Source organism: Crinia signifera, chromosome 4 (genome assembly GCF_055691185.1).
Source record: "Crinia signifera chromosome 4, ASM5569118v1, whole genome shotgun sequence".
NCBI classification, from domain to species: domain Eukaryota; kingdom Metazoa; phylum Chordata; class Amphibia; order Anura; family Myobatrachidae; genus Crinia; species Crinia signifera.
Genome location: NC_139220.1, coordinates 234,155,700 through 234,265,647, shown reverse-complemented (window position 1 = coordinate 234,265,647; position 109,948 = coordinate 234,155,700). Strand labels below are relative to the sequence as shown.

Genomic DNA, 109,948 nt, shown 5'->3' with positions numbered 1-109,948 from the left:
AAGGGTTTGAGGGACTCTGGGGCTATAAGCATGGCTGTCTAGTTACTTGTCTGGCTACCCATACTAATTAGTTTAGTGACATCACGCATCGCACCAAACCACACGACGCACAATGCTGTGCCCTCCCATCTGCCCTTTCCTTATTATATTGCATAGTGAATATTAATTATCTGTTTATTTCTAATAATAAAAAATACATTCAATAGGCAATGTAATAAAAATATGCATGCAGTGTTGGAGGGCCCCGGAAATATCAGTGTTCCGGGGCCCAAGATTTCTATTGCCGGGCCTGACTGTACCCCCTGTCTGCTGGGCGGACTACGATGTCCTTGTATTGTTTGAGGTTGGCAAGGGCTGACTGTTCCACTCCAGTCAGGTTTTTTCGTACCACAGTGATTGTGGAAGCCGGTTTCAGGCTTCTGGTCATGGACAGCTGCCTCGTGACACTTCGGAATGGAGAACACTGGAGACCAGAAGCCCTAGGTAAGAGTAGGGTGATATAGGGACACCTAGGTGCTTCACAATAGTGCCGGACTCCATGCTGCTGCCGACAGACCCCAAACAAAACCGCTCATAAAGAGCTGCAAACATTTGTCAATTGACATTTGTTAATTTATTTCATTTGTGTTATTTTATTTTTTATTTTTTTATTTTAAAACGTCAAAGCACATGTCATTATCATCTATCTTTGAACACATTATCAAGTGCTTTTTATCTATATCTTATTATAAAAACATTCTGATACCCCATCATTCCAATCTTTTTGGGGTACCGTATATGGAAAAACCAATGTGGAGGACCATCTTGTCCACCGTATGGGAATATCTGAAAGATTATTTTATGTGAATATACAAGCTATGCAATTGCATATTTAGAATTGGTGCAATGAGTTCCAGGGAGCCCACACCGCACACACTGTACCCATTCTTTAATATTTACCCTTGAATCCCATGATGCAGGCAGCAGCGCTAAACCACATTGTCATCTGAAACAGTTTTGGATTTATTTGAGCTATTTAGCCCAATCTATATCACCAAATCTATATATCCAAAACAAATTTCTCACTATATAGACCATATTGTGGGTAGATACTCATACCCACAGAAACACCTTGTCCGATTTTGTCAGCTAGTACATATAAGGCCTGACTAGTACTTGATTACCCCCTGCGCTGGTTTCTCCATCAGGCGGTAATTGTTTGCTCCTGCCAACAGTAGACCTACACTAGCTACCTTTCCTTCCTTATGCTATTCTCTCAGGTTCTCATTGGCAGGCACCTCCTGATCCACTCCTTGGTGAAACTCACTCAGCAGGTTGCCCACAATACCTACCGCCAGCAGCAGACCTGATACTCTTTTTCTACAACCAGTGATTCTTGACTTTGGAAGGTACAGTATACTCAACCAGCCATTCATTGCCTAGGCACACGGAAGGATAGCAGTTGTCTAAGTCATGACCCATGGTTACTCTTTTTACATTTCAACTGCGTCACAATACGAAGGATAAGTTCCCACTGCATACCACTACCACATATACCCACAATAAAGGTAGGTCCCCTGCACATGTTTTATATTTGTCCTGCGCTTGAAATCACAAAATTATTGCTCACCAGCAACTAAGATTCACATTGTTTAATTGATAACGGTATATTTGCTCTTTGCGTCATGTCATGTGCGTGCATGCAAATAGCCTCTGTGGTTTTGTACATTCGCAACTCCAACCATACACACGCAGCCAACCCATCCTCGACACTACTTAAATACATGAATGGCCTCACTTCTTTGTGTTTATTGCAAGTAAATTTTTATCATTAGTGGCCATTGTTATTTAGCATGGGTGTGTTTATTAGTTCCCTGTGTTTTTTTTAATTAACTCTTAATAGCACAACTAAATTTAAATACATGTATCCTAAAAATGTCCACGATATGAATCGCACTGTAATATGCAATCCGTTAACTTTAATATATTTGTTAGCAAATACATGCACAGGTTTTTCTTAAATGTTGTGTCCCTGTGCATGTGTGTACTTGTCTACATACCTGCGATAGGATCGCATATGACATTGCTTTATATTATAATTATATTGGGTACTTGTGTATTTTAGCGGCGCCCCCGATCTCCATCGCGCAATGTTTTAATCGCATCGCATGCCATGCACCCAATGGCATGCGATGCGACGCGATTTTTGCCCCCTATGCGATGAAAGATTGTATAAGCACCCTAAAGGGTGCTTTGAAGCACCCTAATGGGTGCTTACAATGTTAAATGCACCCCCACGCCCCCCCCCCACTATAAACGTGAACCCGAAGCGTGGTGAGCGCAGCGAGCCCGCGAGGGGCGGCGGTACGCGTCCTCCGACCTTTACATACCCCCACTATCCACGTCGGCGTGGAGTTGAGAATAGAAAGTGTGGCGAGCGCAGCGAGCCACCGAGCCCCACGAGGGGACGCGGATACCTTCACAGGTATCGGAGTCCCCTCGCGGCCTTCACAGGTATCCGCGTCCCCTCACGGGGCTCGCTGCGCTCGCCACGCTTCAGGCTTGGTGGCTCGCTGCGCTCGCCACACTTTCTATTCTCAACTCCACGCCGACGTGGATAGTGTGGGTATGAAAAGGTCGGAGGACGCGTACCACTGCCCCTCGCGGGCTCGCTGCGCTCGCCACGCTTCGGGTTCACGTTTATAGGGGGAGGTGGCGTGGGGGTGCATTTAACATTGTAAGCACCCATTACGGTGCTTATACAATGTTTAATCGCATTGTATGGCATTGTATGCCATATACAATGTCCTACAATTTTAAAATTGTATGGCATTGTACAATATCGCGTGATATTGCGTTGCATCGCATACCATCGCATGCCTTATGGTATGCGATGTGATGGGCGCCGCCAAAATACACAAGTACCTTATATTGTGGCCATGTGTAATTTTGTTGTGTGAAACTGTGTATGTGCTAAGTTCAATGTTTTGAATGGATAACCCACTGTGGCCTTATTTTGCCACATTACATACTAAGAGAGTGTAATGGTGTGTACACACAGTACAATCCAGCATACAATTTTGACTAGTCAAAATCGCATCGGGATTGCATGCAGATCGCACAGGTATTTTACCTTGCGATCCCCATGCGATCCCAATAGGGTTACCACCTTGCCCCTTTAATTCCGGACACGTATTAATTACACAGGTTCTGTGGCTGGCTGACTTCAAGACTCCATTTCACCTGGTTTTAAACTTCCACAGAACCTGTGTAATTAATATGTGTCCAGAATTAAAGGGGAAAGGTGGTAACCCTAGATCCCAATGCGCGCTCCCGGGACAGCACACATCGAAACCCAGATATACAGGGCAGCAATGACTGTATAGTGCAGATCTGCAATATAGTAAAAGTCGCATGCATGTCGGGTGGTTTGCCATGCGATTCGATCCCGATGCGGAACAGACATTGCTTTGTAATGCTTCCAAATGTAAGTGTACACTTACTAAAACACTTTGTAATACATTTGTGAGGATGGCCTGACATATTGACACATATGTGTTTAATAGTTTATGGAAAAAAATTGACATTGTGTTAGATAAGAAGTGTGGTTAACGTGGCCCTTCATCCAGTATATGGGCCTTAACTAATTGATTAATGACAGAAACTTGTATGTTGAATAGAAGGGGATTGACTTGCAAAGACGCAGGTCACAAAAAAGCAAAATGTGCTTTTTGGGCGCACTCTTTGTATATAATTATGTAATGTAGTATTGATTCATTGAAACGTAACTTTCATTAAGACTTTACCTAAAAGAAGGATGACTATCTAACTCTTCTTTGAAAAGAAAAATTCTCACTTGAAAGAGAAAAAGATTAAAATGTCCGCAAATGCCAGTGTTTGCTCTGCTATGAATGAGTCAGAGCATAAATTGGTCAGGCATGCAGTTAACGTTACTGGTCATGGGCATTCCTTTTGTAACGCTGCCTATATATATACCTTCAACCTATAGGCAGCATTACAAAAGGAATGCCCATGACCAGTAACGTTAACTGCATGCCTGACCAATTTATGCTCTGACTCATTCATAGCAGAGCAAACACTGGCATTTGCGGACATTTTAATCTTTTTCTCTTTCAAGTGAGAATTTTTCTTTTCAAAGAAGAGTTAGATAGTCATCCTTCTTTTAGGTAAAGTCTTAATGAAAGTTACGTTTCAATGAATCAATACTACATTACATAATTATATACAAAGAGTGCGCCCAAAAAGCACATTTTGCTTTTTTGTGACCTGCGTCTTTGCAAGTCAATCCCCTTCTATTCAGTTGTATTCTCTGAATGTTTGGGCGCACCACCAATTGATGACTAGGAGATTTTTCGTCAATAGTTTCAAATATTGGTCTTTCAAAATTAGTCTAACATAATTACTTGATATGAACCATAGTCTGTGCGGATCCACCCTCCACTTACATTACAGAAACTTGTATGTTGTTTGGCTCAGTAGTGTGCGCAGGTGTGTGTGTTTTAGCAATTGTCTGGGCTTATTAGTCTTTTAATAATTTAAACTGCTGACAGCTTTGGTGAACTTTTTATAAAACATATGAGTTTCTGAGCACTGGACAAGCTGCACAAAAATCTTTTAAAGTGGAACACATAACGTTACATTCCACATGTATTCTTAATTAATTATTCTTTGCTTATAATACATTGATTTATTGTATTGTTGTTACTTGTTTTTTAGGTGGCCGCCTAGAATGTTTTTATAAAATGTATTTGTTACATTAAATATGATGATACATATTGATCATTATAAAAAAAAGCATCTGTGTAAGTGTGTTTATCCATGGTGCCTTGATTTTTTAACCAAAATACATTAGCGCAGCTTTCCTATTCTTTTTGATGTAGCATATGATGTTGGGAGCGTGGCAAGGCCAGATTGAGAAATTGGATGTCCTTCATACAGGGGTCACTGAAAGGAGCATGGTCACAAAATGCTGAAGCATGGCTGTATCTTTTTGGCAAATCACACCTCCATGTGATGGCATTGCTTAACTATAATAGTGCCCATTCTAATATTAGGAGAGGTGCTAATAAGAAGCAGGAATATCAACCTTGGACTGCATACTTTCATTTTATACATAATAAGGGGTGCTACCAAGCTATAGGGCATTAATATATTACATTTTCTAGTTGTTGGCTGGAATGAAAGCAATCATCCATATTACTTTAGTCAGTGGTTCCCAAACTTTTTGAATCACAGCTACTGTACCTAGGGAAACAGAATAAATAAAATAAAAGTTTCTTCTTGAGAACTTTAGAAAAAAAATATTAAATGAAGAGAATTTTGTTTTTATGTCATGTTTTGATTTAATTATATTCACTTCTGTTTGTCCATATATTTTATGATTGGCAGTTATCACTACTCGTTTTGCCTATTACATTGACCATACATCATTTGAATTGGTCCTGGACCACCAATCCAAGGTAACCCTGCAAGTGTTCTGAGGCACCCCAGAGATGTGCCATGGCACACAGTTTGGGAGCCACTAACTTACTGTAAATGATTCATTCTGGTTATATAGTGAAGAGACTGTTTAAAATGTGGTACTATGGCTCCACCTATTGGTAGTATAATAAAATCTCTGGATTTTTAAAACTAGAGGATACTTATGTGGAGAATTCAACGGCAGATTTCACAAGTGAGAATGATTCAGGAAAATTATATATTTTTTTCTATCTTGTGTGGCTAAATTCACAACTTTGTGAATTAGTGTGCAAAGAATGTAATAGTGACCATGTTTTTCAATGTCAGTTCTAGATAAAGAGGAGCACAGGTTGTGACAGGTACACACACACACACACATGGAAGCACACACACACTCCCCCCATAGCCTCAGACACTGGCTGCCTCCATAGGAGCGGGTCTTATGGAGGGTCCCAGGCCCACTGCTCACCCATAGGCGTGCGCACATAGAGTGTTAGGGGTGCACAGGCACCCCCTAATTCTGTGCCCGCCCTTATAATCACCTCCCTGCCGCTAGCAACCAGCAATACCTTTTACCAAAGACTTTTGCTTTCTGTATTCTATTAAAAGAAGAGCCCATCATTCAATTACGTGTGTTTTGCATTGTTAATTGTACTAGACCATTGTCATATCACTACATACTGTACCTGTATCATCCATATATGTTTTTGACTTTATTTGCATGAACTGTTACAGAGAGCAATAAGAAGATTAAAAACTGACTGAAATAGGCCGGAGATTATGGTGTGGAGATTTTATATTGCAGTGAGTGCCAATGGATGATGGTAGACACGCCTGATTGATGGTGTTAGACGCACCCAATGGGTGTTGTTAGCATAGATGTGCGCACATTGAGTGTTAGGGGTGCACAGGCACCCCCTAATGCTGTGCCCCCACCCCCACACTTATTGCTGCTAGTAATACCAGCAATACCGTTTACCAAAGTCTTTTTGCTTTTTAGACCTGTATTCCATTAAAATTAGTACCCATCAATCAATTGTGTGTTTTGCATTGTTAATTGTACTAGACCATTGTCATATCACTACATACCTGCATAATCCATATATTTTTTTTACTTTATATGCATGTACTGTTATACAAAGTAATAACAGTCCCATGCTTGGGATAGGCATATGAATATCCTTACAAAGAAATAAGGATTAAAAAGGGTTGAGATTACCTGAAGGATAAAAAAAGGGGCAGACTAGATGGGCCAAATGGTTCTTATCTGCCGTCAAATTCTATGTTTCTAAGTTTCTAAGAATATTAAAACTGAAATAGGCTGGAGATTATGTTCTGGTTGAGAGACATTTTATATTTTAGTGAGTACCAATAGATGATGGTAAACATGCATGATTGGCAGTGTTAGACACACCCAATGGGCAATGATAGACACGCCCAATAGGTGGTGCTAGACACACCCATTTGAAGGTGCACCCTCTAATAAAATAGGCTGCGCATGCCTATGTACTCACCCATTCACCCCCATTACCTGTCAGTTCCATTTAACATTCCCAGGATGGTCTGCAGTTACTGTTTTCTTTCTTAGGTTTTTTTTTTCCATTCTAGAACAAGAAGCTTAGGTTCATCCCCGACACACCTGTGAAGTTTCATCCATGGTTCTGATTGGCCCAGCATGTCAAGGATGACAATCGGTGGAGTTAAACTATCAATGGTTTCCACATAAGCAGATTTATACCATCAATGGTAGCCACTAATAATACAATAGATTGTGAACATTGATGGTTACACACTCTACACACTGTTTCCATATCCTCATGCACTCATTGCCACCATTGCTTCATACACCCACTTAGTGGCGTCGAGAGGGGGGGAGCGGGTACTTTTTATGCTACTCAGTGCCATGTGCTAAACTGGGCAGCCTGTCATCACTAATTTGTGCAGGGAGGATTCCACACCCTGCACAAATTACTGGATTATTTTCATTTTTCCCAAGGGGGCAAGGCCATGCCCCCTCCCGGAGGCTACACCCCCTCCATTTTACCGGGGCCCTGCAGATCTGTCGGCGCATCTGCAACAACTGACCCCATAGCTTGGGCGATCAGATCTATTGAGTATGCGATCTATCATAAATGGCCCCCATTGTGATTAGCGCCCCCTAGTTGCTCTATGCATAGGGATAAAAAAAATGTAACTGTACAGTATGTTCCAAGGTGTACTATTATTAGGATTTAAGGTCTATTGCCAATAGAGGGGTGGGAAGTTATCTTATAATGGGGGTATGAGGGTGTATCTAGGTACCTAGGTACCCCCTAGATATATATTTTTGAATAAAATATTTTTGAAACTTTATTCAATCACAAAAGAAAAACACTGACAGATTTTTAGCAGTTTTGTGGGGGGGGGAGGACTGTAATCTGAGTAGTTTAGTGTAATTCTTGTTAAAGCAAACATGAGTTGCTGGGCAGTATGTTGTGCTTAGTATCACTACATCTTGAAGTGTTGGGCAAAACTGTCCCCAAGCAAATTGATGCCTTAGGCAAGATTTGTTTTGGTGCCCCCTACCAGATAATCCCATCAGAGTTCACCAAAGTCCCCTATTACAGCATACAGGGCCGGTGCTAGGGTGTCCGATCGCCCTCCTGCAAACCATAAATTTTGCGCCCTTTCACATTGCCATTGCAACAAGCTGCAGCCCGATTGTAAAAGCGTATGCAACATGCGATCCTATGGAGGATCTCGGGTGCATGTACATGTATGCATACACCATGTCAGTGCTGTGTCCGCAAAATGTTGCAGGCACTAAAGGTGCCCATACACGCTGCGAGAATCGCATACGTTATGTGCTAGATAGCATCGCACGGCATGCATGCAATGTGTGTGCGATGCGATCCGAAAGCAGTACAAAAAGTATGTGCAGCACATCATTTTTGTACTGTGCAATGCCTGCAGGAGCGCACATCGCTTCGCACGCTGCTATTGCAGCATGTATGGCCACCTTTAGGCACATAACCCAGCCCATTATTTAAAAAATGTCTAAATTAATATTAAAAAAATTGGTACTTATGTATTATCTGGGCTCCCATGTTAAATGCACCCCATTTTTTCATACCCCTACTATCCAACTAAGCATGGAGTTGATTTTATATAGTGTGGCGAGCGCAGCGAGCCACCGTGCCCCAAGCGTGGCGAGCGCAGCAAGCCCAGCGAGGGGACGCGGTCTCATAAGAAAAACGGGAGCCCAGATATTACATAAGTACCAAAAAATCTACAATTATTAAAAAATTTGTTATAAACATGTACAATAAAAGACTCACTGTTCTTTTGCTGTTTAACTCTTGTGCAGTCCCTCCTCTTCTATCTGCGTAGGCAGGGCGCTGAGGATTCCATTACACACCTCTCGTGACTGAGGGGGAAAGGAGCGGAGAGAAGGAGGAGATGGAAGAAGAGGGGAGGAGATAGAGGGGGCGTAGTGTTGAGGACTGGCAATGGCACTGGCACAGCACACTGAGAAGAGGGAAGGAAGGGCAGCGCTGCTGCCTGTTCGTCATTTGATTGACAGCTAACAGGCACAGGGAGCAATGGGTAGGGGGCGGATCCGGACATGACATGTCATCCAGGCATTTACAGACAGCGCTACATGCCTCAGCGCAAGTGTCCGTGAGGAAGAGGGGGCAGGTCACAGGAGGAGGACAGTGTGTGCGCGGTGCAGGGAGCAGCTCCGCCTCTCCATACTACTGCCTGCTGTCAGACAGGCACTGTGGGCGGCTTGCAGGCTGTGTGCACTCGTGTGCAGGGAGCAGCTCTTTATACTGCCGCCTGCCCGCTGTCAGACAGGTGCTGCGGGCAGCGTGCAGAAGGCAGTGACAGTGAGGGCTGAGCCAGCTTTAGCAGAGCATGGAGAGAAACAGCGCCTTTTCTGCATGGCGCCTCCCTGCTTTGCAGGAGCTGCTGAGTGGGTAGCGCCGGCCCTGACAGCATACCTCCCAACTGTCCCTATTGTCCGTGGGTTTTTTATGTGCATGTGCACAGCGTCTATTCCCAGAGGCAGAGGGACAGGGGGCATGGCCAGCAGCTCACAGAGCGCTGGCCATGCCCCCACAGTGGTGACAAAGTGGATGGCTTCGCAATCACGAACATTACCGTGAAGCTCCTGTCTGAGATTTTTCAAACAAAGTCTGTGACATGACAGGTAGGAGCTGATTGGCTGGCTGTTTATCACTCTCCATTTTATCACTTTTGAAGCTTAGAGAATCTGGCCCACAAAGACACAGAGGTAAAGAAAGTGCATGGAGAGTGGCAGTCCCTTAGAGACAGATGTAGAGGTGGCATGGAGACAGAGCAGCAGTGAGGATGTAGAGACAGAGGGGGTATAGAGACAGGCACAGAGGGAACATGGAGACATATCCACAGGGGGCACATAGACAGACCCACAGGGGGCACATAAACACACCCACAGGGGACACACAGACAGATCCATAGGGGGCACAGAGACAGACACAGGAAGGTGCATGGAGAGAGGCAGTGGATGGCCTGGAGACAGGCGGATGGGGGGCATGGAAAACAGGTGGAGAAGGAATGGAGATTGGCATCAGGATCTGGGAGGCCATAAAGGAGGCGAGGGACCCGCTGGGCTTCGGGTGCACTTTGATGAGGAGACAACATTAAGCAGAGGAAAGGGCCATTTGCTGTGTGCTGGGGTTATATAGACTGTGCCCTGTGCTGCTGCCTGGCCCAAACCACAAACATCCCTTGCAGCCAGGCACACTGTAGGTCCCAGTGACAGTACCACATGCTTCAGGCAGTGTAGTAACTAAAGAGGGTGCAGTGGATAGCCCTTTGGGCCAACAGACCCCCCAATACCCTAGGCCCCATAGCTGCATCCCCTGCACCCTTTGTAGTTACCCCACTATCCATGCCTGAGTCAAGATAGTTAAATCAAATTTACTGAGTCACCTTAAAACCTGGACTGGATGGAAGGTGCTGTCAATACCTAATTAATATCAAACCGATGGATAACAAGTGAAGTGCGCAGTTTATGTGCTGTGTCTGTAAACTTATAACCTTTTATTCCTAGCTACGGGCGAACTAAAGCGTAGCGTTACGTAGCGGACCTTATCCGAACCTTATCAAACACGATAAACCGATACCCTGAAGGCGGTATCCTTTCGCAGTACTTAGTACTTAATTATAAGAAAATACACCAGTTATAATTTCCTTTAAACCTTTCCGCTTATTGCGAATAATAGTTGAGACTCTGTATAAATTCCGGAATAAGGGTATAAAGTCCTTAACCATATATTTGAGTCCCTAGTGGACAGCAGGGGGTTACAGCTATATATATATATATATATACATATATATATATATATATATATATATGTGCAAGTAACAGGATATACAGATCACAGTACATATACAAAATAATATCTAATTACAAAGGGGAAAAACAGATATAAATATAATAAGCCACAGTACAAATATAAATGCAAGGAATTGAACAGTTACCGTCTCTCAATACGTGGGCACATCTCGGATCCGAGTATCATGTATTCTATCTAGAGTACAGTCCAAGATTAAAGATAGTAGAAGGGGAGATTTTATGCTGGGTTCTTCATTATATAGTGTCCATTGGCCAGGAGGTCAGATTTCGCTACTCCTTGATTGGTACAGTAGAATGCACAGCTGTCTCTTTGTCCACAGGCTTTGTCATAGGTTTCGGAGTCAAGCTGTGCAATCCTGTTATATCCGGATCTCTCAATTACACTGTCCTCGTGGCAATGTGACCATAGACCTTTAGACAAGAACCGGAGCTCTGTGCATGAGAGACGGAACACACAGAGGCAAAATATGTTTATAAAAGACAGTGTTTTACCATTTATACTATGTGTAGTGAATTTAAACTATATGTCTATATTTTATTATTTGTGTGTGTGTGTGTGTGTGGGATATGTGTATTAATATGGCTGCGCACATGGATCGCATAATTAGTCCACCTGGTTCCTATACTCTATTTACGTAACTCTGCAAACCTAAATGGTGGCCATACTACTCTATTGTGGTGTATATGCAAATCGACTTCCACAGTCCACCCTTTGACAGTAAAAATAAAACTGTCACATTTCAAAAAAAATACCTAGGAACACAAAAAAAATTCATAACAATAATAGCAAAATAGATGAGGAAACACAAGGGCGTCCCTATTGGTGGAGATTTGCAGAAGAAAATGAACTTGTCGGCGCTGGATTTGTTGTCAAAGTTAATAGACAGAGATTCCTCAGTCAATATTCAGTGTACATGCAAAAAATGTAGATGCAATGTATAAGAATGGAATATAAATATGTGAGTTATAATGATAGAACCCTGTGATTTTTAGAGGGAATCCGTACCCAACTCACAAGAAAGTGGGAGGAGATACACATATAAAGGAATCTTTATGTAATGAATCCTCCAGAATCACCACGTGCTGTATATATCCCAAGTTATCAGGACAGAATAATCTTAGTTGAGGGATGCATACGGTACTCACTCTTTCAAGAGGTTAGGTGAAGCATATAACGGTTTCTTTCTCCTCTGAAATGAGTGCCTTTGTCACTCTTGGTAACCTTTGGGATACCATATCTACAAACAAATTCTTGACATATTTTCTTTGCGGTGAAAATAGCAGTGTTGGAGGCAGCAGGAAATGCCTCCACCAAATTGGAAAACAGGTCAACACAGACTAGTACATACTTTAAATTTTGACAGGGTGGTAACTGTATGAAGTCGATTTTTATTACCTGGAAAGGGCCTTCTGTAGGAGGGATGTGGGATGGCTCTGTTGGAACAGTTTTCCCAATATTCTTCCTCAAACAGATGAGGCATGACATTGCCACTCTACCTGTTCGTGAAGCGAACCCTGGTGCACACCAGTAGGCTTTCACCAATTTGCACATACCTTCCTTGCCGAGATGTGTCAGCCTATGAGCCGCCTCAGCCAGACTAGGAAGGTGTGCCCTGGGGGCAACTGGCTTTCCATGTCCATCTCTCCAGAGTCCGGTGGACTCTTGACCACATCCCTTCAACTTCCATACTGTCCTCTCCTGTGGGGAACACAAATTCTGCATTTCTATGACTTTCGATGTAGATACCATGTTAAATGTACAAAGGTTTATAGGAAAAGAGATATTTACAGGGCATGTGGCCCTTTTCGCTGCCTCATCAGCACGGCTGTTACCAAGGGACACTGGATCCTTATCCGATGTATGGGCTTTGCATTTGATAACAGCCACCCTGTTTGGTAGCTGGATAGCCACTAGAAGTCTCTTAATGTATTACGCATGCGCCACTGGTGTGCCAGCTGCCATCATGAAATTTCTGAGGTGCCAAAGGGCCCCGAAATCATGCACAACTCCAAAAGCATATCGGTATATATATTGACTGATCTCCCTTTTGCCAGTTCACATGCTCTGGTTAGTGCCACCAGTTCAGCTACTTGCACAGAGTGAGGTGGTCCAAGGGGTTCAGCCTCCACAATATCTTCTCCATCTACCACCGCGTAGCCTGTGCACAGCTCTCCCGTTTCCCTATGACAGATGCCATTGGTGAATAAGGTTAAGTCTACCTCACCTAATGGGCTGTCGCTTATGTCAGGATGTGCTGTAAAGGTCTGATTCAAGTAGGTCATGCTATCATGCTCGTTCTCACTCTTGCTAAATTCTGCCTTACCATTTTCAGCAACATTCCCATCAACTCCCACTCTTTGTGCCTTGGAAAGCACATGAGGTAGGAATGTAGCTGGGTTTAATGTGTTGCACCTTTTTATGGTAATTATTTACTGGGGCCATCAGTGCCAGTTCCCACTTAGTGAACTGCGCTGAGGACATGTGTTGAGTCTTGGCAGAATTTAGGAGAGCTGAAACAGCATGAGGAGCATAAACAGTTAAATCGAGTCCTAACACCATGTCCTCACTCTTGTTTACTAGTTGTGCTATTGCAGCTACACTTCGTAAACAAGTTGGGAGTGAGCGTGCCACTGTGTCCAATTGGCCACTGTAGTATGCTATTGGTCTGTTGGCATCACCATGTTTTTGGGTAAGTACTCCTGCCACACACCCAGCTGATTCCGTACCGTACAATTCGAATGGTTTTCCATAATCTGGCTTTCCCACTGCTGGAGCCTTTGTTAGGCATGCCTTTAGCTCCTCAAAGGCCAACTCGGATTCCTCAGTATGTGAAACCTGGTCTGGCTTTGTAGAGGAGACCATTTCTTGCAGTGGTAATGTCAAAATAGAGAAACCTGGGATCCAGTTGCGAAAGTATCCACACAACTAGGAATGTACGGATTTGATGCTGAGTCTGCGGCAGCAACATGTTTTGAATCGCTTGGATTCTGTCGTCAGTGAGGTGTCTCAACCCTTGGGTAAGACAGTGACCTAAATACTTAACCCTTGTCCGGCATAATTGTAATGTGTCCTTTGATACTTTGGGGGACATTTACCAAAATGGATTCGTAGAAAAAAGGTGTATTCGTAGGGAGAAATACACCTTTTTTTTACGAATTTGTATTTTCGGGATTTACAATCCCAAAAATACAACAATTCGTAGTCCTAAAGATGGAACATTCGTATTTGTAGTTACAAATACGAATGTCTACACCATCGATAGAATACGACAGAAATCACCATTCAAAAGAATGGTGGTTTCTGATTTACTAAGCAGCCGTATGGATAATACGGCTGCTTAGTGGTGTAAAACACTCACGCAAATACGACAGGAAAATAGAACACCATTTTCATGTCGTATTTGCGTTTTTGCCTGCACGGATCAGTCAGATCCGTGCAGGCTTCGGTGTAAAAAAATAGAAAAAAAAAAAAATTAAAAAAAAAAACGGCGTGGGGTCCCCCCCACAGCCGAAACCAGCACCAGGCTGACAGAGCCTGGAGCCGGTAATTAAAAATCAGGGAACCCGACAAATAGGGGTTCCCCGATTTTTAACAACCAGCCCCAGGCTCCTGCTCTGGGGCTGGTTCCCAAAATACGGGGGACAAAATGACTAGGGGTCCCCCGTATTTCAAGAACCAGCCCCAGGCAAAACCAGCCAGCGGGTAATGCCACAGCCGGGGGGAGACTTTTTATGCAAGTCCCCCCGGCCAAAGCATTAACCCTACCGACCAGTCAGCCTGGCCAGGGGCCCTGGGGGAGTGGGGACCCCCCCAATAAAGGGGTCCCCCCCCTCCAGGACTTACCTGACCAGGCTGAAGCCTGGTGCTGTCCTCGATGCCCCTGGGCGGTGGGCATCGAGCTGATGGTTTTGTGTAAAAAATAGAATAAAAACCATTGTTTTTTACTGTGGCACTACAAGTGCCAGCAAGCCTCCCCAGCAAGCTGGGACTTGGATAACCACAAGTCCCAGCCTGCTGGGCATTAAAGGGCCCGCTGGGTCTTGTAGTGCCACCGTAAAAAAAATAGTTAAATAAAACACACTGACACCCGTTTTAAATAAAAGTTTAATACACACATTACATACATACTGATACTTACCTTTCTTGATCCCGTAGGTAGCCCTGGTCCTGATGTCCTGTGTCGTCCTCCAGGTCCATGTCGGCTGTCTGCGTCGTCCTCCAGGTCCATGTCGACGGTCCGTGTCGTCCTCCAGGTCCATGGCGGTGTCCGGGTCCGAAGAAATCCATGTTGGAGCTGTGGAAGGAAATCCTACTCACCTGGTCCTGCGCTGAAGAAGTCTTCTCTTGATCCGACGTAGTCCAGGTAATCTTCCTGCTGTCGCCGGTCCCCGCTGTCTCCGCTGTCCGTGCATCGCGCTGAGGAGAGATGCTGAAGTTTCATATTCGGCGCCTCTCCTCAGACTGAATTCTATTGGCCGCCTAGCAGGCCAATCAGGAGCCGACTTTCTCGGCTCCTGATTGGCCTGCTAGGCGGCCAATAGAATTCAGTCTGAGGAGAGGCGCCGAATATGAAACTTCAGCATCTCTCCTCAGCGCGATGCACGGACAGCGGAGACAGCGGGGACCGGCGACAGCAGGAAGATTACCTGGACTACGTCGGATCAAGAGAAGACTTCTTCAGCGCAGGACCAGGTGAGTAGGATTTCCTTCCACAGCTCCAACATGGATTTCTTCGGACCCGGACACCGCCATGGACCTGGAGGACGACACGGACCGTCGACATGGACCTGGAGGACGACGCAGACAGCCGACATGGACCTGGAGGACGACACAGGACATCAGGACCAGGGCTACCTACGGGATCAAGAAAGGTAAGTATCAGTATGTATGTAATGTGTGTATTAAACTTTTATTTAAAACGGGTGTCAGTGTGTTTTATTTAACTATTTTTTTTACGGTGGCACTACAAGACCCAGCGGGCCCTTTAATGCCCAGCAGGCTGGGACTTGTGGTTATCCAAGTCCCAGCTTGCTGGGGAGGCTTGCTGGCACTTGTAGTGCCACAGTAAAAAACAATGGTTTTTATTCTATTTTTTACACAAAACCATCAGCTCGATGCCCACCGCCCAGGGGCATCGAGGACAGCACCAGGCTTCAGCCTGGTCAGGTAAGTCCTGGAGGGGGGGGACCCCTTTATTGGGGGGGTCCCCACTCCCCCAGGGCCCCTGGCCAGGCTGACTGGTCGGTAGGGTTAATGCTTTGGCCGGAGGGACTTGCATAAAAAGTCTCCCCCCGGCTGTGGCATTACCCGCTGGCTGGTTTTGCCTGGGGCTGGTTCTTGAAATACGGGGGACCCCTAGTCATTTTGTCCCCCGTATTTTGGGAACCAGCCCCAGAGCAGGAGCCTGGGGCTGGTTGTTAAAAATCGGGGAACCCCTATTTGTCGGGTTCCCTGATTTTTAATTACCGGCTCCAGGCTCTGTCAGCCTGGTGCTGGTTTCGGCTGTGGGGGGGACCCCACGCCGTTTTTTTTTTTAATTTATTTTTTTTTCTATTTTTTTTACACCATGCAGCCTGCACGGATCTGACTGATCCGTGCAGACTGCTAGAAATAATTCGTATTAGCAGCCGTATATACGGCCGCTAATACGAATCATTACACCATCGGAGGGTTACAAAGCAGTCGTATATGACTGCTTTGTAACTGATCCTCCGGAACACGACTTTGCATACGACTTAAACAGTCGTATGCAGTCGTAGGGGAAATACCAATACGAAAAACTAGGTTTTTCATATTGGTAAATTTCCCCCTTTATGTCCGTCTCTGAGAGGTGCATCAGCAGCTTTCTAGTGTCATCCACTGATGACTCCTGTGAGTCAGAACACAACAATAAATCATCTACATATTGTATTAGTATCGAGCCACTCATGGGTTGGAGGGACTGTAAAAAGTCATGCAAGGCCTGGGAGAAGATGCTAGGGCTGTCTATGAATCCTTGGGGAGGCGGGTCCAGGTGTACTGTACTCCTCTGTAGGTAAATTCAAAGAGATATTGGCTGTCAGGGACAGAAAAGAAAGCAGAGCAAACGTCAATAACAGTGAAATGAGTACAGTGAGGCATAATTTGCATCAAAATGACAGCTGGGTTTGGCACTATGGGGAAATTTGTTTACCCCTCTTAGATCCTGCACTAATCTATAGCCCCCCCCCCCCCACTCTTCTTCATACGGAAGATGGGACTGTTGGCCATGCTAGAGGTTTGAATTAGGAATTTCTGTTGTAGTAGTCGCTGTATCACTGGGTACACTCCTAGCTCAACCTCAAGTTTTAAAGGGTATTGTGTTATTTTGGGCGCTACCCTGCCTTCTTTTAAACAAATTTTTACTGGAGCTACGTTCGCCATTAACCCAGCATCCTGTCCATCTTTAGTCCAAAGGGAACTCGGTATTTGAGCTGTAATTTCAGCTACCTTAGATGGATTAGAATCTATAACAGTTGAGTGCAGCATTAATCTCTGAGGAGTGTCCAGCAAATCTTGCACCTCTTGTGCAAGGTTCCCTGGAGTATATAAGAATACACCATCTGGAGTAGAGTAGATGACACATCCCATTTTACAGAGTAGGTCTCTACCTAGAAGGTTAGTTGGAGCTGCTGCAGCCAACAGAAAGGAATGTTTGGTATGCAAAGGCCCAATAGTAACGTCTGCTGGTCTCATCAATGGGTAATGCTGCACTTTTCCTGTTACCCCAATTGCAGCTACTTTTTGGTTAGTAAAACCTAAATTAAGAGGAGTGTTGATCTGGCCGCCCCTGTATCTACCAAAAAAGTTTGTTTTACACCCGCTACACTTACCCGCACCTGAGGCTCCTCCTTGAGGTGTTGAGTCAGTCTAACAGGTTGTCGGATACAGGCGGGGGCATGTTGCGTGACCCATCTGTCTACTCCCATTGTTTTGGTGATGGGTAGCTACGCGTCTCCCCTTGGTGTGTTTCCCAGTCCCTTCTATGTGTGACATTTCTCCTGGGGTTTCCTGACCTACAGTTTCTGGCTCTGTGTCCCTCTTTATTGCAGTTAAAATGCACCATTGGTTTCCTACCTACATCCCTAGGTTTTGTGTATGTTGTGCTTTTGATCGGAGCATTACTAAAAGCTTGGATGCTAACAGTCATTCATTTTTCCGTCTGCATTTCTTGGTTTTTCTTAATGTTTTTGTCATGGTCGACAGCATATTGCCTTAGAGCATCCACTGTCATTCCTCTCCAATTTGGGAAAGAAGTTTGCACCCTGATCTTCAAATTTTCCTTAAGACCTTCCACTAGTACAGAGATAATCATTTCCCTCAAGTGTGGATTGTCCTTGGGTTCAGAGACACCAGTGTGTTTTGATACCGTCTGTAATGCCCGGTTGAAATATTCGCTAGCAGATTCGCTATCTTTTTGTTTGATAGTGAATATTTTGCTATATTCAACCGCTGCAGGAAAATGTACACCCAATTGTAGGTTGATTAAGCGTATATTTTCCAGATTGCTCTCATCATTTATTTCCTTATCATCCTTCAAACCACTATCCTGAATAAATTTCAGGATGTTTATGTGTGTAGGAAGACAGGCCCTCAATAGGATTCTCCAATCCTTATTTGTGGGTCTCAGAGTTTCCCAGATCCTTTATAAATTTCTGACAAAGTGCCAGATTTTTTCTAGGATCAGGGAAATCTGAAATGATAGATCGCAATTCTAGCCGTGTCCAGGAGTTTTGCATTGTTATGGTCCATGTAGGCATCCCCCCATCTCTGTCCGCTTTTCCATAAGTAACCTCCAGCGTGCATAGAGGGTAAGTTTGTACCACCTCCTCACCGCTGGACACTGAATTGGGAATAATTTTCTCTGTACTGTGTTGTGCATACTTACCTGTGTCTCGGGTTGTGTTGTTGACATCAGCCATCTCCCCTGCTGGGGCAACAGCAGAAGATTTCGCTGTTTCAGCCTTTCCTACATTCATATTGATTGCGAGAGATGGCTGACGTCAGGAACACTTCATCTTCATCTGTCTTTTCCTTATAATGAGTTAAAACAGGGTATAGGTTAGTTACATTTGTATTTTTGTTTATTTCCCTTTTTCCGGTAACTGCCCCCTCTGGTACATATGGCGGGGGAGGTGCACTTGCATTCCTGGGGCTAATTGCATTTACATCCGCTAAACACCCACCTCCCCTTTGGGCTTGGCCTTCCCTTTGCCACAAGTTTAGACATTCATTCTGCTTCACTCTTGCCTTGAGCGATGAGATTAAACATACTTTATCTCTAACTGCAGATAAGACTTCTGGATCAAAACTGCCGACTAGGTGCGTGCACCTACGGTGAACAGAATGTTCCCCGGGTGCATGCATCCAACATATGGGAACACCCAGCATTTCATGACATCACCAGATGTCAGCTGCCTGTCCACTTCCACTACACGCATATGTAAGGTTTCTCAGAGCAACCTTACATATGCGTGTACCTTCCATATCTTTCGAGGGCTGGTGACCATTGAAAGATGTGGGAGGGTCCCAGTGGCATACAAATGGATGTTTATGTAAAACATCCATTCGCAGCCATTGCAAACGTACGCGCCTTGCGAATGGTGGGTCGGCGTACCACCATTCGCAAGGCAGGATCTGGTTCACTCGCAAGGATGTGAATTTGCATCCGAGCGAATGAAACAGAATAACCCTCTATGTCCCCTAGTGTTCTTAACCAAGATACTTGACATTTTTATTGATTCATTGCCAAAATAAAACTATTTTATTAATGGAACAATATGTTGGTTGTGCTGTACACACTTAGCGGTATAACTCACAATCCGTTTAGTGCCACTTTATAAAAAATATGGCCATACTCACAGAAATTTCTGAATAGCCTGCACTTCGCAGTCTACTATGTATTGCCCAAGACCTTTGAATAACTGCTATGTTGGTCTTAAATGTTTAGGACGCTTTATGATTCTGACAAGGTAATATCACTGATATTAGAAGAGACTACTCCAGGGCTGGGCAATTGCGGCCCTCCAGATGTTGAGGAACTACAAATCCCAGCATGCCTTGCATCAGTTTCCGCATGGCCACATAGCAAATCTAATGCAAAGCATCCTGGGATGTGTAGTTCCTCAACATCTGGAGGGCCGCAATTGCCCAGCCCTGGACTACTCTAATCTGTATTTTGTACTTTTCATAATATAAATGTGTAGAATCTCCTGTAAATTATAACTGTATAAAAACTAAAGGTACTTGTGTATTATCACGGCGCCCACTACGCCATTTGCGTAGAGGGCTATTCACGGTAGTGAAATCGCATTGCATACCATATTGTATGGCATGCGATGCGATTTTTCTATCTAATGTATTCACTGCTCTGTGTCAGTGAATACATTAAAAAGATAGGGTGCGATAAAAAATTGCATCGCATCGCATGCCGTTATTGGATGGCATGTGATGCGATGGTGTGCGATAAAAAATTGCATCCCATCGCATCGCATGCCATTATTGTATGGCATGCGATGCAATGAGATATCGGTTCTGATGGAACCTATAATAATGCCAGTTAATGTCCTATACCATTAAATGACATATCGGGGGAAATTTACTAAAGGAAATTTGTAAAAAATAGGTGTATTTGTATCCAGAAATACACTTATTTTTGACATTTACTATCCCGAAAATACGGCAATTCGTATTCGTATTGATAGCACATCTTAATTAATGTGGCTGTGACATGCTTTCTTCATTCTTGGTGATGATACATGGACTGAAGTTTTATCTCAGGATCATACTGGAAGATTCATGTTTCATCACAGGTAATAATGTAATCGACAAAAATGTGAATGTGCTTGAATGTGTTCCAAAATTTCTGTACAAATTAATTTTCTACTTTTTCTACTCAGCTGTGGAAAAGCATTTTTGTCATGTTAAGAAGATCTTGATACAAAGCTAGCTATTGTAGGGTACACACTAGAACTCCCGACGCCAGAATCCCGACCACCGAAATCCCGACAAGGGAGGGACGTGGATCACCCCCCTGTCGGGCTCGCTGCGCACGCCACTCAGCGGGCCCGGTGCCTCGCTATGCTCGGCACACTAATTTACTCTAACTCTATGGGAGGGAGGGAGAAAGTTTTGGGATTTCGGTGGTCGGGATTCGGTGGTCGGGATTCCGGCGTCGGGATTTTAAATGCCGGGATTCCGACCGCTGGGATTATAACTGCATCCCACCAGAACGACCATGATCATGTGACGATTGTGAAACGATTTCCTTGAAATTGTACAATGGTCGCATGATGGATTGGAGTACACGATCTGCAAACAATCCAATGAAAATGCTGAATCTTTACTGCAGCAGGTAAAATCCCCAAAGCGTCCCAATGACTGGCGGGAATGCGCATTAAAAACATGCACAATACTGCTCCTTTTACATACAATCGTCGTAAGATGCGCTGAAATTGGGGGAATTGAGCCCAAATCATTCTGATGTGTACCCAGCATCACAGTTTCTTTGTCAATGTCTACCATTTCTGCTATAATTCCAATACTTACTTGACAGTCAATTCGAAGGATTTTCTCAATATTTTTCCACATTTTGTTTGTTTTGTGATATGCAAAGCCTTCTGGGACATTTGCCATTGCAACAAAGTCTAAAATTCAAATAGGAGAACCACACTAACTACCACGCCAAACATCACTAGGCAGGACTCACTCCACCACGAAGGGGGGCAATTAGTCCCACAAATTCACATTAAATTAACTGAATATTATATGGTTGTGTCAAAGTAGACCATATGTATCCTGTGAGAATGCACGATCTGAGGTCCATTTCCAGGACACCAATTTACAATAAATAACCAAGAACTGCTAATTAGTAAGTCGAAAAGACATTGAGTCAACTTAAGTCGACAGTCTAATGTAGGTACCGATTCTACCACCTTATTCGGACCCAGTCTATTAAGGCTCTAATGGAAGCGGGGCAAGGGATCTACAGCAAAAAAGATAGACAGCCATTAGGTCGACACCATTAGTTCGACAAGCAAAAAGGTTGACATGCAAAAAGGTCGACAGTGTCTTAGTCGACAGTCAAAAGGTTGACATGGGTTTTTTCACTGTTTTTTTATCCAAATGTCAACACAGTCAACATGGACACAGTTTGAAGTGAACCTCAGCCCCTCGCATCGCTCGCAATGCTTCAGGCACGGTGCCTCGCTGTGCTTGGCACACTATTTTATTCTCCCACCACGCCCTAGTGCAGTGGTTTTCAACCAGTGTGCCGTGGCACACTAGTGTGCCTTGAGCTGTACTCAAGTGTGCCCCCAGATCTAGAGATGCCCAAACCAGTTTACAGCCTCCACCACCAGTCCAGCTGTTATTTACTGGTCTCTTATTTTCATGTAAAGGGCCAATGTGTTTTATTTTTGTTACCTGTGGGGACCAGTGTTTTTTATATGGGGACCAATAGGTTTGTTTTCTTTTCCTGTGGGGCCATTGTGTTTTTCCGTGTGGGGATCTCATGGTGTGCCTTGGCAATTTTAAAATCTTATTTAGTGTGCCTCAAGGTAAAAAGGTTGAAAATCACTGCCCTAGTGGATGGTAGGGCATGAAATACCACCTGTCGGCACATGTCGGCTCAAAAAACAGTGAAAAAAATCCATGTCAACCTTTTGACTGTCGACCAAGACACTGTCGATCTAATGGTAGTGTCAACCTTTTTGCATGTCGACCTTTTTGCCTGTCAACCTTTTTACATGTCAACCTTTTTGCATGTCGACATTTTTGCTTGTCGAACTAATGGTGTCGACCTAATGGCTGTCTATCTTTTTGCTGTAGACAAATAGGGAGAAATTTACTAAAGGAAATTTGTAAAAAAATAGGTGTATTTTTATCCAGAAATACACTTATTTTTGACATTTACTATCCCAAAAATACGGCAATTCGTATTGATATCACATCAATACGAATACGAATTGCCGTATTTTTGGGATAGTAAATGCAAAAATAAGTGTATTTCTGGATACAAATACACCTATTTTTTTACAAATTTCCTTTAGTAAATTTCCCCCATAGTCCGGATCTCGGCTCCAATACCCTGCTCTCATTGCTTAGCATGTCGACCCGGTAATTTACCTTTTAACACAGGTTTTTTTTTCAGTGTGAACGGGTCAACCCTTGTCAAAATTCCCGGGTCTCCAACCCTTCTTTTTACCCGTGTTTGAGATCAGGGTATGCAGACACGGGTTGACCCGTTCACACTGCAAAAAAAAAACAGTCTTAAAAGGCAAATTTCCGGGTAGAACTGCTTCACCCGGGAATTTGCCATAGCAGTGAGAACGGGGTCTGGCGCCGCAGTCCCCAGCATTAAAATGCCGGGTAAAAGTCGTGTTGTTCACACTCGCAGTGTGAACACGGCATTACCTAATCTGTCACTGTTGAATTTTGACAAATGTGCTTTTTAAATCTGAATTAAAGCTCCTCTACTCCTAGAGACCATTCTCACACGATACATATGGTCTATTTTGATACAACCAGACCAGTGGTGACAAACTCACAGCACAACAGCTGTTGTGGAACTACACATCCCAGCATGCCCTGCCACAGATTTGATATAATGGATTGCTAAAAACTGTGGCAGGGCATGCTGGGACATGTAGTTCCACAACAGCTGGAGGGCCATGAGTTTGACACCACTGAACCAGATAATATTCAGTTAATTAAATGTGAATTTGTGGGACTAATTGCCCTAATTCCTGGTGTGCAATTAAAACTTCCAGATGCATACTGATTTTTAATATAATTCCCGGAAGTTATTATAGTACAACGTATTATTGTGTTTTTTTTGGTACTTGTGTATTATCAGGGCGCCCGGCTACGCTACATTTTCAACATAGGCTAAGCTACGTTGTCAGCGTAGCCGGCGCCGTGTTAATACAGGAGGCAGCACTGGGAGCAGGGTGGTGTGGTTTATAGAAAAGATTTGTGGTTTATACTTACCCTCCTCTTGGCGGCGATCCCCGATGACTCCCAGCGGCAGCGACGGTTACTCCCCGGAGGCAGCAACGATAACTCCCCAGCGGCAGCGTTCAGTCCCCCTCCTCTGGGACTCACATTGGACACTCTACGTAATTCAGCGTAGTGCCGCTGGTGGCGCATCACATGGTTTCCCTGCTCCCCCAGCGGCACTACGCTAATTGTGTACAGCGTCTGTGGCGAGTGCCAGAGCAGGGGGACTGAATGCGACTTCCGGGGAGTCACCGTGGATCCCAGCGTGAGTCAGCATTAGGGTGGCCAATCCCGGGATCGGGATCAGCGGGATCCCGAGATTTGGCCCCAAAATGTCCGGGATTTCAATCCCGGGATTGGACTATCCAATCCAGGGATTTCGGGATTGTACAGTCTATTGCCGGGCAGCGTCTGAGCACACGCTCAGACGCTGCCCGGCTGTTACCGACGCGGGGTACGGCCAAGAGAGGTCAGACGGGGAGAGGATTCCGGTCATTCTGCCCTGTCGCTTGTGAACTCACTTGTTCCGTGACACTGACTGGAGGGGAGGGGTGACGAGCGGGTTTCAGCGCTGGAGGTACAGTGCTGTGGCCAGCGCAGCGTGACCTATGGGTCATGCTGCGCAGGCCGCAGCGCTGCACCTCCGGCGCCAGAACACGCTCACGGCCGCACACAGTGACAGCATTCCTCTCCGTCCGGCGTCGCAGCCACCACCTGCCCCACTCCACCACTCATGGGGGACAGACGCCGCAAGCCCCGCTCCACCACTCATGGGGGACAGCCGCCGCAAGCCCCGCTCCTCCACTCATTAGGGACAGACGCCGCCAGCCCCGCTCCACCACTCATGGGGGACAGCCGCCGCAAGCCCCGCTCCACCACTCATGGGGGACAGCCGCCGCAAGCCACGCTCCACCACTCATGGGGGACAGACGCCGCCAGCCCCGCTCCACCACTCATGGGGGACAGACACCGCCAGCCCCGCTCCACCACTCATGGGGGACAGCCGCCGCAAGCCCCGCTCCACTACTCATGGGGGACAGACGCCGCCAGCCCCGCTCCACCACTCATGGGGGACAGCCGCCGCAAGCCCCGCTCCACCGCACTAAAGTAGGTGGGGGACAAGGGCGGTTTTCTTTTAGGGATGCCAATCCCGGGATCCCAGGAATCCCGGGATTGAGCATTTTTCAATCCCGATTCCCGGGATTGAAAAAATGCCCCGGGATTGGCATCCCTAGTCAGCATATCTGCGTCCCCTCGCCACGCTTCGGGCTTGGTGGCTCGCTGCGTTCGCCACACTTTATAAAATCAACTCCAGGCCAATGTGGAGACTCGGGGTATGACGTGGATAGTGGGGATAGCATTGTGTATTTTTAGGGCTCCAGAGCCACTTACGTAGTTTACGTAGCCAGCATAGTGCTGTATTGGTATTCTGAATACACCACTACGTAGACTACGTAATGGGCGCCCTGATAATACACAAGTACCGTTGTTTTGTGTGTGCTTTTCTTTTTTTATCATTATTCTTATATTTTGTTAATAAATTCTTTTATATTTGAAATCTGTGTGTGTATTGTCCAGCGCCACTTATGCTCCTTTCCCACTGCAGCTCAAAAACGGTAAATTGCCGATTTTTCAGTGCAAAATACCATTTAAGGCTGCAGTGGGAAAGTGCCAGAGTTGAAATACCATTTAAAGTTAAATGGTATTTTAACCCGTTTTAACCCCTTCCCGACATTTGACGTACATTTACGTCATGGCCGGGATGTACTTCCCGACGCATGGCATAAATGTACGTCATGACTTTAAACTGTCACCGCGTCTATAGACGCGGTGACAGAGGGACGATGGCTGCTGTCCCTGACAGCAGACATCTTACCTCGTAGCCCAGGGGGGGCAGCGATGCCCCCCCCATCGGCGATCACTGCGATTGGCTGTTCAAATGTGAACAGCCAATTGCAGCGTTTTCTGTGTTCTGTGTATAATTTTGTCTCTGCTGCCCCCTAGTGTCCCAAAAAATTAAAAGGAGGTTGAAATAATGATGGTAAAATAAAGTACACATATGGTCTTTGTTAGTTATTAACTATTTTGAGTGGTATGATTATTTGTCTCACAAGCAGAAAATTTAACATTTTGCAAAGGGGCGTCTCAATCTTTTTGGTTGGGGGCCAAGATACAATTTTATTTTGTCTCCCCAATATTGCTGAATGTCACCCCCACCAGGTGAGAGATACCTATCTTTCTATTTCTATATACATTCACACATATGTGCACACATTTCTGTAAAAAAAAAAAAAAAAGCCTACAATGGGAAATGGAGATAACAGGGCCTGATTCAGACCAGTTCACTAGGCTGCATACCCTCCAACTGTACCGAATTTGCCGGTACAGTACCGTTTTTAAACAGTCTGTACCGGCAAATTCCAATAGTACCGAATGTACCGATTTTCCCCGCAGCCATCAGTTATTACCCACTGTGCTCAATCCTCCTGGCTCCGTGACTCCGTCTGAGCTGCGCCAGCTCTCCCCTCCCCCTGCGCCAGCTCTCCTCTCTCCCCCGTTCCCAAGAGTGCAGTGCGAGTGCGGACCGGCCCCGTGCTTCATGACGTCACGGGCCGGCACCGCGCACTCTATTGACTCAGCCCTCAGTCTCCACATGCGCAGACTGTAACTGTGTATGTGAATCTGCGCTGCCTGAGGGCTGAGAGGGAGTGCAGTGTCTAGCCCCGGCGGCGGGCGCATGTGACGGAGGATGATGGGAGCCTGTCACTTTCACATAATAGTCTTATGCAGCAAGTAGGTGGCTCAAGTTTGAATAATAAAATATTATCTCCTCACTGTGTGACATATGTGCACCTGCTGCAGGCTGCAGCTCATGTCACATGGTGGCTTGGTGGGCTGCTGGTATATTAAATAAGTGTGTTTAATATACTTATTTATTAAATAAGTATATTAAACATACTTATTTTATATGCCAGCAGCCCACCAAGCCACCATGTGACATGAGCTGCATGATATGTAGTAGTTGGTGTACAGTCAGGGGTGCCAAGAGAGGGGGGGAGCAGGTACAATTTACCCGGGCCCGGGCCTGTCAGGGGGGCCCTGGTCTGAACACACAGGGTTTTTTTTTATTTGGTGGCAAGTACCCCCAACATGACCTATTCCATTGTGTACAAAATGCTCTGTTCCTGGACTTCTCTGCCATTGGTAGTTTGGTTGGACTCCAGCACAGTCCAAAATTCAAAGAGGGGCAGTCACATCAACTGCCAGTGAGTCCAGGACAGTGATGCTTGGGGTGGCAATATATATGATCCCCCCTTTTTGAATATTGGACTGTGCTGCAGGCTCACATCTGTAACTAGGGAAGTCCAGAAACAGAGCATTTTGTACCTAATGGAAGGGGTCATGTTGGAGGGTATGTGTAAATCCTTTGCAAAGAGCATGTAACCCATAGCATGTAAATCAGGGCAGAGCAGGTTAACCCTTTAATATGCAATGAGCATTACGGTGTGTGGCATAACGTGTAATGAGCATTATGGCATGTGGTATAATATGTAATGGGTGTGTGACATGTGTAATAGGCATTACAGTGTAAATTGTTGTATGTGTATCCACCTTGGAAGCAGTGGCGTAACAACGGGTCCGTAGAGTGTGTACGGGAGATCCATCCGTGGGGGCCCCAGGAAGTTGTTGTACCGGGGCCCAGGATTTCTCTTGGCGGCCCTGTGTACAGTAGTCACATTCGGAAAGGGGGCGTGGTTACACCCCTTCCCCCCATGTACACGCCCCTTTGTTCATGGCCACGCCCCCTTGCTGAATGTGTACCGATTTCTTATCTGCAAATGTTGGAGGGTATGAGGCTGCGTATACTCGCAGCCTAGCAACCAGGTCAGCGGCGCCAGCTGTCCCGCTAGCATGCAGGGAATGGGTACAAGAACGCATCCCCTTGCATGTGGTCGAAGGGGAGAGAATTAATTTGATGGTCGACGATCATCGAATGAAAACTGACTTTTATTTCCGCCGTATATCACCAAAAAGGAGCTGGGCGCTGACGTCTTGTGACGTCACCAGCCCGCCCCAAGCAGGCATCAACCCACCTGCGTTCTCAGGGGGGAACGCCCAGTATTTTCATGGTAACACCCAAAAAACACTGGGCATTCCCTGATGCCGCCCACGCAAATGCGTGAGACATCGGTAGGTTATCCATCGATGATACCTTTGATGCATTGTCTGAATGGTGTAAACCCATCTGTAAGGAATCTAGCAATGGCTTAACCCACAAATGGTCACACTTACATTACTGTTAATTGAGCTGCGGGCCAATGAGAGACTGGTGGAGGGGCTTTACTAGTATCAGGGTACAGATCTGAGCTTAACTGTATTACCTGTAAATGGCAGCTGCACCCCCCCCCCCCCCTCCTACTGTTATTATAATCAATAATAATAAGGGAATACATATACTGTGTAGGCAATTTATTAGGACCAGGATGTTATATTAGTTAAAGTAGCTATTCCACAGATAACGCTGACATGGGGGGGGGGGGGGGGAGGGAATATACTAAAGGAAATTTGTAAAAAAAAATAGGTGTATTTGTATCCAGAAATACACTCATTTTTTACATTTTCTATCCCGAAAATACGGCAATTCGTATTCATATTGATGTGCTATATTTTCGGGATAGTAAATGTCAAAAATAAGTGTATTTCTGGATACAAATACACCGATTTTTTTACAAATTTCCTTTAGTAAATTTCCTCCAGGATGTCTGATCCGCACAAGAATGGAAAGCTATTCACACACTTATGAAAGATTATTATTATTACCATTATTAATGAATCGTTAATCATTTGATAATAATACTGCCAGAGGTGCCGACACCGTACACCACTACTACTGTCAAAAATAAATGGAGCCGGAATGTGCAGTAGGGACTATTCCCAATACTGAGCCCCCAACTTTCATTTCTTCCACCGAACTGTCTGTGAACCAGGAGAAACACCCGTAGAGACACCCCAGCGCCGCACAGTGAGAGATTATTATTTGTATCAGGTCTCTGCCCACTCTCCATCGGCGGCGCAGGAGCCCTGTTGTCCCTTCTCGTTTGCAGCGCCAGGCAGGCGGTGTGGTAGAGAGTCGGTGTGCCAGGGGACGGAGAGCGGGTGCCCAGGGCTCGCACATTGGGAAGGGCCTGATTGGGAGAGCTCCTGTTAGGGGGGCTGTGTGAGGGGAGGCGGCTGCTGTGGGGCCTCTCTTGCCCCCTTTTGCTGCTGCTGCTGCACATCGCACACTCCCCCATCTCCAGCAGCGGCTGCCGCAGGACGGAGGGGGCGGAAGGGTTGTGTGTCGCTGCTGCTGCTGCCAGGGCTAGAGGAGGACAGGATGGCTCGGCCCAGGCCCCGGGACTACAAGGCTGGAGAATTGGTGTTTGCCAAGATGAAGGGCTACCCGCACTGGCCGGCCAGGGTGAGTGCCCGCCGGGGCGTATGAGGGGGCAGTGGGCACCACAAAAGGGCGCGAAAACGCCCCCCCATCCGCCAGTACATGGCACCCCAGGGGGGTGGGGCAGCAGCGGCTGCGATCCCAGGTGATCTGTGGGGCCTGGAGCATCACCATCCTCCTGTGTAATATGGCTGGCAGCATCCTCCATAGGTGCTGGACCAGTGCACCCTGCTGTACCCGGAGAACACACACTGCATACACTGCACACACACACATGCAGCCATTGTGCTCATCAGTGTCACACACAGGCAGGCAGCTACTGTAGCACTGCCAGCACAGGCATTCAGGTCTCTCTCGGGGTTACATTGTTCTCCCACACAGCTCTGCACCCGGGAAGCCTCCTGTAGTTTTAAAGCTGCCACCCCACCATGTTGTTTGTCACTCAGACTAGCATGGTACACGGGGATTGGTCATGTTCCTCTACTTAGGGAGCCGTAGGTTACTGTGACTAGCAGGGCATGCTGGGTCTAATAGTTCCACAATAACAAATGGTGCTGCAGGTGGCCAAATCCCCCTGTCTGTTAGCAGATAAGAAGATTTCGATTATTTAATAACACTTTGGGCATTCTGGAACTTCTAGCCCCACTGCAGCTAGAGAGCCGTAGGTCACCTTTACCAGCTTGGCAGAGAAAGCTTCCCGATAAGCGAAGGCTAGGCATGTTCTATTAAGACTCACTCACTTTATAATTAGTTGGATTTAAAGTTTCTTAAGTGTGGTAACCTTTATAGAGATTCTGGTTTTGCAGCAGGTAAGCTATGTGCACTGTAACATGTAATTAGTTATTCTGTGGATCACTATGATTATCATATGCAGAGAAGACTGATATTACCTAAATGTTTCCATCCATGTGTACAAAATTGACATTAAGCATCATAGAAGCATACCTATAATATAGTGATAAGTTCAATATAGGACACTTTTAGGACGTAAGGTGGGTACAAACTATACAATTTTAATTAACGACATGATCATTATCAATATTACCACACATATCCTTCAGCGTGTACCCGCTATATTATTAACGATGCGCACTCCTGCGGATCGTTAATGATAATTCTGATCATCTAAAATTTGGTTACGATGATCGGGGTTGGCAAGGGTCCCAAAGGCATCGCTGAACAATATAGTTATCAATAGTGCTAAGTGTTTACCTAATGGTCGTACATATCGCTGCATCACCGACAACGATAAAAATATTGTATACTCACATCCGGCAGCCAGGACTAACTAATACAGTGATGGCTATCCTTGACACTCCAGCTGTTGTTGAACTACACATCCCAGCATGCCCTGCATCAGTTTTGGCATGGCCAAATAGCAAAACTGTAGCAGGGCATGCTGGGATGTGTCAAGGTTAGCCATCACGGAACTAGTACCTGAAAAGTGCATTACAAGTAGTATTATTGGACTTGTTCCCATCATCGGTTGTCACATTTTAATGGCACTTTTAAAATGTTATAATGTGGCACATCATACAGCATTACTAGTCTCTAGGCCCATGTGTGTGAGTGAGCCTGTAACATGGAAACAGCACACATATTGCATGAGAGTAGCTGTCATGGAGACACATTTGAGGATGCCCTCCCTCCTATTTCTCGAGAAAAACAAATTAATTACAGCTGCATTTCTCCTGTTGAGAATATCTCTGTGTACACTTACCCGGCTGTTGTCCTTAGTACAATTAATGTGAATAAAAGCAATAATATTTAGGTAACATTAGTATTATTAATCTATGTCTCTGAAAAATATAAAACATGATGTCATTATGATATATGACTGACAACATAGGTCTGCATTTTGTAAAACTTAATAACTTAAAATCTCTGTAGTATGATTTTCCTTGGTCAAGTTGTTCTAGAGCTAGTTTACCTCCAGGGTTGGATTAACATCATAAATGGCATGTTTGTTATTAATCCCAGGGTCCAATTTGTGTTTACTTATACCCCTTTCACATCGCACTTTTAAAACGGTAAATTGCCGTTTTTTTCCCTTTTTAAAACGTTTAAGCCTGCACTGTGAATGCACCACAGCCGATTTACCGTTTAAAGTTAACTGGCATTTCGAACCGTGTAAAAAGCAGAGTCCTACACGGTTCCTTGCCGTTTTTTGTGCAATGTGAATGTGTACAATGCTATGCATTCACAGTGCAGGCTTAAACGTTTTAAAAAGGGAAAAAAAAACGGCAATTTACCGTTTTAAAAGTGCGATGTGAAAGGGGTATAAACCGGTATTTAAAACGGTAATCTGCGGCAATGTAAGGCTCTGACCCGTTTTAATTACCGTTTTAAAATACCGGTTTTTAAAACGTGTCGGCGATGTGAAAGTGGTATTAAGGTAATAGTGGTTGCTGTAAACATATGTTCGTTGTCACCTGCTCATATCAGACGACCTTACAATTATGGCTCCATTAACAAATGGCAACCCTGTACAAAACATTGTTGTTTTTTTTCGCTCTCTCTCTCTTTTTGTCAACATTTGTAAATCAAGTGCTATATTTGTATTAAAGAGGTAATATATGCACATGGATTAAAAGGCATAACTGGAAGATCATGTCTGAGTATAATAATCTTATAATCAAACACGGTATATGAAATAACAGTGATTTTTCCCAAACTAGTTATTGTTGACAAGGCTGAAGTTAGTTTCTTATTCGGCCAGCGTCTTATTCATGATCCAGCTTCTTATTCAGAAAATGTTAATATTAAAACAATTAAATTAAGCAGGATCATTAAATTTGTATTGTACAGTACAACAACAACAAAAAAAACAATGACACAAATCTCAATTGTATTTTGCCTGTGCCAATGTGATTTTAGTCATGAAATAGGCTGGCAAAGGGGCATAGGTCCCAGATTTCATCATTTTGAATAAGTAGCTGGTGTCCTGCAAGGGTAAAACAGCATTGATCAAACAATATGACACTTGAAACCCACACAGGGGGTTACTTACATATGACCCACCTGCAAATGGCTTTGACCAACAAGGATTTGGGCAGAAATAGGGCATCGATACCAGATTTCATCTTTTTTGAATAAGAAGCCGGTGTCCTGCAAGGATTAAACAGCGTTGGTCAAACAGTAGGAAACTTGGTACTTGTTTAGTTTCACGGCGGCAGCTCTATGCTACGTTTGAATCCTACAGCTGTACGACCAACGGCTGCCTAGCTACGTTATCAGCGTAGCTCATAGACTGCCTTGAACTACGTTGTCAGCGTAGAGACTCCGCAGCAGCCCAGTACTGACAGGTCATTGTGGAACTTGTAGTTCCACAGAGAAATAGACAGCCCGGCACACCGCTAACAAAGTGAGCGTGTAAACTAGACACCCCGGCAAACCGCTAACAAAGGGGGCATCTAAAGGGTGCGTCTAAAATTAAGACGCTATAGCGTCTAAGTACAGCGCCGGCAAACTGCTAACAAAAGAGCGCGTCTAAAATGTAGACGCTCTAGCGTCTAAATTTAGATGCTCCGCAAACCTATAACAAGGGTGCATCTAAATTTAGACGCTAGAGCGAAGCGAGGGGACGTGTTGCGCGTCCTACCGACCTTTTCATACCCCCACTATCCACGTCGGCGTGGAGTTGATTATATAAAATGTGGCGAGCCACCGAGCCCAAAGCGTGGCGAGCGTACGCAGGTAACTTCACATGTATTCCGCATCCCCTCGCAGGGCTCGCTGCGTTCGCCACGCTTCGGGCTCGGGGGCTCGCTGCGCTCGCCACACTTTAGAAAATCATCTCCACGCCGACGTGGATAGTGGGGGCTTGCTGCGCTCGCCACGCTTTGGCTGGCGTGGATAGTGGGAGTGTTTCAGGAACACATTCACACCTTCCATATCATACACTGGAACTGCCTACGCTGACTAGCTGAACACACTACGCTACTTCTGACTGACTACGCTGGCCGATTCTGAAAGGGAAGGTATGCTAAGTACGTAACTGCCGCCGTGAAACTAAACAAGTACCTGAAACTTTAAACCCACAAAGGGAAGGGGGGGGGGGGGTCCACTTACATATGACCCACCTGTGATTTCTTTTGACCAACAAGAATTTGAGCAGAAATAGAGCACTTAAGAGGGCATAGTTCCCAGATGTAATCATTTTGAATAAGTAGCTGATGTCCTGCAAGGGTTAAACAGCGTTGGTCAAACAATATGACACTTGAAACCTACATGAGGGGGTTTCAAGTGTCAACTCTTTTGACCAACATTGTTTAACCTTGCAGGACACCAGCTACTTATTTAAAATGATGACATTGGGCGCTATGCCCTCTTTAGTGCCCTATTTCTGCCCAGATCCTTGTTGGTCAAAATACATTTCAAGTGGGTCATATGTAAGTGACCCCCCAAATTTAAAATTGTTTCACCAATGCTTGTTAACCCTTGCTGGACACCAAATCCTTGTTGGTCAAAGCCATATGCAGGTGGGTCATATGTAAGTGACCCCCCTGTTTGGGTTTCAAGTGTCATATTGTTTGACCTATGTTAACCCTTGCAGGACACCAGCTACTTATTCAAAATGATGAAATCTGGGACCTATGCTCCTTTGCCAGCCTATTTCATGACTAAAATCGCACTGGCACAGGCAAAATACAATTGAGATTTGTGTCATCATGGATATTTTTGTGTTTGCACAATTATAATAATTTAATGATCCTGCCTAATTTAATTGTTTTAATATTAACATTTTCTGAATAAGAAGCTGTATCACCAATGAAAAGCTGGCTGAATTGTTGCAGAAAACGATGGTCATCTCTTGTCTCATATACATGTACCATGTACCTTCATTTCATCTTGTCAGTCCTGATTCCTTTCTCCAAGCAGAATTTGATCAGGCTTATCATGTGGACGTGGACTGTACCAGTTACATTTTCTATGGTTTATGCATTTTCATCCTAAGTGACTGGTTCTTAATACAAATAAAGCTTATATCACTAATAACATAATATGCTGCATTATATAATATATGTACTGTGGCATAAAAAAAAATACTGATAAACATACATAGCATCAATCTAATGCAATAATTCCCCATTTTGTGGATCTCTTCCTAGTATTTAGTTTACAGCTAACCTGGGAAGCAGATAGACTTTAAGAAAGTATAGCTTCAAAAGCATGGGGTCTGCTGGAGAACGGATCCAATATTTGTTATTGACAATAGCTAGGCGATGATTGGCGACTGCTGCTCCGAGCAAGCTGCTGTCTGATAATGGAGATTCAGCAAGACCAGGCTGTACACATGCACTTACTAGAAACACCACACCTCCATGGCTTCCGCTGTGTTTTCTCTTCATTCACTAGCACTGCCTCAGCAGCTACAGTTGTAAGGAGGAAAATCCATCTCCATGTTTGCTCACCGGTTCTAAAGCTTTCCGAGGAAATAGGATTGTGACTTCTCTCCAGACACAATTTAACTGAAATCGCATGTCTAGATTCTTTCATGTTAGTATTGGCAAAGACCAGACTCCAGGGCTTTCATATGTTTTCACTTTGTATCTACAAATCTCAGAGTGAAATGTATATTTTTTAGTAATGGAAGCCTGTTTGAGCAATGCAGTGCAAGGTTTTTTTTTTTTTTTTAATGCAAGTGTTAAATGCAAGAATTGTGTGTTGTTTTTTTTTGTAAATACAGTATGGAGCTTTTTAAAATTCAGTATTGATATAACAAATAATATTTGTAGCCTGAGTTAACAAGGGTTCAGGTATTATTATGGTCTGTTTTTTAAACCCTTTTGCTGCTGGTGACGAGCGAGATTCATTATACTAATATACCTGTAAAATATTCCCACTCATTGGGGGAGATTCTCTAAAGCAAGAATGCGGTGAAAACCCCGTTATCTGGGTTTTTACCGCATTTTGATATGCAGCAAAACGGCGAGTTTTCGCTGCGAGGGGTATCTCCAGCAAAAGCTGGCGATACCCCATAGAAGTCTATGGGCTTCTTAATGCGACCCACGCCGCCCCGAACGGACCCCCGCCGCCTCGCACCAACACCCCCCCCCCCTGCTGTGTCCAGGCAGCACAGCGCTGTGCTGCCTGGACCCGTGACCTCCTCCCTGCACTGTATCCTCTTCCGGGTGCAGGGAGGAGGAGGAGAGGCCACCCGGCAGCAGTAGCAGCCCCGGGTAATGGAGGGAGGGGGGAGCCGCCGGGACCCGCAGAACATCGCCGGCAAGATCGCAAAGGACAGCTCTTAACGCAAGAGCTGTCCTTTGCCATAATTATCACATATGTTACAGCATATGCGATAATTAGGTCTGCAGTAGCCGGTGATGTGCGGCGGACAGGAGGCGCGGATGTTACAGCATCCCGCCCACTATCTGCAGCAAAAGACCACTTAAGAAAGAATACAAGCACTAGATTACTCTAAAGAGCGGGCGCTAATATACGAATAAGTAAGCTAATTATTCTATTTGTTAAAAAATTCAAATATTAAAAAGAAAAAAAGCCTCCACAAAATTGCACTTAAGAAAGAAAACATGTTCATGCTCCTTATTCCCCTTTCACATCGCAACTAATTACCAGGTAAAAGCCAGTTTCTTGCCAGCTCGAGCCGGTAATTAGTGCGATGTGAAAGGGGTTGCCGGGTCCCGCAAACGTCTAGCAACACGGCAATAAGAACTGTTTCGTTGTCGTGTTGCTGTGCAGTGTGAACGGGTTAAAGGGTCGAGCGACTCGTTTCCTGTTCACACTATGGAGGAAGCAAGTGCTTGGAGCATCGCCAGCTCTAAGCGCTGCCTCCTCCCTCGCCCCGATGACGCTCTGACTCCCCAAAAGGCCCCTACATGATGTCAGCGATCCGTCAATAATGCTGGTTCGCTGAGGGGATGTGAACATCCCAAAATGCAAGGTCGCGCCGGGCCTGAACCGTTTCCAGTCCCAGTGTACCTGCATTTTGCAATGTGAAAGCAGTATTAGAGGTACTGATCACTGGGGAAGATTTGTGAGAGTCAGTGGAGGTGGTCCTTCGCAAATGCACATGCCCACCAACGTCTGTATTTGTAAATGTAAAAAAAAAAAAAAAAACAGTTTTGCATGAAAGAGAGGAGTCTCTACTACATACTAGCCCCACCCCCTCCCTCAATATAAGTTATTGACTGTTTTTTAGTGGGATCACTGGGCATTAACCGCTACACTAAATCAGGATGTATCTACAGATAATTCCTGATGTCCCAAGGTTAGGGAAAAACCTTAACCCCTTTTTTAAATTAAATGACTCCTTTAATAATTATGTGGTAATCACCAGACAGGATCTCTCTGCGCTTTTTGCATAGATAAAGGATGGCACCAAATGTGCCGCATCTCCCCCAAGTTTTGAATGAGGGGAGTAACTTTTTCCACACAATAAGCCATCTTATACTTTATAGTCCTCTGCATTGGGCCTAATTCAGACCTGAGGACAGATTTGTTCTCAAAATGGACAAAACCATGCTGCACTGCAGGTGAGACAAATGTAACATGTGCAGAGAGTTAAGGACCCCATACATTAGTCCGACTTGTCCTAAGGACAAGTCGGACCTGATTTCCCCCTGCAGCTCCCCGGGAGGGGGACACACGATTTGGCACTTGATGTGCCAAGTTTTGCAAATGATACATCGCATGCGATGTATCATTTGCAACTCCCGGGGAGCTGCAATGTGAAGCGAGCAGGGGGGCCGGGGACATTGAGGTGGCGGGCGGGGGATGCTGCAAGGCGGCTGGGGGGACGGATGCACGCTGCTAGTAGTGCGGACGCTGTGGGGGACACAGGCGACAGTAACATAGAGCCGGGAGCTGTCAGTACTGAAAAAAAAAAAGCCCATACAATGAATGGGCAGCCTGTGATTGGCTGAGCGCTCTCTCAGAGGCATTAAAGGTTGTTATTTTTTAAATGGCTGTGGATCAAAAATCTCATCTGCACGTATGTTGGCGTTACACTCTTCACACTACTAATGGGCATGGAGTACATTAACCTTGCCCGCTTAGCATACATTTATCTGAGCAAATGCAGCCTTGATTAAGTAACTCAGCCAATTAACTGAGAACTCAGCCAATCAGCGGCCGCCCAGTCCTTTGAATGGGATTTCTTTCTATTCTCGCGCCGCGCAGCCGATCTCTCTGCATCTGCGGTCCCCGCTCCTGACCCTGCCTGCCGCAGCGCCGCTACATCTGAAGAGGCTGAGGCTCTCCCAGTGCACAATACAGATTACAGCCTGCACCTACAGGTACCCAGAACCGGACCCCGCCCCCAGCCTGCTCCTGTCACTCCCCCGGACGGCTGCACATGATTAATCTTATGTACAGACCGTCCGACATCCGGATCTGATCCGATGTACACGGGACCGTGCATCGGATCAGATCGGATGTCATACACTACGCAATTTGCCCAGTTTCACCCGATTTCTCAGCCCAATCCTCCAGAATCGGGTGAAATCGGGGCCAAATCGCGTAGTGTATGGGGGCCTTTAGATTTGGGTGGGGTGTGTTTGAAACTGAAATCTAAATTGCAATGTAAATATAAAGCAGTCAGTATTTACCCTGCACAGAAACAAAATAACTCCCCCAAATCTAACTCTCTCTGCACATGTTACATTTGCCCCAAGCGTAGTGCACTGCACACTGTTCTGAGAAGTATGTGTAGGATCACACTTGCCTACCTGACCCTCTACGGGAAGGAGAATGCTCTGTTCCAGGACTTCCCCGGTAATGTATGATTGCCATCACCTTTCATGAGCTAGGTAATTGATAAGAAAGGTGTTTCACCACAGGTGATGGCAATCATACATTACCAGGGAAGTCCAGGAACAAAGCATTTTATCCCTCATGGAGAGGGTCAGGTAGGCAAGTATGGGTAGGATCAGTTGTTGGAGGATCGCAATTTAGTAATATATAAACATATGAACCAAAGCAGGTGCTATTAATATATTATCATAGTGCAGGACAACTAAAGCAGAGATGTCAAAAGGTGCGTACACACCAGGGGATTTTTTTTATTTTTTTATTTCACTCATTTTGTCCCTTCTAAGTGATATTGTTTAAAATATTGCCCAGTGTATATGCTATGTATGCTCCCGCGGATTATCGAGAAAATCTCCCCATCATTTATGTGTGCACCTCAATTTCACATATTGTCAACAATTTCTTGTTCAGCAGGAGGGACCTGTTATGTAATTGAAGGATATTGTTAACAATACCATTCGGTGTGTATGCACTATATTGTTCATCTGGGACCAGTGTTGATATCGTTAATGATATCAGCAGTCCAGCAGATCACTCAGCGTGTACCTTTAGTGTGGCTGATAGCTAGCCATATGTTTGCAAATGTATGTGACTGCATTACTATTCTAATGTACAATATAAATCTCTTTTGCTAGCCTGTTGCAGTGTGATGGGGGAATTTTGATAGTTTTCTCTTGACTGCACTATAGCCCTCATTCAGGTTTCCTCGATAAGCCTGAGACGCCACCCCGCTGAATCCCTGCCCCCCTCAGTACCATGTGAGGCGATGCCCTCACATGCCTCCGCTAGCAGGAGAGCTGGCCATCAAATGATTTCTCCTGCCTTTGTAAATAGAAGAAAACATACAGTGTTTTTTTTGCGCCTCGACGAAGATGGGGCGAGTGGCTGACGGCATCAGCCTGCCCACTTACCCATGGGAATGCCCAGTGTGAAAGTCTGGTGTCACAGTAGTCATTAATGTTCTAGGTGTACAGGCATTTGTTTTATCGTGTATAGTTAATTTTTGCCACATTCCCGAAAAAGTTGATTTTATGGGTTTGGAACTCTTCTGGTTCTTGTAGATGCAATATCTTCGATTCTATCAACTTTAGCAAAGTAATGGTGGGAATCAAAATTGAAGCCAGGAACATTATCTAAGAAATGAGACCAAATCTAGGCTCCTTGGACAAAAGGTAGTGATTTTTTGCGAAAATTGCCATTTTTCATAAGTCTAGGGCTGACGAGGCAGGTCTCAATGTTATCTGATCAAGCAGAAGCTTTGCCAATCTCATTTTTATAGCAATTGGGAACTTATTAGGGGGTCCCCTGACAGTAATTTGAACTTTGATTTCTTGCAACACCCTAATACACAGTGTTCATGCAACAGGGTTAAAAACATGACAAAAAATGGAAAATGTATCCTTGCAAGGTCAACTAAAAAAAAACATAGCTTTGCTTCTAATTGTGGTAGAACTTTCATGTTGGTCTTTGTATGAAGCTAAGGAACCATAGTTTTAAGAAAAAATGTTTTAGATTGAAATATTGACTTCTACATTTCAAGGTCACATGATGTGACCTTTGACCTTGCCTTTAAGTCAAATGTTACATCATGTGACCTTGAAATGTTGAAGTCAATATTAATATCTAAAACAATTTTTATGAAAATTATGGTGCCAAATGTAATAGGGTGTGAGAATCGGAAAGAGACAGATTTTAGGTAGAGTTTTCCCATTTTATTAAAGTGGCAATCAATTACATGGCAAAAATCAACCTGGTTTTGCAGTGTTAATGATTCCCACTTTAAAATAATGGGAAAACTCTTCCAAAATCTCTCTCTTATTCTCACCCGCTATTACATTTGGCCCATGGTCCCTTAGCTTGAAAAACAAGACCAACATGAAAGTTCTATCGCAATTAGAAGCAAAGTAAAACATTTTTTTATTTAGTTGACCCTGCAAACATACCTTTTAACATTTTTGTCATGTTTGCAACCCTGTTCATTAAACACTGTGTATAATAATAAAATAACTTTGTCATCTATCATCCTACCAAATTTTATGAAAACTGTCCGGTTGGAAGCTATGATTATTTGGCACAGAATGACCCAAAATCAAGTTACACACATATACTGTACATTGTGCTGCACATGGGCCCTGATTCTGGTTGATTTGCTCCCCTGTGTGTTCGCACAGGGGAGCTATGTTTAGTGACTGCGCATGCCCATAAACATTTATGTGCACGTGCAGCCGCTTGTTGCAGTTGCAGCGAATTGCTTATTCACCATCCCGTTCACATCTAGCCGGGCGGTGGCGAGGGGTCACGCCCATGAAAGCGCCTAGCGGTTAAAGGGCGCTCCCATGTAAATGCTGGACGTTCACATGGAAATGCGCCCGTGATGCTGGGGGCAGGCAGCGGATGTCAGCTGCCTGCCCGCTTCACATACAGGGACCCGCAGATCTAAGACACCAGAGAGGTGTCTTAGGTCTGTTTGCGCTGTAGAAATCATTTGATGGCCATAGTAACATACATAGTAACATCGTAATAAAGGATAAAAAAAAACGTTGGTCCATCGAGTTCAACCTATTTGTCTTGTAACTACTGACTTGAGTAAGTCATTTATATGAATTCTTTAGTGGCCAAGAAATTATCCAGTTTTGATTTAAATTCATTAACAGTAGTTGCTGTAACCACCCCCACCGGCAATGAGTTCCAGAATTTTACTGCTCTAATGGTGAAGAATCCTCTTCTTAATTCAGTTCGGAATTTATTTTCCTCGAGCCTCAGTCCATGCCTGCGTGTCCTAAGTATAGGCCTGTTAGTGAATAAATCATCTCCCAGTTCCTTATGATTCCTCTAATCATATCTCCTCTCAACCTCCATTTTTTCCAGTGAAACTATATTCAGCCTGATTAGCCTATCTTTGTATTCTAGTGATTTGCAACCTTTTACTAGTTTAGTCGTCCTTCTCTGTACCTGTTCCAATTCATTCATGTCCTTTTCAAGGTGCTGTGCCCAGAACTGAACACAGTATTCCAAGGCTATATCGTCAAATTGTCGACACCACTTAGGTCGACACCACTAAGTTGACAGGCAACTAGGTCGACAGGGTTCTAGGTCGACATGGATGAAGGTCGATAGGTATCTAGGTCGACATGGGACAAGGTGGACAGGTTTCTAGGTCGCGAGGGCGACATGGGTTTTTTCACTGTTTTTTGAGACGACATGTGCCGACAGGCGGTATTTCATGCCCTACCATCAACTAGGGCGTGGTGGGAGAATAAAATAGTGTGCTGAGTGCAGCAAGGCACCGTGCCCGAAGCATCGTGAGCGATGCGAGGGGCTGCGGTTGACTTCCAACTGTGTCGACATTCGGGTAAAAAAAAAACAGTGAAAAAATCCATGTCGACCTCGCGACCTGTCGACCTAACCTAATGCATTTGTCGACCTAGAACCATGGCGACCATGTCCCATGTCGATCTAGACACCCGTCGACCTAGTTGCCTGTCGACCTAATGACTGTCGACCTAATTGGGGTCGACAATATGATCCACACCCATTCCAAGTGTGATCTCGCCAGTGCCTTTTAAAGAGACACTATCACATTGGCATCCCCTGTATCCATTTCCCTTTTAATGCATGCTAGTGTCCGGTTTGCTTTTGCTGCTGCACTTGAGCAGTGTGCATTATTACCCAATTTTACATCTATGAAAGTCCTTCTCTAGAGCAGAATTCCCTATAATAACTCCATTTAGCCTATGAGTAGCCTGTTCGTTTTTGTTCCCATAATGCAGTGGTTCCCAACCTGTGGTACGCGTACCCCTGGGGTTACGCGTCCACCTGCTCGGGGGTACGCGGTGGCCCGGCCTGTAATGGCGGCCGCGGCAGTCAGACAGGTTGCTGGAGGTTGAGGTATGCGGCGCCGGCTTCTGAGACTGAGGGGAGTAGAATGCATTGCGCATCTCTCCTACCCCTCAGTGTGCTTCCCTGTGACTGGCCGCCCGTCAGCCAATCAGGAGCCGGCCCGTGAACTTTGATTGGCGGGCAGCCCAGTCACAGTGAAGGGAAGGAGAGATACGCAGTGTGCTGTACTCTCCTTCCCTGAGAGAAGCAGCGGCGGCAGCTACATGGCAGGGGGACACTGGACTGTCCTCTCCCCAGCAGCAGCATCAATGGTGAGTGTGCTGCTGCTGGGAAATACTATGGGGGCATTGCTGGCACTGTGTGGGCATACCATATTGCTGGCACTGTGGGGCATATTTTTTGCTGGCACTGTGGGGGCATTGCTGGCACTGTGGGGCATACTTGTTACTGGCACTGTGGGGCATTGCTGACACTGTGGGGCATACTTGTTGCTGGCACTGTGGGGCATTGCTGGCACTGTGGGGCGGGCATACTTGTTGCTGGCACTGTGGGGCATTGCTGGCACTGTGGGGCATACTTGTTGCTGGCACTATGGGGGCATACTTGTTGCTGGCACTGTAGGGGCATTGTTGGCGCATACCCAGTACCATGGGGTCATACCTGGCACCGTGGTGGCATTCCCGTTTCTGGCACTGTGGGGGCATACCTGGCACCATTGGAGCATATGTGTATCTGGCACTTTTTGGGGCATATGTGTATCTGGCACTATTGGAAGGCTAACGTGATCCGTTGGAATGTCTGTTGCTTCAGTAATAGAGATTTGACAGTGTTCTGTTATTTTATATGCTGTCCGCAGAATGGGCTGAGCTTATATTGTGGTCAAGTGGTTGCACTTTTTTTTTTCTCGTCATTGCCAGTATGACTTGCCCCTGTTAAGCCACACCCTTCAAATGAGACCACACCCCCTTTTAGGCCACTCCTCCTAAAAATTTCACGGGGGGGGGGTACTCATAAATGAAAAGCCTAATCAAGGGGTACGGGAGACAAAAAAGGTTGGGAACCACTGCCATAATGAATTACTTTACATTTTTCAACATTAAACCGCATTTTCCACCTCCCCGTCCACCTTCCCAGTTTAATTAAGTCCCTTTGTAGTGTATCTATATCCGCTCCTGAGTAAATTTCCTTACTTACCTTTGTGTCGTCCGCAAGTATTCTTACTATGTCATTACCTATACCATGAATGAATATGGTGACCATCAAATGAGGCTGCAAATGGATGTTTATGCTAAACATCCATTTGCATGTATGCCGGGAAATAGTCGTGTGATGGGGAGGGAGGGGGTGTTTAGTGCAGGCGGCGTTTAGATGACCCGCAAAGCTACAAATTTTGCAGCTTTGCGGGTCAACCAGAATCACCCCATAGAGAGCAAGTGGTTGATTGTCATTTGCTCCCTTATATTACCAGATTTTCACTCCAACCAGAAATAAAGGATATAGTTATATTGTGTATTTTCCAACATTTTGGCGGGAGTTGAATAAACTATTATAAAATTCATAGTACTTAGTGTTCCTTCTAGAAATTTTCGTGGGCAGGGCGCCACTGCACGGGGGGCAGCGTAAGGGGGGCAGACCGGGCCCGCCGATGTCACACTTGTGGGTGGTCCCAGGCCGCCGACGTAACAAAACAGGCTTGCCCGGGCCGCGATGTCATGAAAAGGGGTGGGCCCGCTGCCGTCACTAAAGGGGGCGGGCCTGGCCCCGACGAAGTTGCAGTGATGCCGGGGAAGTGCAGGGCATCGCCACCTAAGGCGGCGCTGGGCTTCCCCGTGCAAGCAGTCGGGGCAGGCACCAGGCTGTTTTAGCGGGGCGCTGCTAGCGGGGCAGGGCGCATTTTACCCTTTAAAAATCAGGCAGGGCGCAGCGCCCCGCTAAAACAGCCTAGCGGGAACACTAGTACTTCTAGCCTGATATTAACAAGTTCCTCATTGGCTAGAATTTTTTTTCTGTGATGCACTCTCATTGTCTTGCTTAGCAGTTCTGTTCTTGATCTTTCGTGAATGTTTTAATGCAAAACAGAATGTATTTTTGAATAATTAATTGTAATCTAGCCAAAAGAAATTGTAAGTTGTGGGTGAGTAATTATAGTAGAAATTAGTTCTTGCTATTTTAGAAGGGAATTTCAATTATCTTAAGGTGCCCACACACGGATATGTATCATGTACAATCTAATGTCTATCCAATTTCCCTTGAAAACCAGATCACTCCTGATAATGCCCACACACACAGAATGATTGAGTTAACGATCGGAGGGTAAAGATGGGTCATTTAAGGACTGCAAACCATATACCACATTATTGCCACATTGTTCATCATGGCTACACACTGAACAATGTGACCAAATTGTGCACAACGAGTCATTCATCTTCTGCCTGCTGAAGGAATCAGCAGGCTTGATGAATAATGGTGGGTACCCGCATTGGATCTTGATAATGCCCACACACTGAAAATTTTCAAATGATTGGTCATTACCATCAGTCAGAAGCAGCCATATAGTTTAAAAAATCTTACCCTGTGTCGGCACATTTACAGTTGTAGGAGGTCATTACTTGGCAAATGTACACAATTCAGTAGAATTTGTTCCCTTCTTCGGTTCTACTGTATATATACTGTGTTGTTCTGCCTTTTAGATTACTAATAACATAAGCAATATTAGGAAGTGTTACATATAAATAACTCATGTTAGGATTGCTATTTAAGTACTCTATAGTGAAGTACAGTGCATTTGGAAAGTATTCACAGCGCTTCACTTTTTTTTCACATTTTGTTATGATACTGCAATATTTAAATTCATTTTTTTTTTCAACTCAAAATTATACACACAATTCTCCATAATGACAACATGAAAAAAGTTTTTGGGAGATTTTTGCAAATTTATTAAAAATAAAAAATAAACAACTAAGAAACCAGAAGTAATCACAGTCTTTGCTCAATACTTTGTTGATGCACCTTTGGTAGCAATTACAGCCTCATTTTTTAATATGATGCCACAAGCTTTCTACATTCCTCTTTGCAGCACCTCTCAAGCTCCCGGTTGGATACGAAGCGTCGGTGCACAGCCATTTTCAGATATCTCAATCGGATTCAAGTCTGGGCTCATTAGGGTCATTGTCCTACTGAAAGATGAACCTTCGCCCCCAGAGGTCAAGAGCGCTCTGGAGCAGGGTTTCACATCTCTGTACATTGCTGCATTCATCTTTCCATCTATCCTGGCTCGTCTCCCAGTTCCTGCCACTGAAAAACATCCCTACAGCATGAAGCAGTAACCACCATTCTTTACTGTAGGGATGGCATTGGCCTGGTGATGAGAGGTGCCTGGTTTTCTCCAAACATGACACCTGGCATTTACGCCAAAGAGTCCAATCTCTGTCTCATCAGACCAGAATTTTGTTTCTCATAGTCTAAGAGTCCATCAGGTGCATTTTGGCAAACTCAGGCTGCCATGTGCACTTTACTAAGGAGAGGCTTCTGTCTGGCCACTCTACCACACAGTCCTTATTGGTGAATTGCTGCAGAGATGGTTGTCCTTCTGGAAGGTTCTCCTCTCAGACCATTGGCTCCTTGTTCACCTCCCTGACTAGGGCCCTTCTCCCTTGATTGCTCAGTTTAGACAGCCGGCCAGCGAACAACTTCCGTTTATGAATGATGGAGGCCACTGTGCTCATTAGGACCTTCAAAGCAGCAGATATTTTTCGGGTGTGGTATAGGGGTCCGACAGTCGGGATCCCGACAGTCATTATCCCGACAGTCATTATCCCGACGTCGGGATCCCGACTGGCCGGACCCAGACAGCATGGCGAGCGCAACAAAGCCCCATGCGGGCACGGTGGCTCGCTATGCGAGCCACCTATTCTGTTCTCCCTCTATGGGGGTCGTGGACCCCCACAAGGGAAAATGACAGTCGGGATCCCGACGTCGGCTGAATGCCTGTCGGTACCCTTCCCCAGATTTATGCCTTTAGACATTGCTGTCTCGGAGGTCTACAGAAAATTCCTTTGACCTCATGCTTAGTTTGTGCTCTGACATAAGAAGCCCATACACGCTGCGATCCCGGCGGGTCCGATGTGTGCTTTGAGGTGCCTCATTGCACAGTACAAAAAGTATGTGTTGCACATACTTTTTGTACTTGATATTCATCACATCGCATTCCATGCACAAGGCATGCAATGTGATGTGATGGATGCTATTGTAGCCCAGAACGCACGCCGGGATCGCAGCGTGTATGGGCAGCATAACACTGATAATTGTGGGACATTATATAGACAGGTGTGTGCCTTTCCAAATCATGTCCAATCAACTGCATTTACCACAGGTGGACTCCAATTAATCTGTAGGAAAATCTCAAGGATGATCCGTGGAAACAGAATGCACCTGAGCTCAATTTTGAGCTTCATGGCAAAGGCTGTGAATATTTACCTACATGTGATTTCGAAGTTTCTCATGTCATTGTGAGGTATTGACGTAGAATTTTGAGGGAAAAATGTATTTATTCCATTTTGAAATAAGGTTGTAACATAACAAAATGTGAAAAAAGTGAAGTGCTGTAAATACTTTCTGAATACACTGTATATAGACTTCACTCTACTGCTTTTGTAACCAATAAGACATAAGAAAAGGAATCTGCTCTATAGCCAACAAATCCTGCTTACACAAGGACATCTGTTAATAAATAAATCTGTATTGCATATTGTTGCCACTTACGTAGAGCTAAATTCAGAGGAAATTATTAGTTAAAAAATGTTAAACATGTTTTATTGTTCAACAGATTGATGAACTACCGGAAGGAGCTGTGAAACCACCAGCAAACAAATTTCCAATCTTCTTTTTTGGAACCCATGAGACGTAAGTTTTCCAGATTTGTAATGAGAAAAACACATAGGGGTTATGCCATAGGTTCAAAATCATGGAACTGGTGTGACTCACCACAAAATGAAACTATATTCATAAATCTAATTTGAATCTACATTATAGGGGTTTTTTTCTGTAAAAAAAAAAAATCTTCCCATGTTTTTCCTTGTGTTACAAATTCTTCTGGGACCTGCTTAGATTTCCTACAACTGGTTTACACAAACAGCTTTTATGTTATGACTAGTAAGTGATGGGTGCTTGGGTCACTATAGGTGGTTTAGGCAGCAAAGGCCGGGTGCTAGGGTGTTTTTTGCTTTGCAAGTGATAGATGTTAGGCGTATTACTAGGGGTAGGTGCTAGTGTGGTGAAGTGTGGTCTGGATAGCATATGGTACTAGGACAGTGAAGGCTAACCTTGACACTCCAGCTGTTGTTGAACTACACATCCCAGCATGCCCTGCTACAGTTTTACTATTTGGCCATGCTAAAACTGATGCAGGGCATTCTAGGATGTTTAGTTCAACAACAGCTGGAGTGTCAAGGTTAAGGCCATCACCATCTTACTTTGAACAGGGATGTTTGATATGTATCTTATTTGTGGAGATGGCATGTCATTGATATCCTTGACTTGTACTCAGAGGCCCCTGTGCAGCCTCTGCGCCCCCCCCCCCCCCACCTCCTTCCCCACCATTTAAGTAATTACCTGTTTGTGAGTCTAGTAATACCTGTTTTGATGAAATCAGAGTTACATTTAAAGAAAGCTGGGATGATGCATGTAATGATGGGTTCTTTTTGGCAGCCTATGTCTACCTAGTAAACCATATTCCTCCAGCAGCAAGAGTACAACATACATGTATTTCATTATCAGCATGTAAAAACAACTTGCCAAAATACCAATTATTTCAATTACCTGACATGTGTTGCATGGACGTGTAACAATACATAATCCACTTTCCCAACTTATCTCACCTTACAAGTTTATTCCACTTTCAAAATACAGCGTAGATAAGTGTTTGTGACCATCAGGAAATAAAATCAAAAAGTTTTATTGCACATAAACAGCAAAAAGTAAACATAAAACACAAAAGCGTGTTACCCCTAAGAGTATTTGGAGCCAGCAAGGATGGTAAGAGGCAGGGATGCAGTCCGGAAGTGCACCCTGTTTTTGGCTCCAAATACCTTGGCACTGGGCTGATTCAATGGATTGGAGGATTACCAGTCACTGCCGACACATTTCAAGCATCTAGTGCTCTTCTTCCAAGACTGCACCCAGGAAGAAGAGCTTTAGATGCTCGAAACGCGTTGGGGTGACTGGTAATTTAAGGCAGCCGTGGAAGGAGCGCAGGACACTTCCTCTAAAAACTCCCATTAGATCCACTTTCAAAATACATTGAAAAGGAAATTTCCATTATCTTTTACTGTTTGTGTTGTTGGATTCCAATCCCATAAACTCTTCCCAACTGTGTCACTCAAAAACTGCATGAACTTAGTCAGAAAACGGCTAATAAGTAATTACTTAATAAGTAATTAATGGTTTAATCAATTTAGAAACTCACAACTGAAATAAAAAGCTTAAAGTGGATAAATTATGTTGACCATTGAAAATTTAATATGGTATCGAACATTTGCGCTCATTCTAAATAATGATGAATCAGTGGAGAAAATAGTTGTAATAATGTATTATATTTTGTATTCGGATGTACAGTTGCATCATATATATAAGTGTTTTGCTTCTTGCCTCGCTTTAGTGCATTTTTGGGACCAAAAGATCTTTTCCCCTACAAGGAATTTAAGGACAAATTTGGAAAGTCAAACAAGCGGAAAGGATTCAACGAAGGATTGTGGGAAATTGAAAACAACCCCGGGGTCAAGTTTACTGGTTATCAGGTAATCAAGGTTTCTAATTAAAAGTGACATACCAAATAAATAACTTAATAGTTTAGAGTGAAAATAAATAAAGATTTAAAGGCAACTAAATCTAGGATAACTTATAAAAAGAAAGCATTAAATAACATCCACACATAATAATACAGATGTGTTAAAGTTTACATATGTTGGCAGAACTGGACATTTAGATTTACCATACATCTGTTAACCAATACAAATGGAGTCAATGTGAAGAACATGTTTTTCTTGGTATGTGAATGGTGACTTATTTGAACATTGGTGCATCTACTGATTTACAATAGGGGGACATGTAATAGGGTGAGAAAATCAGAAAGTAAGACATTTGGTGAGAAAAAAAACTGGAGATTTCTTACCAAATCTCTCCCTTTCTGATTCTCTCACCCTATTACATTTCCCCCTAGATTTCTGGCTGTGGTTTTCACAAGGACAACAAACAAAACACAGTAATTAGTGTATCTATTAGAGTTTCTACTGAGAGCATGGATATGTGTCTTGTGGTGCAGTGACCTATTGGCTACAAGACTATATGAATCTATCTCATGTATTGTGGTTTTAAGTATTTTAAAACTACTTTTTAGAGATGGGAAATAATTACTTGGCCCCCTTAAATGGGAATTATGTGACGTCAACCTTAGACAAGTTTGTAAAGCTGAGGAGATTTCTGGACAAGCATTACTGAGTGTATAACTAAAGAAAACACTAAGAAACTGTATGTATATACAGATGTAGCCAGCCTCAGTGTACCCGCCAGCGCGACATATCCTGGGCGCTGGTGGGGGTGTGGCCGGTGGATGGGGGCATTTTTTCAATTCCGGGATTTGAGATTGAAACATGCCCAGATCCCGGGATTAGCCTCCTTGATAAAAAAAGGCCCCTCCCCAAATGTCACTATAAAAAATTTCTAAACCTAACCCCCCTGCCCTGCCCTGTCACTTACTGCGGCAGTGGTGACAGGCAGAGGGACCGTTTGACTACAGTATCTCCAGCGGGCGGGGTGACAGCACAGCGGGCGTCTTTCCGGGTTTGGTACAGTGTGCTGAGTCTGACAGGCATAGTGGCGGCCAGGCTGTGCAGTGTGACGTGATGTCAGGGGTCACGCTGCGCAGCCTGGGCGATGTCTTGCCTGTCAGACTCAGCACAGCACCGACTTCCGAACAGCGGCGGGATAAGGAGCAGTCAGCCGGGCAGCGTCTGAGCCATATTCTAAGGTGGTCATCGCTGCCCGGCTTTAAACTAAGTGTTAATTTTTGCATGGGGTACTAATCCTGGGATTGGAAGCTTCAATCCCGGGATTCAAATCCTGACGATTTTAGGCCAAAATGCCAGGATCCCGCCGATCCCAGGATTGGCCTCCCTAATGGGGAGGTAGGGTCCCCACACTGCAGCAAATATTGCCCCAACTTCTGTCCCGCAGCATATTACATCATGGTACTTAAGGAATTTGTAGTTCCGTATGTGCAGTTTCCACTATCAGTGCATAGAGGCAGAACTACACCACCCAGTATGCACTGTGGTCACAGCTCAGGATTATAGATAAAGGCGTTTCATTGGGGATAGCAGCAATCTATGGCTGTGCTGGGGGGCACAGATAGACCCGGCTGTTGTGTGCTGCTGGTTCTGCATCCGGGTTGTTACCAGGGGAATGAGTACCCCACTTGCCACTTAAGCTGGGCCCATGCTGCTGTGTTTGCAGCATTATCATAGATTGACCTGTGGCTTGCACACATTAGCAGCGTAGGCAGGTGTTTTGTTCAAACATAGAACATTGAGTCACAAATATATCATTAAAAGTCTGTATTAGCAACATTTGAGGCCATCCATATTTTAAAATTTGCAGTGTCAATTTTATTGGTAGCATAGTTGCGTGACATGGGAATGGTGCCAGTTGTATTGTTGGGGCCTTTACAAACCTTAATCCGACCCTAGATCAAATAGTTGGTAAAATTATGGGACTGTCTATCTTACTCTCTGTATATTAGCATTGAAATAATGAAAGGAAGGACTAATAAAGAATATATATGCTGATTTTTTTCTTCCAGATGCATCTGAAGGTGAGCACCATGCTATATGGTACAATGCAAGCCAGTTCAGTGGACACCTGACCATTTGCTGTGGAGGGAGCTGTGGTAGAACGCTTTTCAGTTAAACTATTAAATGGGTTCAGGTGGGAAACACTCACGAGTCATTAAAAACGAAACAGACAAGAAAATGATTTCAGAAATGTCCCGCACTATGTTGCTGGAAAGCTGTGGCCAAAATACTTTCCTGCTCATCCTGGGGGTAGAACACAGAAATCCCTACAGTACTTACAGAAGAAGACTAGCATCTGCTACATGACACATTTAATTGTTGTACTTCGCACACTGGGGAAGATGTATAAAGCCTGGTAAAGTGGAAGGTGATAAAGCACTAGCCAATCAGCTGTTTTTGAAAAATGACAGTTAAGATTTGACATTTTGACATACACATATGACAGTAGCTGTAGAATCTAGCACTGTTATTTAGTTTGACATTGTACAGAAAATATATTTATGCAGCTTGAGCCCCTACAGTCTACATTCCCTTGGGGCTGACACACTGGAAACTGAGAGTTACACGTAAATAAATCCCCCATGCCATGCATGTACAATGCTTTAACACTGCCCACAGTCTCCTATCAACCATAAGCAGTTTCTGAACTTTATTAGAATGATATGTTGGTAGATCTATGCATTTTTCTCATGTATTCAAGGCAATCCAGCAACAGAGCTCATCAGAAACAGAAGGAGAAGGGGGCAATGCTGCTGACGGCAGCAGTGAGGAAGAGGGGGATCAGGTGGAGGAGGATGGGAAGGGCAAAAGGAAGAATGAAAAAGCAGCTTCCAAGAGGAAGAAGTCCTACACTTCAAAGGTGATTTGGAATAAAGTGATACTGTTACCATTTATGTAATAGACTATAATGAAATGTGTGATAGATGTAGAATTCTGGCATTTCCCAGTAGAAGAAGAATGTACCTTCCTTACCACTATGTGGTTTCTTTCAGCCAACAATGATGGCCTACCTACAAAGCGTACCATTGTCCCTTAGATTGTCTCTTTCATTACGTGACAGATCTTTTAAGGCTAATGGGAAACTTGAGTCCCAGCCTATGCTGCACACATGGGCTGACTTCAGCTTACAGGTTTATTAGTGGTACAAAGGAGGAGATGTATGAGGAGCTGTTACCTGTACTTCTGGTAATGTCACATATTGGGCCTGATTCTTGTTGGCTCGGAACGGGGCTTATGCGGCCCGATGGTGGGGGGGTCTGCGCACGTACAACCCCCCTGTGCAAATGCCTTTGGCGAGTATCACACTCGCCAAGGCATTAGCACGGGTAGAGGAGGGGGTGCGGACATTGGCCCGAAGCAGGGGAACGCCCAGCATTTATAGTTGTCCCCGTGAAAATGCTGGGTGCTCCCCTGGGAACGCAGGCGGGGTGCTGTGTGCTCAGGGCAGGTGGCTGACGTCACATGGCGGACTCCAAAGGATATAAAGGTCAATCTAGACTGACTTTATTTCCAAAGGGGAGAGAAATCTCTCTCTCCCCTATGGCAGCATTCAAGGAAATGTGTGTTCGCATACATACCCTCACATGGTATCAAGGGGGGACGGGGGGGACCACTGCTTAGCGTGCGTTACAGAATTACCCCGCTTTTTTAAACCTGATGAAGAGATAAAGTGGAGAAAAAGTGAAAGGTGATAATGCACCAGCCAATCATCTGTGTTTAAAAATGACAGTTGGGAGTTGATTGGCTGCTGCATTATCTCTTTCCACTTTTTCTCCACTTTATCTCTTCACCCGGCTTAATATATCTGCCCCATTATGTGCTGCAGTTACCAGTTCCCTCTATGTATGACTTCAGGGAAGTGATCTGAGTGACTGAGCCACTGCTAATAAGTAGCAGTAGATTCCTGCTAATTCTGGGGGTAGAACACAGAAATCCCTACAGTACTTACAGAAGAAGACTAGCATCTGCTACATAACACATTTATTTGTTGTACTTAGCACATTGGGGAAGCTGTATAAAGCCTGGTAAAGTGGTAAAGTGATGATAAAGTGGAAGATAAAGCTCTAGCCAATCAGCTGTGTTTGAAAAAATGACAGTTAGGAGTTGACATTTTGACATTGACAACACCACTGCAGTGCCAGTTATGAAACTGTCCTGTACATGTACGTTATGAAACAGTCAGTGGCACTGATCCATCCATTGTACTTTTCAGTTCTGCCAGCTTACTGTGTCTGCCATTCTGTTTATTTTTGGATACATAAAAAATAATCATAGTAATAATGTAACTAAAAAAAATCAGTACTTAGTAGTTGGGTGTCATCATTGCCAGGCTTTAATTTTCAGCAAAGTGATGGTATGGTAGGAAAATAATGGTTCGGATATGTGGGCATCAATAACACCTAGACGATTTCTTAGACTGTGTTTCAACCAGCAGGATGTTACAGAGTTGAACACAACTTGGGGATTATTCAGACCTGATAGCTGGGCTGCTAATTTGCAGAGCCCTGAGATCAGGTAATCGCCTCCCAGCAGAGGGAAATCCCAGCTTGTGTAAACATGCGAATTGATGTGCAGGGCTTGCGAAATGCTTGCGAAAATATTGCAGCCCTGTGATTGGCAGCAAATTCAAACACTAACCGCTCACTGTTAAATGATTTTTCCAGTGTGTGCAGTCTGTGCATAGCCCAGGACTTACGTGGTGTCTGCGATAGAAACAGGCTGATCGAGGCCGGAGCTGACATCACACGTCTTCCCTTCAAATGCCTGGGCCCACCTGCGTTTTCTCTGACACTCCTAGAAAATGTCCAGTTACCACCCCCAAAACGACCGGCTTCCTGTCAATCAACTTGCATACGGCCAGTGATAAAAAAGGATCAGGATTTTATTGCAGGATGCTCTTGTGCAATGAGCCGCACAAATCTGCATGTTGTTCGATTAACGCCTGACCTGCGAATTCACAGCCATGCGATAAGGTCTTAATAACCCTCTTAGTTTTACAGATAGAAAACTACAGGTTATTTAGGGGTAAATTTACCATAGGTGAGATTTGTTGTTAGATTGAATCCGACTAGTATCGACATTGGATTGCCGTCTTAAATACCATTGATCACTATGGACTGTCATTTAAAATCAGACACAGCAGATCTATCTGCAAACCCATCGCCAATCTGCTGGAAAAAGTGTAAGCAATGCACAAACGCTAAGATCTGTGTAGGTTTTGGAATAGTAAAAAGTGTGTTAATGGTTAACAGTAAAAACCCCAGGTCTTTTGAGCCCCCTCCCCCCCCCCCCCCCCCCCGCAAGAGATGGGATCCTTTCTACCCAAGGATAGCTAGCCCTAGGCCGAAAGCACAGGGATCTTCTATACACGCTCTGGGCTTAAGGTGCGGCGGTAATAGGACATTTTAAAATAATATTGTTTTTCCTTACAGTATGAAGGGGTCATGCCCTCTTCAATGTAGCATCTTAATACTGTGCAAAACAAAAAAAGGGACACCCTTTGGGTGGAGGTTCCACATTTCCCTGGGTATTTCAGCTACAGGCAGACCAGTATGGGGCATAGCGTGTTTCCCAGCTTTGACGCCAGAGCTGGTTATGGATTTGGTGGTGGTGGGTGATGACGACTTTTTTCTTATCCTTTTAACCCTTATTAAGCATATTAATCTAGTAAATGCTGCAGAAATCATATGCTGTATCTCATTCCCAAACCACTGCTTTTAGGCCCCACTCTTCTGGTAATTGGTCCCACTAGATTTTATGGCTGTGAGTATTCCCATCTCCACAATAGCATTAATGATAAGGAGCAGTGATGTTGGACAATATGATTGAATTTTCAGTTGGGGTTCCAAATCATCACAAAGGTATTCGGTGGAGTTGAGTCAGTGCTGTGTGCCAACCAGTCAATTTGCATCCAGCCAAACTTTACAAACCATTTCTTTAATGGACTCCATTGTATACACATAAGTTTTGTAATTTTGGACAGGACTGTTATTCTTTCACCACTAAACAATACAGTTGGTAATATGGCTACAGGCATGATGTGTTCTGGCATTCTTCAATTCCAGATCCATATGTCAGAGTGGCAGGTGGAGGATTTTGCATCGTCACTTCATAAAACATGTTTCCACTTTTCAGAGTACTATAGTACTGTACTCTACATCATTCTAACCAGATGTGCCAGTCATTCTAGTTACCCGAAGGCAATTTGATGTTTTGTGCCCCGTCCCTTCTGTTTAAAAAGTGTGTGTCTGCAAGGGTGCCGACAGGTCGGCCGGGCCCTGGTAGAAAATGGAGGGGCGGGGACTCTGGGAGGGGATGGGGCCACACCCCCCATAAAAAAAATTAACAAGAGGGAGAGAGATGACAGGCTGCCGCTGCCCTTGAGAGGCTCAGCACAAGGCACTGAGGCCACATATACATACACTGTGGGGGTTATTATAGTTCACTCTTTCTGACAAAATCCTTCTTAGATGGACAAAACCATGTGCACTGCAGGTGGGGCAGATGTTACTTGTGCAGAGAGAGTTAGATTTGGGTGGGGTTTTTACTTCAAAGTGAGATCTATATTGCAGTGTAAATATAAAGCAGCCAGTATTTACCCTGCACAGAAACAAAATAACTCACCCAAATATAATTCTCTCTGCACATGTTACATCTGCCCCCCTGCAGTGCACATGGTTTTGTCCATCTAAGAAGGATTTTGTCAGAAAGAGTGAACTAGAATAACCCCGTGTGTGTGTGTGTGTGTGTGTGTGTGTGTGTGTGTGTGTGTGTATGTATATGAATACACTGTGTGACAAAGGCCGAAGGGTCATAGCCAGACTCATGATAATCAGCCTTCTGCAGCATGCAGAATATGTTTACCAGTGGGTCCCATCTCATGGTCCAGCAGCAGTGGGTGCACCGTTGCTTGCTGTAGTGTAGGCTCCGCTGTACCAAGCAGTAAAAGTCCTGTCCCCTACTGCAGGTAGAGCAGGTAGAATAGAGCTAATTATCTATGCTGGAGAGCTCAGTTGGAAGAGCAGTGTTCTTACTTGGATCACACTGTGAACCACACAGGTTCTCCTGTACATGCAGGTGCCCCTTCTGGTCTTAAGGCCCGGAGGCAGGCGATTCTGGTATTTAAACCCAAGGTTCCATCTAGCATTGCGCAGCGGTGATCTCAGTTTTGTGTGGAGTTGCTCTGCCTTGGAGAACCAATTCATGATGTCCTGACAAACAGCTCTTGTTCTGATTTTACAGTATTATTGCATACTACTCGCATCAAATATAGGAGGTAATATATACAAATGCAAAAACATACCACAAATGCTCCCTTTGAACACGGAGAGCCTTCACCGGAGACCCTCAGAAATAATGACTATCAACGTTCTCAGGGCTGGTGTTTCTTGAAGAAATAAATGTAAGCCCTTTCGCTGGATCCATTACTTGGATCATATTGATTCTTTCTCTGCATCCCACTAAAGAGCCATTGTGACACATTCTACTCACGTCATTACTCGGCAGCCCCAATCGGAGAGCTTGCGTAGCCTAACACATTGCAGCTGAGCACCTAGCACTATCCACTTCACAGTAATCTCACTTACAGTTGTCAGGACAGCTCTAGCAGTACACAAGTGTGACATGTTGACTTTCTGGAATAGTGCCCCCTATGACAATGCCACATTAACAGTCCATGAGTTATTCACCATGATCCATTCTACTACTAATGTATGAATACGGAGTTGTAAGCTTATGCTACTGTGAGCAATGGGTGGTACTGAAATGGGCAAATATGTTGATAGGAAAGGTTTCCATATACTGTTGGCTATGTAGTTTCATTTGATTTAATAGCGTGCTATCTCATTAATTCTGGAACCTGCCAAAATAAATCTGCAGTTAAGATAGACTTTGCTGTAACGATTATCTTTAGGATAACTGGACAGAACACTGAATCATTTTATATATGAATAAATAAGCACAGTTTGCACCTGGCTATCACTTCAGCTCTCTCAAGATTAAAACAAGAATTCATTTATTTTCATCATAAGCAGTTGAAATGGATGGTAGCAACCTCTTGTAGTGTAAAAATCTGTAATGGCAAAACATACAGTGTCAGCGGTACCTGCTGCGACATACTGTAAGGGGATATATGGCTGGGGCAAATCTATTCATCTACACAGATACAAGATAGAGAAACTGCCTCATAAGTGAAGCATGGACTGTGATGATATGTGCTGTATGTGTAGAAATATATGTTTTAAACTACATTTGTAGGTTATAATTCTGTAACCATTGCAGAAACCATCCAAGCTATCTCGGAAATCTTCGGTAGACGAGGGAGAAAAAGACAGCAAAGATGAAGACAACAAGAGCGGGTCAGAGGCTGGCGACGCGGACAACGACACGAGAAATGCTTCAGAAGTGCAGAAAATCAGCGCAGGGGTATGAATACTTCCAGGTTTCTGTACAGGAGAGGGGTATGATTGCATACATATTTCTGCCAAACCGAGTAGTAAGGCAGCATGCTGTTCACAGGCAGGGAATAGCTATACTATAGTAAATATGTATGACTACTTGTGTTATACTGTAGCTATAGCACAGTTTGATTTTGGGTCATTCTTGTGTAAACCAGTTTTAGTAGCAATGTAAGGTTTATTAAAGGGGATGTATAACAGGTTGACTACTTAATGAACCAACAATACTATCTTTATTTCACGGTCATTATTCTGTACATTTTGTTTGCAAGATACACAGTATCTAATACGTATACACTAAACATAAATATGCAGATGTCTTTGTATCCATTTGTTCTTTAATGCAGCTCATGACTCTTATGAGGTAAAGGGGTTTGGAAATATAGACCAATCAATGACGTGCTCCCAGTAATTGTGGGCACATGTGCAGGTACACCTGTAAGGAGGCATATATATAATTTGTGGATATTGGGATACACTGTAATGTTGACTATCAGTAGCATTACCTACTTCTCATTAGCCGATTATGTACTTACCCCTCCATCTATATAACAATCTATATTAAGGGAAACCATAGCCATCTGTTTGAAATCCATGGATGACATTTTATAGTTGCATTAGCAAGACAATGGATTGTCAGTGGATTTTTTTAAGGGTAAAATATAAATTTTATGTTGAAATATGACTTTAGCATTAAGTAATAACATTGTCAAGATACAATTCTTCCATTTTCATAATGAAATTAAGTATAACTATATGCGTGCCATGTTATTATTTACTACTCGCAGTGACAGTCTGCATCTCTGTGCTGTCCTTACAGTACTGTATATAGTGGGCCATACGTATATTCAGTTGCTACCCCTGACAGCTGAAACACCCACATCAGTCTAGAGGTAATTTAATTCTGAGCACTGACATGTCCAGCTCTGAGCCCAGCTGTATATCAATGCTCAGCTCACCAATATATGCCAGTAAGTTGCGGCTTCCTACTAACTGGCACAGTTGTCACTTGGAGAGGCAGCCAATGCTCTCATTACATACACTATAGAGTTAGATAATAGGATATTACTGCCATTACTATAAACCTATCATTCAGGCAGACAGTTTGGTAACAGTGCATAGAAATGGAAAAGCTGACACCTTAATCCTCAAAACTACATAAAGCATCAGCCACCTATTGCAAATGTACTACATTGGTGCTAGAAAGTATCACTCATACATACCATATAAAGGTGTAAGCTTATGTGGTGATAAGGGCAAAAAAGACACTGCCCTGTTTAGCAAGAGGGGGACCTTAACTATTCTATTACTGTATGTGCAGAATTATCTGAAATAAGCAAAAGTCAAAATAGATTCTTTATGCAATCAAGAATAGCTGGTTAACAAAATTCCATTGTTAAAGCAGATAGATTTAACTGTGACTAAAATGCTGCTGACTTCTTGCCATATAACAGCATGCTTCCTAGTAATAAAGGAAGCATATTATAGCATATAATCGGTTAGAGTAAATGAGCATCAGAAGTGACGATTCTGTTCTGAGCGATGTTTGCATTTTGCCTAACTTAATGCATGCACTCATCATTTGATGGGGATTCAGCTTCCAAGGACACAAGATTACAGGGCAGAAAAAAGGATAGGACCAGCTCTGGATTTAGGAGGAATCGTGATTTCCTCTTTGGCAGGAAGGTCAGAACAAGACATTTCATGGTTACTTGGGAAGAAAAATTTGGCACCTCTGTTGCCCTCAAACCACTTGTCCAAGGTGTTCTGTTTTTAATCAATAAAGACTATCCATAAAGAATACATTCAGATCCTGAAGAAAGGTAACTGTTACCTTATTGCTTATGTTTTGGAGCTAGGCGTGGGCTGCAGGAATACCAGATGTTGAGCAAGATTTCATCTTAAGGAAAATACCCCTGGAGAGTGGTATTGAAGCATTAAGGTTTTGCATTTAGCTTTATCTGAATTAACAAGTTTGGGAATCTCTTCATCCTCAGCATAGCTATGCGATTTGAAAAACAGCGTTACATTGGGATACAGATTATTTGAAATATATCCCAGTGTGTTAGGAGACCAATGATAATCTTGTCCATGGTCAAGTGAGAAATAACATTGAAAAAAGCATGGCTGAATTGCGTTTAACCCTTTAGAACAATGCCAATTGGCATGACTGGTACCAAAGATGTTGTATCCTAAGGATGCAATCGCCTCTTGCTCAAAGATGCATTTCTCCAAATTGCAGTAAAGTTAGTTATTCTGGAATTGGGTTAAGCATTCACTGACATGTTTGCCACTAGAGGTAGATAGACCAAAACTTATTTATACAGAAGATTCTGGAATATGGTATTCATTATTTTTGGAACACTGCTGGTGCATTACTTAATCCAAATTACATGACCAAATATTGGTATTGCCCTTCATGGGTGTCAAATGCCATCTTCCACCCATCTCTGAATATAATTTTATCAGCTCTGGCTCTCTTAATTCAATCAAAAAACAAGAGATCAAAGACAATCCGATCCTTTATCGTAATGCCATTTAATCCATGGTAATCAATACATGGTCTGAGTCTTATATATTTCTTTGTAAAAAAAAGGGGGGGGGGCATGCCTTATGGGGCCAGCATGCCAGTCCCAGTAAGTAGGAGTTGGGCTCCAGGTCTCGAAATAGGTGTGAAAATTGAGCTGTTATGTTTCCCTTATATAGGAAATGGAAAGAAGGTAGTGGTCCCAATAATGCGCTATAGAGAGCAGCACCTCTATCGTACCTCGCTGTCAATAAAGGTACAGGTTGGATAGGATAGGAAAAGGAAAGAGTAGAGGTGCGCTGAGTGTACCACTCTGTGGCTTTACATACAATAAATTAATGAAATGGATAAAAACAAGTATACATTTATTGATGGTTAATCCAGCATTGCATTTTCATTTCACTGTTTCTGACTATTGCCACATATAATTCAGATCCGCAAATTAGGACCAGCAGTCCTGTAATGAAAAGGATTTTACACACCATACTACAGGTCACTGACCAGAGTTGATGCTTACAATGAATCTCATAATCCAATCGCTTCATCTACTTCCCCAAGTCCAAAAAAATGCAGCTTTGCTAACATCACCTGACATTAGCCTAGTCTTTATGTGCATTATGTGCTGAAAAAAGAAAGATGTTCCTGTAGTAGGCAAATTACATGTCTGCCCATTATCTGCCATCTGCCTAATCACACGTATGCATGGGCACTGCAGAAGAATCAATATCTGTAGCCAAGTATTTGTGACTTCCTGTTCCAGGGTTAAACAACGTTAGACTGAAATAAAACAACATTTATTTACAGTTGTCCTAAAGTCAAAGCTCCTTGTGCTTTATATAAGAATATATTAACTCTAGATGCCTTGCGCAGGACATAGCCACTAGAGGAGCCCGTGAACCTTATTGTCCACACAAGACATTAAAGACTCTCTGTCCCCCCAGTGACAGTTAGTTGCAAATGAAATAAGTGTCTTTACTCATCACCAACTGTGAGTGATCAATGTATTCATATTGGGGGCACCCACCTCTGAATGTCAGATTCCATGTAAGGGCTCCACCTGTAACATTTTTGCAAAGCTGAACTTCGTTTATTACTACAGTATAATGCACACTATAGTGACCACTTTTGTGGGTAATCATCAACATGGCGACTACATTTATAAGACCACACACACACACACATACATACTGTACCAGATTCCACTTATCCATCTAGCACATTTTAGAAGAAATCTCTAATTTAATTGGTTGCAATGGGCAACATCTCTACATCTAAAAACCTTTGTAAATATACATAATGTTGGTCTTGAATTTTTTTGGTTTACAATGATAGGAAAGTGGTAAGCAACATGAAAGATAATAAAGTTTGCCTCATTAAATCCTCACATTGTAATCAGCAGTGAAGGGCACTTATAACATGCAGAGTGCACTTTAGTATTACTTTCATCAGAACTTTGCAGTCGTTAATTTCGAGTTTTCTATCATTCAGATCATTTTCCTGCAGCCAGCATTTACAGCAATGAGTATACTTCATTTTCTTAGCATGATTACCTTGTACTGCGGCAGTGGCCAATACATTCTGAAGTATCTTTCCATAAACACAGATTTTCCATGTAATATATTTCGCTCATCTACTATTTCAGCATTATTATGATTTATTATTAGTCAAAGGGTTGAATGTATGTGACTACAGGATCAGGGTTTTGGTGAAATATATATGTGTAATGTAATGTTTTTCTAGATGCAGGAGTACTACACTGCCTCATAAAATGGCCATCATTAAAAGTACACCTTCAAAACATTGTCTGCTTGATCAAAAGGATTTACACGGGTGTTCTGTGATTTTCCTGCAGAATGTTTATGCGAGAGGTGGGGCCCGTAAGAAATGCACAGATGCTAAAGAGAAATTATAATTCTTAGTGGCACACATGCAAGATTTGGTGAGCATACAGTCCATTACCTGTGTAACGTGAACTGAGGCACTGCAACAATCTAAATACCAAATGTCTTTATGTCATATTGCATATAAGCTTACAACTGTAAAAGAGACGACATCTTATCACTGGATGAAATCCCTAACAGGGGCTTTTATTTCCCAACTCTCATTGGAACAAAGCAAGTCACAGATTTGTATTGCAGTCATTATAATATTTGATACAATTTTGTTTACCCTGTTCAATGTAAATAGCTCAACAACTATATATTATATAAGAGTACTATACTTTCCCGATCTTCATTGTAAAGCAGATAAACATGATTATCTCATTAGTAAGTATCCCCTTCCTTGGGTAAATGTGTGCAAATTATGTTCCTACCGTACCTTTTATCATAGAAGGATTCTGTTCTGTGCATCAAAACTATAGGTGACCTATCTGCACATTCTGCTAAGAAGACACCTGAACCTTTTACAATATTTCATACATTTAGTGTTCTCAGTGCAAATATTAAAGCTCTTTTTGTTCTACTATTCCTATTATTAACCTCTTATACATGCTGTGATTTAGTTAATGGAGTCAGATCATGATTTCTGGGATAGATATTGCACCTGGTAGTAAAATAGGATATGTAAATTATTTATATTTGCTGATCTATATGGACATTGTAGACTATAGAATAATCTCACACGCACAGGGTGTCTCATTACAATACTTGTACCTACAGGCTTTATTTTTACATCCTTGCATATAGAATTGTTTCTACAATACACTGTTGAAATGAAGCGGATGCCTAATAGTGTGTACACACGGTACAATTTGCCTTCCGATGTTGACGATATAGTCGACAACGGATCGGAATCGGATGCAGATCCGATCCCTATGTGCGTTCACGTATCGCAAGGCAGAAAGTCTTGTCTGCCTTGACTATATAGTGCAAATCTGAACTATATAGTCAAGATTGTATGCAAATCGGATGTGCCTTGCGATCTGATTCCAATCTGATCGTATTGGGATCGCATCTCAAGGCACATCTCACCGTGTGTACACACCATTAGAATGTGTTACTGATATAATGAACTTGTTTACAGTTACTTGTGTGTGTGTCACTTCAGAAGACTCCGTGACATGGTATTACTAATGCATGCCTCTTATACAGATATGGGATATATATGAGGTATATGTCCTGAAATTGATATGTCTGCTTTCTTTTCAGACCTAACCAAGTACAGCATACCGTGGGAAGAGGTCCATCATCCGCAGTTTAGTATTCTTGGATTTGATATGACTCGACGCATTTTCATTGTTGCCACCAAGAGATTGTCAGTTTGTATACATAATACCATGTTCCTGTTTGTTGTGTTTTCTGTCATCAGAAGTATATCTCCTCTAGGGGGCAGTCTTTCATTTCCCATTATTTTGTCACATGAAGTTGCCCTTTACACAGGCTACTATTATGTTTTCACAGCCTCCCGTATTATGTCATTCTGTTTCCAACCTTGAGATCATGTAATAGTTCATTCATGTATACATCTATTTTCCTACAGGGGGACATTACACTCTCTCTACTACAGAGAGGGGTTCTCAATTATTTTAGTTACCTTGATCAAACTAAAATGTACTTACCTGTATTATTTGTTTAAGAACACTACATATGTAGTATGGTAGATCATCGGATTAGATGTTACATAGGAATGCATTCAGTTATTGATATCTTCCACATGAAGTGTGTGCAGGCAAGGCGTGCAGATATTGATAATACCCACAGTACACAATTAGTTAAATCAATATATTACATGCTCACTTATGTGTATGTTAAATGCTATTTACTGTCTAATGTTAAACATCTTTGTACATTCTCGGTACAAATTAGAAGGCAGTTTTGAAACATGGTTTGTCAATAGTAGGGCTATACTTATTAGCTACAATTCTTCACATGTACGAGGAAGAGGCGACGAAAAAGGGAATTTAATGTTAATGAAAAATGAATGTTGTTTTCTTAATACTAGTATTCAGCTATTACATACAAAGCACTTTTTTTTTATTTCTGTATTAAAATGTGTAGATGTAATCTAGAAACATGTTCTCATAATGTAGTAAAAGGAAGCAAATATGAGAAAAAGCTACTTTATAAACCATTATAACATTTAAACAAATAACCAAAAATGAGGATGTACTTTGTACCTGTGATCTGCAGTGTCTGTAATACTGACTGACCTAAGGGGGTACCTAGTACACCTTACCAGACCCAAAGGGTTTTATCAGCCAGTTTTATTGGGCACGGCTGCTCAGTAAGTCATAATCCACAATTTAGACTCTCCATCTTCTTTCATTTAATACTCCGTTTACTCAGACATTGTGTACCTTCCATGATTATTAGATTTCCTGATTGTCATTTTTTTCTCCAAAACATGTGTCCAAAATTGTTGATTTTTTTCCTGAATCACCAAATTATGTAAATAATATGGGCAGGACGGAGTCTCAAAGATAGGGCTGCGACAGGGTGGTGGTGGTGTGCGGCCAGACAGATTGATGGGTGAAATGCAGCAATTGAGGAGCAGAGATTGAGGTGACCTGGATCCAACAGAGGCAGAGAGTAAGTAATGAAAAAAAGGGCAACCGGGATTAGATTCAATAAACCAATATGTGTATTTTGCAAACAGTAAGTTTCTAATCAGTGTAATTATTTTTCATGCTCAACCAATCAAAAAAAAAATGAGTCACACGGATTTCAAATGTTGCTGTTTGCACAATACATATATTTGCATCCATCCATCTAAATGCCCTTTTTTCATTCCTCACTAACAAAAATGACCTCTGGGCTTGTTTTTTTCTGGACAAAATATATTTTATATATACACAAACATACACACTATCCAATCACTGGCCATCAGTGATCAGGACACATTAAAGTAGCCTTGCTATTTAATACTATGGCTAAAGCCAGCATGAGGGGTGTCACTGGACTTCCCAATCACTGTGACCAGCAGTTACCCTGCGGGACACACTAGGGAATTATCCATGGAGTACAAGAAGGGGGCTACCCTGAGATTGGCGATTGCTAGATTATTATCTTCCGCCAGCTGTAAAATGGGCTTCCTGACTGGTCACATCAGATGCGACTATGTCAGGGAAAGCCCAGCCTGTTTTGGTTGCATCTGATGTGACCATGACTGGCAAGCGGTAAAGAAGCCCATGCAATACAGAGATTTTTTTAAATTAAACATGACTCTTTTAATATTAATTGCTTCATATTAGTATACTGTCTCACATGGCCTGGTATTTTTACTGCAGCCCTCTCACTGTTGCTAGACCCCAGCTAAGAACTTGATATGGAACTTGGAAGATATAAAGAATAGGGGTAGGGACATAATCATCAAGATTGTTAGCCATTCCCAGTATAAAGTAACTGTAGTTATCAATGTTTGGACTTAAGGAGAATTATAGAATTACATTTTTACCCAAAAATGTTATTTACTAATACTAATAAATAGTCATTCCAGAATGTATTTTCTTGTGGACAATACTATTGCTATTGTGAGAATAGATTTTATTTATTTTATTGCATTCCTTTTTTGGGGGGGAGGGTGAAAACATTTGCTCTGTATTTGTTCTTGTCATTCTCTAAATCATCTTTAGCATCGCCAATGTTGTAGTTGAAACACATCGCATATAAAGTTGTATTGCTGTTTTAACATAATGGAAACTCAGATGTGTGTCAGAAATAAGGTTAAAAGATTGTAAGGAATAATTGCGGTCACAGTTGACTTAATCTACAATATATATGTAACGCGAATATTAAAACATAAAATTTATGTAAGTACCGTTGTTGGTTATTATTACAAAGATATGTTTATGGTTAAGGAATATTATTTTGATGTTTGTGGTAACAATGTGTAGGTCCTGTAAAGTGCAATAAACATTCTAGAACCGTTTATTACTAAATGCATTCTCACAACAGGAGGTCACATACTGAGTTATTATAATTATCATACTGGTAGAAGAGCCGTGTACTTACTGTACCATGTAAGCCTGGGGTAACAATCCGATATGTTGTACATTCGCATTTAAAAAAAATTACACTATGCAGTCCTTGCTCTGAGCAATAATGCTAGGACTGCCATGTATTATGGTATTACTTATTACAGCGTACTTTGGGCCTGATTCTGGTTCACTTGCAAAAAAAAAATTCTCTCTAATGGACAAAACCATGTGCACTGCAGGTGAGGATGATGTAACATGTGCAGAGAGAGTTAGATTTGGATGTTATTTTGTTTCTGTGCAGAGTAATACTGGCTGCTTTATTTTTACACTGCAATATAGATATCAATTTGAAGTACAAACCCCACCCAAATCTAACTCTCTCTGCACATGTTACATCTGCCCCACCTGCAGTGCATATGGCTTTGTCCATTAGAGAGAATTTGCGGTACTTGTTTCCTAGCACGGCCACAATCGTTGCCATCGGGGGGTAATTTTTAGTGGCCTGCGACGCGACCGACGCGATGCCCCCGATTTTTCCATTTAAATGCATTGAAAACAGTGAAAAATCGGGTCGGCCGCGTCGTGTGCACCTAAAAATGCTTAAATGGTCCAGACGCGATGCCCACGATTTCCCCATAGGGAACAATGTTAAATGCCTCAATTTACCCGCGATGACCACGATTTCCCATAGGAAACAATGTTAAATGGATCAATTTAGCCAAATCAGCATAGGGAAGAATGGTAAATGGGCCAGAAACCCCAAAAAAACCCACAGAGCAGTGGAATGTCCCCCCAAAAGTAGTTGACGCCACCCCGCCATCAACGTGAACCCGAAGCGTGGCGAGCCCGCGAGGGGCGGCGGTATGCGTCCTCCTACCTTTTCATGCCCTACTATCCACGTCGGCGTGGAGTTGAGAATAGAATAGTGAGCCGAGCCCGAAGCGTGGCGAGCGCAGCGCGCCCCGCGAGGGGACGCGGATACCTTCACAGGTAAACGCGTCCCTTTGCGGGCTTCCCAGGTGTCCGCGTCGCCATGGACACCTGGGAAGCCCGCGAGGGGACACCAGAAACCCCCAAAAAAACCACAGAGCAGTGGAATGTCCCCCCAAAAGTAGTTGACGCCACCCCGCCATCAACGTGAACCCGAAGCGTGGCGAGCCCGCGAGGGGCGGCGGTACGCGTCCTCCGACCTTTTTTATGCCCTACTATCCACGTCGGCGTGGAGTTGAGAATAGAATAGTGAGCCGCGCCCGAAGCGTGGCGAGCGCAGCGAGCCCCGCGAGGGGACGCGGATACCTTCACAGGTAAACTCGTCCCTTTGCGGGCTTCCCAGGTGTCCGCGTCGCCATGGACACCTGGGAAGCCCGCGAGGGGACGCGTATAACTGTGAAGGTATCCGCGTCCCCTCGCGGGGCTCGCTGCGCTCGCCACGCTTCGGGCTCGGTGGCTCGCTGCGCTCGCCACACTATTTTTTATTCTCAACTCCACGCCGACGTGGATAGTAGGGCATGAAAAGGTCGGAGGACGCGTACCGCCGCCGCTCGCCACGCTTGTCGGTGGGGTGGCGTATAGTACTTTTGGGGGGACATTTTTATGTTCAGGGGTGTTTTTGGCCCATTTACCATTGTTCCCTATGATAATTTGGGTAAATTGAGCCATTTCACATTGTTTCCTATGGGAAATCGTGGTCATCGCGGGTAAATTGAGCCATTTAACATTGTTCTCTATGGGGAAATCGCGGGCATCGCGTCTGGCTCATCGCACCCGATTTTTTTAGCGGCCGCAATGCCCGCGATGGCCCCGATGACCGCGATTATGATCGTTGTGGCCGTGCTAGGAAACAAGTACCGAATTTGCTTTTGCAAGTGAACTAGAATCAGGCCCATTGTCCATTGATCTACTTAACATGGTTGTTGGGCCAAACCACTTAAAGCAAATTGCTAATGGTTACAAAAGATTTCATCAGCCTTAGCACAGAAAGAAACATGGCCACATACAATGCACAGACCATCAAGGATGTGATCCTCTTCTTGCTGGACATACACATTATAAGGTGGTAGCTTGCCTTTTATTCAGCTTTGGCCCCTGATCTCTTCTTCACAAAAAATTCTGGCTTACTTATACACCTATGGGCTAGTAGCTGCGGAACTATCCCAAAAAGCATATTTGTGGTTAAAACCACAAGCTTAGCCTCATTAGGAACTCTGTAGATATAAGGAGTCCTTGCATGAAGTGAGGCACCAATGTGAGAGAACTGCGCCTGCAGAAAGGAGAGGAATCAATTATCAATAATTACCTTAATCGGTATATACAGGTTATTATCAAAGATCAAAGTAGAATCACATCCACACATACATAAAACAGACTGCAAAAATCTGTGATATATGTCGTGTTCCTTCTAGGAACTGGGCAGGGCATTGCTGCACGGGGGAAACATAAAGGGGGTGGACTGGGCCCGCCAACAACAAAGCTGTGGGCAAGCCTGGGCCGGAAGGTCATGAAAGGGGGCGGTCCCGGCCCCCCGACGTCACGAAAGGAGGCTGACCAGACCCACCGACATCGCTGAAAGGGTCGGGTCACTGCCGCGGAAGTGCTGGGCATCTGCGGTGCTGGGCTTCCCCGTGCTTCCGGCGGGGACAGGCGATGTTTTAGCAGGGCACTGCTAGAGGGTCAGGGTGCATTTTGCCCTTTAAAACAGCCTAGCAGGAACACTATACTGTATGTGTAAACACCTACCCCTGCATTCTCAGATTAATAATAAACCTATATACACACAAATTGTCACATGTATAAAACAATCCCATAATCTCATGATTAACTGAAACCATAAAATCAGGACATGTGGGATAATATTTTAGTCTAAAATCGTAAAAGCTTATTTTATAGGAAGGGGTTGTAGTAAAATAGGGGGATCTAGCAGGGCATCTCTGCAAAGCTTTCCATTTAGTTGCATACGGATTCAGAACAGTTTCTGAAGATGAGGAGCAGAGTGACCTTACATCACAATAACCATACAGGACCAGAATAGTTTCATCAACTCGTACACAATTGTGCTATATGAAAGGTAGGTGCATGTCAGAACATCTGCAAACAGCTATATTCAGCTACCCAAATTCTGCAAAACACAGTGATGCATCATTTGACTTAAACTTGGGTATGCGGCATATAACGTTCCAGTTATTGGTTGCCTACTACATCTGCTCTAGTAAATATCCTTATGTGTTTTTACTAAATAGGGGAGTTATAAAGTAAAATCAAAGGTGTAATGTATTGCTGTGGGTGATGGCACCTTTGTCGACTCCCAATTTTCATTTTTAAATATAGAAGACCTGGGCAGCTGAAATCCCTATCCTCCCTGTTAGGATTACAGTAAATACTGTACAGTAATGCAAGCTAAGCTGTCGGTGTTCACTATTTACATTACTGGTGCTCACTCCTATGCATTCAACTTACCTTCTGTAAACAGATTCTGTTTCTTTCTGATATATGTAATATATTATGTTTGATTCTTGCATCGCATATTACATGCTAAGATTAACCACAATTATCCATGCAACCATTCCCTTCATTTACCCTGACTAATCTGGGTTCTTACGTATGTTCAGAAATAGCTGGCAATTGGTTGAAATTTACCATTTAGCAACAACTAAAAATGTTGAGGATGGCGGATGGGCGGCTGGTGCTGCACAGCCAGGAGGGGGACAGGGCGGCCACTGCGGAGGGACGCAGGGCTGCAGTATACAAATATTCAATGCAGGAAGGGCCAGGGGAACCAGGCAATAGTCTGCACTGAGCTGGTCCCGCTCTGTGCATATGTAATGAGCGGGACCCAGCGCAGGCAATATTTAATGAGCGGGTCCCTGCCCCCCCCCCCCTGCATAAATAATGGGGTGGGGGGGGGGGTTAAACAAAAAAAAATCAAAATATATTAAAGTTGTGCTTGTAAAGAAATGTAATTAGCAAGATCCTTCAAGTAATAAAAAAAACAGATTTTAGACAACCAAAAAAATGAATAGAAAACATTTATTTGAAAAGTACACATTACAGTTCACCTAAAAAAGATGTCGAATGTAAAACGGTGAAACTCAGCGAAAATCACAGTGAAAGCAGTTCTCCATTTTAACAGTGAATAATACACTTTTGGCAAATTAGAGTCAAAACCTCATTGAAATACACCAGTGAATTGGCCGGCATTCACTGTTCATTTTCGTCAAACAGTGATCATTGAATACAGCAAATATCCTTTTCGGTAAAAAAAAATTCACTGTTTGGCCGAAAAATAGCCCTGTTCACTGAAAAAAGCGGTGATTCAAGAGCACTGAATACTGACCAATGTATTTTAAATTTAACATATTAACATATACCTAATTTCTAGCTGTTGGTATGACAAACCTTGAGCTGTACTTAGAAGCCAACTGTATTTTTCTAGACTACCAGAACAGACACGGGCTGTCACGATGGTCTTACAAAGAAATTTTCCACTTCAGTGGAGAATTTTATTTACTATAACAATGTTCTATGTCTGATACGATTCTTATGAATGCATCTTATGTAAATTTTTCCCTGTCTTTATTACTAAGCCAAGAATAATAAAACTTTCAATTTCCTCCACAAATTATAAAAGCTAAATCCCAATTTTGATATAAAAATCAATCAATTATATAGTGTGTTTCAGATTACAAGCCTACAGCTGGGGCCACACAAGTGACCAAGCGGGTCCCGTTCAGCGGAACCTGCTTGGCTGGAAGGAGGCTGTGTGGAGTCACACAACGTTGTAGCCTGATCCTGCAGAACAGGATCTGGCCACTGATAACCGGATTTCAGTGTGGCTCAGCCGCACAGTGTGCACACATACTGTACATTGTATTGTATGTGTTCTTCTTGAAATGTGGTCGTCCCGCCGTCCAGCACGCAGAGGTATGGCCTGGCGGCTGCGGCCCTGCTGTGTATGTGTGGGTGACCACATAGGGGCCTTTGTAAAGGCTCCTTCTGGCCAAGCAGGTCCCACTGAATGGGACCCGCTTTGCTGCCATGTGTGGCCCCAGTCTAAAACTGATACTTTGGCTTCTGCATGATAACGAAGCTCTATATAGTCAGCCAGGTCAACAAAGTGATTTAACATATATAGTTCTAGAACATTGGTTCTCAACAGTTCACGCTTTCCAGGTCACCCTGCAGGTACACAGATGCACTCATTATTTATTGACACATTTTAAAAGATCCACAGGTGGGGCTAATTACTTCACTTGTGATTCTGTGTGGAAACCTGGAAAACGTGAAATGTTGGGGGGGGGGGGGGGGGAGACACACCTGAGGACCGAGGTTGAGAACCACTGTTCTAGAAAGATCTAATCATGCCAAGAGAAGGAGCAGATGTTTGTAATATAGGCCTGCTAAGTCACATAGCATGTCAAAATAAGAAGTAAAGTAGAGCGCTTATAAAGTGGGATTAATTGGCTATGGCAAACAAATAGTTATTAATAAACCACAGGATAATTTAACATCTCAATGAAAACTGAATAAGGAAAGTGCACTTCAATAAAATCAGATATTGGACATATAGAGAAGTAATAAACATAAAATAGAAATGAATAAAGCTCCCATAAAATGATGGGGATACATTTTGCAGTCTGTTAAATGAACATTAGGGAGTGTAATGCTCACCCTACCTGAGCCAATCCACCAGCATGGATCAGAGTAAGGTCTGGCATCCACGTACATCCAGGTACAAGAAGACCATACAGAATGATCATATTGCATGGGATACAGTAGAACATATACACCAACATCTACAATATAGAGAATGTTAGAGTATTACATTTTTTGGGAAAGTCAGTATAAAATGTATTCTGTTATGCTAGATCTGGGGCACTATTTAAACTATATGTAGAAAAAACGGTACTTGTGTAGTTTCACGGCGCCACCGCGCGCACAGTCTGTATTTACTGTTTCCCATGAAACTTGGCAGCTTGCCAGACTCTGTGTATACCAGTCACTAGAGGGCAGCCAATGGAGCTCCATTCAGGACACCTACACACCAAACCATTTATTGCCCCTATATACACTGCAAATCAATGATCTATATACTTCACCCCCACCATTTACTGCTCCTATATACATAATGCACCCCCATACCCCTCCATATAGTGCCCCCTATATACAGCCACCCCCTCGTCCATATACTATGCTACAACTCCAGTTTGCTTGCCATCCTGGGATTTGGCAACAAGTAGCAGCAGTAACCAGGAAATGAATGCAGGAACCACTGGACAGACCTGCAGTGCTCAGAGCAGAGACATCGGGGTCACATGTGGCCACTTACTGGCAGGGGAGAAACTGATTCAGTGCAGGATGGGTTGAGACTCTGTATGGAGTTAGCAGTGTGGAGAAGAAGGGCACATCATTGCCGGGGCTGCAGATGATGGAAGAGGGCCAATGTCCTGTGATCAGCCCTCCCAGACCCCACACAGGCCATGGTTAGACATCTTTAGCCTGCTGCTGGTGGCTACTGGTCTCCACTGCCCACAGACTGGCCAGGAGCTGTGTGGGGACTGGTGAGCTTACATGTGCCAGTACTGGTGTATATAGTGCAGCATACAGCCTGCCCATTACATATATACAGCATCTACATATCAAAGCCTAATGCTCTTCCTCACCTCCATGGTGAACCAGTGACACACACATACGCATAATGGAGCCCTGGCACTCAGCTGCCAGAGTTCAAAACACCCAGCAGCTCCTGTGTGAATAGCTATATATAAATATATATATATATATATACACCATACGGCGCCTATACAAGCAGCGGCACTACCAGGTCTTTTCAAACAAACTTTATGTGATCCCGACGTTTCGGGGTGCTAAGACCCCGTTTTCAAGGTGTATAACCTTGAAAATGGGGTCTTAGCACCCCGAAACATCGGAATCACATAAAGTTTGTTTGAAAAGACCTGGGAGTGCCGCTGCTTGTATATGCGCCGTATGGTATTTCCAGAGGGCACCCGGGCTGAAGAAATCCCTAACAGTGAGTGCCGGGCTGAACAACAAAACTAAATATATATATATATATATATACATACATACATATATATATATATCTATCATATCACACAACAGATTTAGTTGTTTAAATCCTCCTGAGCCTTCCCAAAGCTCTCAAATAGGCTTATAAAGGGTTAATGAGGTCAACCTTGCTCGAATGCTATTACACTGTACATTACGGGAGCTCCTTAATCACAAAATCTGACCAGGCGAGTTAAGGTGGTTGGTTGGAACAAAAACATGGTTATGGATGAGAGCAAATGACAGCTGACCATTTGCTTGGAAAACTGACAAACTGTCACTCATGCATAACCATGTGTTTGTTTCAACTAGCTAGATTTGAAGATAAATCTTAGTGTATGGGCACCTTTACTGTGCAAAAAACTTGCTGTGCATTCCAGCGAGTTTATCATTACTCACCCTATACATTATTCCATAGGGTTAGATACAGAATCGCAAGACAACCGCATGTTGATAAGCTTGCAATGTCGACATTTGGGCCATGTTGGCATTCTCTTGTCAATATGATAAATGTCAATATTGTAAGTGTTGAGTTCTCTAGATAGACCAACATTATTTTTATGATATCAGAGCATTAACACTGTACTACCATGTTTGAAATGTGCTTCCTTCCCCTATCCTGGGTGGTGCTCTGTGATGCAATTTCCTCCATTTCTCTCAGCCCCACTGGCTGGCTTATGCAGCTATTTCTTCCACAACCCCTTCGCCTCTGTGAGTACAATTCCTCTTCTATTAACTGTTTTCAAACATTTGTGACATAAATGCAGGATCAGTAAGTATTACAGGATTGTATCGAATAATTTGTTAAATGTTTACCTGGAGTTTGGGGTAAGCAGCGGGATCTTTAATGTAAGGTTCTTGAAGTTGTATATAAAATCGACAAGGATCAGAAGGACAATCTAAAGCAGCCCACACACGCGCCGATGCCGGCGGTGCGATGCTGTACGATGGGGTGCGCGCTCCCGCGGCACCTCATCGCACAGTACAAAAAGTATGTGCTGCACATACTTTTTGTACCTGCTTTTTCTAGCACAGCATCGCATCGCATGCACATCGTATGCACAAGGCATACGATGCGATGCTGTGTGTGCTAGTTCAGCCCACAACGCACGCTGGAATCGGTGCGTGTGTGGGCTGCACAAGGCAATCTGTCAATAAATTTACAATGCACAGTTCAATTAATCTTATACTAGTAATATTAATATTTTTTTCATCCCCCAGTGACTTAAAAAGTTGATAAACGTAAAAGTTCCTCAGACATCAATTATAAATAGGACTAGGCAGGGCTATTTTTCAGCAGGCTCCAGCAGGAACTGAGGCCCTTATTCTAGTTCACTCTTTCTGACAAAATATTTCTTAGATGAACAAAACCATGTGCACTGCAGGTGAGGCAGGTGTTACTTGTGCAGAGATAATTAGATTTGGGTGGGGTTTTACACCTGCCTCACCTGCAGTGCTCATGGTTTTGTTCATCTAAGAAATATTTTGTCAGAAAGAGTGAACTAGAATAAGGGCCTCAGTTCCTGCTGGAGCCTGCTGAAAAATAGCCCTGGGACTAGGTAAATATAATCACACACACACTGGTAAAATTGGGCATTTTCAAAAGAAATTAGCATGGTCCATAAAGCCCAGGTGCAAAACTGGTGTCAAGTTTGTTCGTCCATTTAATCTGGCCACATTTTCTTTAGGTGTACAATGTGATTATTTTGTTTTAAGAAACCATTTTGTTTTCTTTCTTAATTTGAGCACAACTCTTTGGTTGGTACCTAATTTTCATGTCTTTTTTTAAATGCCTACAACAGGGTATGCTTTAAACCAGGGTTGCCTACCTGACCCTATCCATGAGGGAGAAAATGCTCTGTTCCTGGACTTCCCTGGTAATGTATGATTGCCATCACCTGTGGTGAAACACCTTTCTTATCAATTACCTAGCTCACCACAGGTGTTGGCAATCATACATTACCAGGGAAGTCCAGGAACAGAGCATTTTCTCCCTGAAGGAGAGGGGTAAGGTAGCAAACCCTTCTTTAAACAGGGACTGGTTTTTCTATACACAAATCTTCTAGGTGTATTTTAAACACTTAAGGTGCCCACAGACGCATCAATTTTACTGTGCTATGCGTTTTTGACTGTACAATGGTTCTATACAATTTTTCTTCCAGCTTGCTATGAGATGTGCACTTGGATGCATGCAATGCGATGTGATGAACCCATGTTTGTAATGTTAATTTTCAGATGTAGTCTAAAAAGTAAGTGCAGCACATACTTTTTTAGACATACAATATTGGGCTCCCGGGAACGCGCATCGCACAAGCCCATAAACACCACCTGATAATTGTACATAAGATGCGTTTTGTACTTAAAAAGTACAAAACGCATTCGATAATTGATGCGTCTGTGGGCACCTTTAAGTAAATCTGTATAAAGTTAAATATTGTGTGTTTATTACTTTTATAAACGAATGAAGTGCAGTGCAGGCAGCAACCAGGATCGGAACACTAGGAAGGCAAGGGTGGGTAGGAATAGACACATGGACAGAACATTAGGTATTCAAGCCTTTACTCCTTACCCTTTTATAGGGAGAACATAAATGTGTACTGAATGGGACTGTCCCTTCAAATCTGGAAAAGTGCGCAAAAAGTGCTCTATGGTAGTTGTCACTGTAGCATACAAAAAGCTGCTATTGGAGATCACAGAATGGGGTCCAAGGCCTCAGCTGCTGGTGCCATGCACTCAGGGCTGCCAAGAGAAATCATGGGCCCTGGTACAACAACTTTCCAGGGCCCCCATGGAGGGCGCTCCCCGCAGACTCCGCCGGCGCTGGCTCCCCAAGCCGCTGTAGAGTCTGTGTACCCATCAATATTCCACTGCTTCCTAGATGGGTGCTTACTAAGTAGCAGTATATATATATATATATATATATATATATATATATATATATATATATATATATATATATATATATATACAGCATCCGGTCCCAGCAGGGGCTGGCTGGCAACTTTTTTCTTGGGGCAAGTCCAGAGCACTTGCCCATAATTAACATTGCATCCTTTTATGGAGGTTTTTCATCTTGCATGGGGTAGGATTTCACTGGGCAGCATATGACTTATTGCTGGGCTCTGCAAATTAGTAGCCCAGCGATCAGGTCTGAATAACCCAGAAAGTTCAGTATAGCATACCTCCCAACATGACCCTCTCCAGGAGGGACACAATGCTCTGTTTCTGGACTTTCCTCATAATATATGATTGCCATCACCTGTGTTGAACAGGTAAATTGCTAAGAAAGATGCTTCGACACAGGTGATGGCAATTATAAATTAAGAGGGAAGTGCTGGAGCAGAGCATTGTGTCCCTCCTGGAGTGGGTCATGTTGGGAGCGATGGTATAGTGTTAGTGTAAAGCTATGTACACAGCTCAGTTTAAACCTAAAATCCATATTTTAAGAAAATATTGTCAGCACTTGCTCTGCAATGCAATTATTGACTAATTAAGCAATTGGAAGTTTACAATTAAACTAATTAGTCCTTAATAGCTCACCTGCAGTTCTGTCCATGGACCAGGCACAGGACAGGCTAGTTTCACACACTCCGGCTCCTGCCAGGCGGCGAAAACCCGTACGGCCAGGAAGCCGTGCAGCACACAGTAATTTATTATGGAGGGGATGGCCACAGCCCGGCAGCCGTCCCTTCCAGTGGCGGGATCCGGCTGCAACCGTGCCGCCGGGCCATGGCCATCCCGTGTGAATGGACACAACAGTGTCCATTCACAACTAATGTGTGCGGCACGGCTCCCTGGCCGTGCGGGATTTCACCGTCCGGCAGGAGTCGGAGTGTGTAAAACCGGCCTTAAACCTGCTTCTCTCGCACACTATCCCTAAACCTGCACCTGTTTCCCCACACACACTATACTGCCGCTAACCCTACACCCACTCCCCACGCCCACTATACTAATCACCGCTACCCCTGCACCCACTACCCATGCACACTATACTATCACAACTAACCCTGCACCCGCTCACCACACACACACTATACTATCACCACTAACCCTGCACCCGATCCCCACACACTATACTATCACCGCTAACCCTGCACCCACTCCCCACGCCCACTATACTAATCACCGCTACCCCTGCACCCACTACCCATGCACACTATACTATCACAACTAACCCTGCACCCGCTCCCCACACACACACAATACTATCACCACTAACCCTGCACCCGCTCACCACACACACACTATACTATCACCACTAACCCTGCACCCGATCCCCACACACTATACTATCACCGCTAACCCTGCACCCACTCCCCATGCACACTATACTATCACCACTAACCCTGCACCCGCTCGCCACACACACACACTATACTACCGCTAACCCTGCACCCGATCCCCACACACTATACTATCACCACTAACCCTGCACCCAATCACCACACACTATACTATCACCACTAACCCTGCACCCAGCCCTCACACACACTATACTACCGCTAACCCTGCACCCACTTCCCACACACATTATACTACCGCTAACCCTGCACCTGCTCCCCACACACATTATACTACCAATAACCCAGCACCCGATCCCCACACTCATGATACTACCGCTAACCCTGCACCCCACACACACTATACTACCGCAAAACCTGCACCTGCTCCCCACACACATTATACTACCGCTAACCCTGCACCCGATCCCCACACACTATACTATTACTGCTAACCCTACACCCACTCCCCATGCACACTATACTATCACCACTAACCCTGCACCCAATCACCACACACTATACTATCACCACTAACCCTGCACCCAATCACCACACACTATACTATCACCACTAACCCTGCACCCAGTCCTCACACACACTATACTACCGCTAACCCTGCACCCACTTCCCACACACATTATACTACCGCCAACCCTGCACCTGCTCCCCACACTCATTATACTACCACTAACCCTGCACCCGCTCCCCACACACATTATACTACCGCTAACCCTGCACCCACTTCCCACACACATTATACTACCGCTAACCCTGCACCCACTTCCCACACACATTATACTACCGCCAACCCTGCACCTGCTCCCCACACTCATTATACTACCACTAACCCTGCACCCGCTCCCCACACACATTATACTACCGCTAACCCTGCACCCACTTCCCACACACATTATACTACCGCTAACCCTGCACCCACTTCCCACACACACTATACTATCACTAACCCTGCACCCACTTCCCACACACACTATACTACCACTAACCCTGCACCCGCTCCCCACACACATTATACTACCACTAACCCTGCACCCACTTCCCACACACATTATACTACCGCTAACCCTGCACCCACTTCCCACACACATTATACTACCGCTAACCCTGCACCCACTTCCCACACACACTATACTATCACTAACCCTGCACCCACTTCCCACACACATTATACTACCACTAACCCTGCACCTGCTCCCCACACACATTATACTACCACTAACCCTGCACCCGATCCCCACACACATTATACTACCACTAACCCTGCACCTGCTCCACACACACACACACACACACTATACTACCACTAACCCTGCACCCGATCCCCACATAAACTATACTATATCACCGCTAACCCTGCACACTATACTATCACCGCTAACCCAGTACCCGTTTCCCACACACCCACTATACTATCACCGCTAACCTGCACCTGCTCCCCACATAAACTATACTAGCACCGCTAACCTGGACACACTCCCCTCATACATTACACTATCCCCCTGCAGTCACGCTCAGCACCGACAATCATCCGCAGGCTGCACATTAACTAAAAAAAAAACACCTGTAGGATTTTGCCTGCCAAAAATCATGTAGCAATTTTTTTCTTCATTGGACTGTGCAAACTAAACTCGCAGTAATATAAAACTAAAGGTTCAGATCCTTTTTGCCAGCAACTGTGTAGCCAATAAAATAATGCCTTTAGTCCCCCCACATTGTATAGAACCCCCCAGCCCCAGCAGAGCTAGACACATAATTTGTATACACAATCATCAATATATACATGTTTTTTGTGTATGCAAGAGTAGCAGGCAACCCCCCTCTCCCCTCCCTCCCTTCCCCCTCTCCCCTCCCTTCCCCCTCTCCCCTCCCTCCCTTCCCCCTCTCCCCTCCCTCCCTTCCCCCTCTCCCCTCCCTCCCTTCCCCCTCTCCCCTCCCTCCCTTCCCCCTCTCCCTTCCCTTCCCCCTCTCCCTTCCCCCTTCCCTCTCCCCCTTCCTTCCCCCTCCCCCTTCCTTCCCCCTCTCTTCCCCCTCTCCCCTCCCTCTCCCCATACCGTTTTGTCTCTCTTCTCTAGTCCATGATGGGTCTCTCTTCATGATCAGGATGCAGTTTCTCTTTCTTCCATTTGCACTGCAGCAGACCCCGTTAAGCCCCGCCCCCTATTTCCCTCTTGTGTTTCCTGGAAAGGAAACCTGGCTTCCCATTGGTAAACGGCGGCCATCTTTTTGTAGCCTGGCAAGTGGGCAGTCATTTTCTGTTAGCCCCTGCCTGCTACATCTTCCTATAGCAGAGCTGCGCAAGTGCACAGGGGAGTCCGGACTCCGGACTGGAGTCGGAGAGCAGGAGCATTCTCTGCTCTGAAGCTGCCGCTGGCCGCTGCCACTGAACACACTGTGAGTGACAGCTCACCCCATCCCCGCTGCTCTCCTACTCCTCCATTATACCTAGCACCCGCCTGCACTCCCACCTGCGCGACCGCCACTACACACGGGCAACCGCTGCCAAAATAAATATTTTTTTACAAAGTGTGTGTGTCCCCGGCCTGGACCAGGGGCCCCCTGACAGGCCCGGGCCCCGGTAAAATGTACCCCCTCTCTCGGCGGCCCTGCATGCACTCTGCCTGCTGCCTCACTGCTGACCATAACCCAAATGCTGCCGGCCCTTGTAAGTGAATGCTGGGGTCCAGCATGGCCTCATGCTCTTATATTTGTATACATGTGCTGTTTTCTACAGAGAAACAGATTAAGGGGTATAGAGGGCAGTTTGGCAAGGATCAATTCCTTCTGGAGTAAGCAGATCATAGGGATTCCTTTTGAGGTACTGTATGAACTAAGCACAGAGCCCTATAGCACTGAAGACAGAGGTGCTGTAAAGCGTGGCTGTTCCCCCTTAAATCTGGCCCTGAATCATCTCTCCAATCACATCATATTTGCAACTTAAAATTCGGCATGCTTTTTTTTGTTATCGCATTTGTTTTTGACTAGTTTAGCCTTGTGCAGTTGTGTATACAGGGCACTTTTAATTTGCATTCAGTTGCAACATAAATATCAAATCTGCTTTCAAAATGAGAATAGGTGAAGACTTATGGTCTCATTGATTTAAAAAATGCTATAAGGTAATATCATAAAATGTACAGTATGTACGGACAAACAGGGAGTTCAATTGCCGGTGATGATCTCACCAAGCTGAATTCACACAACACCCCCATACACTTTACGGCTGCAGGAATAGGGGTGTGACTCAGGCTGCTGTTGCTGGTGTTTAAATACCATGGCTGTGGCATTTTGCCCCTTCACCCACAATTGAATTCCCCTATTAAAAGCTCTGTAACAGTTATGCAGTTTCCCTTTACACCTACATCAATACTGATTTATTGGCATTTCTGTAAAAGGGTCCGGTATCAAACTTACCAATCCTCGGAATATACAAAGGGCAGTGGCAGCAATAAGATACACTGCCAATAGGAGGTCAGATGGTCTTTTTAATATGCTCTTTTGCTGAATATTTTGTATAACCTATAGAAAAAAGAACTAATGTTACATTAAAGATGGAAGTAAAAAATAAAAAAATAAACTCTTGCAGTATAATAAAAATGTATTTCTTTTGTGTCCATAAAGTTTCATATTACTATTTTGCAATAAACAGAAAAGTTCAGGGGTTGTAAAATCATTCCACTTAAGCAAACCATCACCTGATGCACAGTAAGACGCAAGCAGTAAAAGGATCTGAAGTTTGAAGACTGTTCAACGCTCTATACAATTGCTGCCCACGATCAGTAACTTGGAGAATAATATGACAGAGTTAACAAGATATGCTCCTTGCTCGTGTAAAATTCCCTATTTTGTTCTTAAGAAGGGAATAATGCTAAACAGCTTTCAGAGACATACTGAATGTGACAGTAACACTTACTATTGCGGTGGATTTAGGACTGAAAAATACATCTTACTAGTTTACCCGTCATATTCAACATGTAGGGGAATTTAATTCTGCATGTAAATTTTTTGTGCAGTAAAAACAGGACTCCTGCAATTTTTTTGAGGAGTTATACAATTAGAAAAATGACCCATTTACATGTGATAAAACATAGATTCCGTGATAAGTTCCTTGGTCCATGTGTTTTCTGAGAAAACAGGTCAATTCTCATGGATTCTTGTTCTCTGATATTGCCAGCTTTCGGGTTTAATTGGATAGTCCTTGGAGGATCAATTGGCTGCAGTAATTTACCACATCTTACTGAATTCTCCCTTGTACGGTGTTAATTAATAAAAATCTATTTAAATTTTGCCAAGGAAATCAAATAAGACAATAAAATACAGTTGTATTTCTCTAATTGTAGGTAATGTGTCATGGATAAGTTTTATTACTTTACCATAGCGAGAAACTAAAGACAACACTTGATATACATCCATCTTTCAATATACTGTATCAATAGGATGTAAACAAGCAGGGCTGCCATCAGGGGGGTGCTATGGGAACAACTGTACCAGACTCAGCTGCTCTGACAGAGGGTAGGGCCCGAGCCTCTCTATTCCCACAGGGTACACAGCCGGATGCGGGACCATTTGTCTACAACAAGAAGATAGACAGCCATTAGGTCGACACCATTAGTTCGACAACTCAATCGGTCGACATGCTTTTAGGTCGACATACCATTAGGTCGACAGTCAAAAGGTCGACAGTCAAAAGGTCGACATTGGTTTTTTCACAGTTTTTTTACCCAAATGTCGACACAGTCGACATGGACACAGTTTGAAGTGAACCGCAGCCCCTCGCTTCGCTCGCGATGCTTCGGGCACGGTGCCTCGCTGCGCTCGGCACACTATTATAATCTAACTCCACGCCCATGAAATACCGCCTGTTGGCACATGTCGGCTCAAAAAACAGTGAAAAAAAACCATGTCGACCTTTTGACTGTCGACCTAGACACTGTCGACCCAATGGCAGTGTCAACCTAATAGCATGTCGACCTAATGGTATGTCAACATAAAAGCATGTCGACCTATTGAGTTGTCGAACTAATGGTGTCGACCTAAAGGCTGTCTATCTACTTGTTGTAGACAAATAGTCCGGATACCACACAGCCGCCAGCATTCACCATCCTGCCCTAGGAGCGCTAAGGGATAAGCCAGAATGTGGCCGCTGCAGTGTGCAGTCCTTCGGTAAATGCTTGTTGTTCCTCTGACACTCTCAGCCATTGCTCATTTACTAAACAGTAGCCTAGTTATATACCACCCTGAGACCTTGTAATTGACTTTGCTTATGTGTTTGCAGTATCTCAGCACTTTTCAGTATTACAGTTACATAGTAGTTAAGGCCGAATAAAGACGTGCGTCCATCGCCGTGTATTGTTTGACTATAACCTTGCATTTGGTTTATGTGTATGATGCTGATTTCTCTGCTTGAAAAAGGTTGTTGGTCACAAAAGTGGCCCAGGGGCGCCTGAGTGGAGTTGTTTTGCTGGAGCTGCGGTCTCTGGATTTGGGAAGTCAGGCCCAAGAGAAGTACATAGAAAAAAAGGGGGATTTGAGACCGCGCTCCCTAAGGAAAAGTGCAACAGGTATATTTAAAACATTTATTATGAAAAGAATGAATACATGTAAATATAAAATGCAATAAAAAAAGGGATTGGGGGTATCACAAGTAAAATGATAAGAGCAGGGATATTCACCCACAGTCCAGTCCTGGTAATGTCCTGTATCCGTTCCTATAGTACCTCCAGATGAATATTATAAAGTGCCAATTGCAATGTGATGATTAGTAGTCTCCAAACCAGGGAGCTCCCGATGTTGGGGGGTGCTCAACCCGGTGGGCTTGATGTTGTTGCCACTTGGTACCTTGATGGGAGTGATGTAAATCTCCTAACCAGGGAGCTCCTGATGGTGAGTGGTGCTCTACCTGGTGGGCCTGATGGTAATGCCGCTTGATTCAAGGATGGAGACAATTCTGGAGGTTGGTCCGGTTGCAGGATGAAATTGAAGAGGATGTCTGTAAAATAGGGGTGTCCCTGCTCCCCTCCACCAACGCGTTTCGCTATAAGCTTTGTCAAGGTGATACCTGTGATGTGTACTTATGGGGTTTATATACCCTCAATGGGAGGGAAAATCAGTTTGCACCTGTTGCACATTAATTGATGTATTGAACCATTATACACTTCCTATTTAATGAGGCCGAATAGGAGACAAGACCATGCCCCCCTGGGGTTTTTAATTCGAAAAACGAGCAGTACAAAGTATGAAATTACATAAAAACACTTAACTCATTAGGAGGATCCGTTTCCGGATATCCGGTGCCATCATTTCCGGTTGATGAACCGCATATGCGCTCCACTAGTATTGGGAGTAGACTAAGGATATAAGGGCGGTTTATGCCCTCATTAAAGATGGCCGCGCCTGTACTTCCGGGATCGCGGTAACGCGAAAGGGCTATTTCCCCGGGTGTTACTGACAATACAGTCCTTTTGAGACCAGAAGATTGGTGCCTAAGTAGTCTGCGTTCCTAAAGTAATTTGCGCTGTGCCATTCAGTGATATTTATTCATGGAGCGCATATGCAGTTTTACAATGGCGCACAATGTGGATACATTAGTAATATCAGTTATATTGGATAAATAAATAGTTACCATTTAATAAGGACATTTCATGTAATTGAGGGCAGAGAAACAGAAAAAGGTCATTCAAACTGGATAACAGTTTATCCGGATTAAGGGTATGTTTGACTATAACCTTGCATTTGGTTTATGTGTATGATGCTGATTTCTCTGCTTCCTCACCTCGATTTCTGTTCCTGAACGTGCTTGATGTCTGCACTTTATATCTTGATTCTTAAGAACTTACAGGTCTATTCATCTATTGTAACTGGAAAAAAAACCTTTCTCCAGCATCTATGGGTTAGTTTATATGGAGATGGGGCTTCTCTTGATCAAGTACTTTTGTCATGATCCAAATGTAGCTGCTGCCTGGCCAGCTGCCTTTGGCGATAGTTCATTTACAGTTTATGTTTCTGCAATGCTAAGGGTGGTGATAGCAGAATCTAATATTAGAAAAAATACTTCAAACATTTTTCTATTTGGTGAAACTGCGGGCACACAGTGATCCAGCAAGGCCGATCCTGTGTCCGTAGATCGTAGATGATCTTTGCATGTGTGGTCAGCCTTGCTGATGCGCCTATACTTTGGTTAGCGCTGCCAGCTATTGTCACCGGGAAGCCGGATGTCATTCAGTTCTTCCGCTGTTATATTTTATGGAAATTGTAGCGATAACAGTAGAAGTCTCAGCCTGAATCCAGTTCCAGTGCTCCTGTCTGCATGGGTCTGCGGCTGTGTAATCATATCCAGTGCTCCTGATGTCTGTGACTATCTTTTCATCCAGTGCCAGTGACTTCTTTGATCAGTGAAGAATTACATTGTATGTTTCCTCAGCCCGAATCCCTGATGCCTTAATTTAGCTATTCACAACCCAAAAAGCAACACGTCCACTTGGTTTCATTGACTGTGATTTATTTGAGTACAGTTACAGTGTGTGCCTTGTTTTACTTGTGGTAGTATAAGAATATATTAGGTAGTAATATAAGAATTGTGTAGCTGGTACAGTATTATCAGCAGGACCTGATTAAGGGTTCCACAGGTTTCACCAGACATTCCATGTGTTCGAGAAAGGGAAAGGGGGTCCTGCCTATTTTGTCAGTCCTGGGCCCCACAATTTCTGATGGCAGTCCTGTAAACAAGCAAGGGAAAGAGACAGCCGGCTGCTGAGGATGAACCACCAGACATGGGTGCCCGAAGGAATATGACTAGCCTGGAACCCCTGGATCTCTACCGAGGTTATATTCACAGACCCACCAAAAGCGCCCTAATAATTCCCTTGACAGAACGAGCAACAAAAGTGGAAGGTCGACTCAAGCATTAGTTTGACATTAATTTTCCACATTTTTTGTCCCGCATGTCAACATCGTCAATATATCGACACATCGACAAGTTCAACATTCACTAGGTCGACATTGGTAAAGGGTTGACCCAAGCAATAGGTCAACACATAATTTTTTCACCGTTTTTTTCAGCAAAATTACTTGTTCATACTTTACGATCCATGTGGACTAAAATTGGGAAGGGTAAAGTGTGCTGAGCAAAGGGAGGCATCATGTGAGGGTATGCATTACACTAATTGGGGGTCCATGTTGACAGGGTTTTTGGTGTCGACATAGACACCAAAAACCCTGTAAAAAGATCATGTTAACCTTTACTGTGGCTACCATTTGCATATCAACATATTGCTTGTGTCCACCTTTGGTCAATGTCAGCCTAGTGCATGTTGACCTTTTCATGTGTCAACCTTTTCACTGTTGACCAACAGTGGTCGACCTAATATCCATTTATCTAATTATCGACACTCAGGTATACATACTAACCCAGTGGTTCCCAAACTTTCTTGACCAGGGCACCCTAGAATATCAGTATTTGTTCATGGAAACCCCTAGTCAAAAAGTTTCTTATGGATAAATAAAAAAATAAAGTCAACTGGGCTTAACTGTCACCCTCAGGTTCAGTTATGTGGTGGGTAACATAGCTGTGGGTCTAATTGTCCACACATTCAGAGCCGTGCCACCACTAGGCAGCTTTAGGCATTTGCCTGGGGTCCTGGCCACTGGAGGGCAGCAGTTTGGAGCAGGTCCCCACCCCCCTGGATGGAGGTGAGCAGCGAGGGACGCAACTCTCTCTCTCCCCCCCCCCCCCCCCCCCCATGGAGCGACACAGCGGCGGCTGCTTCACAAACACATACCCAAACCCCCCCCCATATGGAGCGGGTGAGCACCGGCCCTGCATTCATTTTATGATTGGCAGCCACCAGCATTGGTTTTACCTAGCACTTCGGCCATAAATACTTTGTTTTGGTCGTGGACCCCTAACCCGAGACACACATACCGCCGGGGCACCCCAGGGTGTTTAGGCACACAGTTTGAGAACCATTGTACTTACCTGTACTCGAGATTATTAAGGATAAAAGACATTTAGGAGGATTTCCATATGCACATAAAATACAAAGCCATAGATTGAATGCTTCTCTATAGGCCAAGTCGTTTTTCTATAAATTCCTTCTGACAATATTTATTCCAGATGCGGTTCTTAGCAATATGTATAGCAGCCAGCCCCAGTAAGTTCAAAGCTGCGACTGAAAACATTTTGCTTTATGCCAATAATTCTAGGTCACCATGGCAAAAATAATGCACTTGGGAAATGTAAAGGCTTGAAAGCATCAGACAAGTAAATGTAGCCAAATATTGTTTCTAGAACCAAAGTACAAGAAATCAGTGTTAAAATATATTACCTTTATAGATGAGATAGGAATAACAGGAAGCTGTTTGTAGATCCTGAATCCACCCCACAATGGGAGACAAATATATGGTAAGTTCAAGAAAAATGCAGGACATATTCGTGTTCCATATTTACCTATTCAAAACAAGCTATAGATGTTTTAAAGAGTATTGCAGAATTCTTGTGGTTAATTCATACGATACACAATGTTACAATTTGTGAATACAGTGGAGGTGGTCATTTTCTGGACCCATCTAATATTGAGGTTTTCAATATGGGCTGGTTTATCATGAAATGTTGCTCAGTCACGCATAAAATAGCTGCCACTACTATGCATAGGAGATTTATTAAACCTGATGGACCAAAAATAAAGAAATATTCAGCAGCTATAACTCCAAACATTTTGTTCCCCAGTGTGATCATTGCAGTGGTAAATAATTATTCCAGCTTGTAGACAGAACATGTAATGGTGTCAGCATTATATGCTTTGGACAGTGGCTAATATTGTCAGAACATAAACAATTAGTCTACAGTATATTTACAATGCCTTCAAAAGCATATACAGTAGTTAAACATCATTTACAGTGCCTGCTGATGTACTGGGTGAGAGGAGAGCATCGGTTTTAAGAGATGAGTGAACATTAATGAGGAGTTTTCAGTGTCAGGTTACTTACCCACAATACATCCAGGAATAAACACAATCATACTCATAATAATGGATCCCAACCAGTAGAGGCCGATCATCCTGAAGTTCTGACTGTGAGACAGGAGAAGGCTATAAAAAGCAGCAGCAATCCTTTTAAATGCAGACATCAAATGTGATTTTTCACACATACAGTACGGAAATATTACCATTTGACATATGTACTGATGTACTTGTCTGCCTAGTCTGTATATGCATAAACACGATCTCATTGAACTCTGGCAACATGAATAAAAGCCACTTCCAGCCACAGTTCCACCCCTTTGGCCATACTGGTTTATGCACCCAACTCTGCATGCTCGCATTTTGCATGTGCTCATTTTCTGAGCAGGTTAAATTCACAAGTTACGCTACACAAATTACCATAATTTCAACTCTAAATCAACCCCATTTCCCCGAACCTATCGATTTGTGAGCTGCAGGGGTTTTGACATGACATCTATGTGAATTGCTTTGCCTGATAACTTATATCCATTTTCTTCTACTTTAAAAAACTCAGTCTTTTGAACATGAATGTGCATGAACCCAGGTTTAATATGCTGTATTTAGGTAAGGCTCAGAGAAAAAAAAAACCTGGGTCCAGACACCTGTGAATCCAAAGCGGGAAGCTTGCAGAGGTGTACACAGGAGGCTACCGGATGACTGCCCGACTGTTTAAATGCTCGACAGTTGGGATCTCAACTGACAAGGGCTAGTCTCCCTTGTGGAGGTCCATGACCCCCATAGAGGGAGAATAGAACCTGCGGTTAGCAAAGCGAGCCACCAAGCCCTCAAGGGGCTTCTTTGCGGTCGCCCCCCCCTGTCGAAGCACCAGCAGTCGGGATACCGATGTCGGGATACTGACAGTCGGGATCCCGATTGTTGGACTGCCATACCACACATGCACACAGGTAGGACCCTAGTTATTGACTTGGAACTTGAATTGTTCCGATTCCTTCTTTGTTAACTCCCCATTAATGAAGTGGTTTAGCTGGCTGCTGGCAAGAGTACTCCATTGAGGGTCCATACCTTCAAATATGCCCATGATTGCTTCCCTTCTCTAAATAATACCTACTATCTTTTGCCTTCTGTAATCGATTAGACTTTTGGAGAAAAAAAAATCTTTTGTATTTTATGTATGATGACTGCTCCGTTTTGGTGGTTTATGTGCAATAAAATATAAGGGGAAAAAAGCATATAAAAAGGGTAAATAATGAATACAAACACATCCCACATTTAAAAAAATCACAATAAAAGTACTTTTTTCACAATGCATTTTGGGCATTATACTTGTTTTCAATAATGTTAGAACCACTTACTCCCAGGCAATTGCTGCCACCATAAGGAGATACATCAGGTAATGTGCAGTGCCGTCCCAGTAACAGATCATGTGACCATGTGCTGTATTTAGGTAAGGCTCAGCCTAAGGAATATAAGGAAAATATGGTCAGTTAGTATTGTATACGTAATATACTGTATGTACCCTTGTTATAATCAAAAAACATGCCTAAAATGATTGCAACTATTGAGGCCGATATTTAGGAATTAAAATTGGTATTAATATTCACATACAGTATATGAGAGGATTGTGCTTTGGAGGTCATGAAAGCATGGGTGATCATATGTTTTTCTGTGGCTATTGCTAAGCAACTATAATTCTTAAAAAGTATGTATTTGATCATTTAACCACCTAGATCCAGACATTTGTGACAATAAACTTTTAGAAAGTATTGAACTAAGTGTTTTCCAGTAAAACATTGCAATGTAGAATCTCAAATGCAGATACACCCACTGTCACACCTAGAATATAGGAATGCAGCATATCATTTTCATCAGCAGAAGCTGCTTGTGTCTTGTTCACCCCATTTTCTAAAGAAGATTCGGTACTTGTTTCCTAGCACGGCCACAATCGCGTCCATCGTGTACCTTAAAGTTAAGGTACACGATGGACGCGATGGACCCGATTTCCTTTGAAATCAGGTCCATTTTGCTGGCAAAGGCAAAATCGGGGGCATCGCGTCGGTCGCGTGCATTAACATGGCCCCCGACGCGACCGACGCGATGGACGCGATTTTGCCATAGGCTTCAATGTTAAAATATTTTTATCATTGAAATCGGGAGCATCGCGTCGGTCTTGTGCCATTATAATGGCACAAGATGAGATGGACTTGATTAAGTCCATTTCACATAGGAAACAATGTGAAATGGGCCAATATGACCCATTTCACATTGTATATAGCCCCGTCATGCTTAAAAAGTTACGCAACCCCATTGTGAGTGGCATCCCACGATTGACACCAACCCGAAGCGTGGCGAGCACAGCGAGCCCGCGAGGGGTGGCGGTGCGCATCCTTCAACCTTTTCATACCCCTACTATCCACGGCGGCGTGGAGGCGAGAATATAAAGTGTGGCGAGCGCAGCGAGCCCACGAGCCGGAAGCGTGGCGAGCGGACGCGTATACCTGTGAAGTTATACGCGTCCGCTCGCCACACTTTATATTCTCAACTCCACGCCGACGTGGATAGTAGGGGTATGAAAAAGGTCGGAGGACACGCACCGCCGCCCCTCGCTTCGGGTTGGCGTCAATCGTGGGGTGCCGTTGAGGGGGTAAAATTGGGGGTCTGGGGAATACTTTACATTGAATCCAATGTAAAATAGGGTCCCAGGGGCCCTATTCACATTTGATTCAATGTAAAAATCGGGTCAATCGCGTCGGTCGCATCGCATGTGATTTGGTCGCATGCGATGCGACCGACGCGATTTTTCCGACACAATCACCCCGATACAAATCGGTGTGGCCGTGCTAGGAAACAAGTACAGAAGATTCATTGTAATGAAAAAGTTGCATTCAAAGATGTTCAGTGCTACCAAGTCACATGGAGCTCATGTGATACACAGATGATAAATCTGTGTATATTTATTCTTAAAAAAAAATAATTTCAATGAAACAGACCATTCTTAACTATTCTGTAATGGTTTCACCTCAATTTGTAATAACAGGGGCCATTTTAGATATATACCACTCTTGGGTGGGTACAGCCCCCAGGAGTGATATGTCTATTGCAGATACATGCACACATATTCATGATTTAATGATACAAAAAACACATTGAATAAAGTACAGATGTATCCACACTACATAGAACGTTGGTTGTGCCAATCACCACGTTAGACTTCCATGGGGATTGGCACAACCCCTCATCACACAAATGCTTCTGACACTCCATTGAGCAGTGATGTCACAGCGGGGGCAATTTTGCCGAATCACAGCAATGATAAGCATGGACACTTCCATTACTCACATTGCAGATTGACATTTTTCATGATCCTATAGTTACGGTAATATTAGTACACTCACTACTGTGACATTTTTTAAACAATTAAATTAAATACAAGTTAATATTTATGCAAATAGTTATATGTATTATTGGAAAATAGGCACGTTTCAAACTGTTTTTATTTTAATGCTGCTGGAAAACAGCTCATTCATCAATAACCTACACGGAATTCTTTTATTCCTCATTTATAAATAAAATAAAATCAAAAGTGAATCAAGTCATAAAGTAAGTGCAATTTTCTAGACCAATGAGCTTAACAATAAAAGCTGGAAGGTGGATTCAATATTTTTCTATATTTTCCTTTAGAAGTATTCAACAGCCATAGGGGGTATTCAAATAGTTCACCCTAAGCAAAAAAATTTGACTATTTTGCCACTATTGTATTCAACTGGGGGCGGCAGAGGGCTCCGTCGGAACTGGTCACGCGAGCGCCTCTTGCGTGCATGCCCTCTTATGGTGGATGGTGTCGGTGGGCAGTTGGTGATTCGATCACCAGGAGCAACTCCGACGGGAGCTGCTCCATCTGTAAGTGTAAATTTACTTAGATGGGAATTCTACTGATGATGGGATGTTACCCATAGCAACCAATCAGATTGTATCTTTTAGAAGGTACAAAATAAATAAGAAGCAAAATCTGATTGGTTGCTATGTCCCATCTCCAATAGAACTCCTTACAATCAGGTAGGCTTAAAGACAGGAAGTGCCATTTAAAAACTGTAAAACAAGGTGGCACTGATCACAGAACCTGCCCCCGATCCAAGCACAACAACCTGATTGTTACATGTTCTTTTAGGCTGGTAATCCTTGTCCCATACTGCTGCCTGCAGGTGGGACAGCAGCACAGTTCCAAAAAAATCAGGACTGTCCCACAAAATCAGGACAGTTGGGAGGTATGCAATTTAACTGCTACATGCACATAAAAATACGTAAAGCAGCAGAAAGTGCTATATAGTCGGTCAGTAGGACGCAGCACGTCTAGTTGTTACCTCTTTTAAATAAAGGCTCATGAATCCATCAATCATTCCGTCCTGTTCCAGGCCAATTATAAGCCCCACGACACTGGTAAAAGCAAACACGGCAAATACTTGAAGGGAAAAAGACAAGAAATAATTAGCAAACTATAGACTGACTGTCCATAATATTTTAATTCTCAACACTTAAATATACTGTTTAAAAGAGATACTATAAAAGCTAATGCTATGTTGCTAAGAATTTAAAAACACCCTCATTGAATCATAAGTAATTTTATGCAGTTATATTTACATTTGCATTATGATTAATCACTGTTTTCTGCAGTAACATTCTTGCACCATCACTGTTTTTATGTCAATAAATCAACCACAGGCTAAATATTTTGCCGTCATCCCTCTGTTATTGTTTTCCCATGTTTCAACATAAAATTGTTACACTGATAGCAAGTTAGAAAGGCTGCAAGACCATGGGAGGAGCAAAACCAGCAGCTTCAGGTGAGGGATTATTTATTTATTTACAGTTTCTTATATTGCAGCATATTCCGTTGCGCTTTACAATTGGAAACAACAGTGATGAAACAAACTGGGTAGATACAAACCAACATGGAGGTAGGAGGGCCCTGCTCGCAAGCTTACAATCTCTATGGATAATAGGAGGGATAAATAAGGATAGAATTCCATAGCATGGCAGTCCCATCAGATTACATGACAGTTCTGATGGGATGCAATTAGATATGAATACTACTGGAGGTGTGGGGGTCCTGAATATGATAAGCTTGCCTGAAGAGGTGAGTTTTCAGGGAACACTTGAAAGTTTGAGGGCTAGAGGAGAGTCTTAGTGTGCGCGGAAGGGCATTCCATAAGGTGGGTGCTGCCCGAAAAAAATCATGCAAGTGTAATTGGGAGCACAGTTCCAATCCAGGTCAGGTCCAGGATATTTCTCGTTTACACTGTCGTGCCAACCCAGCTTATCCTTTTCAGCAGCGGTAAAAATGTGCAATGGCATCAATTTCAACACATGATAAATTCACTGCACAAATCACCTCCAGAGCAGGCTACAGAGGCAGATTTTAGCAACATGAATGTGCCAGTTTTTAATACCCCTTTTACACGAGGCAAAAACCCAGGTTTTTACCTCATGGACCCGGGTCAGCGTTGGTGTAAAAGGGGTAGCTGAAAAAAGGTTTTTACCTCATGGACCCGGGTCAGCGTTGGTGTAAAAGGGGTAGCTGAAAAAAAAAAAAAAGGCACGGGCTCATTTCCCCGCAAATCCTACCCTGGTCCTGACCAGGGTCGAACACGGGGAGGACCAGGGTGAGGGGCAGTGTAAATGGGTATGCTGGGTCATCAGACCCAGCTCCATTTACAGCAATGGGGGGCCCAACCTCCAGACCGCAGCATCCTCCGGTCAATATGGAGGTTGGGTGGGGGAAGCACACTGCATACGCTGCTGTCTGCTGTACTGTGCAGACAGCAGCGGAGCAGGGGAGGAGGTGAATGATGCCTGTGTGCAGCATCCATTCACCTCGCAGATGGGGGGGTCAGGCTAGCAGTGCACAGAGGCTGGGGGCAGCCCAGCAGCTTACCTTGGTGCTGGGCTTGCCTCCAGCACGGCGATAGGTGATCCCAGGAGGGCAATCAGCGGTCCTGGCGCTTGGAGATTATGTCATCTACAAGCACCGCCCACATTTACACTCCGGGTCAGCACCACAGTGTAAACTGCAAATATCCCGGATCTGACCTGGATTGGAACTGTGTTCCAAATACTGGGTCGGATCCGGGATTTTGTTGTAAAAGGGGTATAAGATTAAGGACCACATGATACAGACTACTATCACAGTTTGTTAATCACCTTATTTAATTCTCACTATCCATCTTCTCTAACTCATAGGAGTCTCATTAAAGCCTTAACATGTTCCTGACAGTAAAGGTGGTGATTGCCAACCAGTGTGTCACAGACATTTTATGTTACCCTGCTATGTGTTAATAGCCTAACACTGGAATCCAACAACAGTTTTACAATAAATGTGTGTTGTTTTCCCTTTGAGTGGTCAATAGAGGGGTCCGGATTATGGGTTGAGGGAGCTCCAAAAATTCTCACACATGGTTCTAAAGAACCTGGTACTGGCCCTGTTCGCGGGAAATACTCTCTGCTGATAGTACAAGAGCCCCTGTAAAGGAGATTGCTCTACCACTGAGGCAACTGTGCATTTACCTGTATAGTGCAGAGCATGTGGTCCTCCATATGTGCCCCTAGTGACATCCTATAAGAGCATTACAGGGCTGCCCTTATAAATTAGGAAAAGCAATGTTCTTATCCAATAGGGAGACAGCATTCCAATATTGTTTGCAATGATTTTGTGTACCAGGAATAACAAACAATTCCTAGTCTATTCAATCCCGGCAGAATTTTTTTTTTTGGGGGGGGGGGGGGGGGAATCGGCATGGGTGAAAATAGCTGTAAAAATGGGCGAAAATGGCTGTTGATTCGATAAAACGTGAATTCTCAGCAATTTCATCTATTTAGTGGTTTTAGAAAATGAACAGGTGAAAAATCAGCACGGGGCTTGAATAGGGCGAGTCGAATTTGCCCTAAAAACGATCTAAAAGTGATGCTTTTCGCCTGGCAAAGAATTAGTCCAGGATTGAATACCTGACTTCCATTAATGGCACAGGAATGCTGACAAATTATGAGAATTTTTTTTAAAATTGGCCTGCGTGGCGTCCTTAGGAAAAGACTTTGAGAAAGCTGTGATGAGGCAATACAATGCTCTGTGTAACTACCACCTCGCCGTTCCATGACAGAAGCTGAAACGTAAGGGTGAAATATTGCATGGTTGACATAAGTATAAGCAGACTATTACTTTAATATTTATTACTCCACTCGATAATGTACATCACTGTCACATAGATTAATGTTAAATAATGTATTACTTATTAACCCTTTGAGTTGAGTTATTTTACCAAAATTGGTGTGAAAATTACCAAGCAAACATTTTTATTCATCATAATGAACCCATATTGTTTACCAGGTATAGGAAGTAAAATCTTTTTTTAAAAACTTTTTTTATTTGAATCTATATAACAAATGTGAGCGACACTATCATTTCTAGATGGTATGTTTATTGGATACATTGGAAATACAGGCGACTGTCCAAATAAGGTGAATTAGCTTATCAAATTATTAACAACATGGAACAAGAATCCAAGAACAGTGGAGTTCTGTAAAATATTGTATCCGATTTTAGAATATGAAGTTAAGAATTAGGTAGTGATTTATCAAAACTATAGAACTAATAAAGTCCACAACGTTGTCCAATAGTTGGACTAATAGGAAAATAGAAGCAGAGGTGAGACACTATCATTTCTAGCAGACATTTTGCATATGTCTTACATACATGTTGACACTCATATTTTGCGCATTTCTCACAGAGATGTTGGCACTCAAAGGGTAAATAAATTGATAATGAGCTGAGGTTGAATTTCCTGCTATTGTAAATCACTATCTGCTTAAAACTTATCTATTTCTATGTTTAACAACAGAATAAAATCATCCCTCCATCTCTATAGCAATACACCGTCAGTTTCATTAAGTAATTCCTATCTATACCCATACATACCATAAAACAAAGGATCTTTGGGTGGTTTCTGAAGGACCAAAAGTCGTGATAACAAGGCTATCAACACTAAAACCATTCCACCAGCAATAGCAACCAGCCAGGAACTGAAAAATACAAACAATATGTTAATCACCAATTCAACTATCACATGTTCTGCAAATCAAGCTCTGCTGTACTAATTACAGTTTTTTAATGTGACGTCAGACATCAAGGCTTTTCAGATATAGGAATCTTTAGTTCACAAAGTAATCTAAATTTACGTAAAACATCTTCACCTCTTTGTAACAGGTAAGCCTGGGATGCTATTGGTGAGTATATTACACTGTTAGGTACTTGTTTAGTTTCACGGCGGCTGCTCTACGCTACGTTTGAATCCTGGCACCTGTACGCCCAACGGCTGCCTTAGCTACGTTATCAGCGTAGCTACGTTATCAGCGTAACTCATAGGCTGCCTTGAACTACGTTGTCAGCATAGTGACTCCGCGGCAGCCCAGCGCTGAGTGGTCATTGTGGCACTTGTAGTTCCACAGAGAAATAGACAGCCCGGCACACTGCTAACAAAGGAAGCATGTAAACTAGACACCCCGGCAATCCTCTAACAAAGGGGGCGTGTAAAGGGTGCGTCTAAAATTTAGACGCTATGGCGTCTAAGTACAGCGCTGGCAAACCGCTAACAAAAGGGTGCGGCAAAAATGTAGACGCTCTAGCAACTAAATTTAGATGTTCTGCAAATCACTAACAAGAGTGCACCTAAATTTAGACCCTTACAGCATCTAATTTTTTGTCAGGTATAGGGGTGCAGCATTATTCCAAAAAATACACAGACCAAAAAATTTACAAAAACATTAGTAAACCTGTCGACAATGACACTTGTCGACATAACAGCTGTTGACCTTGTTTATTCCACTATCCACGCCAGCCCGAAGCGTGGCAAGCGCAGCGATCCCCGCATGGTGACGTGTTATGCATCCTTCCGACCTTTTCATACCCCCACTATCCATGTCGGTGTGGAGTTGATTTTATAAAGTGTGGCGAGCGCAGCGAGCCCCGCGAGCAGACGCGGGTAACTTCACATGTATTCCGCGTCCGCTCGCCACACTTTATAAAATCAACTCCACTTGATATAAAAAGAGCCAAGGAAAGCTTACAAAGCTGGACCAAGGTATGCCAGTGTCTGATCACACCATCTGATGCCGTTTCAGAGACTGTAAGATCCATGGAAGGAGACCTGGGAGGACTCCGCTTTTGAAGAGAAGCAACATAATAAATCCAGACTGGAATTTTATAAAATTCATAATGACACAATGCTTCTGGGCAAATGTCCTAGGGACAGATGGAGCTTTTTGACAGGTCACATCAGCTATTGGTAAGCAGAGGGGAAAAAATAAGCTTTTTTTTTTTTTTTTTTTTTTTTAAACATGGAGGCTTGGTAATGTTATAGTCCAACACTGATGCATCTTGCATGAAGAGCCTTCAATCTGTGCAAGGCAGAATGAAAGCCAAAGACTACCAATGTATTTTGGAATGAAACACACTGTCCAGTGTCAGAAAACCCTGTCTCAGTTGCATGTCATGGATCCAACAACAGAATAATGACCTAAACACACAGCTTAAAGTACCCAAGAATGGATAGGAACAGAACATTGGACTGTTCTAAAGCAGCCGTCTATAAGCCCTGATCTGAATCCTATGGAGAACAAGCCCAGAACCCCCGAGACAGCAGGAGGAGTTTGCTCAGGAATAGTGCCCATTCTACCTTGTGGCATGATGTAAATATCACAGTTACCATCTTTTTGTCCATGTCACTTTCATCTGTATTATTATTTAAAATGCTCTATTAAATAAAAAATCTGATTTATGTTAAATATGGAACAATTGTTTATGCCAATCATTGTTGTCAGTTATTTCAGAAAAAATAAGGGTTCTTATTTAGGGTCCCAATAAATTTGTCTACGTCTATATCTCTATTGTATAAATTTGCCTGGTGTTTCTTGTATAGTGTGAAAGGTGATCACAGTGGCAAGTAAGATCAGTGCCTGTCTCAATTTCTCGTGGGCATTTTTTGGAGTCGGATCTGAGCATGTTTCTGAGTCATACAGCGCACGTATCGCTATTGTCAGTGATCAGAGACACCATACAGAACCAGACGCTGGGTCTGAGAATTGTAATAGACGTTCCTGGGAAGTTGGTGACTTCATGTATCAGATTCATGATGCATATTTTCAGACCCTCCAACATTGCATTAGGTACAAAATGCTCTGTTCCTGGACTTCCCTCTTAACGTATGATTGCCATCACCTGTGTTGAACTAGTTAATGATGAGAAAGGTGTTTCACCACAGGTGACGACAATCATACATTAAGAGGAATTCCAGGAGCAGAGCATTTTGTACCTAATGGAATGGATCATGTTGGAGGGTATGTAATTTTAGCCACATATGCAAGAATAAATCGTACATGGCATATATTTAGGCTTACCATACTATCCCTTTAAATCAGGATGCTTATGAATTACACAGGTCTGAAGGAGCCCATACACGCTTCGTTGTGGTCCGGTTCCGTTCTGTACTATGCGATGCTCGCTCCCGCGCATCACATAGTACACTACAAAAAGTATGTGCTGCACATACTTTTTGTACTAGCTACACATCGTATCGGATCGCAGTGCACGCACAAGGCATGCGATCCGATACGATGTGTACTTTAAAAGTACATAACGGAGCCGCAAAAAGGAGCGTGTATGGGCTCCTTGACTCCTGTGGCTGAATAAAACCAGAGGAAATGCAGTCTTGACATCAGTCAGCCACAGAACCTGTGTAATCCATTAGTGTCCCAGTTTAAAGTGATAGTATAGTAAGCCTACACATATATGTTGTTTCTAATGACTTGTATGCCGTATAGAGCTGTACTTGCCATCAATTATGCGCATATTACAATCTAGATAAAGTATAACATATGCATTTAGGCCTAACTGCAACCCAGGCCACAGATGGCATGAGTATGGCATTTCAGTTCTCCTCTATATCAAATATATAAATGCGACACCAATATGGCAGCACGGATGGTGTAATGGTTAGCATTACTGCTACACAGCGCTCAGGTCATGGGTTCAATTACCACCATGGCTCTAACCAGGGCTATTTTTGTGCAGGCTCCAGCAGGAACTGAGGCCCTTATTCTAGTTCACTCTTTCAGACAAAATATTTCTTAGATGGACAAAACCATGTGCACTGCAGGTGAGGCAGGTGTTACTTGTGCAGAGATAATTAGATTTGGGTGGGGTTTTACACCTGCCTCACCTGCAGTGCACATGGTTTTGTCCATCTAAGAAATATTTTGTCTCAAAGAGTGAACTAGAATAAGGGCCTCAGTTCCTGCACAAAAATAGCCCTGGCTCTAACTGTGCGTAGTTTGTATATTCTCCTTGTGCTTGCGTGGGTTTCCTCCAGGTCCTCCAGGTACTCTGGTTTCCTCCCACATTCCAAAAATAAATTTGGGTACGTCATTTGGCTCCTAACAAAATTAACCGTAGAATGAATGTGCGTGTACATGTGGTAGGGAATATAGAGTGTAAGCTCCACTGGGGCAGGGACTGATGTGAATGTTCAAATATTCTCTGTAAAGCGCTGCGGAATATGTGTGCGCTATATAATAAACTGGTAATAAATAATAATTAATAAATAATAAGGGAATTTCTGTATGTAATAATACCATTTACTAAAACAATTAATTTTATCTAACAAGTATACAACAAACTGCAGCTAATATGGGAAGGTGCTGATAACAAGAGCAAATAGAAACATAAATGGGAACATGGTATACTGTACAATATGTACCGATTGCCACTCACCTATGAGCTGTAGCCACATAGTTGAAGAGATAAGTGATAGGTATGGCGGTTAGAGACAATACAAAAACCCCAGTAGCTGCAGGTGCGCTCATTATTGGAGGTCTTCTGTCACCTTCAGGAAATATCCAGCATTTCCAGCTCTTTGCTTCATATGAGAGCGCAGTTAGGAGTTGGTGAGCTATTATATGACAATGCTGTTAGGGTAATTTGCACTGTGCATTGTAATGAACGTCTCATGTAATCTTCACAGTTCTCCTCTTCATGAGCCAGTGTTTGCTGTTCAGCCCACACAAGGTTACACACAAGACCCCCCAAGCCTCCCCTTGTTCAGTGACACAGCTGACTGCTGTTTCCAGAACTTCAGCTGATTCAGATTCCTACAGTGAGTGGCTGGCTCAAGTCAGAGCTAATACAACAGATCAGGCAAGTAACGATTTAGAGGAGATTGTATCAGCAGGTGATACAGAGTTGGGTGCAGGGCTTCAACAACCAGCACACATTTTCTATTTCATTTCACTAATTCTTCCTTTTTTTATAATAGTTGGAAATGGATAATGGGACTGGGGATGGAACCTGAACTATTCTGTTGTCAAGGTGAAAGCCAGCACAGAAAATTAAAGTGGAATAAAGTAGACATGCCAGAATGTCACAGAAATGTAGGATACACAATACATCCATTTATACTACTTAAATCCAAGTTAAAACCACATGCTGTGTGTACAGCAAACCAGATGAAATTGTCTAATGAATGGCCCAAAGCCAACTTAGAATCAATTCAGCTGAACAAAATGTAAAATCTATCCACCTAACCCTGCACCATTACTGGGTAACAAGATGTCAACTGACGTTTGTGACATCATTCTGCTGCTGCCTAGGGGTGAGTTTTATTTTTTATGACTCTTATTTCTTCACACCGTATAAGCTCTATTGCTAAGAACTGCTATTTCTTAAGATGGAATATTGCCAAGGTTCCTATATCTCCATTTGTTTTTTCTTAAATCTTTCTTCTTAAAATTCTAACATTGCCGTAACTTGCTTAAGGCTAAACGTTCTAGGACCACAACTTCAAACATTAGCAAAGAACTTGTAAATCTCATTCATTGTTAAAGCCTTGTTACTTTGCAATATGTTTCTCCTGCCCTCAAGGGCGTAACTACCATAGGTGCAAGGGGTGCAGCTGCTATGGGGCCCATAGCTGAAGGGAGCCCATCTTAACTGTCTAAGTAATATGTTTTACATACATGTATCACCATCAGTTGCTAAATAGGGGGGCCTTAAAAACTTTTGCTATGGGGCCTACGAATATCTAGTTACACCCCTGCCTGCACTATTTGCATGGTAAACTCAAAGGTGAGTTGCTCTACTGATTTCATTTTGACTTTTGTTTAATTATTTCTAAAGTCAATACACTGTAATACATTCGACTAGTATGTTTGACCAGTGGTGTCACCCACAAAGGGGACACACCAAAATGCCAGCTCCCTCTCAGTGTGTCACGCTAGGGGTACCTTGTGGATCTGTCTGAGGCCTGGAGGTTGGGTGTTTGCGGCTTGAAGGAGACTGGAGAATAGCAGGTTTGATATAACTCTTTATTGTAGCACCAACATGAGAAGGCAAGACCATATATGAAACTGTAGATCGGGAAACCCAGTGAAGTACCTGGGCAACAACTGAAAGTCCAGAATGATGGGAGAGATCCCAGAGTCTCTGTTAGCTTACTGGGGAACACAAAGACTGACTGTGGGGGTAGACGGCAATGGGCAGTAGACGCCGGAAGTCAGCGACATCCGATGACTGACAGCAGGTGCAGATGCAGACAGCAGGATGGAGAAGCGTCAGCGGGCACGGAGGGCTGGCAGTAGATGCAGGTGCTGACAGCAGGATAGTGGGGCGTCAGCAGGCACAGAAGACTGGCAGTAGGTGCGGAGGCAGACAGCAGGATGGTGAGGCGTCAGCAGGCACGGAAGACTGGCAGTAGGTGCGGAGGCAGACAGCAGGATGGTGAGGCGTCCGCAGGCACGGAAGACTGGCAGTAGGTGCGGAGGCAGACAGCAGGATGGTGAGGCGTCCGCAGGCACGGAAGACTGGCAGTAGGTGCAACTTGGACCACAGGCAGACGTGATGATGTGTCAACAGACACGCAGGACTGACGACAGGAGCAGCGGGTCGACAGCAGGAGTGGAGATGTGACAACAGGCACGCAGGGCTGGCAGCAGGTGCAACTGGTCGACAGCAGGAGTGGAGATGTGTCAACAGGCACGCAGGGCTGGCAGCAGGTGCAACTGGTCGACAGCAGGAGTGGAGATGTGTCAACAGACACGCAGGGCTGGCAGCAGGTGCAGCTGGTCGACAGCAGGAATGGAGATGTGTCAACAGACACGCAGGACTGGCAGCAGGTGCAGCTGGTCGACAGCAGGAGTGGAGATGTGTCAACAGACACGCAGGGCTGGCAACAGGTGCAGCTGGTCGACAGCAGGAGTGGAGATGTGTCAACAGATACGCAGGGCTGGTAACAGGTGCAGCTGGTCGACAGCAGGAGTGGAGATGTGTCAACAGACACGCAGGGCTGGCAACAGGTGCAGCTGGTCGACAGCAGGAGTGGAGATGTGTCAACAGACACGCAGGACTGCAGCATGTGCAGAGGCTTGAGAGACTGTAGCAAACCTGAAAGGGCTGGAGGCAGAGTGCAATTGCAAAGTCCAGGGAACAGGTGTGACGCTGTAAGGGCTGGGAGCAGAATGCAAATGCAGGTATCCAGATATCAGGTGTTAAACTGCAGGTAACGAAGACAGGGATCAGGGATATCACAGGGCAAGGACAGGAGCACAGGCTGAAGCTTCCTCCACAGGGATTGACAACAAAGCACTGGCGCTTGTATGCCCCAGAGGGCTCTGCTTTATCCCCCAGGGCAGATCTTGATTGGAGGAGCTGAACTGGGGTTCTGAACCATTGGCTGGCTACGACAACATGGCGGCGCCCGGACTGGAGACAAACAACTTTGGCTAGCTCTCATGCTGGACGCGTGTGCCGCAGGCCCCAGAAGGATGGTCGCGGCCGGAAGACCTAGACGCCGCGCTCCCCGCCCTGCACCCGGACGGATGGCCCGCAGGCCCCGCCGCCGGAGATGAACAGGTGAGCGGCGCGTCCTAACCGCGGCCGTGACAGCACCCCCCCCTTTTGAAGTGGACTCTGGACACTTCCATGGTTTTCTTGGATATTGTTGATGAAACTTACGGACCAAAGTGGGAGCATCGACGCGAGCAGCATCCACCCAGGATCGTTCCTCTGGACCGAAGCCTTTCCAGTCTACCAGATACTGGACTTGCCCTGAACGAACTTTAGAGTCCACAATTTTTTTAATTTCAAAAGCAACATCATGATGAGCTTGAGGCTGAGGAGATTTGGGTACTTTATTCTGGAATCGATTTAATATCAATGGTCTTAATAAAGAGATGTGGAATGTATTAGAAATTTTCAAAGAACGAGGCAACTGTAATTTATAAGCCAATGGAGAGATCACAGAAATTACTGTATATGGCCCAATGAATCGAGGTGCAAACTTCATAGACGGAACTTTGAGTCTAATATTTTTGGTGGAGAGCCAAACTCTGTCACCCACCTTGAGTTTCGGAGCTGCCCGTCTGTGCCGATCAGAGAATTTCTTGTAACGTTGGGAGGCTTTCTCTAATGAAGCATGAACATTCCTCCAAACGCTTGAGAAAAATTGGACAGACGAATTAACTGCTGGTATATCAAAAACAGGAAGATTTTGGAATTCTGGAACACGTGGATTACGGCCATACACAATAAAGAAGGGAGTCTTTTCGGTGGAGGAATGATAAGAGTTGTTATGTGCAAATTCGGCCCAAGGCAGAAGCTCCTTCCAATTGTCTTGCGAGGAGGACAGATACAGGCGTAAAAAGGCCTCCAAATCTTGATTTACTCTTTCTGTTTGACCATTGGACTGCGGATGATAAGATGAAGAAAAATTCAGCTTTACCTGTAAAGCACTACACAACGCACTCCAAAACTTTGATACAAATTGTACCCCTCTGTCAGAAAAATTTCTCTCGGAAGACCATGTAGACGAAATATTTCAGCTATGAATATTTGGGCCAATTTAGGAGCAGACGGAAGGCCCTTCAATGGAACGAAATGGGCCATCTTGGAGAAACGGTCGATGACGACCCAGATCGTGTTGAACCCTTGTGAAAGAGGCAGATCGGTGACAAAGTCCATCGATATGTGTGACCAGGGTGACTCAGGTATGGATAATGGTTGTAAAAGACCAGCTGGTGCTTGACGAGAAGATTTGTGACGAGAACACTGGGTACAGGATGCTATGAAGTCAGTGACATCTTTCCTCATGGACGGCCACCAGTATGCTCTTTTAATGAATTCTAAAGTTTTCTTTATACCGCAATGACCAGAAAAACGAGAGGAGTGTGCCCACTGAAGCAAAGATGATCTGAGTCCAGGATCAACAAAAGTCTTTCCTCTAGGAATGGATACTACAGCAGTCTTGGCAAACACTGTAGGGCTGAGAACTGGGCTTATGGTACGATCTTCTGTAGAGGACGTGAAAGATCTGGAGAGTGCGTCCGCTTTGCCATTTTGAGACCCAGGACGGAAAGATAACACAAACTCGAACCTCGTGAAGAATAAGGCCCATCGGGCTAGTCTGGGGTTCAGACACTGGGCGTTCTGCAAATATAACAAGTTTTTATGGTCTGTGATGACGGATATAGGAAACTTAGCCCCTTCCAACAAGTACCGCCATTCTTCAAAGGCCAATTTAATGGCTAGTAATTCTTGTTCACCAATGGGGTAGTTCATCTCGGCTGGCAGAAACTTCCTGGAGAAGAACCCACATGGGTGTAGGTGACCGTCCTCAGACTTCTGTGAAAGTACAGCTCCAACCCCAACAGAAGAGGCATCTACCTCCAGAATAAACGGGCGAGAACAATCAGGCTGTAGAAGAATTGGAGCTGAAGTAAATACACTTTTTAATTGCTGAAATGCAGCCACCGCTTCGGGAGACCACTTGGCAGGATTGGCTCCTTTGTGAGTCAACGCTGTGATGGGACAAATGATGGAAGAAAAATTTTTGATGAATTTCCTATAATAATTGGAAAAGCCGATGAAGCGTTGAACCGCCTTTAGGGTATGAGGTTGTGGCCAATCAAGAACTGCTTGCACTTTAGAAGGATCCATGCTTAACCCGGTACCTGAAATGATGTAACCAAGAAAAGGAACTGAAGATTTCTCAAATTCGCATTTCTCCAATTTACAGTATAGCTGGTTGGATCGCAATCGCTGTAACACTTCCTTCACGTGCTGACGGTGTTCCGGAATATTCTGAGAAAAAATAAGAATGTCATCGAGATAAACAACCACGGAATAATACAGTAAATCACGGAATAATTCGTTCATGAATTCTTGGAATACTGCTGGAGCATTGCTGAGACCAAACGGCATAACAAGGTACTCGTAGTGGCTGTCTCTAGTATTAAAAGCTGTCTTCCACTCATCGCCTGCTCGGATACGGATAAGGTTATAGGCTCCTCTGAGATCCAATTTAGTGAAGACTTTAGCCCCTTTGATTCGGTCAAACAACTCAGTCACCAAGGGTAATGGGTACTTATTTTTGACTGTTATGTTATTCAGTCCCCTATAATCAATACAGGGCCTCAGACCTCCATCTTTTTTTTTAACGAAAAAGAATCCGGCTCCTGCTGGAGACGTGGAAGGCCGGATGAAGCCTTTTAATAAGTTCTCTTTAATATACTGGGACATGGCTTCTGTCTCTGGCAAAGAAAGCGGATAGGTTCGGCCCTTTGGAGGCATTTTACCTGGAATAAGGTCGATGGGACAGTCCCAGCACCGATGCGGAGGTAATTTGTCGGCTGAACCTTTACAGAAGACGTCGGAGAAGGCTTGATAGGCTTGAGGAAGAAGATCAGGAGACGTAGGCGAGGTGGACTGGATGCGCACTAATTCGGGAAGACAGGTATGACGGCAGTTCGTACCCCAGGACAGGACCTCCATAGTACTCCAATTGATTTTTGGAGAATGCTGCTGGAGCCAAGGAAACCCCAACACTACAGGATGGTTCGCTTTAGGAATAATGAAAAAAGACAATTCTTCCTGATGCAACGCCCCAACTTGAATCTTGATGGGCAGAGTTCGATGAGTAATGGAGGCTTGAGGAATAAGACTCCCATCTACGGCAGATAAATGGAGTGGCTGCGAAAGTTTCTGAGAGTCCAGGCCATGATAGGACACAAACTGGGCTGAAATAAAATTGGCGGCTGCCCCAGAGTCCAGTAAAGCAGATACTGCGAGTGACCCGTTGGGTAACACCACCTGTATGGACAGCAAAGAGTCGGACTTGATTGGAGAAGTTTCTACTCGTCCTAGGTTGGCCTCTCCGCAACCAACTAGGACCGGGAATTTAACGGACGACGGGTACATTTGGCTAATAGATGACCAGATTCCCCACAGTACAAGCATAAATTCTGTCGCCGTCTTCTCTGGCGTTCTTCGGGAGTTAGGCGAGTATGATTGATCTGCATAGGCTCATCAGAAGAATTTGGAGGAGGAGTAGGCCCTAGGCGAGGAGAAACGGGAATAGACTTGCCTCGCTCTTGCCGGGATCTCTCTAGTTGACGCTCACGGAAACGGAGGTCCAACCTATTGCAGAGCGATATGACCTCACCCAGCGAGGTAGGAAGATCTCGGGTGGCTAACTCGTCCTTCATGCGTTCAGATAACCCTGCCAAGAAAGTGGAAATTAGCGCCTCCTCATTCCATTTCAGTTCAGATGCCACAGTTTGAAAGTGGATAACATATTGAGAAACGGAGCGGGAGCCTTGACGAATCCGCAGGATTTCTGAAGCAGCAGAAGATACTCGTCCCGGTTCGTCAAAAATTTTTCTGAATTGAGAAATAAAGTCGGAGTACTTGGAGAGCAGAGGATCATTTCTTTCCCAAAGTGGGGAGACCCAGTCCAATGCAGAATCTGATAATAAAGAGACAATGTAAGCCACTTTAACACGATCAGAAGGAAAGTTCATTGGTTGCAGGGAAAAATGTACTTCACATTGATTGATAAACCCCCGGCAGGTACGAGGGGTACCATTATACTTAGAAGGGGTAGACAATCGTAAAGACGGGGAGACAGTCTGTGACGGAGGATTTGAGGCTTGCCTTTGAGATATGCCTTGGAGGGCTTGAGTAACTTGCTGCTGGGATTCCTCCAGTGCTCGCAGCCGAGCGACCACATTTTGGAAGAACTCCTGGCTGGCGGACGGATCCATTGGGCCAGTGCTTACTGTCACGCTAGGGGTACCTTGTGGATCTGTCTGAGGCCTGGAGGTTTGGTGTTTGCGGCTTGAAGGAGACTGGAGAATAGCAGGTTTGATATAACTCTTTATTGTAGCACCAACATGAGAAGGCAAGACCATATATGAAACTGTAGATCGGGAAACCCAGTGAAGTACCTGGGCAACAACTGAAAGTCCAGAATGATGGGAGAGATCCCAGAGTCTCTGTTAGCTTACTGGGGAACACAAAGACTGACTTGGGGGCAGACGGCAATGGGCAGTAGACGCCGGAAGTCAGCGACATCCGATGACTGACAGCAGGTGCAGATGCAGACAGCAGGATGGAGAAGCGTCAGCGGGCACGGAGGGCTGGCAGTAGATGCAGGTGCTGACAGCAGGATAGTGGGGCGTCAGCAGGCACAGAAGACTGGCAGTAGGTGCGGAGGCAGACAGCAGGATGGTGCGGCGTCAGCAGGCACGGAAGACTGGCAGTAGGTGCGGAGGCAGACAGCAGGATGGTGAGGCGTCCGCAGGCACGGAAGACTGGCAGTAGGTGCGGAGGCAGACAGCAGGATGGTGAGGCGTCCGCAGGCACGGAAGACTGGCAGTAGGTGCAACTTGGACCACAGGCAGACGTGATGATGTGTCAACAGACACGCAGGACTGACGACAGGAGCAGCGGGTCGACAGCAGGAGTGGAGATGTGACAACAGGCACGCAGGGCTGGCAGCAGGTGCAACTGGTCGACAGCAGGAGTGGAGATGTGTCAACAGGCACGCAGGGCTGGCAGCAGGTGCAACTGGTCGACAGCAGGAGTGGAGATGTGTCAACAGACACGCAGGGCTGGCAGCAGGTGCAGCTGATCGACAGCAGGAATGGAGATGTGTCAACAGACACGCAGGACTGGCAGCAGGTGCAGCTGGTCGACAGCAGGAGTGGAGATGTGTCAACAGACACGCAGGGCTGGCAACAGGTGCAGCTGGTCGACAGCAGGAGTGGAGATGTGTCAACAGACACGCAGGGCTGGCAACAGGTGCAGCTGGTCGACAGCAGGAGTGGAGATGTGTCAACAGACACGCAGGACTGCAGCATGTGCAGAGGCTTGAGAGACTGTAGCAAACCTGAAAGGGCTGGAGGCAGAGTGCAATTGCAAAGTCCAGGGAACAGGTGTGACGCTGTAAGGGCTGGGAGCAGAATGCAAATGCAGGTATCCAGATATCAGGTGTTAAACTGCAGGTAACGAAGACAGGGATCAGGGATATCACAGGGCAAGGACAGGAGCACAGGCTGAAGCTTCCTCCACAGGGATTGACAACAAAGCACTGGCGCTTGTATGCCCCAGAGGGCTCTGCTTTATCCCCCAGGGCAGATCTTGATTGGAGGAGCTGAACTGGGGTTCTGAACCATTGGCTGGCTACGACAACATGGCGGCGCCCGGACTGGAGACAAACAACTTTGGCTAGCTCTCATGCTGGACACGTGTGCCGCAGGCCCCAGAAGGATGGTCGCGGCCGGAAGACCTAGACGCCGCGCTCCCCGCCCTGCACCCGGACGGATGGCCCGCAGGCCCCGCCACCGGAGATGAACAGGTGAGCGGCGCGTCCTAACCGCGGCCGTGACACAGTGACAGGAGCAGAGTGCTGCACTGTAACATTACGAGTAGCACTTGTCTCCTGTCCCAGTATAGGAGCTGGCACTGCAGATAGGCAGTCTCTGGGGACAGCCTGGCATCTATAGGACCCCAGAGTGGCGGAAAAAAGGGGTCAGACCGCTAGGTGACACCTCCTTCCCAAAGCACCATGCCCCTCACTGCAGCCATGCACTGCAGGAGTTTTCAGCTGCACTAGGTGTCATAGAGCTTGGTGACACCACAGTGATTGACCCATTATTTGCAGGGTTGCTAGCTATTTTGGCCATCATATACTGTAATCTAATCCCCTTTTGTCTCTTCTCTTAAGTCCACCCTTAAGTGATCTCTACAACCTTGAGAACATCCCCTGTGCTTCTCCAGCCTCAAGTTTCCCCTGTGTCTCTCCAGCCTCATATCTCCCCCTGAAGCTGTGTACACACGGTACACTTATTGCTGGCAATATGGTCGCTGAGCGTTCATATTGCCAGCGATTGGAGTGTGCACCAGCGATAAATCGCCGGGTGCACGCTCCCGTTTTCAGCGCCTGATTCATCACTGGTCGGAGGAGCATGCTCCTCCGACCAACGACTTTCCCTGCCTCTTCTCCCGGCAGTGTGACATTTTCATTTGACCAGAGATGGTCGCAGATGAAAACGGGACACTGAGCAATATGATTGCTGAGCAATATATTGCTAGCAATATATTGCCAGCGACATATTGCCAGCGACATATTGCCCTGTATGTACACACCTTAACTCTCCAGCATCATTCCACCCTTGTGTCTCTCCACAGCCTCATTTCATCCCTGTGTGTCTCTCTAGCCGCAAGTCCTCATCCCTGTTTCTCTTCAGCCCCATAACACCCCATGTATCTCTAGCCTAATGTTCCGTGTGTCTTATTTTTACCTGTCCCCCCTCCAATTACTATCTGACATCTGTCATATCCTTACCTCTCATCTTTATACCCTACTTCCCTCTCAATCTGACTTCTGTCAAGGGTGGTTGTGGATCAGCATGGGCGTGTTTCTGTTGGGAGATTGACAGTGATTGACATGTAGGGGGTTGCCAGCTCCAGCCATTGAAAGGTACCTTCCCCAATCTACCCATCTCTGACTCCTCCCCCTGCCTTACGAATGGTGGCTGGCCGCCACCCATTTACAAGGCAAATTCGCATGCAGGAATGGGCAGCGTTCTCATGGGAACGCCCATGATATGCTGGGCGTTCCCATATGGTAATGGGGCAGCTCTCCCCCCCCCCCCCCACCAGCAAGGTTGCTTGCGTGCACCCGGCTAACAAAGTGTTCGCTGTGGCCGCACGCAACAAGCGCATGCACATGCTCGGAATTGCGCATGCGCATAGAAGAAACATCGGTCCCTGTGAGAATAAGCCCCTTGTGCGAACGGACCTGAATAAGGGCCTGTGTGTAAGTATAGAGGCAAAGTTGTAATTAAAGCACACAGTATCAGAAATGTGCTGGGTTTTTCCTGAGAGATTACTGGGAGATTGATACTCAGATGAAAATGGTTAAACTTATGGGCGTGTTATTGGAGTGTAGCAGGGGGCTGCTGAAGTGGTTCCATACACATGTGCTTAATCTCTCATACTCAGATGGAAAATCTGCACCCACCGTAGGGCTGATGCTAGTTTCGCTGATGCGACAGATGGTGGGGCCTAAAGATGCACCAAGCAGTATTACAGTGTATGAAGACAGTTAATGTGAGAGTTTCAGTCCTTTCCCCATTCAGACAATACTACAGGTCATGAATATGAGCATCAGTTATGTTAAACAATTGGCAGTACAGATAATAGAGTAGGCAGCAAGGAGGGGAGAGTGGGCATTAGTGACAGGAGAGTTGGCAGTATGGATATAAGAGAGAGAGGAGCCCGGACTGGAGAATTAGCAGTAGGGAGAGGAGAGTGGGTACAGATGGATGAGGACTGTAAGTGCAAAGCTATTAGTCCTGGTAACAGTTCTGCAATGACAGGCTGCCTTTATGTCACCAGCAGACAGGACTCAATGAAATCCATATTGTGGTCTGGTTGGTGGACAGGATTGCAACAGTTGGAAGGCTGCATTTGTTTGGACTCCTCTACCTTAATCATAACAGCCTTCATAATGTGTTGTTACAATTCATGGTATTACTTCACTGGATGTAATAATGCTATGAAGCGTTTTATAGTAAATTGCAGCATTAAATTCCACCACA

The 109,948-nt window shown here is 44.2% G+C and overlaps 2 protein-coding genes across 4 annotated transcripts; one reads left to right on the top strand and one right to left on the bottom strand.

Moving 5' to 3' along the window:
- Positions 1 to 28,921: 28,921 nt before the first annotated feature.
- HDGFL3 (HDGF like 3) lies at positions 28,922 to 65,494 on the top strand. 2 transcript variants are annotated; one of them, XM_083184004.1, is made up of 8 exons: positions 28,926 to 29,322; positions 46,739 to 46,815; positions 48,569 to 48,707; positions 50,768 to 50,779; positions 51,460 to 51,618; positions 57,039 to 57,182; positions 61,594 to 61,680; positions 62,891 to 65,494. In XM_083184004.1, the coding sequence occupies exons 1-7, from the start codon at positions 29,239 to 29,241 to the stop codon at positions 61,651 to 61,653; spliced, it is 675 nt and encodes a 224-aa protein (XP_083040130.1). In that variant the 5' UTR covers positions 28,926 to 29,238; the 3' UTR covers positions 61,654 to 61,680; positions 62,891 to 65,494. The 2 variants fall into 2 exon arrangements, with proteins under 2 accessions (XP_083040131.1, XP_083040130.1); XM_083184005.1 differs by lacking the exon at positions 61,594 to 61,680 and having other exon boundaries at positions 28,922 to 29,322.
- Positions 65,495 to 67,254: 1,760 nt separating this feature from the next.
- Positions 67,255 to 99,618, bottom strand: TM6SF1 (transmembrane 6 superfamily member 1). 2 transcript variants are annotated; one of them, XM_083184003.1, is made up of 10 exons: positions 98,787 to 99,618; positions 94,938 to 95,041; positions 91,333 to 91,430; positions 88,327 to 88,430; positions 87,000 to 87,082; positions 86,339 to 86,460; positions 80,428 to 80,534; positions 73,537 to 73,627; positions 71,328 to 71,447; positions 67,255 to 67,918 (listed from the first exon to the last, which is right to left on the bottom strand). In XM_083184003.1, exons 1-10 carry the CDS (start codon positions 98,876 to 98,878, stop codon positions 67,727 to 67,729), a joined length of 1,113 nt encoding a protein of 370 aa, XP_083040129.1. In that variant the 5' UTR covers positions 98,879 to 99,618; the 3' UTR covers positions 67,255 to 67,726. The 2 variants fall into 2 exon arrangements, with proteins under 2 accessions (XP_083040129.1, XP_083040128.1); XM_083184002.1 differs by lacking the exon at positions 73,537 to 73,627 and having other exon boundaries at positions 80,430 to 80,534.
- Between the last annotated feature and the right edge of the window lie 10,330 nt (positions 99,619 to 109,948).

Excerpts from the sequence above, each read along its gene's own strand:
- HDGFL3 (XM_083184004.1), top strand. The coding sequence starts at position 29,239 with ATGGCTCGGCCCAGGCCCCGGGACTACAAGGCTGGAGAATTGGTGTTT. Across the intron at positions 29,323-46,738 it reads ACCCGCACTGGCCGGCCAGG|ATTGATGAACTACCGGAAGG; the intron begins GTGAGTGCCCGC and ends ATTGTTCAACAG. Across the intron at positions 46,816-48,568 it reads TTTTTTGGAACCCATGAGAC|TGCATTTTTGGGACCAAAAG; the intron begins GTAAGTTTTCCA and ends GCCTCGCTTTAG.
- TM6SF1 (XM_083184003.1), bottom strand. The coding sequence starts at position 98,878 with ATGAGCGCACCTGCAGCTACTGGGGTTTTTGTATTGTCTCTAACCGCC. Across the intron at positions 91,431-94,937 it reads CAAAGATCCTTTGTTTTATG|TATTTGCCGTGTTTGCTTTT; the intron begins GTATGTATGGGT and ends TTTCCCTTCAAG. Across the intron at positions 73,628-80,427 it reads TGTATATTCCGAGGATTGGT|TGCTTTAGATTGTCCTTCTG; the intron begins AAGTTTGATACC and ends GCGTGTGTGGGC.